Source organism: Semicossyphus pulcher, unplaced genomic scaffold (assembly GCF_022749685.1).
Source record: "Semicossyphus pulcher isolate SPU_LCO1_2020_fin unplaced genomic scaffold, fSemPul1.0.p SCAF_22, whole genome shotgun sequence".
In the NCBI taxonomy this organism is placed as follows: Eukaryota; Metazoa; Chordata; class Actinopteri; order Labriformes; family Labridae; genus Semicossyphus; species Semicossyphus pulcher.
The window spans coordinates 4,920,452-5,042,538 of NW_027211696.1; the positions used below are offsets into that span (position 1 = coordinate 4,920,452).

The 122,087-nt window shown below is 43.0% G+C and overlaps 1 pseudogene; it reads right to left on the reverse strand.

Annotated features, from left to right (window-relative positions):
• Positions 1 to 5,244: 5,244 nt before the first annotated feature.
• LOC138602371 (transmembrane protein 132C-like) lies at positions 5,245 to 84,261 on the reverse strand (annotated as a pseudogene).
• Between the last annotated feature and the right edge of the window lie 37,826 nt (positions 84,262 to 122,087).

The following is a 122,087-nucleotide window of genomic DNA, read 5'->3' on the forward strand; positions in this document are numbered from 1 at the left end:
GTTCCACGTGACAATCCACAGACTGCGTGTTCGGCTGTCGTCGGGGTTCCCCCCAAACTACAGGATAACGGATTGTAAATATTGAATATGTTTAACATTTACGATTTGAAATCAGTGTGTTCATGATGGCCTTCTGAGCAGATCGGGGGAAGTAAAATTACTCTTAACAGACCTCACACCACAGGAACATCTGGAGAGATCATCTTAAGAACCATCAAAAAAAACTGGGACTTTGCTTACGATTGTCTGAAGGAGGGAATCGGGCCTGATTATGTTGTAGTGTGTACCCCGCTTAAGGCTTACCTTCTAATCGTCACACAAGAGTGGGGTCACCAAACGAATGCCTTCAGAGAGCAACACATGGTGTACAGAACCTCCCAAAAAACAGTGTTACAGCCAAACCAAAACTGTAACTCAGAGTTTTCAACTACAAAGGCAGTTCACTTCTTACCGAGGTAGATCGCCATGGTAACTTAAGCTTAACTTATACACCTAACCAGGTCCGGAGCAGGTTATGTTCGAGATAAGAGATCAACCTAAACTATTTACCACCTGCTGACCAATCATGTCTCTTGATTCAGGAGCTCTGTGAGCAGATCATGAGAGGGAGGACGGTATGAAAGGAAGCATTCGTTCTGCTTTAAACTGTGGTTTTATATTTAGTTTTATTTGCTCCATAGTTTGATACGGCTGAGAGAATAAGTCTACATCTGTCATTAACGCCGAAAAAATACATCTGTGCAACTTATTAATCAAATGTCACACACAAGTGTTAAAGTTAATATATGGTGCTCTAATGATGGAGCAGTGATATTATTTGCACATTTACACAGTCGGCGTCTTTTTGTCCTTCCTGCCTTCAGCAGCTGCAGCTGAGTGATTTCAGTCTGGGTTAACTTCTTCACAAATTCTAAAATCACAGTTTGCTCTGAGTTTGTCAAATATGCCGATCAGCTGACGTCAGACTTGTCCCTACGTGTGAATGGTCAGACTCTGCAGACTCCGCCCCTTTAATGTGAACACGCTGTCATAGAAACCTTGGGTTGACTTATCAAGTTGATAACCAGTGTCGTGTGACCTCTTAGTGCGTGTGACCTCTCCTTTGTCAGGTTAAGTGAAGCCAGATCAGGAAAAGAGACGCTGGGTCTGTTGAACTCGTTTCATATAGGCCCCAGGTAGGAAACAGTGGATTGTTTAGCTGCTTATAAACAAGATATTTCCATCTAAAATCAGTGGAGACAAACGAACGGAGCTAAAAGAAGAGTGAATAACGGACTTACATGCATCAAGTCACCAGAGAACTTAATTAGAAAGTTACTCTGTACTTGGGGATATGCAAATTAGGAACTGTTTACAGACAAGTCTATCGATTTTATAGACTCACTTTGTCAAGGTAGCTAACCCTGACATATGTATAACTGAGGGGGAAAGACAAATAAATAAATAACCCTAATTATTGGTTGGATGGAATTTCCTTCCCTCTCTCTCTCTCTCTCTCTCATTATGGCAGCATGCAGACGGCTAATGCTGCCGGTGGATAGCCTCACTGCACAGCCTATCAGTGCTCTGCCAGGCCATTTTCCAAAAACAGTTCTGACAGTGTGACAGTGTGACTGATGGCAGCCTGCTTGGATACAGCTAGCTGGACCTGATGCAGTGATAGCACTGCGTGTAAATTACAGATATGGGGAGCGCTCTCTTTCTGACATATCTGTTTCTGGTGCTGCAGAGGACAAACGTCTCACTAATTCTGCTGTCCTTGTTGCCTCAGTCTGTCACTATCTGTCAGACGTGATTATTGGATTCAGAATGAGAAGAGCTGCATTTGACCAAACTTTAATTATTCCAGACAAAGGCGCAGAACTGTGACAAGAAAACAAAGGCTAACGTTGAGCTTCCTGCTAATGGCTCTGGTTATAATGTTACAGGGCTGTGAGAAGAAAGCTAATGTTACTGAGTTTGGAATTCGAGAGACTTTCAGATGCTGTGAATAAAATGCTAATGACAGCATTTGGGATGTACTGTAAAGAGCTGTGGGGGCCACACTGGCTGTCTCTTCTAATGAGCGAACAGAGAGGCAGCGCACGGCAAGAGAGCGACGAGAAATTCATGTGAGGACGATGAAAGCAGCGCGCTCTCAGTTGGCGTGTCCTCTGCATGTTTCTCTTTCAAGCTCGCTAATGAAAGACGTTCACTGCCTCTCTTCTCGTCTACCTGTCGCAGGTAGCAGTTTTCTCTCTCCGATTCTCCCTTTAGAAACTGAATAAGCATTTTTATAGAAGGCAACAACAAGCGTTACACATGTGTTTGTCTTTGTGTCAATAATATCACACTATTGTAGAAGGCCTCTCTCACAGTAAGAGGAGAAGAGAACAGCAGGAGCAGTGTCTCTGTAAGTACAGACAACTTTCTCTTCCCTCCTCGTTTAGATGTTTGAGAGTTCAAGCTGTTACAGTCTGTCTGACTCACTTCTGTTGGAAGATAAAGAAACATTAAGTATTCCTGAAACAAGGGAAATCGCTTTGAGAATAAGTGTTATTATCTCGTCCCAACGCCAGAACGCTGCTCTCAATATCCAGAAAATTAAAGTTTAAACTGAATGTTGAATTATTTATTAAACAAATGTTATCTGCAGCGTGTTCAGCATTAAACTAGCATTCTGAAATATCAAGCCCAGACACAAAAGACTCAACACTGAGACATTGAACTATTATACATGTTGCTCTGTTTTATTCACCTTGAAAAGGAGCTGTTATGAAAAGGTGGTTTGTCCATTGCTGCAGGTTTAGATCTTTCTTGCTTGTATGCAGTGATTGTCGTCACGAGGAGCCCGTCTGTCTGAATGTTTGAGGTCATGAATTAACTCTTTGGTAACAACTTATTTCAGCCTGGTGTCACTCACAACTTATCAAACATGGCAGCTTGATTGAGTCAGAATATGAAGCTTTATGGAGCCCTTCTTGCTGTCCTCTGGCCTCCTGTTTGAGTTGCTGTGGAGTCAGGTAATGTCAAACAAACATGACACTCGTCCCAAAGACTGAGGTTACATTCCAGAGTGAAATCACAAGTAATAGTTGTTTTCATTGGGAAGTCGTCCTTTATTAAAGGATAACTTCGGGATTTTTCAACCTAGACCCTATCTTCCCATGTGTTTGTGTGTAAGTGACTCGTGGAGACAACAATTACTGAAATCGATCCGGTATTCAGGGAGCAAGCACCGGCCGGCAGTGAGAGAAGACGAAGACAAGGAGGGAGAAGTGCTGTTTGTTGTGTTGGAGTACAGAAAGCGTTGCTCAGTGTTATCTAAAAGATTGTCATGGCTGAAGATCCTCTCTCCCTCTTCGTCTTCGTCTTCTCTCACTCCTCTCTCCTTCTTCCTGCAACAACTATGGTCTTGGGCGAGATTTCAGCGCGACACTTCTCCTTGAGCGAGACTTTGTTACAGACAACAACAGAGAGCATAAGGTAAAGTAACATGGCTGCCACAGTGTTCTCAGACACTTATTATAACGATCTGAGCCTGTCAGTGGCAAAAACAAGCGCTTTTAGTGGCTGTATATTGGCGTATGCGTGGTGCCCCGTTTAGTTGCGTTGTATCTCATTTGGTGGCTGCCGGCTGGTGCTCCCTCCCTGAATACTGGAATTGAATTGTTGTCTGCACTCGTCACTTACACACAAACCTTATCCTTTAAGTTTTGTAGCGTACTGTAGTTAAAGAAGGTCCTCATATTAGTACTTATATAAATGTATGTTTGATCTTTTGACCTCGGCCATTTTGGTGCCTAAACGTAACCAAACTGCGATGACTGATTAAATGATTCACAACTGAATTATTGTTCCACGTCCGAAAAATTAGAAATGTTTCTCAGTAAGCTTTAATTTGAGAGTCTGACGGGGAGGTTGGTTTGTTGTCATTGCAAACACGAGCACACAGACCTGCACATTCATAACGGACGCCAGAGAGATCCCAACATGTTGGAGTGTAAGGTCGCTGACCAAGCTACAAGTTGGGAGTGACATTCTGCTTAATTGTTTGGTTATAACTCGACCGGCCAAACCTCATTTACTTTCTTTTGCTTTTAAAATGTATTGTTTTTATTCTTAACCTTTCACTAGTTTTGCGATCAACAATAACTCAAAGACAGCAGTGAGTCGTGTATTTCCTGTTTGGCAGGCAGCTACTGAGTGTGTGCTTCTCTGTAGGAGTGTCGGCCAGCAGCGATCACAGAGAGACGAGAGAAACAGAGGTTACTAACATCGTGCACACAGACAAACACTGGTGAGTGGCAGCAATGATCAATGTCTACCTGCAAGTTCTGCTGCAAAGGTGAAGATCAAAGTCAACTACTGACACACTTTAATCAAAGTCTTTGTTCACTCTGACTTTACTTCCTTTAAAGCAGGTTTCCTATCTAGGGGTACAGTGCACTCGATTAGTGACAAAACTATTTAGTATAAATGCTGACCAACCAAAAAGCTGCAGTTACACATCCACAAACCCCAAAGATAAAGTTTCTTTACTTTGAATAATCTCTCTCTTGTGATTAGTGAGGCATGCTCCACTGAGCTTTTAGTATTAAATGTTTGTATCCAAGACCTGTCAAGGCCCCAAATGTCAAGAAAACATTAAATGTTTAAATGACTCAAATCAATGAGTGACATGTTGTTGTTGTTGTTGTTGTTGTTTTGTCTGATCTTATTAAGTTTAGCACTTTGAGCTTCATCTCAGCATGCAAGGTACAAACGTTTTTAACCATCATTTAAAGAAAAAAAGGAATCAGTGAGCCTTTGCTGTAAGGTGATGTTATCCTGTCTTAAGATGCATTTTAAAGACTCCATCCGCACCCCATATTCCTGCGGTGCCCCCCACATGACCCCCTGGAGGACACAATCATAGTCCTTCTTCTAGTCCAAATAAACCCATGTAGACTGGATTGTTTGTTCCTCCTGAATCTGAGGTTGGAGCCTCCTTTCCAGCACCCGGGAATACACTTTCTCCAGGAGGCTGAGTAGTGTAATAGCCCGATAGTTAGCGCACACTGCAGAACCACCACCCTGGTCTGTCATTACACAGGCACCACCCAAGACCTCCACACAACATTGAAAAGGCACATCAGCCAAAACAGCCCAACAGTATCTGGAATCCTACTCTGCCAAGGATAGAGGCAAGGCTTCCTCAGGATCTTCAAACTCGTCATCGGAGTGCATGTTGGTTGGATTTAAAAGTTCCTCAAAGTTTTCTTTCTAGTGCTCAACAACATCGCAGGTCTGGGTCATCAGTATCTCCAATCCTGTTGAATACAGGACCTCCCGTCCCCCCTGATTCATCATCAGCCCGTTCACCTCCAGGTCCACCTGCAGCACTCGCTGGTATCCTGCTGCCTCCATCCTGCAAGGAGAGAGAGGGAGACGAGAGTCAGGAGAGGATTTAGATGCAAAAGGAGGCAGAGAAGAGGGAGGAAAGGAAGGATAAGTGGCAATGGGAAGGCATAAGAGAGAGGATAAGGAAACGGTGTAGTGGAAAGGGGTGAGAAAGCAACAGGAAAATAACGGAGGGAAAAGAAGAGGAGGGGAAACGCTAAATCAGAAAATGGAATAATGTGAACATGAGCAGAAAGAACAAAGACAGACTGGATTAAAGACGTAGAGAGAATAGAAGAGAAACTGGTCTTTATTATATATAAACAGGAGTGTTTGGTGTTGTGAAAAAAGGACTGAAAACAGCAGCTGAGAATGAATTGTACATTTCAGTCAGCTGAAAAGAAAAACAAATATTTATTAGCAGAGGATGTCTCTGCTGTATTACATGCAGATGTTTAATCACCACATCCCACATCTCACAGTCTGATATGAAACTAACCGCGGGCCGCGGCACCATTGAAATTCATTCTCACATCCACACAGAACCACCATGTTGGCAAAAAAAGCAATTTATTTTTCCTGTTGCAATATGGAGCTTCTCTTGCAGAGACTGCCGGCCCGAGCAAATGATTTCCTCCCAGCTGATGGAGATGCAAACAAAGCAGGAAAAACAATGAATGCTAAATAAAATCCTCCAAATTATTTGATTTGCTGCAGCGCTGTGGTTTGAGCGAGCTGCTGCCTCTCCCTCAGGTGTTCTTTGTCACAGTCAGAACTGGATGCAACACCTTTTCCAGCCACCGCACACAGACGCACACGCTGTCCTGAAAATACAATTCACACTCAGGGAACTACAAGTGGCTCACATGTTGTGCAACATCTTTAGGTGACAGCAAATACAAAAGTTTAACTCAAAGAGGAACTAGATGTAGCCTTTGTGTTCCAATTCAGTTTAAAGTTCTTTCTACTCTTTTATTTGCGTCCTCAGCAGGATGTTTGTTTTTTGGTCGTCAAAGAATTAAAAGAAGGCTGGAGAGAGCCCAAAGTGAGCATGAGGAGGGGGTGTTGGGGGTACGATCCAAGGATTTCCTTGAACATATTTTGGTCAAGCTTGTATTTAAAACTGGCCCTTTATGTGTTCTCACTTCAGAGGCGAGCCTCACTTCAAAGCTCAGATTTAAGGATCCTCTCTGGTAGAAAAGTAGAAGAGAGAACAGTTTTAGAAGCTGAAAATCAGTGGATAAAAAAACAGCTTGAATAGTAATTCTGGCTCAGGAGGAAAAAGCTTTTCTGTTTCAGTGAGTAATGTTCTGAATTATACTTCATATGTTTCCAAATCCCAGTGAGAAGCTTTGGCTCGGAGTGATCACAGGTGAATGTTGGTGTGAATCTGGCCGAGCAGTAGAAGCTGTTTACACAGGTATCACACAGGTGTACTGAGGTGTGATGCTGCATCACTTGATGTGGATCTAAAAATCCCTCGTTTCAGCTCCATTCATCAGTTTCACACAGTTGCTACAGAGCCGTAGTTTGGTATCATCCCCTCCTGACAGCATGCTGTGCGCAGGTTTAGTGACTGCGCTGATGATGTGCTTTAAGCTTCTGGTGAACAATTACAGCCACATCAATGATCTGCAGCAGACACTTCAGCTGTGCTTTACAATGAAGCTGCAAACAGTCAGAGTTTTAGTGCTGAACACGACAATACAACTCTGCTTCACTCCTTTATTCAGTCTGTGTTTGTCTCTTCTGTCTTTATTTGTCTTTTTCATGTCTGTTCCTTTTTCCTCCCCCTCTCTTTATCTTCATCCTCTGGCTCACCGGCCGTGTTCTGTTGCTCCAATAGGGGGCAGTTCTCCCTCTCTCACCCTCTCACCCCGTCACCCAGTGTGTGTTTGAGATGATGAATGTCTTCAGCCCAACGGTCGGAGAGGTCAGCCTACTTCCTGCATGTCTCATTAGATTCATCACTGCACCGTGTGCCCTTTTCTCAGCCCCATTTACATACACTTTAATACACTCACCGGCGACTGTCACTGCTCCTGCCCTGACTTGTTGAGAGGTGAGAGGAAGAGACGGACGCAGAGACAGAGACAAAACACAGAGCGGAAACAGGGTTAAAAGGCTAAAAGCAAAATGTCCTCTGGGATCTTAGAAGCCTCTAAAGTTAAAAGTGACAAAGCTCCTGTATCATAGTTTGAGGTGGAAAATCGGTCGTGTCATTTTGAGGAGGCTTCTGAGGTATCTCCATTTGTCAGTCGTATTGTTGTGTGTGAAAGCACAAACAGAATAAGGTGAAAGAATCCACTCAGAGGAAAACACACGCACGCTTTCAATCCTATAAGATACATTTCAAACACAGACATTGTCGTAACAAAGCAGCTCTGAGCGGAAAGAAGCGGCACAACAGCAAAAAAATGAAATTCCTTTTGTTGGAAAACAGGGAAATAAAAGTGTCGCTAAGGAACACAAAAGCTCCGTCAAACACGCGGCCATGTTTTCTTCTTTCACTCGTAACACCTCGGTGGATATCTGGCTCTGAGAGAGGTACAGGAAGAAAAGTCTGCCGTCTCTTTTGGAGACCCGAGGGGTTTCCTTTCATGCACAGCAGTGATTTGGATAGCACCGACAACAATGATGCATCAAAGACCTGAATCTGTTTCTACACAGTGAAGTGACAGCGAGTCCAACAACAGAGGGAGAGGGAGGGAGACAGTTTGTGTTTGCGAGCACTCAGATTAATACGTCAAACAGCTCCATGCAGGTGAGAGTGGAGATATTTGTCTTTGTTATGGAGCAAGAAGACGATGGGATTTACTCCTTGGACGAGAAGTCCAACTTGTTTTGTCAGTCGGTGTTAAAACAAGCAGAAAATTAACCAGCAGTGATTCAACAAGGAAGCTGTGACAGAAACTCCTGCTGGCCGTCTGGCTTCACACAAACGTCTCCTGCTCTGACCTCTCCTGTGGAAACTTATTTGCCAAATATGAGACAAAAGTGTTCAATCAACTCTTCTTCAGTAGTTATTTGAGGGTCCAAACATGGAGAAGGAACCAGCAGTCCTGCACGCTGTCAGTCAGTTTATTTAGTATCAGGGAGTTTCAGGTTATCTGGAGGAACGTTTGGTCCAATATAGCCGCCATGTTGACTGACCCCGCAGTGTTTCCTGAAGAGGACAAACAAACGTTTACAGTCGCTGTGAAAAAGTTTTCTTCCAAACTTCTTTCATAAAGAGCAACATGAAGAGAAACTAACAGACATGTGAGTGTGAGGTGAAAGAGTTTTAAAGGAGTCACTAGAAGGAACGATTATTGACGACCACCTGAGGGTCGCAGTGACGTGTTGGAGACTCTGGTCGCCCCGGAAACCTCAGGGTGACGACAGAAGTCACTGCTGCAGGAGAGAAATGTTGTTTCTATTGTTTCTGTAGATGAAACAAATCAGATCATAAATCAGCTTTATAGATTTGATGTTGATGTTTTGTCTATAAACAGCCTGAGGTCTGTTTTGTACAACTAAAGACTGTAAGGCTCAGATAGCATTAAAGCTCCTTCTTGCTCTCTGAGCGATCTGTATGTGCTGTTGTGGGTTATTTGCTTCAGCAGCTGTTTGAATAATTTGTAGTCCACTTCCTGTCCAGCTGTGCGGCTCACGTCTCTCCGAACAGAAACACGTTTGATGCTAATCGGTTTGAGGAACAGGAGGGAAACTGGATGATGATGATGCTGATGAGATCCCGTTGAAACAAGGAGAACTCGCCCCGACTCTGTTCCTTATCACGCTGAGCAGCAGACCTGGAATCAGCTGAGATAGTTTGGAGAAGGTTGTTAGAGGCCAGCGGGGCCACTGGAGGCCCTGTGGGGCTCTGAGGGTTGATGAGCAGGAAACAGCGACAGAGGAAGACACAGAGGTTGTAAAACGGTAACAGAATTAAACAAAAGGTGTAAAAATAGCTCAAAGTATGTGTGAGTTATTGTAATTTATTAATCACGAAACAACTTAAACTGCTAAATTCTGCCCTGAAGACGTCTCAGTGAGCCACGTCACAGTTGTTAGTGATAAACGCACAGCGCTCATAAAACACTTTGCACTACAGTCCTAACCTTGTGCTGTCTGGGGGGCGGCTTGTTTTCCTTCCAGTGCCGCCTGCTTCATCTGTGTGGAATGGATGTGTTTATGGAGCGATAAACTTTGACGTGTGACAGACAGATAATGAAAGAGATCATAAAATGAAACCGTGTCAAGAAGCAGATGAAACGTAAAACAACCAGTTTATGTCTGCGGGAGATTTCCCCCAGGATCTATCAAAGCCACCACGACAGCCCTGTCCCTGTCAGTACACATTACTGTGTGGTAACAGGAGGCCTCCGCAGTGCAGACGGGGTTCAATGGGGGGTCTCTGCCCCCAAAGAGCCTTTTTTTGGTCGTATCTTCTACAGTATTTCCTGAATAATAATAAACAATAAATTATAAATAATTTAAATGAAACACAATCATGGTGCCCAGAGGTTGAATCCTAACTGTGTTGACGCCCTGATCAGGTCTGTTCTCACGTATTCTGTGAAACATCTTTAATTCGACTCGACTGATTTGTGCCAAACGAGATGGAGACGTTCATGCTCCCCTCAGGATGAACCCTGATGACTTTATTGATCTCATCATTTTTACCTTCTAACCTCTGAAACCTGTAGAAACCCTTTGAAGTGTTTTACTTCTGAGTCAGCTTCAAGTACGGGATTACAGAGTTTGTAGAGGCGACAGAAGTCACAGTCAGATGTGATCTGAGGCGTGTTCCTCCAGTCTCTCTGGATATACAGAATCATTTCTCAGATGAGTAAATTCCTTAAAGATGAAGGTGTTGAGAGACGACCAAACATCTACCTGACAGCCACCCCGTGCCGCCACCAACACCTTTTAACTCCTGCTTGTTAAACTGCTGTTAATGAGCGGCTTTTAGTTCTGAGCTGTGTTTAAGCTCACAAAGCAACACGATCAGTGATTGTATGAAGGCCGTCTTCATCCCTGTATTGATTTGTGTGAGCTGTCGGAGAGTCAAATTCTCCAGAGGGCTCTGCTGCTCGTCCTCTTATCCTGGACAATAAGATCAACTCAGTGTGACTAATCTCCCCTTGGAGTGTAAACTCTCCACCAGAAATCACTCTTCTTCCTTTCCTTGTTACTCACACATGTTCACAATGATGACGAGGGATTAGATGAGGTTGTCCGTTTCATCATTCGCCTCTCTGTTGCCGCCTGCTGCTGTTGAACTTCATGATTCAGGCTTTGTGTTGTGCGGCCTGAGAGGTTTCTATTTGATCCAACATGCTGGATTTTCTTTTATGTTTCTATCTCTTCATATTTCTCTTTCCTCTGGGCTCACTGCTCCTCCCCCATCATTCATGTCTCCATCTTTAGTCTTGGTTTGGGTCCATCTATCTCCAAATGTGCCACATCGTTGTGGGAACAGAGGACATTTTCCATGTAATCGGCCCTTCCCTCCTCATTTCACTTGTCTTCCTCTTCTGCTCTCAAAGGGACGTCAATGAATCTGTTCTTTTGTAAAGTCTCACAGAGAAGGCCACACAGAACGCCGCCCAGGAAGTCCATATAAGGTCGAACTCTGAAACAGCTTTCTGAATCTCTCTAAATCAGACACTAAAGTGTTTGCTTTTATTGAGGGTCTTGCCATTCTGCATTAATTCTACATTAGCACTGCAGAATTATTCGGCATGTTCCTCAGGGGCTGTGATGGAGAAACACTGATTGAGACTGATGAAGGAGCCAAATATACAAACACACAGGCTGACGTGTGGCAACAACCATGACTGAGTGTGAGAGCCAGTGAGATGCAGATCCTCGGGCCGCGGGCAGCAAAGTGTGATCCTGTTAAAGCTGAAGTGAAATCTTGGCAGCAGTTTTGACAATGATTCCTTTAAACTGCATGTTTGTGGATGTGTTCAGATTTACAGAGAGATCTCTCACCAGGGGACGCAGTCCATGTGTGATTGTCTCAGCTCTACCACAGCTCTGATCCCAGGACAGGCCTTCTAGGAAACATGTCACATGTTACCTTCAGTGTAACTCTGTCTCACCGATATCTGAGGACAGATTCAAGCTTCTGTCAAATTATATTTATCTTTCCTGGTTGCTGCAAAGTTATTGCACAGAATTATTGCTCAGAAAATCTACCCTGAATAAATTCAAGGTTAAAACCATCAATGACACATTTGTTCTTTGTTGCATTACTGTGAGATGTTACAAACAGGATCCTCTGACTGCACGTTAAAAAAATGATGTACAAGGAGATAAAACTGTGAAAAGTGCTGAATAGATAAATGAAAGAGCAGTAAGCGAGTTTGTGACACCACGTTGTATTTATGTCTGACAAGAGCTCTTTGTTACTGAGAATCCAGCCAAGTATTTAGAAATGTCTGAAAGGAAAGTGTGATTCACTGTGTTCACATTAAAGTGTCTGTGGTGCCACTGCTGTGCTTCTCTGTCCCTGATACACTTTGAGCTTTTCCTTTTCTTTCTGTCCGCCGTCTTTTTGCCACCAGAGATCTAACCAGGTGTAAAAGTGGCCGAGGCGGTGTCGCTGTCATTGTGTTGTGGGTCAGTGTGACACTTTTAGATGTCACACTATCTTATTCTTTCTTCAGTTTCTGGCAGAGTAAACCGATATGACAGCAGCACTAATTCCCCTCAGTGGAAGATTTTGCAGTTTTTTGCTTCTTGTTTCATTAAAATGTTGAAATAAGCCTCACAAGTTTCTCTAAGTGTCACTAAGTAGTGAGCATACTTTGGTTTGGACGGCTGTACCTTTAAAATACTGCAGAGTCTTGGTTATATTTTAGGCTTTGATACGCATCTATGCAACGCACGCTTTTATATGCAGGCGCGACAACATCATGTCACCTTGAAGTAATCGAGTTTTCTCACTCATGATTTCAGGCGACAAATCTCCCTCTCTCACACACACACACACACACACACACACAAACAAAGAATCAGGAAATAAACCTGCATGCATGTGCACGCCCTGACACACACCTAAACAAACACACACACTGCTCCCTGGTTCAGTTTATTAGATCGGTGTAAGTTGACAGGGTTAATAAGAATGTGACCCCACCATGACCCCTCGCTGGCCTGAACCCTTACTTCTCTTACTTCTGCTCCCTCGCCTCATTAATCTGTCAAGTAAACAGAACACTCTTCCTCCTCCTCCTCACCCGCTGGATGTGATGAGAGGGAGAGAAGCACACACGCTCTTATTTTGAAATCACTTAGCACCTGCAGCACCTGAAGTATAAAGTTCACCTCACAGAGAGCTCTGAAGTGTTCACAGTGGCCGAGGATTCAGAGGATGATGTATTAGAAGATGAAGTGGATCGGAGGGTCTGAGCTCAGGGTCCTAAGGCCAGTAGGCTGCCTTATCAACACCAGCAGGCTCCATGGCCAATCTCCAACCAGTCTGTGGGCAACTCGCCACCAGCGCTGGCTTTGGTAGCTGATAGAAGTCTGATTAAAGAAATACAGAGCTTTGGTAGGAGGAGAGGAGAGTTTGCTTCATTTTACTTGGAATGGTTAACATAATACATTTGTTCATAGAAAATATAATGAAACAAAAGCTCATTACAAAAAAATACCCTGCATGAATCTTCAGGTCACTTCATTTTAAAATAAGTGTTTGCCTGAGAAACACATAAAAAGACCATTTAAGAAGTGCAGTCCCTGAACACAACAGAGCGACGTGAAGAAGTGAACCTCCTGTTAGTTCACAGCTGATTTCATGTATCAGCTGCATTACCTGGATTCACCACAGAGCCCAGGCTGGATTCACAGTCCCAGAGGGATCAATCATCCTCAGACGCAGATTCACTAGTTCACTGATAAAATGCAGGTCAAGGATGTGTTACAATCCACAGTAAATATCTAATTCATTACTCAAGTTGTTGAGGAAGAAGGCAAGATGGAGGAGAACACAGAGCGCATCTCTGAGTAGGAGGATGTGCTATAAATCAATCCCCTGAGATTAAATTAATCACAGCTCATTAGTGGCATCACGTCCATTTTGATTTCCATTAATGACGACCGGATCGAGGGAATAAATAAGACTGTTTTACTTTGCTGGATTACTCTGTTAGACTCAGGAGGCTGTGTCCTCTATGGAGCATTTATGATTGCACAAAGCATGAGAACGCCCAGCAACACGTAGGACTCATGCCACTCATGCAAATTAAATTACATACGATCAATATTTCTGATTCATCAAACGATCACATCACTGCCTGTGACAGACGACTGTGGGAATATATTTTAATGTAAGAGAGGCAGCGAGAAGAGAGCATCTCACAAATGCATTAGTGACCCGGAGCTGTAAACAAAGGGAAAGATGTCTGGATGATTACTTCAAAGGATTTAACGCAAATATTTTTTAGACACATTTTTTCACAAACACACGAACGAGACGTATCCCTCAATTACTCTGCTTTCTTTAAAATCTTTTCACACACACGCACACACACACACACACACACACACACACACACACACACACACACACACACACACACACACACACACACACACACACACACACACACACACACACACACACACACACAGTATTAATCTCTCTCTGTTTTGTGCTAGAGTGCCCGTTTTAAACCAGTTTTAATTAAAGAGATTACAACACAGAACAAATCAAACTGCCAGGTTCTGCAGGCCTCAAACTAATGCGAGTCTGTTCTTTCATTTCCCACTTAATCAAACACACATAAAAAGGTGCATATGTGCACACACACACACACACTCAGCAGGCAGGTGATTAACATCCCTGCCTGCTGATGCATGGAGAGTTCCTCCATTGGAATCAGATTGAACTGAAGGGACCTTTGATTTAACTCTGGTTGTAAATGCAGTCCCGCTGGTCGTGCGTGGTCTGCCCATTGATTGTATGTGTTCATTCACCGTTTGAGTTAAGCTTGGTGCAATCAGAGAGAACAGCACGAGACCCTCTGACCTCTCCCCCTGAACTGAAGAGGACTGAATATCGAATTCAATCTTCACTCACCATTGTTTTGTCAATGACTCCGGCTCCTAACGACTCCCCAGCAGAAGTGAAGCTGCCTAACAGACACATATTCACCAACCCAAACAATGTACATGTGCATGGACTCAGTTCATGGGGTGTAGTCACATGTCAGCACTGAATGAACAAACCATTCTGTATTCAGATCAGCTCTCATGTATGCATGTGTGCCTTAACTGCAGCTCTGCAGGCTGATGTAACATGAACACATTCTCATATTACATTCGAACATCTGGAATATAATCATCATGTCTGCTGCAGGACGACACTCATGCTCATAATAACTCATCATGTGTGAATGAAGAATTATTCTCTAATGACAGTATTTCCATAAGAGAAGCCACATGTCTCACATTTCATATGACGGGTGGAGAGAGAGACAGAAGCTGTCATGGAGACGGGTGGAGAGAGAGACAGAAGCTGTCATGGAGACGGGTGGAGAAGTGATGAGAGCAGGAGGAGATTGCTCCTCATACGAGGCCTCAGGCTGTTATTACCACATCATGAGAACAATCAATCACATGGGGTTAAAATGTACACGCTGTTTCACGGCCACTTTAACATGCAGGATGAGATCATGAATAAGGCATAGACTGGGGTTTTCACACTGCTGGGACCTCAGGTTACCTGCACCTGATTGAACATAATATGTAATATAGATCGCTCCATGTGAGTGATAATCCATGATCAGGATGTGGTTGGCTGCAAACCTCAGCTGCTTCAATTCAAATATAATTTCCTTTCCCTACATGACCTGAGCGTGTGAATGAAATTATCACCATATTAATAACAATATCACGCATGCAAAATAAAATAGGTGTTAAAAGCAATGAGAAGCAGCCACACCAAAAGTGGCATTGTTCACATGATCACATTATTTGACCAAACATGGAGGACTTAAAGTACACGAGCTGTAACGCTAATGACTGCCCTGATCAACAACAGAGTTTCTTCATTGAGAACCTTTGATTGTGCTCATTGTTCAAACATATTTACACTCAAAAGATGGAACCAGTATCACTTCACAAAGGATGTGACCAGTAACATTTCCATTGCAGTTGTCTTCATGAGCTTAATTCACATCCTGATAAACAACCGTCACTGGTTATGGGATTTTTTACATAGTTTTCATAAAAAGGAAATTTACTTTATATTTACAAGAAACATTTGTATTCTACAGTGTGAAAATGAGAAAACGTCACAGCCCACTATAAATCTGTTTGGATTCAGGCACAGCTTTATAGTCTACAGCCATGCTAACGTTTGTGTGAGGCTGTACTTTGGATACAGTGATGTTTTGAGCTAAATGCTAGTGTCAGCATGCTAACATGCCAACAACTCCAGTGTGAACATGTTTATGTTTCACAGGACATATTAACTGTCATCATGCTAGTTTACCATGTTAGCATGCTAACAGTTTCTTATTAGCATAAGATTAACATTGGCCCTCAAAAGCCCTGTGTACAAAGTGTGCAACAGGACTTCACGACAATGTCTTGGACAAAAAACAATTTGACCTGATGGTAAAGCTCTATGAAAGTTAGACGATCATCAAGTTCTTGATTCATCCACTAAATGATGGTCCACATTTTCTTGGCAGTCCCCAACAGTTACTCTAGATCGTTCTCTTTGGAACAAAAACTTTCAACCTTCAGTATTTGCTGAAACATGAACGACTGCACAATCGATCCATCCACAACCGATAATGTTGACTTATTTCTGACTTACCTATCGCAGCTACTTTGATATCTCACCTGGACATCTCAGTGACAATGAAAAAGGACATATGGTGTGCTGGAGGGAAATCTTGCATGAAGATACAACAATGTTCAGCAGAGGGAATCTTATCGAACCAGAATCTTTATGGACTATTTACATGTGAAGCGTGTCTCTCTTCTCTCCCTGACACACTGCAGAGTATGCTCATCATTTCAGTCTAACACAAGCTCGGGGTTTCCATTCCCCTCATTGATGCTTGCTTCCTCTGTGTCTCAGAAAGAGCCTCAAGAGGCTCATGTCAGCTCCCTCAGCAGATGGCTGGGGCAAACTCACAATGACAAGCCTCCATTTCACTGATGCTTAAAACATGATTTCACCGACTGTTGGAAAACTGTTTAATCTTTAACCTATTTTCACACCGGAGCAGTGAGCACACGTTCCTCATCAAAGGATCAGCTCTCAGACTCTTCATGAAACTTTCTTTCTCTTTGTTTGAATCCCTAAAATACATTTCACTGCAGCTGCAATAAGTGCAAACATGATGAAACACACACTATAAAGCAAACACTGCTGGCTTAAATATAACTGCATTCATCCTGGTGTCTTGTTGTGTTGTCACTCAGACGTTACACTACAGTGTTGTTTACAGAACTTGTGTTTCCAGGCTTGCATCATTGTGTAGGTGTTGTGAGTCTGTCTTGTCAGTCTTTTAGAGTGAGCCTGTCTCCCACTCTCTCACAGCAGGAGTCCTCTCAGCAGCAGCAGACACACTGAACGTGGTGACATGTTTCATGATCCTGTAGACGTTGAAGGGGAGAGAGATGCTGGAGGGTTTCATTTGTTTACCTGTTTGTTTGTGTGTGTGTGTGTGTGTGTGTGTGTGTGCGTGTTTCTGTCAGACACCTCGTGCCTGTGTGTACACACACAGACGAGACTCAGCTAATATTTACACTCTCTAAGAACCTAGTTTTCTATTTGTAGCTGCTCTCTTGTGTTAAGAGGCTGAATGAAACTCGATGGTTTGAGGTTCTGAGTTAATTGTTCATAAAAAATGTATTTCATGAAAGCTTATTGCCCAAAAAGTGCTCCTTCATTTCAATAAACTTGATTTTATAAATCTGCATTAAAAAGTGTATTTTATGTGTGTGAGGCAAAAAAAGTGTCACTAAAGTCGATAAGACATTTTCAGTCCAGTAAGGATCAGGTGTGACTCACTGTTGGTTATTGTTACCTCATACAGTGTTTACTGTCTGCAGACAGATGCCCTCAGAGCTAACATGCTGACCTCAGCCTTCTGTCACACAGATCAGCATCTTACAGAAGAACAAAGAGCTGCATCGGTTTCTAAAGTGCTTTTTTGAGCCACCTAAGCCTGATGCTCAAAGAATCCAAAACATGTTGAAAACTTATGATGAGAGTAATTTTACATTCTGGCTTCAGTTTATCTACAAACAGAATAAAAGTTTTGCTAGCAGACAAACTCACAGCCTGCTATTGAAACTCAAACAGCTAAAGATGTGACCCATGCAGGCTGCCGTACATACTGTTCAGCATGTGTCCAAATATTGAGTGTGCTTTCTGAGCTTTGCATAAAGAAGCTGCTGCTGTGAGTACAGCCTTAGGAAAGGGAGAAACTATGTCTACACAATAAGTACACACATACACAAACACACACTATTTTAAACTGAAAGGTGGATATTAGCTTTAAACGCTACAAAGACCAATCGGCTACTTTATCTCAAATAAAATTAGTTATGATAAGTTTGCTCGTGTTGGTCGTATCAAGGTGTTTATGGACTTCAGACGTCTGCCTGCTGCAGTTTCTGTGTTATTTTCCTCTTTAGAATGAACCAAGGACGGATATTCATGGAGATTAAAAGAGGACACCACAGACTGTGGCAGCGTGTACTTCTAGACTGCAGACAAATGAACTATATTATCACTTCCCATGCTCTGTCCTCTTAAACTTTTTCACCTCTTCTCTGCTACCTCTACTTTTCACACATAAACTCCCATGCTGCCTCAGTTTCTCCAGAGCACATGAGATCAGAACAGTGAACATGAGCGATGTGCTAAAGTATATTTCTGAAGCGTCTCACACAACATAGACACACCTGGTACACATGAGTGTTTCTGAGCTCCTCTAAGTGCTCACTTTGTCTGTGCACATTTCCATCCAAGGTTACATCTATCTAAGTCTTCATGCCCGCAGTCTATCGACTCTCCTGATTGGCTGTTGGGAGTTTAACTATCTGGCTGAGTCACCTGGTGGTCACATTATCGGCTGTGATGTCACACTTTCTACCACGAGCCAGAGGAGACACTTCCTGCTCCCACTGTTCATCTTTCCTGTTCTGGCAGTGAAGCTGATTTAGTGATCAGCAAAGTGAGCTTCAGCTGACACGAGGACAAACTCAGTGTTTTAGGGCTCTTGTCTTTTCAGACTCCTCGGCTCCACAGATTTCCATCAGCCTCATTCAAAATGTGGCTAATGGAGATCTTTGTGTACTTAACCTGACTGATGGTCTGTCTGCTGCACAAAGGGCAGCAATAGAATGAATGAGTCTGAGTAAGGACCTTTAACTGGCGAGCAGGAGGAAGTATGTCACAGAGGAGATATCTGCAGGTACCAGGGAGCCAAATTTAGTCCACTTTGAAAATATGCTGTCAGAGCTTTCAGGCTTCACTCCAGCCTCACTGTTACAGGATGAATATTTATTCCAGCTGGAAAATAACAAAAGATAATAAACAGAGCTGAGCCAGCTGGATGCTTGACCAATCAGAGAGCTCTGATAGATGATGACTTTGCACCTCAGCTCTCATAAATGAAGCAGCTTCTGCAGCTGCAAGGCCAAATTTATTTTGTCAAAGTGATTCAAAAACTGATTTCCGGGGACAATTTAAGAGTCGGAGGTCTCACTCTGCTTTATATTTCTGAACTGGAACAAAGATAAAGTCCATCCAGCAGTGAATTTGTCCAATCAGGTGTTGTGAGAAGAGTTCACACAAGGCTTCATGAGGACAAAACTGCTGCTGATGAAACTGCAAAGAAAACATTGTCGTGTATTTGTTATGCACTTTTGACGAATTCAACAACTGAAAAGACCACGACTGCTGCTTTCTATGTTCCTGTTTGATATCATCAAAGAACTTCTCTAAACTAAAGTTCAGTATTTTGGTGATGGTCAGATTTTGACTTCTAATGAAGCTTTTTATTCTCTGAAGTGCTGCAGTTCTTCCGTTTAGTATGTGAGCTACAGAAACCTAAAAGCACAGGGTCACTGCAGGTGTTTCATCATCATCTCAATACTTCAAGGTCGTCTTTTGTTGAGCGCAGAATTACAGGACGTGATACCCAACCAACATGTGTGACCTTGATTTTGGTAGTCGCTGTATAAATCAATGTGCCTCCTCCTCAGCAGGCTGCGAAAGAGACGCATGTAAATAATGGACGACTTGTCATTCATCACTGTCGTCACCTTGACACCCAGCAGGAAATAACAGCCCAGCCAGCGTGTCACTTCCTGTGTGCAGATACTTTGTCTTTGCTTAAAACTGTTTAGCTGTTGAGCTGAATGTCAAATACTGTATAATGACACACGCATGCATGCACGCATGCACGCACGCACGCACTCACGCACGCACGCACGCTCACACACGCACACGCACACGCACACGCACACGCACACGCGCACACACACACACACACACACACACACACACACACACACACACACACACAGAAACAAACACTGTAACAGATGTAGTAAAATATCATGAATGGAAACAGCTTCATTTCAGCAGCAAACATCTGTTAGCACACAAACACACTTTGACATAAGAAAGTTGCACATGTTGTTTCATGCTCTGTATTTAAATGAGTCATTTTGCAACATTCGGGCAAATTTGGCCGCTTTCTATGCAAATGAGCCTCGTGGCAAAAAGCACCTAATTCACAAACAGCAGCGCTAACAGCACCGCGCAGTTAGAGTGAAAATATTACCGCCTGCAGAGAGCTGGTGGTAACTGCAGCGCAGTGTTATAGGGGCTGTCACGCTCTGAGTTTACACTGATCATGGCGACAGTTCACCCTTTTGTGTGACCAAAAAATGTATTTGTCTGTAAAAACAATGTCAATAAAATATTGTCATTATTAATATTATCAGGAGACCAATCAGTCCGGGGCTGTGCGAGGCTCAACCCCGGCGCACGGGCACAGACGCTGGCAGACGTTCTGCAGCTGTTACACATGACGGGGATTATTTTATAGACGAGCTGCTGTTGTGCGCTCGTTTAAAACAATGAAGCTGCGTTACAGACAGTTAAACTAGTAAACACCTGTCGAGTCTGGACTTTACAACAAACTGTTCAAAGAGCTGCCCCCTCCGCTCCCTGCTCATCATCGATCTGTGCGTAGAGATGAGATCCGTCGGTGAGCGCTCAACTGATTCCTGAGAGCGCAGCAGAGAGAGGAGGTGCAGACAGCTCCTCTCCACAATCAGACACAAAACAACAGCAAACTATGTTCATTGATAGATATTTGTAAATATGATTTGTGCCAAAAATATTGTTTGTCATTTTTAAAGGACGGTCAAATCATTTCCTTTAACACTCTGTAGCAAACTTCCTCCAGCAGATGTTGCATTTTTAGGACTATTTTCCAATGTGCATTTGGTGTCCTGCTGAGTATAGTGTATGTGTGGGATTGACAACGTAAACTAATGTCCATCCTCATTGTAGTGAATGAACATGTCAGCCAGTGAAACAGTGACTGAATGGAGTGTTTATTAGTGTATGTGGGACAACAATGGCCGTCCAGTACAGAGTGCTGTATCAGGATTTGTCAAAGGGAAACACTGGTTAGAAGGATCTATCTATTGTTGACAATGTGAAAAATAAAGAACTTTTACAAACTCATCCTTTAAGTGCAAGCCAGAGCCATCACTGTGTTCCCTGAAGAATGTCAGAGCCAAGGAGGAGGATTATTCAGATGCTGAGTCAGGTCCTCGTTCATTCTCACTCTCTGCAATCGCTCTCTACTGACAGCTGTCAAAGAAATGAACAAGTACGCTGCTACTTTCTGTTGTTCAGCAGGTTGTTTACTTCATATTTCATTCACACACTGATTATAGAAGGAGGGAGTCAGACGCACCTTTGACTGAAAGTGTTCTCCTTCCTCCGACAGTGGAGGGTGACGACCCTGTGACCTTCACTTCTCACATCCTGGCTCACCGTCCACACAACAGGGTTACTGGCTCTGGCTCCCAGGAGCGCCACGCCGTCCTTCAGCTTCACCCTGGAACACAAAAACATTAAAACCAGATGACAGTGGAGCTGTCACCAGCTCACAACATCAGAAAACACACATGGTCTCTTTTACACTCTTTTTCTTTTTGAAACACAAACATGTCAGAAGAAAGACGTGAAGTGAGGCGTCGCTTTAAGGGTCTCTCAGAGGTCACACACAAACTCTTCAAACACTCATCGTCTCTCTCAGACACACAAAGGAAAATAGCTCCTGAATTAAAGATTATATTGTAATGGGTTATTGATGAAGCTCTTATGTACAGAGGTGTGGTTTAGGTAGGTAGGAGGCAGGGTCAGAACTGACGTCCCATGTGGTGGCTTTGACTCATTAACTGATTTCAGTCGCATCTGGATGGAGCAAGTTTTGCCGTGATTGCTGGACGGAGAGCAAAAAAGACGCAGAAGGCAAATCTCTGGAAACAAAGGCGGAGAAAGCGGACTGTGACACACACCCACCCCCACACACGGTTATATTACACACCTTTTAAAACTGAACTACAAAAAAGAAGAGGCTGGCCAACTGGACAGACAGAACCCGACGGGTGTTCAGAGGAGTCGCCCGGGCCGGGTGAGCAGGTCACGGGGAATACGAACGGGGGCCTGGCGGTGAGTCAAATGCAAATAACCCCCAGACAGGAACGTTTCCATTCACCCAGGGAAGTGTAGGTCACATGTCCCAGTCTAATGCAACACGCAGGGAGAGGCACTCGGTTACGGGCTTGCTAACCTTAGCTAACTATAGGAACCAACGAGTCTGGTTTCGTGTAGCCGCGTAACAACATGCTTTACTAATATAAAAGCACTAAAATGTGGCGGGTGGTCCCGGTCTGGAGAAAAGCTGACTTCCACTTTTTTCACAAAATCTGATTCCTAAAAGAAATTCTCATTAGTTTTGGACCTTCTTCATTTTGGACAGTAAATATTAAAGTCAACTGAAATGCTTTTAAATAAATAAACAATCAGGAGTCAGGGATAACAGGCTCAAGTTAACCTCTGTGAAAGTGATTAACCACCATGGAGTTCATGTTGAATAAGCGAGTCGTCTTACATGATGCACTTTGTTTTACACCTTAATGTCCAAACATCAGGACTCTCTCTGGAGCAAGCTCCACTGCCAGCAATTGTTGTCATTTCCCCACACCTGTGGTTTTAAAAGGTCTCCAATCTCTGCAGCCTCCATGCCCCCTCTGCTCCACCCTTTCTTCTCTCCTATCACTCCCATTACTGGTGGTCACAGTCTGTCGGAGGCTATACAGGCGCAGGAGAACCATGACCTCCTCTTCATCTTCCAGTAAACTGACACACTGTTGCTCTCCTCCTCCTCCTCTGTCACATGAAATTACCATAAAGTCCATGAGCAGCTTTCAGTTCAGTTCTTTTCTCACATGACAAATTGCTCTGGTTCAAACCGCTGGCACAGATGCAGCAGAATATTTCATGTTGGGAAAAAGAAGACGAGGACGGCAAGAACAGGCAGATCTGAAGTAAAACACCAGCAGCACAAAAAAGGTGGAGAAAGAAACATTGCTGTTCAGTGAAAGACCAACGCTGGGTAATTGGAGGCTGTTCTTGTTCTGGAGCTGTGAGAGACGTGTAAAGGATGAAGGAAAGAAAGTGAGCGTTAACAGGAGGATAATGACATGACAAACCACGCAGCAGTCCTTAGAAGAGCTCTGTCATGACATCGTCTTTGATCTGATCCGGCCTGCTGAGGCAGTAATAACTGGACTGGTGTTGGTGCTCCTGACGGGCAGAGATAAAGGCAGCCGGTGTGGAAGACACAGACAATAACAAGGAGAGCTCAGATCAGCATCTGCCCTCTTGTTTCCCCGGTCGTCACCTCAGCCACGGTGCAGTAATCACCTCAGACTCACAGGCAGACTCAGCTCTGACAGTGGACTGTGTTAGCAATGATTATCAATTAACACGGACTGAACTCTGACAGTGTGCGTGCTGTATTGATCTGATATTAAATATAGCTGCATTGCTTTGTTTCTATATCAATAAATGTATCACTAGTTGGATGATAGAATCACAGCCGTCTCATCCTTTCCTATTCTGTTTCCTCCTCCTGCATCATTCTCACTCTCTCTCTCACTCAGCCATAATCTGACAGAAAGTCCCGAGCATGTGCTCCAGCCATCGAGCAAGGGGGTGAAATAAATGAATGGCATGTTTTAAATGAGATTGCTTTAGCTAATATGATTTCTGGTAAGGGGGGGGGGCGTCGGAGGGGGGTGGGTGCAATAAAGGAAAGCAATCTGAAGGGAGGCCACTTTCACATGCATCAGCACATGAAGCCGCCTCATTAACTCAGTGAAAACCTGCATCAGTGGGACGAGAGTTTACAGATGAGATGAGGCTGGCAGAAGCTTCGACATGATTTCTACAGGATGAACACTGTCACAATAACATGTCAGCACACCTGCACTCTGGTCCACCTGTCACATGTTGATAACGTGCATTTTCATTGATGCCCTTTAAACAATTGGAAAATCATGAATACAAGCAACGAGAAAAAAGGAAAGACTATATAAATAAGTCAAAGTCACATCAAAAGTAAAAGTATGAAGTTGTGTTCCAACACTTTACAGTAAGTGGTGAACAAAGATGTTGGACACAGTCAAGTATGAGCACTCCTTAGAGCCACATTAGGAGATAAAGAGTCAGACGATTACAAAGGCTAGATGAGGAGTGAAAAATGCAACAAGTTTATGCGTTTTGATGTTAAAAGTAACATTTGGTCATTTATTAACAGTAAGAGTATTGTATGACTGCAGCACAGATTTGCAATCCTCAGGACATTTATCCTTTTAAGCAGCTGCTGACAATCTCACCAGACCTTACATCTGATGCTCAACATGGGTAAAACGTGACTGAAGCAAATGGTTTGGCTTCATGATGCATTTACTGGTCAATGTGAATTCCTGCCGTTGTTTTAAAATATCAAAAACACTTAATTTAGTTTTCTTTCTTCTTTTAACCTTAAAAACGTTTTTATATGATACTAAAAATTAATGACTCAAAAATGATCCATCAATGTTTTTGTCACAAGTTCCATATTTGTCAGTTTTACTGTAATTTTCACCTCAGCACATGTGCAGAGTTTTTATTCTGTCATTCATATATAGTATAGTATACATAAATTCAAACTGACACTGTGTTCGAATAAAGAGCTAGCACCAAGAGGGAAGGAGAGGAGTATCAGAAGTGTTTTAGAATGGATCGGTTTAAGAAGTTATTGACCTTTTTTGTTGAAGGCCACGCCCACTGCCACTCTCCTTTCTGCCAATAAGACCAATAACCATTCTTCCTCATAACCTAGTCTGAACCTTACAGCAGTACAACACTCCACTTAGCAGCACCTTTTGGCATGAACACAAACACCTTCACACAGACACTTGTCCAACATGCCACATATTAGCCTACTAGGAGAACACAGTGGATGCCAAAGGCTGGTGACATGTATGTGACTGAGCAACCCAAGAGAGCGGCCTGTAGAGCTGCTGGTTGACACTAAATATCATTAATGAGGGAACTTGAACAGAAAACAGAAATGCCTCCAGCTGCTTGCAGTCGAGCAGCAGTGTGCAGAACATTTTCTGATCCTGTGTTTTCTCTATTAGAAGAGCTGTGAACAGAGCCTTCATCACATCTTCTTTTACGTTGTGCCACCATAGAGGGCAGTTCATTATTATGTTTAATGCACCATAGGGCGTCCAAGAGGGCACTTCTGCAGCTTTGTTTTGGACATGCAGTCACCAGGGGGAGAAGGGGTTAGCCCCTTGTTTTAAGTTGTGTAAACAACACATTAATATTATAATAATAAAAAGAGAATAAATGTTTGAAATGCAAGTTTTGAATATGTTGTGCATTAGAGGGTTAACATGATAATGTGAGTGACAACGTGCTGTCATTCTAACACACGTCTCTCACTTGATGCCTAAATGACTTTCCTGGTTCTCTCGACAATAAATGAAAGATGAGCTGGAGGCGTTAAAGTGGGTTTGCATGAGTGAGGATGTGTTTGTCTGGAGGAGGTGTAAAGGTCTTTGTAGAGCGCTCAGGGATGGAAGGATAGCTCGGTGTTGAAGGTGTTTGAGCACAAAGAGAGAGTGGTGGTTTACAGAGAGCAGCAGGGAGATCAGAAAAGACAGGTGTTGTATCAGAGTGGATGAAAAAGGACAGAGGACGGGAGAGAACGTTCAGGAGAGGAGAAGAGTTGAAGAGAGGCTACAAGAAGAACTTTTTTCAAACCACAAGAGAGAGAAATATGTGTCAGCGTCATCTTCAAGAGGCCATTTGTACGGTCATTTCTGACACTTAAAGTTAGAAAACTCAAAATTAACAGAAACAGGAGGACAATGGTTCCCTGTATTTCCACCCCGGTGATAACAGATCATTAGTCACTCAGTAACTTCACACACACACCTTGGTCTGTGTCTATATCTGATATAGCGTTAACACATGGGCAGAGCTGCTGGAGAGAAATGAAAGTGAGAACAATTGCTCTGATATTAGCTCAGGAACAAAGAAACCACCTTTAGTTCTGACATCACAGGAACGCTCCGGAAAAGGTGGAGCCAGATGGAGAGAAGCTGTAACACAGAGGAGACACAGCACGTTCATACACAGCCTGCAACCAGGTTCTGAAGCATCATTAATTAACACCACTGAAACATCTAAAGCCACTGAAAGACCCCAGAGAGGACAAATTGCTCCAGTGATTGTTAGATGAATCAAGAACACACAATAACTCATGGTTGAACAGATTTTCCCCAATTAATTTTAAGAAGGTAGTTTAGCATAATTCAATTACTGACAGCAGGAGAAACTGGACAAATCACATTGAGCTAGTTTAGTCGGCCGGCGTCCCTTAATTCTCAAACGCCTGCAGCTAAATCCAGTTATTTAATGAACACTGGAGCTGTTCAGCACAGAATCCTCCCTCCCTCTGTATCTCTCTTACTCACAAACAAAATCATCTCCATCACCTCGGGCTAAAATTAAATTAGCTAGTAGCCAATGACAGGTGGGAGCTGGTTCCATGAATTAGTGCGGTGAAACATGGAGCTGCTCTGAATCAGTTAGTGGAGGAATAGTTGTCTGTGGAGTGTTTTTAGGGCTGAGCGCACACAGGCAGATGCAGAGATAAAGACAGCTAATTCAATTACTGACTTTGATGCTGTTCTTCCCATTATCAGACCTGGTTAAAAGTGCTGGTGCGTGGCGACGCTGCAAACCCAGGACAAGATGAACACAAGCAGATAAAAAGCAGCGAGTCAGATAAAGCTCTTCTCCAGCCGTGCATCCTCCTGCGTTTCTCACTGTCTCACTCTTTTGTCTCACTCTCATGTCTCTTTTCCCGTCTCCCTCTGTCTGTATCAGTTTCCTCTGAGAGTTTCTGCCTCCCTCACTGGATCTACACTCAGCTGCACTACAGATTTGTGTCACTTGTGTATGAACTGGATCAAGGATCCTGCATGCTTACTTTCTAACTCTCTTTATTTAATTGGGACAGATTTTGGTTTGTAAACCTTTAAAGGGTCATTTGCAGGAATTCATGATCTTTCTCACTTGACATTTTTGGCACAACACACCTGTGATTAAGAACTTTGTTGGAAGTTTTGGCCGTGCTAGCAGCGAGGCTCAGCGGTCAGTCGCTCCACATTGAAGAACAACAGTTGTATGGTCTGCCATTGAATTTAGTGCAGAATGTAAAAGTCCACCGAGGATGAAACCCACTGTTCCTCTCGCAACATGAGCAGGCTGACATCTGTAGTTTACTCTCAGGAGTTTTGATGACAGTTGGATCGCCATGCGTGGACAAACTGTCTTTATGAAGCAATGATTCATTTTCTATTTGAACAATCGGTTCAGTTTTCTTCAGTTTCTCAGACCTTTTTAGTAAAACTCCACTTTCTTCCTGTCTGTCTTTTTTGCTTCAACACAAATCAATAAACAAATCAATGAACTTTTCACCCTCAGACCAAGTTAAAAATACAGCGGATGGAAGCACCACTGACATCTCCAGTTCAAAGTGCGATCCAGCTCAATAACCCTGCAACAAACACCACCTTGTCTCCAAGCTGCAGAAAGTTTGTGGCACTCAACTTGTTCAAAAAGGAATCAAAGTAGAAAAACATTTTACTCAGATAGAAAAAGATTGAAGAATTGTTTGGAGAGAAGGATATATCCAAGCGGACTATCATCACCTGACCTTCATCCACAACCTCTCATTTCCTCTGGAGCTGCTGGGAAAGTGCTGCCTTGTGTGAGGCTCACCTGGTCCTTCACTTTGCCCTCCTCATGTCACCGTTCTTCACAGATCAATATCTGTGTGATCCAAACAGGCTGGTGAACGCCGGAGCTTTGAGGGTGTTGGCGCTTTGAAAGGTTAAAAGCTCCTCATCTATCTCGGGACAAAGATGATCGAAGGGAGAACTTAGTCATTTCAACCTTGAGTGGATTTTATTGAGTGCTACTTAATTTAGGAGCTGCTGACTGTCACCAAATACTGGACACGTATACAATCACATGGATTTACAAGGAACTGTACTGTCCAAGAAAAGCACAGGAGAGGAGGTGATGCCTTCAGCTGAATTCTCTCTTCATTCATATCTGGATGCCTGAAAAACACAGACTGTCTGTCGCTCACATTTAAAGGGGAAAGCAGTCAGATGACAGATGGAGCTTGGACCTGAGGTCTGGGAACAAACTCCTGCCTTTAAGAAAAGAAGAAGGAATAACTGTCAGAGGACTTCAAATGAGACGAGGTTCAAAATGTGAGCCGGCTGTCGCCTCATGACATGAACGAATCCATGACAGATCAAGAGCAATCATACGGGCAGGAGCTCTGAGGAATGAGTTTCAGTGGAATCAGAGAAGCCCCTGAGCCTGTCAGAGGACAGGAACTTTCATCTGAACACCAGGGCAGGTTTTATGAATCTTAAACACATCTTAGTGGAGAGAAAATTATTATTTGGTGTTTTAAACAGAGGCGTCTGTAAAATATAGAAGTCACAATGACTGAGGATTCTCCAAACTCATCATGTTTGTGCATCAGCTGATCAATACAATAAAGAGGTTGGCTCGAAATATAACTGAGGAAAGGAAAGGAACAACATTCAGTCGTTTTACGGCAGAATGCAACCCTAACTCAAGCGATCACAGAGGAGAGAGATGTAATTAAAGCATTTACTGCTTTAAAATGGGAAGCAGAGAAAGAGAACGAGAAGGGAAAATAATGTGCAGCTCATAAAAAGTGACATTTATCAAAGCCTACAGCTCAAACCTGTCAATCACTGTTGTTTCTTCAGTCTGCCCCGAGCTCTCATCATCTCTCTATGTTGCATTATATTTCAGCTTATTTCACAAAAGTAAAAAACAGTGAAGGAAAAAGACAACAGAGAATACATGATACTCTGAATACAGAAACAGGCTGCATGTGGGTGGGTACTGACTGAAATGACAAAGAGGTCCTTGTGTGTGCAGCAACTGTGTACTTGAATGTGGGCCAACGGGATGATGACACTGAGGGGTGTGACAGCGCAACGGCTACGGCCAAAAGCAAGTCACCTCCAGTAAATAACAGCCTGACTCTCCTCACCACTCAAAATGTAAAATATTTCAAATCTGGTGTCCGACATGTCGGATATTTGGAACCTCATTTGTGTCACGGGATTTGTGGAGTTAGCGCGGGATTTCAGATTAGCACAAATATGAAATATATGTCATGTTGGTTTTCCTTCTTTATTTCCATTATTGTACACCAAGCAGTGAACTAAAATCTTCCATTCTTCATTTGCTTTAATGCTGGATTTCAGGAATTTACGACTCCTGCTGCAGTAGATTAGCTGAGGAAATGAGGTCATGTTGTGGCAGACAGAAGCTTGATCCCTATGGCTGCCATTTGAATGGAAGTCTATCTGCATGCGTCGGGCCTAACCCCTATTTAACTGGATACTGATTCCAGTTAAACCTATATAAGGTTGCATCCTTTGGATGAAAATTAGACTGTACATTGGATTTGTTGGGCCGGACAGATGATCTAGGACTGATCCAATAGTTGGATGCACGCAGAAGTGAAAGTAGTATAATCTCAGGATGTAGTGGGATAGATTAGGGCAAGTTGGTAAACCTGACGTAGGAACGGTTACACAGATTAACACAGATGCTGTCAGTTGGTGCAGTGACACGGCACATGCACGGGATCTATCCTGGTGAAGGCCGCATGTCAAAGCGTTTTGGTCTGACCATGAAGTTGCATATTTGTAGTGTTCAAGAATTGTGACCTCTTCAGACTGTTTACCTTTCCCATGCACATTGGAAGCAGGTGAAGTTGTGCAGGTCACAGGGCTGATACATAGAGACAGAAACTCACTCGCACTCACACCTGTGGAAAATGAAGGATTACCAATTAATTAAAGTTGTGTGTCTCTGGACTGTGAAAAGAAGCTGGAGAACTCAGAGTGTACTCGGCGGGTACCAGGAGAGAACAAATGCTAAATGCTAAGCTTCAACACGCTGCAGCCCGACAGGTGACAGGTTAAAAAAAGAAGCTTGTTGCTGTGAGGTGACGGGACTAACCACTGCACCACAATGCCACCTAGTTAAGTCAGTTTCATTTATCTCGACAAAAGTTTGCCTCAACGGCTTCACAATCTGTAGTCAGTGAAATATCCCGACAGTTGAACTGATACATTTTTGCCAATGGTGTTTCACCAACATGTCATCATCCCAGGCCGTCAAATCCCGACGGTTTATAACAACTTCAACCAAAGGTAGGGTCTGTTCTCTGTCATACCGACGAACATGGTAGGGTCTACTTTCTTCCTGTCTAACACATGTAATGTCAAACGGTCTGTTTGGTTGGGTTGGGACACAAAAACTACAGGGTCGAGGTTACAAGGTTACAATGGTTAAACGTCATGTTTAAGCAATAATGCAGCATTTACTTTTGGTTTCACACGGGACTCGAACCCTGGTCTCCTGGGCAAAGACGTCCTGTGTTGTTTGGCCCATCCAAAACCTCCGACCACCCCCAACAGGCGGACATCGTCCGCCTTTCTCCTACATCACCATCAGAATATGGCCCTGGATGGGTTAACTCAACAGTTGAAGGTCCAGTGATAAAGGGGACCTTGTGCATCGATGTGAAACGCCAATGACCTCGACAAAGTGTTGGAACTTGACAACTTGGCATTGAAGGAGGAACAAACAATCATAATAGCCATATGTATGCAAATGTCATCAATCTAAAGTCATTACTGAAACAATGAATCTTTGGCTCCACTAAAACATTTGAATCATGAGCGTTACAAATGGCTGACTCTTCACTCTGCCCTCTAATTAGACCATAAACTGCATGAAAACACTGCTGTGGGAGGTTTTACAGGATGTGACACACTGGGGACAAACACAAGAGCCAGCTAGGACTGATGAAGAGCTGCATTAACGGCACTGGGAGCCAGGGCTGCTGAGCAGGGACTAAATGTCTGTGCTCTCCTGACTTCATCTGTAAATGATGTATTGATTTACTGACGGGGGAATCGAGCCTGCAGATGTGTGGTCATGTGACACAGGTGATCAGATGTTACAGTTTGTCATTCAGCCGTCTTGATGTTTGGGACCACAGAAGTAATATCTCTGATGTGATTGATTAAATGCTTCCTGCTGGTGAGAGTGAGCCGAGTGAACCTTGGCTACAGCGGTCTTCAGTCTCGGTCTGAATGTCATGTGTTGTTGTGTTACAGGACAGTAAATGCTGGAGTGGCGATGTGACAGGAAATGACAGCCACCATGTTAACCAGACAATAAAGACGATGTCCGTCTGAAAACTGTCACAGTGGTGTCACAACATGTTCTCAAAGTGTGAGAGAATCGGCTCCAACTGGAAAAATCCATTTTTGTTTCATTCGCAGTCTCAAGATTTTGTGCACCAACAATCTGAGCGATTCTCCAGAGTCAGAATAAAGCCTGTGTGAAACGTCTGCACAGCCTCCTCTGCTCTCTGCCATGTGCAGGTTATTAGAAAACTCACAGCTGACATGTCAGGTAAATCAGTTACACACCTGGCATGTCAACCAGCACATTAGCTCCATGTGCACTTCAGTATGTGCACCAGTGGGCACGGCTGAAAAGTCACCATCATCAGGCTCCACTACACGCAGCAGACAGGGGAAAGACCCAAGTCACAACACTGTCATCTGGCAGGGTTTGAAATGTGTGTGCGTGCAAGTCTGCGAGTCTGAGAGAGAAAATGAGGAACTTGAGGGATGAGATGGAGACCCAGAGAAAAGTAGTGGTAATCACAGAGCTGACAGAGGGATGATTTAGAGACTGAATAACTGACTTTGATGAAGATCTGGATGAAAACATCTCCATTTAAACTCTGCTGACTGCTGCATTTAAAAAAGACACAAACACGTTAAAGAGGGAGTTTGTTTCTGACTAAAACACGACCAATGTCCTCACAAGTACAAGAGATCTGACACTCAGCATCTATAAAGAATAAACAAAGCCACTTTATAACTGCATTACAGTAAATCATGTGTTTCCCCCTCAGGAGCAGTCAAACTGCACGCTGCATATTTGTGTCAACACAGGTTTGTCATGTAGCTCGGAGCAAAAGTGTTGGAGTCAGAGCGATGCTGGATCTCTAAATGTAACACAGTGTGGAGGTTCTGATATGAACATTCAGAGCATGAAAGGAGGCGTTCAGCTGTAACTCTTTGTTCTTATTTGGCGCCTCCTTCAGCTCCTGAACGACATTGCAGAACGTAATAACGTATCAGGTCTTTGAAGAAACTGAAAAGAAGAAAAATCTGCAAACTGATAGTAAAAATATGATTTAATTAAATTTTCCGTGTTTAACAACCCTGCAAGACGAACTCATCCTTACTGAATGGTTTCATCATGCTCTGCTCATGCTGTGCGTTTTAGAGACGCTGCAGTGGCTGATTTTGCACTCGCAGGAAAGTGCTCAACTTATATCACCATAGAAGGGAGACATTGAGGTGAAATGTAGGACTTACATGCAAACAGAGCAAACTTCAGGTCGCCTCATACACACAATAAAACACACACACGCGCACACACACACACACACACACACACACACACACACACCATCAGCCTATATATGGAGGAAACACGGTTTCTTTCTCTCTTCATCAAACACAGTCTCTGTGCAGGATTTAATTTCAGTGCCAGAAAACAAATATTTGCTCATCCGTGTGACTTTCACACGTTGCTTGTTGCTGTTCTGTCAGCACTCATGAGAACAACAAGTCATTCTGCATTTATAAGATTTTGTGCCAAGCTACACTTCCTCTTTGTTTCCCCTGATCAGGGTCAGACACAACCATCTTTCAAAGAGGACTTTTTTTTCTCACAGATTTTTGCAGCGCTAGAAGCGACTTTAATTCCTGTCAGTGTTTCAGTAAATCACTGAGCCACTTTGATGTGCAAATAAATCAGTTGTCTCAGGTTGCAGGTCAGGCCTGTGTTTCCTGCTCTCCTGCAATGCCTCAAGAAGAGATCCATGCTGCTGCATTAGACATGAAGACAGCAGAAAAGCCCACTCAGATAATCATGAGTGGCCTTTTCACACTGCCGGTGGGTCTTTACTCTCATAAGTGGTAAATAGACAGCAGCTTAAATAGTGCTTTTAACCTCGTGCAGACAAAGCCTGATCAGCCAGCACCATGTCCTGAGCTCTGCTTCCACTTCACAGGGCCACCAACACGTCCACTGGATGTTTACACTGATCCCTTCACAGACAAATCCTTTGGGCTACTGTGTCTGTTTGTGTGTTTATGTTTGTGTGTGTGTGTGTGTGTGTGTGTGTGTGTGTGTGTGTGTGTGTGTGTGTGTGTGTGTGTGTGTGTGCCTCCCTTGGGCCACAACACAGCTCGTCTGCACTGAGCCTCATGGAGTGACATACTGAGTTCGTTCCTCAGGTCCTCAGTCAAACACTGGGTGCCAGGGGACGAGCCATGAAAGAGTGAACAAGGACAAGTGGTCCTTCGGGCCTGAACCACCTTTATGAGCCGAAACTGTGAAGCAGAGGATAAAATAAAATATATGTAACAATGTTTCCACATACTGGACTGTTTCCTATAATGTTGAATATGTATTAAAAAGCTGGCCTGTAGACTGCTGAAGAAACTCTTCCACATCTGGACTTTGATAATCCTTTGAAACACAACGTTCACCATGTTCTATAAAAAGGTCTGAATTTTATTTTCAAAGCAAATTAATATTTACATCAAACATTTTGGAGACATTCAAACAAACTCTGCTGCACTGACCTTGTAGGTTCTGTTACTGTCATTAGAGTTGGTGGGAACCAAACAGACGATCTGCTGTGGGTTTCATTTAAATCAGACTCTGGTGCAATTTATTTCAAATATAAACTAGACGGACGACTGAATGTGTTCTGTTTGAGCCTCTGAGCCTGATTAATGCTTCATGCAAGGGTTTAACATGAGTCCCACCATACATGGGTCAGATCTAATCCATTGATGGCACTACATACGTGTGTTGTACATGATCAGACAAATAGTCCTTTAACTTTATTTATCCCAATATTTACATTATTTCATCACCTTTGTTCCACCTGGCATGGCGACCTGCACAAGTACTAAAAGAGGAGTTACATCGAGGTAACATGTGAGGCTATGTTTCATGTTCAGACTGAAAAGCAGACCGACTGCAGTGAAATCACTCTGTAGTTAATTCATATGTACACAGAACATCCATCAATTATCTATACCACTATTCCTTGTCCTTGGTCCATGTAGCACTGATGATGCTGTGTTACAAAACTGCACAATAAACAAGTTACAGGGCTGTAAACACAGAATGGACCACAACTAAAAGCAACAATGTATTAATATTCCTGTCTCAGACCAGTTGAAAAAAAATAAGTCAAAGAGCAAGCTAATAAAAATGTGTTAATCGTACAGACCTGTCGTAGTACTCTAGTGAAAGTGGAACTGCAATAACACCCTGAAGTATTTCTGTTCCAGGATTTTATTTAGCAGGAAAATCACAAATCCTAAAGCTGGATTCTCACTTCCTTCAAGAAGAGAATTAAATAGAAAATATAGCTGACTATAATTTTTAATGAACTACTTCTTAATGAGATCACAAAGAAGGACATGCTGGAGTAATCAGTGATCATTTGAGGTCACCTTTAAGTACCATCCAGAAAGCAGCACTCAACATGTTTGACTTTCTTACACTCTTTGTAACACGGGCTCTTCAGTTTGTTGAGTAGTACTCAGAGGCTCTTAGCAAAGCGCTGGACGGTCAATACACTGCAGCCAAAACCTTCACAACATTCACATTATTGTTAAAAACAAAGTAACCCATCAAAGAAGAAGAACAAGCAGCACTTTGAAGCCTCCGGCTGCTGCTCAGACAGTGAGACAGCATTTAGTGCTGCTTTCTGCTTCCTGTTTCTCTGTCAGGCCTCAACACCAAGCAGCAGGACGTGTCCGGGACAGGGCTGTGATTATCTTCTCACATTACATGGCACGTTAATTAGCTCGAGAGTTGTGTACACAGATCAAGATGCATCAAACACAAATATATATTTTTTTGACAAGTGTGCCCTGTGATCTTTTTTGCTTGTTAATTTAAAGCAGAGAACAGATCTTACAATCATTGAAACCTGCATGACATCTCATAGATAACCTTTCCTACCCCAGAGTCATCATAATACTCTGACTTTCTAATTCATGCTGCAGTGAGTGAGGAAGATGAAAAAGTGAAATACTGAGGTGAGCCCCCACTGTGCCCTGAAAACTCAACATCTGATTTATAACATTTTGCTCATTAGCTCAAGGCTCAAAGTATTGTCTCACCGTCTGCCTGCTGTCTCTGGCTGTGATTATGTAGGTTTCTTGGTAGTCCCTGTTAGGCTCATAAATATGAGTTGAAATAGTCTTAATAACAAACATCACATAGATTGAAAAGCAAATAGATACACACTGATCAGCCAAAAGATTATGACCACAGACGGGTCGAGTGAACAACCATTGATTATCTCGTTACTATGGCTCCTGTCAGCAGGTGGGATGTGTTAGGCAGCGAGTGAACATTGTGTCCTCGAAGTTGATGTGTTGGAATCAGGAAAAAAGGGCAAGTTTAAGGATGTGAGCGACTTTGACAAGAGCCAAATTGTGATGGCTGGACGACTGGGTCAGAGCGTCTCCAAACCTGCAGCTCTTGTGTGCGTGGTGAGCGAAGGCTGGCCCATGTGGTCCGTCCAACAGAAGAGCTACTGTAGCTTAAACTGCTGAAATAGTTCATGCTGGTTCTGATAGAAAGGTGTCAGAACACACAGAGCGTATCAGTTTGTTGTTTTTGGGGTTGCATAGCTGCAGACCAGTCAGGCTGACCCCTGTCCACCGCCAAAAGTGCCTTCAATGGACACATGAGCATCACAACTGGTCCACAGAGTAAGAGAAGAAGGTGGCCTGTCTGATGAATCACGTTTTCTTTTAGCAGATATCAATCTAATCGAGCATGGATGTGCTGGATAATAAGTCTGATCCATGGAGGACCCACCTCGTAACTTACAGGACTGAAAGGACCTGCTGCTAACAACTTGGTCTAGTGGAGTCTGTGCCTCGATGGGTCAGCTGTTATGGTGACAAAAGTTGGTCCTACACAATATTAGGCAGATTATAATGTTATGGCTGAGTCTTGAGTGACAGTGTAATAAAAATCTAACTCGCAACAACTAACTGATAAAAGATCTGCAGCATCTACTGTTTGTGCCGGTTTGTGTGTCAGGAAAGTGAGACAAAGAGAATGAGAGTGAGTCCTCGGGGGCAAAAACAGCTCGTCTGTGCTGAGAGAAGCTGAGTGACAGAGCCAGAGCTCCTCCAGTGTCCTCTAATGTGGGCCAGAGAACGTCAGGCTTGAGCGTGAACAGGGTGAAATGGTCACTCGGGACTTCAAAAGCTTTGGCAAACGTAGTAAAAACAACAAATGAGCAGATATAAAATGTGCTTCTGCATGGTGGACTGATTTAAACTTTAAGTGCCTGACACAGATGACAGTGGAGACTGAATGAACACAGTGTCAAACACAAAGGGAGTGTCACTAAAGAGTCGAGGCTCAATGTTCGGTTAGAAGACTTGAAAATGAGGAGAAATTAAAATCGTGTCATTAACAGTCAAATAATTCTTATTCTAGGAAAACTCTGACATCATGGACATAAAGCAGATATCCATGTTGCTCTGTAGACGGTATCGTTAGGATTCCTTTGACACATCGACACTGATGCTGCTAAATGATACTGATAAACCCCCTGTCTCAGGCTGACAGCTGAGAGGCTCCAAATATGACCTGGATGTGTTTTGATGTAACTTTCTCTCAGTAAATATTAATGTTGAGTGTTTATTTATAGATTTGTACACACTCACTAAAATGACTAACCACTAGGTGCTGGTCACTGACTGATCAGCTACACAACAGTCCCTCTTTTATTCCTCTCACTCCACCCAGCAGGGCTGCTAATGATCAAGAAAGAATCACACAGATCACACGCATCAGACACAAACTCACAAACAGAAAGCAGCCACATCTGTGGACATGAGGGCACACAAACACTTGCATCTTTCTCTCAACCAGCACACACACAGTGACACACACACACGAGCCCCTGTGCAGATCAAGGCTTATCCACCCGCAGTGGTGGTCGCCCCGCAGGATGATGAAGGCTTGGATCCAAAGTAGCAGCTTATATCTGCAGATCAATGGCTGACCTCCCACCAGCTACAGCCCGACTGACCAGCACTACGACACAGCTTAAAACACAGCCAAAGGCTCTGCTCCGAGCTGCAGGACGAGTATTATATCAGTGTAATGATTCTCCCCAGAAGCACAGACTCTGTCAGACTGTCACTTTGTGTTTTCTCTCTCGCTCTCTCTAGTTCTTTGTCACTTCTTCTATTGTTGTTGTTGTCACTGCCTCGAACTCTGTATTTCTGCCTCTGCCTATGAAGGAGAGGCGACCTGTACAAAGAACGAAAGCATAAAAGAGCGATATTTCTGGAGGAGCACAAGGTGAATCCTGTCTGTAATGTAACTGTTGTTTCCAAAGCTGAGAAAGTGCTTTGAAATGTATGAAACCAGGAAGAATACTGCCGCTGTTGGAGACTGTGTGTGTTTCCATCAGGAATCAAGATGTCTGAAAGTTTATTTCTCTTGGTTCACTAAACATAAAGTGCAGAAACGGTCAGACAGGTTTCAATAAAGCTGAAGTGAAACACGCACAGGTGCATGTTTGTTCATTTGAACAGGCAGTAAAACATATTTAGCTCCGTCCGTGAGATCTGTGAGTTCTGTTTCCTCCTGTCTGTGTGTTTATCTGTCAGCTGGACTCCAAACAACAAGGTTAGGGCTTGTTTGTGTGTCGAGTGTGAGAGCTGTGAGCGTGTTCAGGTTCATTATTTCAGTCGTCCATCAAATGTTCTTCATCTAACAGAACAGACAAACTTTGGTTTGAATCAATACAGGAGTCTCCACCGTCCGTGTAGCGGCTCACGTTTCAGTTTGATGAAGCTCCGACTTCAAGCGTCTTCTCACACTTGTAGTCTGTTCTCCTCTGACTTACATGCTGATTACATTGATTTGTTTTATCTGGCTGCCAAAACGTTCTCAGTTCAGGACTGCAGCTGCTTCTTCTGTGCTGCTGACATGAAACAGTCTCAGTGGTGTTCTCATGATGGCAGGGATCTGCAGGCTCTTGTGTGTCTGCTCAGGATTAATATTGATTGTTATATTGTGGAGACTTTTAGAAGACCTCGAGGTGGGACGGTGCATAAGGCATCAGTTCAGCAGCCTCTCTCTTCATTTCCATCGTGCATTAAAGCTGAGTTTACTGTCCATCAGTTTGCAGTGAAGAACTGACCATGTGTGCTGATGACACCTTTGTGAGGCAGGTTTATACTTTATTACTTTATATTTGTTATTAGTGTGAATCAAGTGAAAACTGTTAGTGTTGCTTCTTCTTGAGAAATAACATCTTTGTTACTTTTTAACATTTTTTAAGACTTGACTCGATGTGTCATATATTTTTCCAATCAATCCATCAATCAGTGTTTGTTATAATGTTGCCAAATCAAAAGAGAAACTGTCTCCTGAGCCTTTAGACACAGAGCCGTCTCGACTGTACGTTTATTTACAGAATGAAAAACTCCACCATGAGCAGGTACTTCGTCAGCAGCAAGAGAAACTGCTGTTTGCTTCTCTTCTCTCAGTCTCTGTCTGCTTGATTATTTCCTGTTTGACTGTGTTTCAGTATCTGCCCATCTCTCTGACCCCTCTGAGGGTGAAACAACATCTCATAGAGCTGGGATGAGTTTGTGCGTTTTGTGTCTGACTCAGTTTCTAGAACAGTCTCCGATGTGCGACGACCACAGCACGTCATCGTTTCTCTCTCTTTATTCCTTCGCCTCAAGTCCACATTAAAATATGCATGACTTTGTGTTACAGCTGTCAAGTCTGTGGGCTCAAACTAATCAGAGTAAATCCTCATGAGAAACATGGAGGATAAACAAGTGATTAGAAGGCCAAGCTTATGATTGTCTGTGTGAGAGAGAGACACACCAACCCACAGTTAGCCAGCAGAGCTTATTCTGCCAGGACAGCTTCACTACCTAATCCCACCCTGTTTGTCAGCCCCTCCAGCCCCACATAGATCATGTTCAGCCCAGACTGCAGGAGCTGGAGGTAACAGCGCTGCAGAAGCTGGAGTGGACGTGTTGCCTGAAGATGTTAACAGCAGCGAGATAAGTAAAGGAAGTTGCAGCAGCTGTTGCTCCAGTAGTTTTATGATCAGATGTCATTTCTGTTTTAATGTTCAGTGCAGTCCTTAATGTAGAGAGCCGTGTCCCAATGAGGCCTGAAAGACAGTGATTGTTACCTCCAAATGTAAGAACATAAACAATAATAAACAGGTATCAACCTGAATCATGTGGGAGGTGTAGAAACACTTCCCTGCCTACCACACAAACTGGAGCAGATACGGAGCAGCACTCTCTTGGGAAAACCAAACTCCAGCTTCATTTCAGAATAAAAACCCTGTGAGTTTTTCACAAGTTCAAAGCACCCAGAGAGAGAAAGCGAAGCGGCCTCTGACCCCGTCGATATTCAAAGTCTCGGAGGCATGTGTCACTCTGAATGCTGCGCTGCATTCGTACAACCCTCTGCCAAGCTGATCACAAAAACCCTTCAGGGACGTGCAGCCTTCCAAAGGACGATGGACAGAGCGAGAGCGAAGAAAAACTTGAAGAAGTGGCAGAGCAATGCATTGTGGGCCTCCAATGTCCAATACATTCATCAGTTTAGACATAAATTCAAGAGGAGGAAAGTGATGGAAAATCATTAGGGTAGAAAATACAAGGATTCAAATGACTCGCTGCGGGCAGCTGGTGATTGCTTTGTGATGGCAGGGCCCAACAGAGAGCAGATCTAACTAGTGACAGTCTCCCCAGGCTGCAAATCACTAATTACTTATTAATGAGGAGATGAGGAAAGTCTGGGCTTTCAAAGTAAACACTGGTGAGCAAACGGAGAGACAGAGATGGTGAAGAAGGGCAGAAGAGAGTGAGGAGCCTTTGAACGTCACATTGAGACAGAATTGAGTTTTAATTTGAGGTGACGTCATTAAATACAAAAACAAAAGAGGTTTTTGCACAGAGAGCAGGAATGTGTCCAGCTCTGTCTGACAGTGTTAGTACGACCGAAAAGGAGAGAGGATGTACGGAGAGAGGGAAAGGTTAAACAACACAAGGACAATAGAGAGAACACAAGACAGGAAGGCAGATAAAACACAAGAAGAAGAACAGATAAGTACAGAAATGGAAATGGAAAAGAGACAGACCTATCTGTGGTGACCTTTACAAAGAAGTGAAGCACAGAGGAGTGCAGTCAGGATCAGGCTAATACACCGAGGAGAACATCTTTATCCAACCTTTTCTCCTGCTGATATTTCAGCAAACAATGACCGATAACAAACAGCCGAGACACCCGACCTGTAAACCTGAACTGTGTCAAAGGTCAGAATCAGCTGACTCAAACATCTGACCAGAGCTAAATCCACTTCTCTGGTCATAACCCGACACTGAAGCTGCCTCCTTCACCTGCTAAACCTCTGAATAACAAAAACAACTCCTGCAGCCTGCATGAATCTCACACTTCTACCTTCACACTCTCACATATTAGAAACTCATTTGCTTTCATCAGCAGCAGCATCCCCGGGGGGAATCAGTGAAAACATGTAGGATTGTTTAGTCAAAATTATAATACAGCTGGGGCAGTTTATCTTTGAAAAGCCCGTTAATTTGTTCAGGAGGAAACGTGTTTTCATTTGCATGTTGAATAAGGAGAAGCTGGAGAACCATTTTCCAACCTGTTCCACCTCTCTCTTCATGGCTAATGAGGCAGCAAGCAGCCAATGACTGATTCCACCGGGAGCCTTTGGCATGACAAACACACCATGACGTTACAGTCAGCACAGAGCACGTCCACACATGTAGGTGTGTGTGTCAGCACATCTGTGTGCAGGTGTCTGAGTGTAAATGTGTATATTCATGGATTTGTGCGCACAAATGAGTATTTTTCCAGCTGCCTGCAATTACATTCAATATAATTACATTAGATTAGTTTAGATTACATCAAATCAGCCAATTACACAATAAAGCAGAGAGAAATGGCTCTAAAACAGCTCTTCTGTTAAGAGAGATGATTTTGTTGTGCATCCAAAGTAACAAAGCTGGTTAGTAAGGCTGCACAATACGGGGAGAAAATCAGATTTGCACTAGAAAATGCAATTTCTGAAGAAAGTGTGGTGTGAATGCTGCATGCTGAAAAAGCTGGTGCTTTGCTGCCAAAGCTGCTTCTAATAAGTAATGTATGAAAGATGTGGAATATATGGTAGAAAAACTGCTAATGCTGTGCTTTAAAGTTGAATGAATATAAGTCATGTATAAAAGATTTGAAGATCTAAAAGTTGAATAAAATCAGTAATGGAAGAAAGATGTGGTTTAAATGTTTATTAATGTAAGTGTGATGTCTTGCTGTGTGTTGAATGATAGATGTTGAATATCTGTTGAACAGCTGAGGCTAAATAAACTGCATTGTCATGTTTAATGTGTGAAGAAGACGGAGGATGAAATGATGAAGAGGATGGTGGAGGTGATGAAGAGGACGTTGAGTTGAAATGTCAGACGAGCCTTGAAAGATGCTTGAGAAAGTGTAAAATGTCTGTTCTCTGTGTGTGTTTGTGTCAACTGACCTCTAACTGAACTCAACTGTTGCCATGGTGATGGTAAATTAGTAACAGCTGTTTGACTCCTTGATTGGACAGTTGATTTCATTGAGATTTCAGGTGAATACACCATCTCAAACTTCTGTCAGTATGCCAAGTCCGTAAATGCTATCAGCAAACGGATCAAACCAGAGCATCATAAGACTCTGATGACGCAGTCGGGTAAATCTCATGTCTCTACTGCCAGAAATGTGGCCAGGGCAGCGAAATACAAAAGTGCTCACATTCAGTGTCCTCCTGAAATTTCTGACAAGTTTTAACATTGGAGTCGATGGGGCAGTTGGTCACATTTCTGTTCAAATAGGCATCTTCAGAAAAAAGTGTACATTCTTCTGCTTTGATAGCCCATCTAACACAAGCAGCACAAGAATACCTACGCTTTGATGTTTTAATTATGTCTGTGGAGTGAAAATTGTGGGCTCAGTTGCAATTTTTCAAGAAGGTGTCCGAGATATTTTCACCAGCCTCTCCATTCTGACGATGACATCACTCACTCTGAGTCAGAACATCCAACGCAATACACACTCATGTTAAACACCCTGAAGGCTGAAAAACTTGATGAACTTTGAGAGGTCACTGTGAATACTGTATGACTGATGTGAAAAAGTTGAGTTAACCTGAAAGAGCCCAAAGTGTTGGGAATAAGGGGAACGGAGTTCCTAAGTGAATGTATGAATGAGTCATGAAGTCTTGACATTTTGAACATCCCACACATTCAATTCAATAAGGAAAAACTTTTTGGAAAACCTGGAATATTTTGGAAAGCATGGATGGTCTGAATGACTTTAACACATTGAAAAATGTGGAAGGAGTTACTTTGTACTTGCTTGCAGCATTCACACCAATTATTTTGCATACACAGATTTGGGGGGTTGCAAGGGATGGCCATGGCCACCGTGGGCTTCAGCCTGGCCACCCCAGTCTTAATTGTGCGCTGTCCAGGTATATTTACGGCCGCTCAAGTATATTTGGCGACTAATTCTATCATGTTTCTTATTTAATCCGTCGAGGATCGTCATCCAGGGCTGATTAATTACTGAACATTCTCTCCTCACGCTCCGCCTCTCCCGTATCTGTCACGGGCAGCGTCTCCACACATGCTCATCAGAGAAACACACACACATACAGTGAGAGACGACTTCTAGTATATCATCCTGTAAATGCATTGACTAAGGTGTGACGCTCCCTTTTAAATATGGACCTTATTATGCAAATATGTTACAGTCCACAAAGTACCCTCCTGCATGAAATTAAAGTCTGCATTTATTGTAAAAAGGACTCAATGGAAGATAATTAAAAGTACTGCAGCACTGACTGAAGCAATAACATGTAGCACGTTTGACTGTTATAGACACTATGACAAGGCTAAACTTCACAAATAGAGTCGAAATAATAGGAAGCAAAGATTTAAATTCAGGGGACACAGACGACAAACTGAGGAATGTTACTCTACAGCCTCCATGTTTTAGAAAATACATTCATGTTTGCATTACTGTTCTATTTTTCTTACCACTATGATGCACTGATTGCATCTGAAAGTAGCACATGGAGGATTAAAAGCTGTTCAGACAGTTGTGTTGTTTCTTCACAAGTTGCAGCAGACTGTTGTGGAGGAGAAAGGAGACACGGGCACGATGGGCAGTAAAAATAATGGGGAGAAGAGAACATAAATAAGTCATGATGCCTCAGTCGCTGGTAGAAACACAGCAGACTGACTTGTAAAGTAAGTTCTCCTTAAACTCACGAACACCAGAGCAAAGGCAAACATTGTGCGACAGAATGCAAACACACACAGCCGGAGAGCAGCGCCGAGCTTTAGGATCCAACACAACAAGTCAAAACACCAGTCATGAACAAGGATCCACACCACGCCTCCTCCTCCTCCAGTGATCAGAACTTAAATTAAAACATCATCATGAGGATTACAAATGCTTAAAGGGTAAAAGGTGAACGTTTTTTATTACCAGGAAATCAAAAAGCTGAGAGAGAAAGAAATTAAAAAGCACCCTGTAAGATAAAAGCAAAGCACAACAAAGCTGATGTAGCGTTCAGATGTTCAGTTACAGATATTGGTAAGCTGGCACTCGAGTTCTGTAAAGCAGCCTGTGATTTTCAAACTCTTTGAGGTTTAATCTTTTGGTTGCTAATGAGCTATTTTGAATTTGAGCTCCACGCTATCCCAACAGAAAAACATAAAGATGATGAACGCGTGCAGCACTGGTGCAAAAAGACACTAAAGGAGAAATACTTCCTATTTACACACACGCTGACATGTGTGATAAACACACACACACACATTGCGAGCGCTAATACTTCATGGGAGTTCATCATCACTGGAGTGAGAGAAAAAGCAATGAGGCTGTTTGGCACATTTCCTGCTCAGCCAGGGTTGACAAATTGCCAAAGCCCTCTGTCACAGCTCCACTTTAAGGCCGCTAACTGTTTCCTCTGCAGGGATTTAGATCTCAGCATTAAAGTAGCTGAAATGCATATTCCTTACACCTTCATCTGCATCACGCAGCACGGAGCAATTACAGTCACTTTGAATGGTAATTTGCATGAGACAGAGCTCAATGAATCAACGACTACTTGTTGTTGTTGTGTGCAATCACATCACATGCAATATTACTGAGACGGGCAGTTTTGAAGGTGAGAACATGAAAACAATCTTCATCAACAGCACAGAGGTGTAATGAAGGTGTTAGCAGTCAAAATAATCCTCCTGACTGTCAAACATGCTGTTTGGAAGGTGTTCAGCTCCACAGAGACTCACATTTCTCTCCAAAATGACTTGAAAGGTTACAATAAAAACAAACAAACACTCTCTGTAAAAGACTGTATCTATTTCAAACCATCTACAGCAGCCAGCAAATCCTTTCATAGAAGTGTGCTGTCGGGCTGTAGTGAGCAGAATAGCCAACAGCATTATAAATGAACTCTTTTCAAACATTGATTTTCAGCTCTTCACTTATAACTTGTTCTTCCACTTGCAGAAAACTTTGAAACAAAATGTTCTCAAGTTCATCCAGAGCTGAGATCGGGTGTTTGGCACACTTTGTCTTTGTCAATGAAACGATGTTATTTCATAAAACTTTCTTATCTCTAAAACCAGAGATGAATCCTTGACTTTGCCAATCACAGATTATTTTGAACCAGCTGTTTCCAAACAACAACAGTTTGGTGCAGTTAATACAGGACTGGACTATAACTGTGTAGCCTGCAAACTATGATAAAGTAGTGTTTGGAAATAAAGATGCATCGTACTACATTAGTTAAACCCTACGTGATTAATTACAAGATATGATTCAGACAATGACGATTCCTTTAGACAATTCCCTCTGTCATTTGCCTCAGCACCACCTGAGTCATAAGTGACAGACTGGTGTCCTGTAATGTTGTGCATTGGGAGGTTTGTGGTTTGGGTGTCGGAGTTTTATCGCCCAATGCTGCTTTCAATAAAAGTTCAGAAATGCCTTCTTTACAAGTATTCATGTGTCCAATGATTTCTGCCTGTGTTAGTATGTTAAAAAGAAGATGAGAGGAAAAGGGAAGTAAACTGTGTTCTCCCAGGAGGAGGCCGACTCACCTGAGCGTAAAAATCTGCACTGAAGAAAGCGTTGACAGAGCCAGAAAAGCAGAGAGTGTTTCTCTCTGCCGGATGGGTTTGGATGGTGCCATCACCACAAAGTTATCGTCCAGCTTCAGCTCTGACAGCGGCTGAAACAGCCTGACGCTCCCGATGCGCTGCATAGGTGTGTGCCCTGCATCGGCCTCTGCTGGTCTGGGCGGACGGGGCTGCCCTTTCTGGAATCCTCTGAGCTGCAGTCACCGCTGTCCGTGCTTTGAACCATGTAGTAGACCCTCGGGGACCCTCTGCCTGCCCGGCCTTACTGTGGGCGGACTGAACCAGCTGGCCAGGGGCTCCAGCTCGGCTACACATATGCCCAGCTCACCTTTTAGACTGCATGTCCCACGCACTTCCTGAGTCTCGTGAAAGGCGAACATCCTGACGCAGGGCAGCTTGTGGATGGCACTGTAATCATCCCAGTCCCTCCCTGCAATATAGAACACCTGAACCTTTGGCCAGCTGGGGTGGATCCTCTCACTGATGATGTAGGTGTGGACCTTCCAGTTGAACGTAAAAAGAGGTGATGTTGGTGCTGATGTTGTCGCTGATGATGAAGAGAAGGACGGTGTGTTGAACGGCCCTGGCAGCGTCTGCGGCAGCTCCAGAGGGACAGGCTGCTGGACAGAGAGAGGCCCGTAGCTGGCGTTGACAAAGGGCATCTGCTGGGCCTGGTGGATGAAGAAGGACTCCGAGCGAGCCTGCGGGCTGGAGTTCCTCATCAAGTCCTGATTGGCCTCCTGTAAGAAGATAGATCGGCGTTGGGCCGAACCTCTGCAGGCCCTCCAGGATCACCTTGCTGTCCACCACCGAAACACAGAGACAAAATGACAAAGAAGAAGTTATCTACCTGCTAATCTTTGCTTCAACAACTAAGGTAAAAACACCTGAAAGAATTCAGGACACTTCTGGTCATGCTTCATGGTACTTGTATTTCTGTAAGGAAGATTTAAAGTCTAATCCCATCAACAAAACCTGAGCCAGGTGTGAAATCAAAGAGCACAATGAGAAAAACAGGAGGAAATAACTTACAACCTAAACAGCATCAGTTCACATTTTCCATCTGCATGCATTGCCTCTAACCTGAGGCGATCGTATCTACGGTCAGTTTCTTGTGGTGAATGTTAAATGGTTTACTACGTCACCCAGGCCACACATGACTTGTTGGATATGACACACTCGACCTGCACGTGTGCCACATCCAGTGAACCACCTCTGGCAATCAGGAAGAATTAAATAGAACTTTATATTTCTCAGGGAAATTCTAAACTTAAAAGCTACTTTTTTTTGGTGACTTTTAAGAAGATTAATGGCAATTTATGCACACTGGAAATATAATCTTGCCTGTATGTCGAGATAGGACTCAGTTGTGACTCCAAAAACAAGTAAAACTTTTGACTCAAATAGCAGCAGGTAACCCTGTCGGAGTACCTTATTGCCATGAGCTGTGGGTCAGTTGTCGCTCAATCGGAAGGTCGGGGGTTCGATCCCTGACTGCTACAGGTCACATGTCGAAGCGTCCTTGGAAAGACAATGAACCACAAATTGCTCCTGCAGGCATAGCCATCAGTGTCCTCCTTACGCCGTCTCTGACTCACAACTCATCTTTCAACACCACACCTGTGCTTAGGTATAAGAACTCAGACTGTATCAACTCAACTGTATCATACTAGTGTGGAAAAAACATATATTACATGATACGCAGCCTTTGTTGTCTCCCAACTTATTTTTCTGTCCTACTGATTTTGCACATCAGGTCATCTGACCAGAAAGCTCATCCAACCTCAGCAGACTCTGCAGGGCTCTAAAACTCGCTTCCTCTCCATCCTGCAAATCGTCCCCACCCTCTGTTTTTCTTCCCCATCATGCTCCAGAGAGTCGGCCTGATGGAGTCGCCCATGAGAGGACATTGATTTTCTCTGCTGCAGCCTCCATGCTGTTGGAGACGTGGCGTGGCAGTGATTTGTGACAGTTCATGGCAGCAGAGCAATGACCTGCTCACCAGATGGACAGAAGCAGCTTCAGGCAGAGAGCTTCAGAAATGACCATCGCAGCTCTGGCACAGAGGAAGAGGAGGAAATGAGGATGTAGTGAAGGTTTACCCACCTCATGAAAACTAATTTAAACTCTGTACTGTACCTTTAACAATATACTGTAAAGACATTACGGTTCTGCACTCTGATGAAAAACTGTTTATATGCATTTAATAACCTCTCATATTGGTAGAGTAGCTTAAAGAGATATCATGCATAAGTCTATTTGCAGTAATGGAGGAGATGATGGACAGCTCCTGGTGCTGAAATGATGTTTTCATTACCTGCCTTTCATTTATACGTCTTTGAGAGGAGTCTTTTATCAGAAGGTGCTGCTCTGACTGTAACACAGACTAATGATGGAGCCAATAAATCAATCAGAGCATTGATATCCAATCCTTCTTCATCTGCTGTTACTTTACATCAATGTTCAAATGATGGCCTTTGTCTCTAACGCAGCTGAGAAAACTGTTTGTTCCCCAAATAAAACACAACCATGAAGCTGAACCAAATTACAGACTCTATTGCATATAATCATATGTATTAAACTCAAATGAAACAAAGCCATAATAATACAAATAAATGCATCATAAATATTAATACGTTACACTTTTCTATCTTCATGTTTCACACTTTCTTCAAACTCCTCAGACTCCAGAGTTAAACTGCATTTTTATCCACCACTGCCTCCCTGATGGGGAGGAAGACTAAAGGCCTCCACTGAGACAGTTCACAGTGAGCGACTGCTGGAGCACAGTTTTGACCGTGAGAAGGATGTTTACTTTGAAACGTGACAAAACAGAGAGCGATGTCATGTGAGGAGCAGGTGCTGAGCTGCTGCTGGATCGTGCTTTCAGTACAGTGAGAGGATTTTCCTGTCTCTCTGTTTCTCTGGGGGACGTGACACACTGTCCTAGTTTCCATTTACCATGACACAGATTAAACTAAATACCTCATAACAGCCAGAGAAATGTTGCAATTTGTAACTTCAGATTTAGATGAAGTCCCTTCCTATGACACCAAAAGGTCATTATAAATAAAAAGGCACAGCTGGTGTGATTTGTGGCCCTGAGCTGCCCTTGGAGTTCATGTCTGCAGCTACTGTACGTGTAAATCATGTCTGCAGGACTGTTTCTGCAAATGAAGGAGGGAATGATTTACATTGCATTCAGGGCTTACTGTCTTGATGTTTTATTCATGTACAGTGAGCCAAGAGGCCCACAAGAGCATGGGTCTTTCAAATTAAAATGCATTAAGAGTGTTTACCATGGAATTAATATCCTACTACATACTACTTCTAAAATTACATCTCAAAATGATATTAAAGCATCAAACTTTTTTCTTAGAATCACCTGATCTCATCTCTGCTGATCAGAGCTGAACTTCACCCAAGAAATATAATCCCTTCATCTCTCCTCCCTCCTCCTCTTCTCATCCTGTCTCAATCCTCCACCATGTGTGCATCCTGCTACAAACTCCCTGATCAAACATATTAAGTTGGCCTGACTTCACTTATTAATCAAACAGATTTCCTGATATGAAATCTATAGAGGAGAAGAGATGGAGGTGAGAGGTGAGAAGACGACATCGAGAGAGAAAGGAGAGCGGAAGAAAGAGATGATGATAGAAAAGGTCAAAGGTGAGATGTGTATGGCCCTAACTCTTCATTGTATGGTTTGGTTTAAAATTAGACTTGTTTTTCTTGTACTGTCACAAACACAGCAGAACATTGTGACTGCCTGCTTTACAAGAGTTCACAGCTTCTTCAACCTGCTGCTGTCTCTTCTCTCTCTGGAAAAACAAGCACGTGGTCACTGACGAGGTCTGCATGTGAAATCTAAATGTGGTCCATCTTTCTGTCCATCCATTATTTACCACATACAGTTCTATTGTGGTCCATGACAGCCTCAGAGGCAAAGTCTGGTTCGGTTGTTCATGTTTCTTATTGTCAAGAAATCCTAAGAAAAGACACAAACCATGAATGCATCCTGCTGCAAGCAAACCGAGCTCATTCTCCTGAGCCACAGAGCTCCGCTTCAAAAACACAGCGTGAAACACCTTTGTTACCTCGTTACAATGAAGGCACATCCTGTTTGTGTCTTCTACTGCTGACATTTAAAAGCTGTTTCCAGAAGTGCACGAGGTAAAACATTTGGACCTGATCTTTCTGCAGCGTTTTCTTTTGTTAAACATTTGCTCTGTGTGGGAGCTTTGCTCTGCAGAGGAGCTGCTTAGGGGACCTTGAAGTCACCATCAATGGACCTGATGTCGGTCAGGATGAGAGGGAACTGTTCTTATTTCCAGCCACAGAACAATGGAGAGAAAAGGGTGTTTTGGCCTCTTGGAGGGCTGGATATAAATGTCAGCTGCTGCTCAGACGGAGGAAACGCCATTGGCAAAGTCAGGAAGCTTAAAAACCTTATCAAATATGGTTTGATATTATTTTGTGCTGAGAAGGAGGGAGGCTGAAAGACAATTAAAACACTCTGGTTTAAACAAATGTAATCAAACATTATAGTAACAGTATTTTAAGGCTAAAAATTGTTGATGTACATGAACCAAGACAGTTTCAAAGCCTCCTTAAACTCACTTCAGGCTACTAGATATAAAAGCGTCTTCAGTGGGCAGTAACACAATCGCCTGGTTAGTGAAACGTCCTGTCTGATGTCTCCACACAAACAAAACACACAGGAAGTGTAATCACTCTAAGTGGCCATCACATGCCCCCTGACACTGCAGGAGAAGCAGAGCAGAGAGGCCGCTCCCAGCTGGAGGTTCATCAGATCACATCAAAGCAAAGCACACCTCATCTTTCATCAGCAGGCAACACATTTATGCAGCGATCGATAGGTGGAATCACATTTTACCCTTTCACAGAAATGAGGGAAAATGAAGTATCGTGACCCGACCAAGATGGATGGAGCACGGCTGTATGCCTCACAGATATCAGCAATAAGTCTGAGCAAAGTGTTTGTGAGAAACTTGTTTTCGTCTCAGACAAAAAGCTCATGGCCTCTTTAGTTTAGGTCACATCCGTCGATAAATTCACAGAGACTGAACACAAGTCATTGTTCTCCTCCTGAGCACCAGCCTCTCCTCTCAGCGTCCAAGCACACACACATAATCAATACAGATATATTATGAGCACATGCAGTGTTCCTGTGGGACTGCTGGTCTGCACGAGGAGAGTCTTCACACAGACAGCCATAATCTCCTGTATGAAGCCGCAGGCAGCAAACGTGCATCACTCAATGAAAGTGATTCAAAACAACGACTTCATTATTCATGTGCACATTAAAAATAGATGTGTTCACATGTTCTCAGATTATGGGAGCAGACACAAAGATCAATCGGCCTTTGTGATGAATCTGTTGTTGTGTGAAACATGTTACAGACAGAACAAATGAAACAGTCCAACCATACCACTGAAGAAGGGACAGAAAGAGAGCTGAAATATCCTCATCTTCTCTGCTGACATGGAGACACAGAGGGTAATTACACATTACATGGTCCAAACAACGTCTAAATGAGCTGTTTGTAAACTGTCACGTCTTAAAGAGCCAATATGTTTCAGCTGCCTCGATTAGATCCGAAAGGTAACTGCTGCCAGAATGACATTTAAAATCCATCCTCCGTCTCTGCTCGCCTGGAAATTATCTATTTCAGAGTTAAAGGAAACTTAAAGAAACAATAACAGGCAAAAAAAGATAAACCTCCTGTTTGGGCTTTGGTTATGAGCGACTCGGGAAAACTTCCAGCAGCTTCCGAACATTTCTTCGTCTGCATAAAGAACATTTTCCCGCTCGTTCTGCTCGCCGTCACGTCTCCCTGGTGGGGCTCATGAGCAACAGCAATGAACAGTGATTGGCTGGAAAACAAGCGCAAAGCTTTCTGCCTTGAAGACACATTTAGGACGTGAATGGGCTTTTTATGACACTTCAGCTCGGCCTCTTGGCCAGGTTGTGAGCTGTTGAAGGAGGAGGTGAACGGCGGAGCAGGGAGCCACTGAGGAGCCGGCGGTTGTTTAGATGAGATGAACTTGTAGATGAGAGCTCTTGAAGGAACGAGGCCGAATGTGCTGAGCCGAGCAGAGCAGCAGTTAGCCTTCCTACGAGGGGACCACAGAGGTAATCCAAGGCTTCAGCTTTAACTGTGTGGACTCTGACGATGTCATTTAAGACCTCAGATTGCCCAGTGAGCTTATGAATGTGAGCGGCTCTCAGTGAAGTAAGCACACTTTGAAAGTGAGTCAAATAAAAGGAGGGACAGTGACAGATGATGTGCTGCTGTGCTGAGACAGAAGGAGACCTGCATCATAAATAACAATGACTCTCTGCACATGCTCATCATATCCAAGTGAATCCATTTCTGCTGTACTCTATATCACACACTGGGGATGTGTGTGTGTGTGTGTGTGTGTGTGTGTGCGTGCGCACAGCAGCAGGGTGAGTCATGAGAGGTTACAGTGTAAGAAAGTCACTGGAGCCTGGACATCAGAAACTGCAGCTGCTCCTGAGAGTCGAATAATGCAGACCAAGATATTCATGATGATCACAAGCAGGAAGTGTAATCGCTTACTGCTGAGACAAATGTTCAGAGTAATAATGAGATGGTTTAAAAAAGAACCTCACATAATCCTTTTATTGAACAGCTTTCTGTTACAAATGACGTCAGTGAATTAAAACCAGTCTGAAAAGCTTCAGATGATGAAAAGTGCATCCAGGATATCTCGTACAAACAGATGATGGTTACCAGTGATAATGCAGCGTGAGGTGTTTAATGTCTTCATGTACTGATGTGAAATGTTCATGTGAAAATCCACAGCTGATCAATCCTGATGAAACAGTCCTCGAGTCTTTAGTTTGTTGAGTATAAATGAGAATACAATTCTGTCAGAGCGATTAAATAAGGGACAGAAAAAGATTAGAAAGATGATTGTTGATGAAATCAGTGTTCAGAAGCATTTCGTCACTTGAAGATGTTCTGAAGTGAAAACTAAGAATAAAAGACGCTTAAATTTGAGAGTTAAAGATAAAAGCAGGACGCTCGACAGTTCTCTTCTAATTACAAGAATTAAAACACAAGTTTATTTTTTCCTCTACAAAAGTGTTTTTTATTCTCTCGTCCTCAGATCACACAAACAGAAGGAAAGCTCTGCTGAGTGTTCTATTATAACAGGCTGTGAAACCGTATATTAAAGGGCTGTAGAGGTAAGTGAATGCATCTTGAGGTACAGACAGTGTGCGACATACCCAGTGGCAATCGGGGGGTCCCCCCTACCTCATGCTGCAGCGATGTGCTGAAGTCTTACACAGACTCAATACGCGTTACACAAGATTTCATGGACACAAGCCGTGGCGATCAGCCAGGATATCCACGCGCTGCACATCATCCAGCTTTTTACAAGTGAATCCAAAGTTAGCAAGTAATGAACTCTGTTCTCACCGTTCTCTCATTTTTTCCCGACTTTATGCGCACATATTTCCCATCGAGTGTAAATATTAAGTGGAAGCACAAACAGATCCACAGCTTTCACTTTGTACAGGAGTGGAAGGGTTGTGTGCTCCAGTATAAAGAGAGCTCTACGTGTGGCAGCATCAGGTGTTCAGGTTTATATGGTTAGAAGTAGAAAACGGTGATTAGACCACACAATGCAGACAACAACACAAACAAGAGTCCTGGAGAGAAGAGATCAGGATCGTACATGTTCTTATAATGAAGGTGTTTCTATGTGAGGGTGGATTTGTGTCATAATGTGCATGTTTGTGCTGCAGAGGGATGTAAGCATGCACCTCACTGCTCAGCCTATAGATGCTCAGAGTTCAGCCTGTAAAGCCCTGACTGTAATATCTGTACGTGCAGCCTGAATGTTTCACAGTGCTGAGGAATGAGTGCAGTGAGACGCCTCTGGCACAGATACAGTGGACTGTGCTGATCGTTGGCACTGGAGGAAAGCGGTGCCTCTGACAGCAGTGAGGTGCTGAACAGCATGGAAGAGAGGAGCCCGGTCTCTGTGGCCCTGAGGAAGTCCACTGCACGCTCCAGCAGAAGCAGAGAGAGAGAACACAGTCATTTCACTGCTGCTCAGAAACTATGAAATGAGATGAACTCGGAGGTCTCTCCCTGCAGCAAGCAACGCTCACGGCAAACGTTATCATATCCTCCCCCAAAGAGCCTCAGAGACTTGAGAGTGTTTGAGTGAGCTCAGTGGTTCGGGGGATGGGCGGGGAATGGAAATAAAGAAGCAGAGAGAAAGGCTGTCTGTCATTCTCACTCAATGCTCACACCTGGTTTTATTTGTCAGCCTCGTCCTGCTCTCAACACATTTTGTGACGAAGACAATCTGTGATGGTTTAGTCAGATAATCACCTCACGACCGCCTCGGGTTTGTGCCAAGGAAAAGCTTTTCACAGAGTTTTTTTATAGCGGTCATAAAACAAGATGCAGCTCATCATGAAACGTCACTTTTTATCACTCATTGATGAAATATGTGATACAGAGGCCCAAAGTTACACAAGCTAAAGGTAAGCAGAGTAAATCAAGAGTCAATGTAAGTAAGAGATGGTCAATCTGCTCTTTCATCTTCTACTCGATGGTACGACTAAGAGATAGTTATCTTGTTTCTCTCCTCGTCCCCATTTCACTCGAGCACGAGGACGACTCCATGAGCCCTCAGTAATAACAGGGCGGAGAAATCACAGGAGAGAAACAGGCTGGGAGTCTTCAGGTAGAGAAACGCTCTCAGGTTGACTTGAAATGTTTCTGAACATGGATCAAAAGTGGACTGGTGCAGTGAGGCTGACTAAAGTAAGCTGTAGAAACAGAAGAAGGACGCACAAATGTGGAGCAAGTGGGAGAGAAGACGAGTCACTACTTCTCCATCGATCAGAAACCTCAAAGACAACAGATGTGAAAATCTGGAGGAAAATCTTGACACGTTTCAGGTTTAATCAACACATTTGATGACCCGTTAGCTGTTAGCTAACATTAACATTCAGCAACTTAGCCTAATAGATAATCTTACCGTCAGCTATGAAGTGGCTATAAGCTAATATTAGAGTTTGGTTTTCTTACAGGTTACAATAAGAAAGATTTAAATTCCAAGGTAACAAATTGTCTTCGTAGCTAACATAAACGTAGGTAGCAGGTGGTTAAATGCTGTTATTAGCTTTCGGCTAACGGTAGCTAACGGGTTATCAAATATGTTGTTTTGCCTGAACTCAGAAAATGACTGAAGTACTTTAAATCTCTTTCTAACAGCTGAAACATTCAGACTCTAACTCCCACATAAACTCCATGTGCGACTCCTCTCGGAGTGAAAAAGCCTTTAAACTCACTTCTTCAGAGACGCCTGAGGCCCACTGGCTGGTGAAAGTCTTAAATAAGTCTCATCACGACGTGTTACATCAGCAGGATCAACTTTAACATCGCTCACTCAGGTTGATTCAGTGACGGGTGTCTGATAAAAGTGAGCGAGCAACAGTTCACTATTGTGTGTTGTGTGTTCAACTGTGTCACTGCTTTGAAACGTATCATCAATGAGCTTTTATTGCAGCTATAGATGCTACATAGAGCACTATGAAGCAAGGTCACATGATCAGTAACAGTCGCAGGATATTAAAGCTCTAAACTACAGCAGATCTTATACTGAACAACCACTGCAGCTTTAAGAGACACACAGAACACATATAGTTTAAGAGCCGTCTATAAGGTGCCAACAGCATAAATAAAACTTGATCAGGTTGTTTCTTGTGAGTTTTCTCAGTGAAAGGAGTTTACAGGTATTGACTGGAGTGTTTTCCTCTAATGGAGGTGACATTGTTTTAAGGAGGTCGTTTAAATCTAAAGCTTAGATGACCAAAGTAAGACGGGGTAAAAGTAGCAGTGCAAATATCCCAGGCCTATTATAGTAAAATAAGCAGTAATGGTAGCGCTCTGCCCGGGTTTATAACGAAGCTATTAACATGGCAATTTAACTGAGCAAATGTTTTATTAATGTCGTATCACCGCACACATTCCCTCCTGTGAGGCGATCTTCTCGTATTAAAGGAGCTGCGACAATGTTTACTAAAGTGAAATGTAGTTTAAGGTCATCACTGAGGTTTCCTTCTTTACAGTCGACTGGGATCAAAGCACAGAGTCAACATTGGGACCACAATGCTTTGACACACTATGACATCAACAGCAGTTAGATCACACTGTCAAAGGTCAGGACAGCCATTTTTAAAGTACTTCAGAATAAGCAGCACAAACAGCTCGTGAACTCCAAAGCCCCCGGCTCCATTCAAAAGAGGACAACTTCTTTTGGCCACACGACGAGCTGACCACAGGCAGAGCTTTGGCAGTCAGTCGGTCACTGACTGTATAAAATTAATAGATGTAAGCACCGTGACATCAGCCTCTGGCTTTTCAGTCTTTTAGTGTCACATATATTTTCCATTATAGTTTCAACGGTTCATTTTGCTCACAACTTTGTATCTAGGTGGATTTAAAGTACAAAATGTTTCGAAGTGTGACTGCTCAGTTATCAGTTATATAAGTAAGTTATAATCATGGCTGTAACCTTTATGTGCTGGTTGATCTGAGTTATTGCTTTGCAGACTTACAGCTGTAGTACTGACACACAGACTTATTGCTGCCAGTCAACAATCAAAGTGACATAACTTTCTTTCACATCTCTGTTGAGCTTTGCTGCTGAACATTCTCTTCATTCTTTATGAGCTTTCAGTTTCCACATCCTCTGCCTCCACCGCTATATAGCATGTATACGCTTTCATACAGTAACATGTAGTTACAATGACATCTATGTAACAGTCTGGCACTTCATTGATCTGCGTCCTTGGAACTCAGACAAAAGCATGAACAGAAAACCTTTAGTGTTCCCTTCTGACTTGTTCTCATGCTGCTGATCATCCAGATGCCATCAAGCTCACAGTCTGGATCACTTGTCCTCTTTAGCTCTCAATATTAACATGAACCTGTTTATCAGAGGATCAGAGAGGTGAGCTCTCTTGTGAAGAACAGCGCTGCTTTGAACATTAGCAGAAATGGATCAGTAAGAAGAGCATCAGACTGTAATGGCCTGTGTGTCTCTGTTGAGTGCACTTATATTTCCTCTCTTGATTTTCTCTATTAGCATGTGCATGGGCCCATTTGTGCTCACATGCATTGGCATTCATATCACATGTGTGAGCGTCCAGAAAGCAGAGCAGGCTGTTAGAGAAAAGCACTCTGTTGATGAGAGCAGATCAATATCTCAGCCCGCTGTTAACGTCTCCGACCAAACTGGGAACTTAAAATGATTCTTCAATCAAAGTTAATGACCTCTTTTAAATACACGCTCAGGAGAACTTTTTTATGTAACCAGACACAGTGTGTATCTTTGTTTTAACAGAGCCTGTGTGAATACAATGACACAAACAGGCTCTGTTAAAACAAAGACCCTCCCTGACTTTGATCACGGCTCCCAGGACGGAATATAAACCAGTGCAGATGGCCGGCCAAGCAAGACAGGACGTCCACTGAGGACAAAAAACAAACCAAGTGTGATTTTATTCATCAGTCACTGCAGCTGATTTACCACAAACGTCTTTACTTCAGACTCACGTTCAGTGGCTAGTTGTCTTTTAACACCCAGCTGGGACGTTCACGAGCATCACATTGGGCATCGTGCCTCGCAGCTCTTGGCAGCTTGGCGTCGCTCCCCCTGGACACTCGCAAGCTCTTGTTTTTATTTTCTCACTTCAGCAGCGAGAGCCATCAAAGACAAAAGCAAAGTTGCTCTTTGTCACACAGAGACAACAGTCATTAAATTTTAACAACTAGGAGGACTGATCCAGCAGGAGACAGAAAGTAGTCCCTGAGCAACACTCACATGATGTGACACAGATTCAGACTGATAACATGCAGAGGCCTGTTAATGGACTGATTGGGCTCGTTAATGTGTCCCTTAATGAGATATGATAAAACACAATGCATATTTAATTGACCAGAACATCAAATATTTATCTACATGGATATTAAATCATTCAACATGTTACAGTGCTGCTTAAAGACACCGTCAGTCTCCAGGAATTAGTGTAGATTTGTAATTTGAATGTATCACACAAAGAGAAAAGCCGACAGTGTTGATCGCTGTTTATTGAGTCAGGATGCAACTAACAAGTATTCATACTCTCTAGTTTCACATGTGCAAAAACACATGTGATTGTGTGAAACCTGTTTGCACATGTGGGACATTTACTTTGCTCACAGGAAACAGATATTGTGAGGTATTTTAGAGAACCTTCAAACTGTGCACACCTTCAGCAGCACCCGTCTATGACATCATATCACAGTCTGTCAGCGGATACACAACTCTGGCCTCAAAGCTCCACGAGGACGCTTCATAGCCGACAGACGATCTGTGCAGGGCTCTCATTCTCAAATCAGCATCACTGTGAACTCGTCTCTGAGCCACACAGGATGTTTCACGCTCCTCATTCAGTCAGAGAGGAGATGCTTCAGAGGTCACACTGCTTCCTGTATGAGGGGGGTCTGCTGTGGATGAGCCTGTGTGTGTGCGTGTGCAGCCTCTTTATGTTGGTGTGGAAATACACACAGGTTAGTGCGCTCGCAGAATGTGGAGCGTGTTTGTGTAAATGTGGGCACGAATACCTCGAAACACAATGGAGCCGCTTTAAAGGATTTATGCAAAAGACGCTGCATCAAGAGCCAAAGTGTTTCTGACGTCAAGCAGAGACTGAAAAGAGTCTCACTGTTCAGCATGTAGAGTCGAGTCTGAACGAAGATAGAACAGGAGATCAGATGAAGCCCATTCAAGTCTTCAGTGTGATCGACTACGGCAGTTCAGCTGATGCAGACAGTGAACGACAGCTTGTGAGTCACACACACATTTTCTCGGCCTTTCAGGAGCCTGGTCGGATTGAAGGAGCTCATATTCAAAGAGAGTTTTAACATAGAAATAAAACATGGAGGACGTGAATGTGGGAGATTTCTGTGCTCAGAAATGTTTTCAGTTTTGCAGACAGATTCATAGAAACCTTCCACATGACATTTACAGCTGCTGCTCTCAGGCAGCATTTCTGTTTAAAACAAACATAGAAATGTTTGAGCTCTGCTGCTTTTACAGCCGACACATAATTAATCCATTTTTATTCATTTCACAAAGTGCATTAGTTTTTATTCAGCATGAAATAAAGTTCATGCAGAGAAAAGATGAGCTCTTCTGTCCCCCCTCTCTCTCTTTAAACCTCGACTCCTCCATCTGTCTCTCTTCCTCTTCTTCTTCTCCTCCTCTTCATCCTCCCTCTGTACCTCAGCCTGCAGCTAAACCCTGAAGAAACAGGACGTCTACTCCGTCAAGTCAGCCCCCGTCTGCATCTCATCACAGAGACTTTGCAGTGTCACCGTCTACAGAACGGCCTGACACCCTGTCAGTCACACACACACAAAGCATGTAGACTAAAGTAGTGACTGTGTGGAAACACATGTGTACATTCAGGGGACAAAGTCACACTTACACAAACCTGCTCTGAAGCAGAACACCACAGGCGTTATCAGGAAACCACTTTGTGTACATACGACCACAAAGAGAGGCAGACAAAGGCAAACACGATCCATACATACACAAACACTGAAGACAGTTTGTGTCTCTAAACAGACACACAGACTTTGTACATGAAGCTGAGAGGAGGTGTTCAGCGGCCGTCACAGCTACCGTCACGGTCAGCCGCCTCTCCCACTGCGTTAGGCACACTACACCTGATCTACAACAGTCAATATTTACAGCCTGCCAGAGGAGATGCTCCCCGCCGCCAGCAGCAACCATTTCACTGCACCTGCTGCCGGATAATTAGACACATTTGTCTTTCATTTAGCCGAGCTTGAAGTGTGAGAAAGGCATCAGAGGGAAGCTGGAGGCATCCTTCATTTTCACTTTCAGTCAGGGTTTGAGCCAAAAACAGCAGAAAGCTTTTTTCTGTCTTCATATCTGTAGCTGTGGAGAAAAGTTGGTGGGCTGTCAGTCTGCTGCTTCTGTTTGTTCGTCTGATTAAACGCCTCTTTCAACGTAACAATTTCATGTCTATATGATCCTTTAAACTATGTGCTGGTTTGTTTATTGTTTGTTTTCTGCCAATCAGACAGCAGAGCTTGTGAAAGATCTTTTGCAGTCTACTTTAAACTCCTGGATATCAGATTCCTCAAATGTATCAACATTACAATTCAGTGCTAATTTCACCTCCACTTAGAGTCACTGAGGGCTCTATTGAAACGCTCTAAAGCGCATGGCATGAGGTCGTTTAGGTCTGATGACCTTTTGTAATTAAGGCACAAAGGTTGGATCATACATGTGTGTTTTGGGTGGAACAAAAATCAAACCAATCAGAGTGTCGTCTCTCATTTCCTTAAAAAGTAATCTGCAGGCAGGCGCGTTGCTATTGGCGATTTAAGCTATTATACGCTAATAGACCGGACTCGGGCCGGCCTGTGTAACGTCTCTCCTTCCACTGTGCCCCTGAACACGCAGAACACACACAGGCCACTGTGTGAATTACGGTGATGCACCGATTGAAGTTATATCCACTGAAGCGATCGAACTGCAGAAGAATGACGAGTGTCCTTCCAAACCAAAAGAGACGCTGTGAACATTTACACACGAGGAGCAGCAGCGTGACTTCATTCATTATTTAAACCTCCAGACACTCTGACAGGATGAGACAGGATCTAATGTTAACTGTTGTTACGTGTGCTGAACTTCACAGAAAGGTTGGCTGTTCATGTTTCTGAGCTGGAATCCACGGCTGTATTCTCTCCTGTGTGTTTAACAGACACTGGACAGTGATGATTCCGGCTGTTGGTGGCACTGGTAGTTATGTTTGAGGCAGATGATACAATTTACTTTAAGGTGCATATGAGAGTGAGTGTGTGCATTTCCGTGAGCATTAGAGAGAGCATGCATCGGGGCAAGAGGCCCGTGCAGGGCTCGAGCAGGAATCTCCCTTAGGTGAAGAGGCAGAGGGAGGAGGCAGCGCTGAGCGTGTCCTCATCCTCTGATCGGCCTCATGCTGAAAGCAGTATGATGATGTCAGGAGGAAACAAAAGCTCGCCGTCTCCCAGCCCTCCATCCTTAAAACAACTCTATTTGACTGTATCAGTAAGTACGCTGATGTTTCCTCAGGAGGAGGAGCGCTGCTCGGGTCTCTGTGTGTAACAAGCAGAGGAACGTGACGTGAACTCGCCTATGTGTGCAGATCTCACTCGATATCGACTTCAGCTTGAGAAAGACTCCTCTGTGATATCTGATCTGAACTCCTGACCTGCTTGTGTTTCACGTCTCATCACACATTATATTAATTAAATATTCATTGAATGTGTCTGCTTGAGTGAGCCTTGTAGTCTCTCTCTCCCCTCTCCTGTTCCTGCGTGTGAACTCTGATTATCCGTTGTCGATGCCGCTCTCAGATTTCATCGCGCTGATTGTTGCACCGCTTCACACGACGTGAACCAGACGTGACCTGTCACACTCTGCAGTCCCGAGCCTGTTCACAGCACAGGATGATCTGCCCGGGATGTCGGGATGGTCGAGTCAGGTGTAGAGCGACTGATACAATGGTCTGTGTGACCTCTGACCACAGACAGAAGGTTTCTGCTGTGTGATAATCATGCTGAGACTGTAAAGGCTGCAGGCTTATTCTCCATTTGTACCGTCTCTTCTCTCTTAATTATCTCTAGCAGTTAAACTCTACACCCCTAAAGCCCAAATGTTTTTACATTCACATTACAGATTCTTCTAACTGAGGTGAAAGCTGTGGCTGCTCTCTGTATTTAGATGCTGCAGGGAGAAGCTTCCCTTTAGCACTAATCTGCTTTAACAGAACGACCTCTGAGTTGATCTTATGGGCAAAAAACCTCATTTAAATTAAATTCATCACTTTTCATGTCATATATTTTCATAATGGAGTCATTAGCACAGTGTTCCTAATTTCTGCAAGCAATTAACTTTGTGGAATTATAATGTTCAAACATCGTCGGGCCGTGGGATCAGATGGAAACATGGTTTCATCTCATTGCTCCTTATAGAGGAAATGATCTGCAGTGTCTCAGAGTGATCACTCAGTGAAGATGTGAAGGTGAGAAAGAATCATATTTCAACTCAATCTAAAGAGAAAACGTTTTATTTAAATGTGTTTCTTTCTCTGATATTGTTTTATTCTAATCGCTGTCTGGCTGTAAAAGCTGCAGACGTTCGCAGCAGGAGATTTGTGCGTGCAAAGAATTGTGAGCACACTAATGAAAGTGCACAAATGTCACACACTCCTGTAGCTGTAAAATCACACTGATGGGGATGATGTTCACGGACATTTGTTGCTACTGGAAGAAAACAAAGAGAAAACAGAGTGTAGCTGTAACGTGGAAAAATCTAATGATGCCTGTGTGTTGTTTTGCTGTGTGCACACTGGAGGAGAGAGAGCGCAGGTGAGAGAAATCAGCACTGTGACAAACCTGGATGGATTCTGCAGGTCATTAAGATCAAAGGATTCAACAGTGGAGAGATGGAGGCAGCGAGTCAGCGTGCGCGGCACGTGGAGGCCGTTCTGATTATCGGCCAGCCAGCACGTTCCTCGACACGTTGATGCAGGCAATCTTTTGCATTTTCAATTACACACTCCAACAGCGCTCTAACTACCAACACCAAGCTCATCTGCATGATGGAAATATAATCACACTGTGCCAACAACACTGTTCTGTTTTGGTTCCTCCTACAGTCCTGTTCACCCCCTCCTGTTTCTCTCGCTGAGATCATCTCCTGTGAGACGTCCACAAGCAAAAACATCAAGAAGAAAGTTTGACTGTAATAATGAAGCTTTATGGTCGAGTACAGAACATGTACAGGATCTGTAACTAACTCAGTCTGCCGAGGTGATTATTCAAATATTAAAAGTTATTGAATGTATAATAGATAGAGCTGGTTTAATTACAGATAGTGTTTGAAAGTCTTGTTACTAAAGTGGTTTCCTTTTCACAATCTAGACATTTAGTTTTGTGTTTGAGGAACTTCATAAAGTTGAAGTTGTTTTAGTTTAAAGTTTTGCTTCTTTCCAGTTAAATAAGTCTTCAAAATCAAAGCAGTGAGAGACAAAAGCATGAAGTCAGTAAAATACACGAGAAACAGTGAAGACACTATTTTATAGGCACAACCCGAAGCTTAGGGCCCTGAGTCAGAAACACTTTGTGGACAATTACATCGACTCAAAATGCACATATGACAGCTGGAGGGAGAGAAAGTATAAGTGTGTGTGTCCGTGTGTGTGTGTGTGTGTGTGTGTGTGTGTGTGTGTGTATGTGTGTGTCCCTCGTTGTCTCTCCCACACACAGAGTAAGAGAGAGAAGCTCTTGACATGTAACTACTCTGCATGCTGCTCGTCTCCTCCTCTGCTGAGTCAGCAGATTTATTAATAGACCCAACAGAGGCAGAGCAGACGGCTGTTATGACTCTGCTTTATGTTTCACAGGTGAATGAGCTCCTGGGTGATATTCTGTCTGTTAGCAGCGTGCTGCTCTGCTCCCTGCAACACACACTTCCTGTACAGGTGAAGTTTTCTCACCTCATCTCATCATTTATACATCCTCTCAATTATAAGCAGCTGGGAACATTCCCTCTGCAATCAGTCACACACTGTGTGCACACTGTACACTACATACACACTGCACGCACACTGTACACTGCACACGCACTGTACACTGCACGCAAATCCCCTCATTAACACAAGAACATCGTCCATGTTGTGACTGGATGCCCTCTGCTGGTCCAGACTGACCTGACTCAGCAACAACAGAGTGTCACTGTAACTTCAGCTGCTTACTGTACAGAGGTCACAGAGGAGAACAGGAACAGAGAGGGCTGAATACAAACTAGCTGCAGTGCAGGATGTGGAGCGGCTCCTCCTGCTTTACAAGTTAAAACAACACATCCTCGGCCATGTCGCACACGTGAGGAGCGGCTGTGCGAGCGGTCCTGGAACTTTTCATCAGGTTTCCTGGAGGTCTCATCACAGAGTTTCCTGGAGCGATATGTGGCAGCACAGACAGTGAGGTTACTTTGAGCAGGCTGTGAGACTGAGACAACGTCAGGGCTCACTGAGGAACAGTGGATTGAATGCAGCTGGCTGTCGAGCTGCTTTCTGGCTCTCTGTTAGTGACACATGATGCTGGCAGGTTTTAATCGGGTGTTTATCCATCTCTTATAAGATCCAACCACACCTCTGCCCTACTTTGCTTGTTAGCGTCCAACATGTTGGCACGAGGAGGAAACCCTGCATATGTATGACGGTCTGACAGATGTGTTTCAGGACCAAAAAGGCTGAACTGTTAAAAAAGGAAGAAAATAAAACAAGTTTCTTCCTTGTGTGATGAGAATCATGTTTAACTTGGTTTTACTGGTTTCACTTTCTGCAGCTCCCCAAAGATAAGCGTCCTCTTCAGTGTGTTTCACTCACTGTTTAAAATGCTAATCAGAAGCTAACTGTGCCTGAGATCTAACGGTCTCATTTGTCTGCATTAATTACACTAATGTCACAGAATGAATGCGTCGATGTTTCACTGATGTGAAATGACTAAATGCAGCAGTTTCAAAGTTTTCTGTTTAAAGTTTTAATTGATGCTCGCTGACGTCGAAGGACACACACGAGCAGTTTCTTCTCTTTAGACATCAGGCCGACTTGTTTCAGTATTTTTGTTCTGAACTTTAAATTCAGTTTGGAAGTTAGTTTCTGCTCGTCAAGTATTTAACAAAGAAATCGAGACAATTAATTAGTGCAGAAAACGGCCTTTTTGTCTGTGTGTGAGTGTTTGTGTATAAATGCTGGTGAGGCGCCAGAATGATTGAACAACTCTGAGACTGAGAATATCTTCATGTTCATGATTGTATTTGTATCCTGATGTTAGTGAGTTTGTACACACATGCTGCACACGCTCAGAAAGCAATCATGTGTGCAAACATCCACACTCACAGTAATCATGACTTGTTTTCAGCGAGCTTTCCCCATCATGGACTTATTTCCCATTCAGCAGCGAGCAGAACCTGCCGGGGGCGTTTTAATGTTCCCCCTCCTCAACATTCTTCTTCATTACAATCCTGCAGCAGCACAAACACGACCTGCACCAATAACATATTAACTTCATCACAGCCCAGGATACACTTCCTGCAGTCCTCGTGCTGAGGCAGGGATTCAGCACAATGAGACGTCCTGTAGCTGCTTTAAATGATCACACAGAAGAAATCAAGAGAAGCCGCTCATCAGACGCTCGTGCACCCGACACAGCTGCATCAAAGCAACACGTCTATTTATTTCCTGCTCTGCCTTATTCAGTCCCCGCATGCAGTTTATCACACGCACATTATAATTAGTCTACAAAGACTGGCTGAATATTCAGAGGTCCAGATCTTCTGTCTCATTTCACCATGTGGAGTAAAAATAGACGAGTACATAACACAAGTTTGGGACTTCTGATGAGCTGAGCCGCACACTGTGCAGCACAACAATAGATGAGTGTACAGAATGAAGAGAGATGAAAGTAGAGTCATTTCTCTTTCCTGCTCTGAAGGATGTTCCATGTGAACGTATTACGTCACTAATCACATATAACCACCTGGTTTGAAGGAAATGGTATATTTAGTGGGATAATAGTTTGGGTCACATCGAACCCATGTCTCTGAACAGTAATACATCAGCCTGTTCTACTATAGCAGCATTATTACACCATCATTTGTGACTTTCTTTCTCTGTGTTATTAAACACTGACAGAAGGAAGAAACGGACCTAACGTAGGATTGGAAAAGACTTCTCTCTCAGCGCTGAGCCACAGAAGCGTCACATCCAGCGCTCTCCCCCCCTCTCAGCGGCCGCTTGTCAGTGTCACGCTGCCAGCAGACTGTGTGCCCTTCACTTTGTCCCAGCTCACAGTTATGGGAAAGAGCACTGGGATTATGTACAGAATGCTGTGCACAGTGCAGGAGCTCATACTTCACAGCACAAACCTGATTCCCATTGAGCAGCCTGTAACACCTGCAGAGCCAGATCAGCCCTCAATCCTCCCTTTCATTCTAACACTATTATTCTCTGTGTAATATCACATCAAGGGAAAATCATTATGAAAGAAAAGCTGCGAGCAAATGGAAACACTGTGACAATATATGATGTTAATGTTCCCACACATACCTTATCCCACATGTTCAGCATGCTGTATGCACTGCAGGGTGAGCAGCGGCTCAGTCATCTCTAAATGTTCAACAGTAAAACTTCATCGGCTAACGCAACGCTAACATCATAATCAGCTAGCTGATCATTCCTCTGACAGCTGGAGAGATAAATGTTCCTTTTTCTATCCAATCACAGTCGGGGGTGGTGTGATGGTGCAGAGGTAATTTGACAGCAGGAGAAACGGGGGTTTATGATTCATGGCTACCTCTCTGATGTTTCTTTCCTCACGATTAGATCCACTGCTTTCTTCAAACAAGCTCGCCTCAGACACTCAGTCATCCTGTGGATTCATCCAAAGATTTCTCATAATGTTGAAATTTCACAATAAGAGATGAATTAATTGTTTATTCATCAATAACATAATCACAGCCTGACAGCAGAGAGGATGAGTGAAGTGTCCCATCCCTGACTGACTGACTGACACAACATGGTCCTAAACACTGACAGCACCGACCACAGGCCTTTGATCTGCTTTCTGCCCCACTTAATTAACCAACTAGCCTCATTATAAAACCATGAGAGTCTTTAATAAAGCAAAGTGAAGCATGAATTTGAAGCAGCATGGGGCCATTTCCCAGCTTTGATGAGCGGACACGGCTTTGTGAGCGGGCAGCGCTGCGGCGATGGGAAGCTGGACAGGAAATGTCAGATCATCAGAATCGTGTGATCGCAGAGCTCCTGTTGAGAGGGTTCAGGGGGGACGGAGCACAAACACATCTCTGAATGTAAATCTGATGAGCGCACCATCATTTAATCACATCTACAGAGGAAAGAACCTCTGGTCTGTACAACATGGGGATGGGAGTGGGAGTAATGAGCTTCACAGGTTTATCCCGGCTTATGAGCAGATCTGACATAACAATGGTGAGATTCATATTTGCAGTTAGTGGACGAGTTGAGAAGAGCAAACATGTTTTAAAGATAAAGAGAAGAGCTGGAGTGAAGCACGGTGTTTGATGGCACAGCTTCAAGGTACCAGGCTGCAGGTTCCCTCAGTATGATGAAGGTAAACAGTGTCCAAGTCTTTCTCTCAGTATAGATTTAACCTTTGAAGGATGTTTGCTTCCTAACTTTACTTTAGGCTCCTGAAACGCTCTTCACCAGGGAGCACACACTTTCTGACCAGGATTTGTAGGATACATTTTCTATGAGTTCTTTAACTATTAGGCAGGTCACTGATTTAAAGTTAACTGGCGAGAAAAGTATTAAGTGGTGCTTTATCTGATGTGATCTGTGAACCAACTAGGGCTGCAACAAACAACTATTTTGATAATCGATAAACCTGTTGATTATTTTTACAATTTATCGATTATTAATCGGATTAAAAAAAAAAAAGCTCAATTTATCAATTATGTAACTCATTTAATATCTTGTTGATTTACTTAATAATTTCACATGAAAAAGTAAAGTACAGACGAGGCCACTACAATAAAAAAGGACATTGGGGATGCAGCCATGAACTATAATGAAGTATAACAAGGAAATGTAACTAAACAAAATATATTTAGTCAGACACTGCTCAAGTTTCTGTTGTGAATAAATAAACGATTCACTTAAGTCTGTCTCTGACATATGGCATGAAATATTCAATAACTCCATAACATTATGTTATACTCCAGTGTCTCTCAGTGTCTCAATTTCAGCTAATTAGCGTTAGCTTAGTGTCCGTTCTGACGGACAAACACACGATTACAAGTTAATTTAAACACAACGTGACAGAAATACTTTCCATCATTTCTCTCCATGTTGTGATGTTGAAAGAAGCCAGGCATTAGCTTTATCAAGAGTTAGCATTAAATTAGCTTCACCAGTGGCGTTAGCTTATCAACAGCTTTACTACCACAGTATACTGTCCACTGCTGCTTTATCAGCGGCCCGGCTATGGACCCATCACAATACAGAGAGGAGAGAAAATAGATGAAGTTTCAGTCCGTTATGTTTTTAAATGAACGTTAGAAATCGTAATCGTGCGTTTTGTCTACCGGAGGCGAACACATCATCAGCACTGCACAACAAACTGAGAAGGAGACGGAGTAACTTCCTGTAATTTATCACCTGAGCAACACAAGCTGCGGCAGTGGCTGGCTGCCCCCAGTGATGTTTTCACAGCGCATGCCGTGCATCATAACAAAGACCAACTAATCGATGATGAAATTCGTTGCCACCTATTTTAATAATGGATTTTTATCGATTTAATCTATTGGTTGTTGCAGCCCTAGAACCAACCATATCTTTTGATCGTCCTTTTTATAGATGTTTTGTAGACAAAAGTGGTGGACTGTCCAGCCGACAGAAAGATATTAGCAAATAATTTGTAAAGTCATTTGTCACTGATAAATGTGATCATTTTGGATTCTTATATTTCATGTTTCACTGCTTTTCTGTTTTTATTTCAGGTAAATCTAATGGGTTCAGGATTTGGTCTGTTGGCATTGCAGCACTACTTGATTTGCTTTAAGAATTCCCGCCACTGTTCAAAGCCTCTCCAATGTTTTCTGTGCAGATGTCCTCAATATCTGTCTCCTCTAAGAGTCTGTTGTGGTTGAAACAAAGATAATTAGCGATACAAGAAAACAGTAAAGCTGGCTGCACACTGCCCAGACAAACGCCAACCAACAGTTGTTGTTGGTTGGATGGAGTTGTTCGAGTTTGACATGTCCAGTCAAGTTTGGTGGAGTCGTGGAAAGTCAGACCAATGTGCGCCTTTCCCCAACAAACCACGACATTCTGAGAGTGCGTTCCCTTGACAACTGGCTTATACTCGCGTGCAGACCATCAGTACGCACGACCTTCGTAGACCGTTGACCCGAGCAAGAAACCGCAGCTTGTCTAAAGAACTTGAGCTCGTCAAATGTTTGTATTCTCTTCTATAAAACATGAGGAAGCTCCACAGAGATTACAAAGAGATGAAGATACAGTATATTTCCCTCCTTTTTTACATGGATCATTTAAAGCTAATTCGGCAGCAGTCTTTGAATCCATCACGTGAACCCACATGGAGACCAAACCAGGAGGAGGAGGAGTAAAGAAAAACAAAGTGTTGATAGAAATCACACCTCAGGCTGTGAGTGTTGAGACAGGACTGCACCACGTCAGTCCGGCCGTCTACCTCATCAGTTACCTGAAATAAGTGGCATGTTTCCTCCCATGACTACTGCGACATGTGAGGGGCCTGTGTCGTCACTGTACCTGCTGTGGAAACATCTGGGTTCCCCTCTTTATGGACCTTTTAAGAACTGATTTATCCTCTGTTACTGAGGCTCTGGGCCCAGATCTGGCTCTGGGCGTGCTCAGAGCAGCACAGTTTACTGGCCATGTGGGAAATGGAGACAGGATGGCTAAATAAGAGACATCATCAAATCACTGTTACTGCCTTGAATAGGGTGCAGGGACGTGCTCAGCATAGATTAAAGCAGTTAAAATACACATTATGGCCTTTAAGTGATCAGATATTTAGGCTCATCTGATCAACCAGTGCACCAAAGCCTTCAAATCTCCTGTTAAATGTTGGAACAGCAAGCACACGGTATGAAAGCCTAACAAACTGAGACAGACGTCGTGTTCTCTTTACATGTAACTGTGTAGCCTTTTGCTCGAGGCACAAACTGCTGGCTGAATCAGTGCAGCCAGGCTGAGGAGGCAGTGGGTCGTCCATTCCTCTTCTATTTAAATTGATTCTGGTGAGACTGTATGTTCATTGGTCGGGTAACCCGCGGTAATTAAATACTAAAGAGAGGCAAAGGCCACAGAGGCGGCGGGAGTAAAACTAATGAGAGCATGGAGACAGAGCGCTGGATGCTGAAGTGGATAAAAGATCTCATCGTGGATTACACAAATAAAGCACGACACACAGGTCAGCAGATTCTGCCAGAAGAGGCCAAGTGAACTGCTCTGTATGGAGATAAAATGTGGGAAACAATTAACAGCACATCTGAGACAGATCATAACAGCAAAGGGCAAAGAGCATGAAACACGAGGTCACTGGTGTCACAGGCAGGCTGCTGCTGATGATGAAACCTCGGTATGTTATTTAAACCAAGAGAGTTAATGAATTTCTGTGTTGCACTTTTACACATGTGATATTATCAATACATTTGACTATATAATCTCATATAATAGGATTCAGTAGGCCCAATCATTAAAATACAGAACAAACACCAGAAGCAGCAGTGGTTAAATATTATTGCTTCATGGGAATGAAAGGAATGCTGAGACACTTTGTAAATACACTTCTATGCAATCCTGCCCAGAGCTGGATAAAGATATTGGAAACACACATCTTTACCCTAAATATGGCGCTAAAGACAGCAGTCCGATAGCTTAGCTTAGCATAAAGCAACAAGGGGAAAGTGCTGGCCTGTCTCTGTCTGACATAAAGATATCTGCCTAACAGCACCTCTAAAACTTGCCATCTAGCACTTTCCGGATGTACGGTGGCCGTGGGAGCTCAACATAATGCAACTTCAGAAAACACATGCAAGCTGACAAAACACAAGCAAGTGGAGAAAGGATCTTCAACAAAACACGTGCAAATACACAGAACACAAACAAATTGAATGATGGAAATGAAAACATTTAGTTTTGAGACTAAAAAGTGATGAACACAGTTTCCACGCTTGTTGTCACCCTGCATGGTTTATGAGTCTTGGAGTACTTAAATTTAAGTGGGGTTGGTAAGCTGAGTTATACGTTTTTGGATGGAGCAACAAGCATCTCCCTGATGTGTACAGTTTCACCCTTTTTTGTCCGATGGAAACTTTTTCTTCCATTGCAGGCTCAGCTACTTGGATCGTTTCTTTATTTGGTTGCATTTTCTGCTCATGCAGAGCAACTTCACTGTGAGTACAAGTCAACTTTACAGATTAGAAATAGTCTGATTTATAACTCCTGATATAACTACAGCATGTCATTGTAAACTCTGTTAAATAACATGAACAAGAACTATTTAATGATCTTCAGGGGTGCTGGGCAAGGTTTGTCATAGTTTTTACTCATGATGCTCAGCTAAGCTAACTGGCTCCTGGCTTTAGCTTTATATTTAGCACACAAACATGAGTTTTACTTTGTGCTATTGTAGGCTAAAAAACTTATTGGAAAGGAATGCTTATTTGTTTCGTTTTTTAAGTTAACAAGCATCCCGATTTAAAACAATTTTGAGGAAAAAGTTCAGTGTTAAACATTCTGTCAAATTTTCATGATGTTTCTTTTTTCTGCCCTGCTCTGTGAGGATGAATCTGGAGCATGTGAGAAAAAAAGGGAAGGAAAAGGGAAGCAGGAAGACAGGAAGACAGGAAGACACACACACACACAGAGACACTGGACAGTTGATGCTCAAAAACAACTGTCTCTCATTTCAGGACGACATCTGTTCCACGGCTGCACAGATTACAATTTACTGACCTAACAGGGCTCACCAACTGGCCGTCAGCACATTTAATGTTAACTAGAAATGGACCAGTAACTGTTTATTGAGGCTGCTCACAATGTGCAGCTCAGTTCTGGCCTGAAGCCCAAACATCGATCAATAACTGTGTCTCATTCTCCCGGTCAATGCATCAGCCAGCCAAGGAAACAATACAAACATACAAGCAGTGAAATCAGTCCACAATACCTGAGCCTACAGTCTGTTCCTACAGAGAGTTATATGCTGCTAAAATGTCTTAAAGCAACTGAACTGTGCATAGTTAGCTCATTAACATAAAGAACACAAACTGTCAGTGCTTTAGGCATTACTGCCACTTCTGATGATATTAAACTAAAGCATCAGAACGTTAAAGTGTGGAGGCTTTTCTTATCTGTTCATCACTGTGGTTCAAGTGTTCTGAGCTTCACTTGGCTCACTGCATCAAAGTATTACCTCCTATACAGATACAGGGTTTGAAGATAGAAGTCTTATTTTGTATTGGCTGCTGCTCTCAGCGATGTTTCCCTCTCCTGAGGCAGTGTTGCTGAAAATTGGTGAGGGAATTGAGTCTTGGTTTGGAAACCACGTTCCTAAACGTGTGGACGAGTTTCCCCTCAGGTTTCAACTCCAAAGTGTCAATAAAGTTTGAATTCAAATTCAACTTTGTGTGTGTGTGTGTTTATTTTTCTGTTGGTGTGCTAGGCTGAACTTTCAAAGTCAGATAGATGGAGACAGACTGAGAAAAGTTACATGGAGACCTACAGAAACAGAAGGAGGCTCTTTGGCAGCGCCCCCCATCGACACCATTTCCACCGTCATCAGTCGTGTTCAGACAAAAAGCACTCAGGCGATATCTCTCAGCTCTGACCTGAGAAGATAACAGCAACTACAGAAAACTCTGCCATCAACTCTGCCATCAACTCTACCTCTGTGCCTGCAGCTTTCACACACAGAACTGTCACTGCGAATAGATACAACTCTCTTCAGAAAAACAAGAAAAGAAAAAGTGATTCTCTGAAAACTTGATGCAGTGTGAGGACACCTCATCAGAGGGTTGAAGCCCGAGTGAGAACACGCTCTGCACCTCCACCGTCTTGTGGGAGCAAAGCTGGTGATGTGAGAGAAATATCTGGTCTCTCTCTGTCAATCTTTCATACAGGAAGTGACAAACATGCTGTTAACATCCTCTCTCTGCTCTGATTCGCTGGGTGTGAGCTGAGCGCTCCGTTAGTTATGCTAATTGTCTCCAGACCTCCCGCAGAGTGTGACTCGCTCCCAGTTGGACGGCTGTGAAGTCGTTTGCCCGAGCAGATGAGTGTGTGTGTGTGTTTACAGTGCACAGCTACAATGTGTTACAGAAGCTTTAGCGATGCTGCACACGTGCGTTTGTGTGTGATTATGTGTGTCGGGGTGCATCAGCACAGATCTTCATGGAGCAGCCACGGTTAGACGAGCTGTATTCTCAATGCTCCGAACACTCAGAGTGAAGAAGGAAAGCAGCCATGTTTCATCTTAATGCTGTCATATATTGATTATTCTCCTTTTTATCCTGTATGTCTCTGATCCTGTTAGTGAAGCGAAACCTGTGGGGACACAAAGACACTTTTTGCCTCTTTTCCCCAGGAGATTAAATCCCATGGATTCCTGGGAAAGTAGACGACCGTGAACGACGACTGAAGAAACAGTTAAAGGAGTAAAATCCCCTCATCTGTCGTGCTGTCTGAAACCTACACCTTCCTCAATCCTCACTCTACGCAGGCCTCAGTTTTAGTTTAAACTGACCATCTGTTTGGTTTCTCCAGTTATCCTCAATAATTGACATTAGATAAGAAAACTCAACTGAGCACACAGGACACAATTATTCCTTTAGTTCAGATTTCCTGCACGGAGACAAAAGCTGCATCGTCCTCGTACAGTACAGTCACTGTGCAACAACAAAGTCAGTTCCTGTCAATCACTTAGCTTGCCCTGCTAATGACATTAGCTAAAGCCATTAGCTTGAGCCATTAGCTTACTAAGGAAAATGCACCTCTGATTGATTGCAGTATGTAGCGTCTGCTTGGCGCCATATTGCAGAGGTCAGAGGTCAAGCTCAGCTTGTAAACTCATGCATCACCAGTATTTACATCAGTATTTGCAGCAACAATATTGGACAGGTCCAGATCTGACACATTTTTTCTCTTAATGAAATCTTTCACGTTTCTCATCCAGACAACTTCACAGCCTTCAACTTCACACTTCCTCTGGTCCTCAGCAACACAGCCGCTACATGTGAAACTGATCGGCTGAATGGTGTCAGAGAAATCTACTAACAGGCTCAGAGAGACGGAGATTTCTCCCTTTTGACTTTAGATGAAGAAGTCTTGGAGGTAGTGGGAGTATTACTACTTACATGTGAACTTTAACGCTCAGAGCATCTCTCCTAAAAACATAAGTTGGGCCAGTTGGATGAAAAGAGTGGATCATTATGGGCCCAAAAATTGCCTCAAATTCACTGAATCATTTAAACGTTTTGATTAAAAAGGAATTTAGTGCAAAACTCTGTGTAGAGCTGCTTCTCTGGGTCATCCAGATATCACACACTCCATGTGTCAGCATTTCATTACTTTCCTGGTTATAATTGACTGAAGGTCTTTCCTTACATAAAGATTTAAGGATGATGCAATAACATGTCAGTGAACATCAGACGCTGGGTCTCTCTCCCACCAGCTGCAATATTGTAGCTCCACAGCTTTTTACAAAGGACAATAGTTTCCTACAAGTCTTATTTAACCAGCAGGTGAAAGCTGTCTTCATGCTGACAGTGCTGTCAGAAAGATCTCTGAGCTACAAATAAACAGTTCCTTTTTTGGTTCAATATGAAACTTTCTTTCCTGCAGAGCGCCGTCTATAGTTACTTTATGAAGCATACTTGTTCCTGAACTTTGTCATTTACTCGTCGCTGTTCCTTACATGAACTTTCACGTCATGACTTGTCTCTGTGTTATGAACCGGATAACGTGACATACTGTACAGCTCCCTGGTGCAGCTTCCCTTCTGCTGCTCTCTGGAGGCCTGTGAGAAAATCAGTATGATGCAGGGTTAGCCCGGCTTCATTACAGCTCACACAAATTACTTTGAGACCATTTAAGGAGAAAACTAGAGTGAAATAAAGTCAGCTTATTGTAAAGGCTTCTTCTTGAAGCAGAATCACTACCCAGCAGCACACAGCCCTGCCAGCTCCTCCCTGCCTTAATCCAAGAGACACTCAGAGCCAACAAGTGATATCCCATGAGCCTTTGTTCTCCAGGAGGCAGACTCTCCTAACATTAGCATGAGATCATCTGTTGTAAGTCTCATGTTTTTCCTCAGTTTAGTCAGCAGACTGTTAAACACTTCCAGCAACAACTGAGGTCCAACAGTCCACAGAATCACTTGAGTCCTGTGAAATCATCAGCAGTCTCTTAAAGGTGCAGACGTCTGCCACAGCAGCTCTGGTAATTTGTTCTTCTGAATCACACGTCTCAAGATCTGACCTTTGCCCTCTGGGATCTCATCTGGAACTGGCTAAAAGGGCTAATTTTGTAATTTTTAAAAATATATCATCAACTTTCCTCTATTCAGAACAGTCGTGCATAATTTTCCCCTTCTGGACCGTTGACCTCACAGGGAAACAAACCTGTGGCCAAATGACCACCGACCAGAAGAAACAGCACACAGCATTTGTTCAGAACTTTAAACACTGAACTCTTTCTGATCTTTTCTCCATATTTCTGTGTACTCTCTATTTCTAACTGTCCCCAAGTTTATTCCTGATCTCCATGGGGCATTAACAATGAGGGCAGACCAGAATGCCCCTGGTTGCAGGATTGACCTACAACCAATTAGGGCATTCAAAAATGTGATGTCACTGTATGCTGCTAGGCTACATAGCTAGTTTCAACATCCAATTGTGTAGCCTCCACTTCATCAATATACACAAACTCAGCACAACACCTAGGCCTCCCACTTGAACATAATATGAACTATTGTCAAGTCCATAGTGAGTCAGAAAGTTCTACACCAGCGGCAGCCATCTTTGTTGATTAGCCAGCGGCCCTCAGTCTCTGACTGTTTCTTCTTCTCTGAATATTATTACATTAAATAACCAAGAAAATTATCCTATGAACAGTTCAACTTTGACCTCATGATTTGGCAAAATTCACTTTTAATGAAGCGTTAACTTTAAGCTAGGTGAAAAAAGTTCATTTCATCTTATCACACATGAAACAGATTCTCCTTCAGATCACCTGAATGCCTCTGGCTACTGTCAGTTTGGTTCAGGTTCTGTGTGTGTGTGTGTGTGTGTGTGTGTGTGTGTGTGTGTGTGTGTGTGTGTGTGTGCGTGTGCGTGTGCGTGTGCGAGAGAGAGAGAGAGAGAGAGAGAGACATTATTAAATTAAGCCTTGATGCACTTTGTTTTTGTATCTTTCCAACTTTCCATCCCGATCCTCTCTGGCCGGCCCACACACGAACAAAAGAGCAGCGAACTCCGAGCGGGAATCCTCCCACTCTAGTTGAGCACAGAGCCCTTTATAGCAGGCCTTCTACTTTACTGAACAAGTGATGATAACTACACAGTATATGGGGTCATTATTGGTATATAGAGAGATATAAGTATTTTATGTTTCACCAAAAGTTCAATATGACTTTATTCATTCAACAATAAATAACAGTCATGCCTAAGAGACCGATAATAGTAAGAATAAAGTTAAAATGGATAAATAATTGATTTTGAGTTGTTACATTTAAACTGAACTTTAAGAATCTCTTTGGTTTGTAAAATATGAAATGAGTTATAACGTCATTAAAAACTGACTCTGCAGTTTTTCAGCCCTGAAACTTTTTCTGTGTGACTAAGAGATGACACTCCTCTAGTCTGTGCTGTTTTAACAACTGCCTCTGTCACATCTTACAGCACGCAGCCCGTCAGGATTATGTCCAACCGTCCTGATGGCCAGTCTGTGTGTGTGTGTGTGTGTGTGTGTGTGTGTGTGTGTGTGTGTGTGTGTGTGTGTGTGTGTGTGTGTGTGTGTGTGTGTGTGTGTGTGTGTGTGTGAGAGAGTGTGGGCCTCGGTGTGTGTGTCTCATATAGACATCTGGAGCCTCTCTGTGAAAGCAATCAGATGTCTGCAGAGTTATAATATCCTCTGAGACGCTGCTCACCAGGGCCTGACTGACAGCATGAATCTGTTTTGTTTCTCCTCTTCACCTGCAGAGATAAGAAGGCTGGCCACATCCAGCCAGATGTGGATCCATCTTTGGCTAGCAGTGGGATCGCCAGGTTACAAAGCCACTCCACCATTTTGATTTGACTTTTAACACAAATTTAAAACATTTCGATGTCTTCCATCTCTTTTCCGAACGGTAATTGCTGAAGTTAACTTTAATAATTTCAGTAGACAAAGAAAGATGGGCCGTCAGGTGATTAGACACGTTACTTATAACAAGTTTAAAACATTTATCAAAGATGTATCTATCAACTATAAACTGTGTTGCATGCACAACTCTGGTTAGTGATCAGCTAAATTAAGGAAGTAGCTCTGCTGAATCTGAGCAATGTAAATATGAAGCTACAGACACGAGAGTTTAGAGAAGCTTAAAGCCTGGAAACTGGAGGAAAGTTGGCCTGGCTCTGTGACACAGCTGAAGGGTTATCTCCAGTTTGTCCAACACGCCAGAGCTCAGCAGAAGCTCATATGTTCTGCAGACACATGTAGAAATCATCACGCTCACGTGCAGGTGTCCACATGATCATAAATGATTACTACACAAAGTCACCCAACATGCACGTTTGTGCAGGTGCAGAACTGCTCAAACACACTCTCTAAGCGACTGTCACTCTTCATTCGTGTCACTATTACAAGTCATTCTGTAAACTATCACAGCAGCTTAAAGCAGATTATAAATTTAACAAATTATTATATGTCCTCTTGTCTGAAAGGGAATATTTAGCATTTTATTAAATGTTCCACTCTATAAAAGACTGATGCACGGTGCCTGTTATTATGCGGCCACTGACTCTCAGTCATATAATTCTCTCTCTGTATGAACAGAAGTGCTCGCTGGCATTAGCTGAGGTCTCTGTGTGGTCTTACCTGTGCACAGGAGAAGCCCGGTCATTCCCACGCGCTGGACTGACTGTGGCTCGCGCTGGACTCGTGTTTCTTGTGGAATACTCCCTCATCAAAAAGACGCACTAACTTTTCACGTCATTTATCATCCGCGACACCACCTGCCATCAAAGACATAAATGCACCGTCAGTGCAGGCAAATATCACCGCCCCCCAAAAACACAGTTAGGCTATAGGAGAGGTTTTGGTCTTAAAGAAGGCAAACAGGGGAAGGAGAAATCCACATCTGTCATATTTTTACTCCCAAAATGGTGACTTCTAGAAAATGCATAATTAATCAACTTTAACTTGCCTCTTGTTGCTGAGCTGATTCCCCGCTGTACATGTGATTCAACTGCTAATTAATAAGGACAAAACAGGTGTGTGGAATTAACCGGACTTCTTTCTGCGGAGTGATATATCAGAGTTAGCGATTCAGTGTCTGATCAGAGCGGCGTCCCTAGCAACCACCAGTTCTTCCTAACAACGCTCTGTAGACTACTAGAGAAATAGCGGACCTTAGACTGCTGTCATTGAAAAATCAGTCGATTATTCAACACAGCCGTGTAACAAAACCACAACAGTACAAAAAGCTACTTAACAGTCATGCATTATAAACGTCTGAAATTGACGAGGTGTTGGTTTGTTTCTTACCATTCCTCCTCTTCCCGCACATGATTCGGCGCTGCGGTCTCATCCAGCATGTGACAATAAAAAAATATCCTTGTCTCCTTATCACACTGAAATATTCTCACCGACGATAAGAGCAAAAACAATCCTAAAAAATCTCAATTTTCCAAAGAGATGTCATGTCACGCGCAGCTATTTTGTCCTCTCGTTCTCCTTTTCCATAGACAGGTGGATTCACAGCGGTCCAAACCACGTGGATCCAAGACAGTCCATGCAATATGTTACAAACAGTCCTGCAACTTTTAAAGCGATGATCAGCGCGCACAGATCCGAGCCGGTGGTGAAGGATCCTGAGCTGTCCTCGCGCTGCACCCCCGTGGCTGTGGACCGGAGAGAGCTGGTGCACAATATGAGGGGGAACAGCACGCGCACTCCGGGTGGACTAGCAAATGAACGCAACTATTGTAGCGTCTGATTCCCGGTTTATATCAAATAAGAACTGCGCTCTCTTTTTAGCCCCAAAACATATAGGGGAAAGAGCGCAGGCGGCAAATTATGGAGGGGCTCCACCAGGGGCGTGTTCAGACTTTATTTGACGGGGTTCGGCCCAACTGGGGCACCAACTTATGCAGGGGTGGCAGAAAGTATGTGAGCACACAGACACACATACATGCCGGGATGACCTTTCTCTGTGAAACATATCTACTTTAAGTAGCCTACTCAAACAGAGGTATCATAGAACTGTTACATTCCTGTATGTAGGTTTTCTCATCTAAAAACAAAACAACAGAGTGGCAACAAAAATGTTCCCAGTAACACATTACAATAATGTACACACATTTTGTTACCACATATCAAGTGAGGAACTAAATGTTAGTAAACCATTAGTTAACAGGCAGTTAACTAATGTAAGTGTAATGTCAGTAACTCATCACATTTTGTAGAGTAGCTAATGATTACTTAATCAGTACATGACTGTTAGATATTATGTTAATGAACTCATTGTTCATGGTGTCTGTGAATCTTTATGATGTTCTTTACTTACTGCAGAGTTTTTGTTTATTTCTAAATAATGTGCTAAACAGCACGGAACAAAATACAAGTCATTACTCCTTTTTATTACCCACCTAATAGTTTCTAGTTCTGTGTTCCCTCAAGCAAAGTGTGCATCATACTGGGTAGTTACTGAATCATTAGGCTACTTCATGATTACCTGTTCTTTACTGACCAAGTTTGAATGTAAAAGTTAAACTTTAAGAGTAGTGGCTAAATGATGACAACTCCCAAAACACCAGTACATTACAAGCTACATACTGACATCCTTTTTAGTTTAAAGTAGGCCAACAATAAAACACAACACTCAGGGTTTTTATTTGTATTTAATACGCAAAACAAATCGAATGTACACAATTTTCTTTGGCCGTTTCTTTTTTTTAACGTTGAACCTTTGATGATTATAAAAATAATTATCACTGAGGAAAGGGTGAATGTCAGTGTTTAGAAACATTATACTTTAGCCTAACTGCACACTCATAGCATGCCAACACTACAAGCTAGCATACCTGGACGAGCAGCGTCTTGGGTTTTTGGTGACATAAATTAAGACTTATGTTACAAACTGATTTGTTGCAATACAGTCGTACTTACATAGCACCCAATACATTTCTATTAATGCCCATAAACATGATGGTTTCAATTTTGGTCCAGTCACAGAGGAGAGGAGAGGAGAGGAGAGGAGAGGAGAGGAGTAACCTGTTGTGCCATGAGTCAGTCATGAGAACATATTAAGGCTACAGGCCACCTGTGACTGCCCTCACTGCCCTTAATGACTCTGACATGAGGAGATGCTGCATGAATACAAGTTTTCTTCTGCATGACTGCAGGCTGAACACGGTGCTGAACATAACAGAGCAGTCGCTCCTTAAGAGGCATCAAGGGTCAGAGATGATAATCATTGTATAACACTACAGTATATGTCGGCTTTATACTCTTTATCATGGGACAAAACAATACAGAAACCTCAGATATGAAGCAATTACAAAGTAGGTCACAGACAGGTTTATTTTAGACTCAAAGTTTAACCAACATGAGGAAAAAAGCATGAAAGCTCAAGAAGAGCAGCACAAGGCAGTATTACAAATAAAAGGACTCCTCACAGTGGTGCAATTCCATAAACTTGAGGAATTCACAAGCGACAGAATATATCAATAAGGGTTAAAGGTGATGCAGCAGAGGCTGAGATATCCTGACTTTTATCTGAAGCATGGGTCAAGCTCCAGAAACCTCTAAAGAACAATAGAGTATAAAGCTGATGGATGTTTTGCCTCCTCTGCACCTTGCTGGGTGAAAAGCCCGAGCTGAGAGTGTGCACGCTCACTAATTCTCAACAGACAAGAGCACAAGCCAAAATGTGAAACACAAACCAGTGACGTGTTGAAAGGCAGCCAGAGGAGCCATCCTGCAGCTGAGGCTTCTCCACAACAACAGCGCTAAACACCGATTACATGCCATCAGCAGAGAAGTGGAGGGACCCTGTGGGTTTAGAGGAGAGGACCTCCCTCCTTCATCGTCTCCTCCACTTCCTGCCTCCTGCTCCACCAGCACCACACAGGTACATGAGATATTTCCTGCGTGCTTTTCATGAAACCCAGTGTGTGTCCCACAACATGTAATTACTCAAACATTTAAGTCTGAATAATGCTAAATAAATGCTTTGCACAGCTATAAGCGACAGATGGTGGTTACGAATAATCATGTTAAAACAGTAGAAATAAAAACAGAACCAAAAGCTGAAAAAGGTCCTTCAATGGTTTCTTACATCAGCCCTTCATCAGCATTTCACTTCTGCTTCTGCCCACTTTAATTTGTTTAAAAACGTTTCTTTGCAATTACTTTCATTTTGTTTCACAGTCACAGAAATATTCTGCAGACGCCGTGTTTCTGACCTTTACGGTCGTCTCTGGCTCCTCGTGATGCTGCTGATGTAAGACAGAGTTTATTGCAGTCAGTATAAGTTCTGCTGAGGAGGACGTTAGCTGTGTGCCCAAAATACAAAGTGTTCAATCTCTGTCTTTGGAGCGTATTTAGCAAACTTCTCTTTTGTGTTTCTTACTGATTTATTTTTCTTTCACGGAACAGAAATAAAGAAGAAAGATTTAGTTTGAAAATATCCAAAATTCGTCTTTCTGCAAATCTTTGTCAAACTCAGTCATGGCAGTTTTAGAGGAGGGGAAAGACTCGATGTGACGCTGCACAGACACATCCTGTCTGTGAGCTCTTAATTAGTGTCTACCTCCTGGTGAGCACAGCCTCATGGGATGTTTACTTGTTGTCCCTGAGCGTCTCCTGATGTGTTCTGGGACAGGTTGTTACAGCTGCAGCCTTCTTTTGTCGCCGCTCAGCCTGCTAAATAGTGAATAGTTTAAATTATCCCTCACCTTCCCTTTACCTTAAAAACACAAGGGGCAAAGGGGACTGAATTATCACCCAACTCAGCCTTTCCACTTGTTTTCATATTACAGACCAACATTGTCCTGTTTTGGTTCACCTTCACTGTTCAGTGTTTCTGCTGTTTTTAAGTGGACAAATTAGCAACTAGCTGGTAAACAAAGTGTTGAGCAGATGAAGAGGCAGATATTTTCCTCAGGATGTGGTGAGTGGCTTTAGTAAGAAGTGAGCTGACCTGAGTTTGTCTGTAACCCACCTCTCATCTCTGTGTGAGGCTAGCAGCTTTCAGGCTACACTAGCCACTAGCATACTATAACTTTTTCTCTCATTAACTCATTTTGACCATTTGTTGTTACCGTCTGCTGCAAGTACAACAACGTTATGAAGAGTTCAATGCTACATAGCTGTAGTTCTCTTTAAAGTGCCTGGTTTCTCCTGGAGCTGCGTCCAGAGCTCTGATTTCCTGCTGCTGAGCTTTTAACATACAGTAGAACCAAAACAGAAGAAACTCACCTAAAAGGGGGTCCCCAGCCGACAGCCAAAGAGGACCTGAGGCTCAAACAAAAGCTTTTATACTTCCTGGTTAAACCATATTGCTACTAGCAAGGGTAAAGCTGAACAGACGTTTAAAGCTATTAAAAACACAGGAACATCAATCTTTCACATTTACTCATTAAAACTTTAAATGAAAACTCTACAACATAAACTTCAAGCTACAGTTAGTTTCACTTCAGCTGGTTGGAAACTAAATAAAGAAAGAAACCACTGCATCCTCCCCCATCCCAAAACCCCACTTGGTACAGTCCACATTGCCAACACCTGTTGGAGCAAGGGGCATTCAGGTGCACATGTTCATGAGAGCACCTTTCTCAACCAGGAAGTGGTTTGTTTGGTTATTTTGTGGAGCTTGCGGAATAATCCTGGTGAGTGTGACTCTTCAGTCTGATGCCATAAAAACTTTACAAACTTCTGCATCTGGTTCAACAACTAAAAGGTCTGAAGAGTTTTTACAACAAATTATTTTGTAGTTTAACTGTTTTCTAGAAGTGCAGAAGATATTGAACTTGAAGACAAAAGGACAGTGCAGAGAAATGAGCCAGTATGCCTCTCACACACACACACACACACACACACACACACACACACACACACACACACACACACACACACACACACACACACACATTCATTAAGGTTCATCACCGGCTGCTGAAACTGACCTGAGATTTAAATAGAGCATTGTTTTGTGCCCTTCTCACAGCAGGAGCAACACAAACACAACAACATCATAATGTGCTGATGAATGAGAGCAGACAGGCAGACGCTCAGTGACAGCAGAGATATGATGTGAATAAAAGATCAGATGCTGCTGTGAAACAACTCTTCCCTCACAATGTGATGCACTTTTTAGATATTCCTCGACGCACATGAAGGACCAAAGGTCAGAGACGAGAGTGGACACAGAATTTATGAGACACATGGAGAGTTTGAGAGAACCATTAGTAACGTGAACATGATGTCAACCACAGAGATTTATCTCAATGTTTTCTATTAGTACAGTATAAATAAATGGCATGTGCTTTCATCATACCCTTTGACTTATAGTAGTACACTCATTAAGACGTCAGTATTGGCTGACTCATGTGGTCACAGGTGGTGACAAGAAGTGTGGTTTCATGCAGCTCCAAGACTTCTGGAGGAACATAAACTTGTGTCTGTCAGAAACATCAAAGAATAAAAGTTATGTCATGACACTTTACATATAGAGCAGGTCTAGTACTCTTTATGAAGTTATTAACAGATTGTCCTTTAATGGGACACACTGAGGATGACAAAAAACACGTAGCAAAATACAAGCAAGTAAATTTTTGTGTGTTTTGAATTTTTTTTGAATTTTTTTCAACATAAAAAGGGTAAAAAATATTAAATGTAGTCACAAACATTTGTATTATATACAGTCATCAGTACAAAAACAGGCAGATACTCACCAGTGCTTCCGTTCTCCATCAAGTCTTGCAGCAGCAGCTGTGTTCGCCGGCTGATGTCAGGGTGGAGTAATTAACATTTGTCAGTCTCCATGTGAGACCTTTCCTCCACGAGGGGAGAATGATGTGTAACCTGCCGTGGTCTTTACTCGCCCACTGCACTGCTCCCTCAGCCATTAACCAACAACAGGCAGTCAGGGAAAGAGCTCGGATCAAGGCCGGCTGTCATCAGCTGCCATTATACGCTGGAGAGCAGCTAATACTGAGCGACTGGACTATTTGATGTGGCAGCTCCACACGCAAAGTTCATGACCAGCGATACAGACATTAGGTCTAATGTGTCAGACATCAGTAATGATGTATTGTGGGAAAAATTCCCTGAGCCATTCCTGCTAAAAGAGTAAATACCTTACTTTACGCTCACACGTCTATCAGTGCAGTTAATGTGCAGGAAACATTTTGTGCTCTGTGAGGTAACAAAGGTTTAACTTGGATAAAAACTCAGGATTATAATGAACTTTATCATCTCGTGATAATTACATGAAGTCCAGCTGTGTTTTGTTTTTAACGATACAGTCTGTAAGAAGAAGTGATGAAATTTAAAGTTGCTTTACACACTTTTACAAAAAGTCTTTATTTTCAGTCATTTGAACTCCCGGAAACATCAACTTGAGCGACTCTCCAAGAAAGAAAAACCATACTCACAGTACACATCCTGGCATACAAAGATTACATTCAACAATACAAGGACACCCTCAACACTGCACGCTCCATTTACTCTGGTCTCACCCACTCCGGTTCCGCTAATCCCAAGGTCCTTTTCGCCATCACAAACAAACTGTTGGCCCCCTCCTCTTCATCCTCTACATGCTTCCCCTTGGTCACATCATCCGCCTTCACGGCCTCCATTTCCGCTGTTATGCCGACAACACCCAGCTCTACATCTCCACCAAATCCATCACAGCTGCCACTCACTCCACCATCACTAACTGCCTCACAGACATAAAAAACTGGATGCATCATCAGCCCCAAATCGCTCATCTCATCTTCCCCCGACTTTTCTCTCTGCACTGATGGCTTCACTGTTCCCGCTTCCACACACGTCGGTAACATTGCTGTCATCTTTGATTAGTCCTTCTCATTTGAACGTCACGTCAACCAAATCTCAAAAACTGCCTTTTTCCATCTCAAAAACATTGCCCGTCTTTGTCCCATCCTCTCGTTCTCAGCAGCCGAAACACTCATTCACACCTTCATCACCTCACGACTGGACTACTGCAACAGCATCCTCGATGGTACGTCCTCCAAAATCCTCAACAAACTACAATACATCCAAAACTCAGCCGCCTGTCTGCTCACCCACTCTCGCACCAGAGATCATATCACCCCTGACCTTCAAAACCTCCACTGGCTCCCCATCCAACAAAGAATTCAAAATCCTTCTCTTCACCTGTAAGGCCCTCCACAATCTTTCGCCGTAACTGCCGATAGCAGTAATCAGAGTTTTATGTGGTCGAATGCTTTTTGAACTGTAGAGGCAGGAATCAGATTTCTGTTGTTGGTTAATGAGCATCAGAAGGTCAGCTCAACACTGGTTTTGCTGCATTGATGACTACAACAGAAATAGTGGAGGCGAGCTGCTGGTTCAGACAGAATGAATCATCCAACACAATATTTAGATGCTGTTCTCACTATATGAACTTCTGCATGTCTGAAGTGAAAACAGTTCAAACTGCAGCTTTTAGATGGAAGGTCCTTTCTGTGATATTCTGTTCAGCCTGTCGTTGTGTTTTTATTAGCTTTGAGTTCACTTCCTGTTTTATTTTGTAATCCTGGAGCTTGTGTTTAATGTTTACTGTTACTTCCTGTAATTCAGTTTCCCACCTGTTTCCCCTCCACACCTGTGTCTCATTCTTAATTAGTCTGACCTGTATATATACCCCTGTGTTTACACAGGGTGCTGCGGTGGTTAGCACCGTCGCCTCACAGCTAGAAGGATCCTAGTTCGCATGTTCTCTCCTTGCATGCGAGGGTTCCCTCCAGTTACTCCGGCTTCCTCCCGCAGTCCAAAGACAAGCTTGTTGTTTCCACCTAACCTTTGCCAGATGTCATTGTCGCCCTCGTGTGTTCATGCTCTCCAGCCTCGTCTTCCTCGTGGATTTTTCTGCCCTTGCTGAATGCCTCTCTGTGTCTGACCTACCAATGTTTCAGTAAAGAACTTTTGATTACTGGATTTTGGGTCATGGACTTTCCTCTGCATCTGAGTCCCAGTTTGTTCTGAATTGTTACACTTGTTATTGAAGGAGTTTTTTTTTTTTTAAATCGTGTTTTAACAATTGGTTCCCTCCTTTTGATTAATTGTCATACATTCTCAAAGCTGCAGCTTCGCTCTCGTCCTGACGGAGCTCAATTGTGTCACTTAGGCAACAGATGATTTTACTGTTAATACCAGGGGTTAAATCAGTTCATGCACATACTGGCACACTTTCACCACAAGACGGTCTGGACAGTTACACACGACGTGGAAGAGTGTCTGTATGAGGAGCTGTTCTTGCTAACTCACTCCAAGGATTCCTCCGCTTTGTTATAAACTAGGGGTGTCAAAGATACGGCTGAGGAGTTTGTGACCGAGGAGCAGTGCTCAAACGCTTCTTTCAATTACGCACGGAGTGTGTCCAACTCATGGCACAGAAAGGAAAGGCTGCGGGAGAGTTGGATAAGCCAGACAGAGTTACAGGTCTTTGCACGAGGTAGTAAATTGTGCGCTTGTTTTATTTATTTTTATATTCCATGGCCACTCCGGGGCTCCGTAGAGGTGCACAAAGCTTGGTCTGAAGAAAGGAAAGACAAACTGCATTAATGAAACAGACTAGCAAGGGGATCATTTTTAGGCTCAAAGTACCATCACCCTCTGAATGTTTAATCTTCCAGCTATTAAATTACGTCTCCAGACTGAGTCCATACACCTTGAGACAGAGACGAACAGTTGGTTCAGTTAAAAAGAGCCTGATGAATCATGAGGTCATAAAAAGAATCTTAACATTATAACATCAACAGGAGGAGATGATCATCTGTGTTTGATTTGTGTACAAGAAGTCCAACACATTGACAATGTTGCTGCAGCTACAAGTGTTGGACAGCGACCTGGAAGGTTTGCTAATGATGTTTCTGCAACCTGACAGTAACATGGAAGAGCTCGTCCCTGCACAGGAAGGAAGACTGTTTTCTCATCAGACAGTGAGAATGAGGAAAAAGAGTCTGACGTATCTGTTAATAGATCAATAAGAGACCTGGAGAGAGGCTTTTCTCAGAGCCAGGAGATTTCCTGTTTCAGCCCTGTGACATGGAGAATGTGTTCATCCAGGTGGTGAAAGGCCCTTGACTGTCTCTGTAATCCCGCCCTCTGCGGCACCGCCAAACACCAGCTCCACACTGCAGTCCCTGGCTAAGTGGGACAGACAGCAACAGATTGCCTTGCAGCTCATTTAGCTCCAGTGCTAAAGGCCTCTGTGATCCACTCAGAGCTGTTTAACAGCAACACACTCTGCCTGTAACCTCTAGAGCAGATCAGGGATGCTCCTCCAAAGACTGAATCTGTTCCTGTTTCAATAACTCAGCTCCATTAGTGATGGGTAAACATTATCTCTGATATTACAGGGAGTACTTTGACTCCTGAGACAGCCATGATTTCATGCGTGCACAGAGCGCTGAAGAGATTAATTTGTGGGACAGTAAGAACTTATTAGGATTATACTATTATATTTCTGTTTCACGTCTTCCAATGTTACGAGAGACGTACCAGACAACTTTGAGACTGAGATGAGAGAAGAACAGGACACAAAGGGGAGTTCAAAAAGGCTTGGTCTTCACTGGAAAGAAAAACAAGTCAGACACACAGAGTCAGTCTGAAACACAACAAGTGAAAATCCAAATCAGAAAACCAGGCAGATTAATAACACTATGAATAAGCTGGGAAGCGATGTACTCACTGGGAAGAACAAAGTCAATCTGGCTAATGAGGAGGGAAAACAAAGGAGGACATGAACCTGGTGGCTAACGACAGAATCAGGGGCAGGTGTGTAATGAGCACAGGTGTTAGTAATCAAGCGACCAGGAGACACCAGGGCAGGAACTGAAATGACAGGAGATGTCAGACTTCAAAATAAAACAGGAAATGAAATATGCAAGATTAACTGACCCTGAATGGACGTCATATGACTGCTATATTTTGTCTTTGGCCTGGTTTAGTATACTAAAGGAATCGTCACCTAAAAACAAGCTGAGCACCTTGAAACAAGCTGAACGTTAGCAGCAAATCAGCTCGCGGCAGCTCGGCTCCTGGCCCGTCCTGCTGCTTGTGTCCTACAAAGAGTGTGTGAGAAACACTGAGGTTTAATATGAAACTAATTTTACTGGTTTAAATTATCTGACCCTTTTTTGTTTAAGTACATCCTTAAAATGTGTCATTAGACATCAATCAAATTCAATCAATCAAATTTTATTTGTATAGCGCCAAATCATAACCAGGGTTATCTCGAGAAATTTTACAGAAAGAGCAGGTCTAGACCGACTCTTTGTTAAGTTATTTAAAGAGAGGCCCAACATCAATCCACCATGAGTAGCACTTAGCAATTCGGCACATTGGCAAGGAAAAACTTCCTTTTAACAGGCAGAAACCTCGAGCAGAACCAGACTCATGTTGAACAGCCATCTGCCTCGACTGGATGGGCCGAAAATGGGATAGATGGGATCATCAAACACTGATTGCTGACATTTTGCTAGCTTCTAAAATGTCCATTGAAAGATATATGTTACTATCCAAACCATGACGCTCTTATAAAGGTGTTCCTTTGTCGAGTAGATCTACAAACATGTCCACTCATGAACACTTACCTGCTTTGTTGTGTTTGTAGTGGGCTTGTCCTCGTGTGGACGTTCTGCTTTTCTTTACTTTAAGCAGAGCGAGAGGCCCTCATAAACAAATAAACTGCTGAAGACAACAAGAGAACAGGTGAGTTAAGTGTTTATGTTGCTGCTGCATGTGAGCCGACAGCAGATTTACACTTATTATCCATGTTGTCTCAACGTGTCTCCGACCATCTGGTTGTTTGTGCAGTCGGATCACAATCTGTGTCTTGGATGGACTTAACGCTTTCTTTATTTATGATGTGGTCACATGATTCCAGTCCAGTCACTGAGATGCTAATGGTCTCTAAAATAACGTCTCCTCTCATCACAGATGCTTTGGAACGTGTGAACCACCAGGTCTGAAAATGTGTCACCGTTCAGTTTGCAGCTGCCACAACAGGGCAGTCACATTTAACTTTGAGATACAAAATGTGTCATGAGTAACAAATTCCCTTAAAGGGAGGTGTGATTGGGTAAAATAGTGTTGCCATGTTTCTGTCAGTCTGTGTAGACAGGCTGATTCGAGGCCCGCTGTCCAGCACACTAATCATGACATCAAACAGCATCAGATGTCCAGCGGTGGAAGAAACGGCCTGCCAGAGTGTTTACCCTCCAGTCCCTATATGTGTCATGGTGACATATGAAAGTGCTTAAACTCAAGGAGGCGGCGGGGCTGCTGAAGAGGAGGCTGGAGAGGTGTTCAAGAGCAGGAGCAGCATGTTTGTAATGAGAAGAGAACAGGGCGCACTGCAGCAGCATAAAGACAAAGAGCTCTATTGCACATAAAGTCTGAATGTTTTACAGGGGGTCATAAAGACCCGTATCGCAGTAATAGATTTAAAGTGTCTCTCATCTCTACAGATACCAATGTAAATCACTTTGTTGCAGTCATGCTTGATCTGCAGAATATACACATTGGCTGCTGCTTTTGGAGGCTGGTTTTGTCACAGTTTAGAACAAGAGGAAACATCATCAAGAGGCTCTCAAGTAGTGTTTGAAGTGTCAGAGACAAAGACTCAGATATTACATGTAAGCTCATTTATTATCAGGTTAATGAGGTAGCAAATGATGGAACCGTTTCTCTCCTTTAATATATTTATTATTTAGGCTCATTATTCAAAGCTTTTGTTATTAAATTTCACCTGATACTCAGCTTCCTGTCTTCAACAGAGACAGTCAGTGTGCAGCGTCCATGTACTGAGGAGCCACCGTCAGCTCATTAGCTAACAAGTTACTATGCAACCCCTCACCATGTCACACGGAGATAACAGCAGCCGACCCAGCCTGTTGTTTAGTCAGCACAGTGGTGACACAATCACATGTGGATGTATTTATGATTCATTTGGCTCTGGAGGACTCGGGGCAATTAAGAGTCTCATTCATTACGAGGAGCATCCTGCTGAAGAGTGAATAGAGGATCTTTGGGAGGAAGATGAAACAGGTTTCCTGCTTCAGACTGACACAAACACAAGAGCAAGATCTAATCAGACAGTTTATTCAGCATCCCGAGCAATCATCTTCACTGGAAACAATTTTCACTGCCTCTACTCTGTCATTTCATTTGTTTTACTCTAAATGGCCAATTTACATTTTTAAAGAAATATTCTGGTTTAGTGGCAGATAGTGCTGGATGGATTGCCATGAAATCATGTACCTACACAACATTGATGGTCCCGACACTGAAGTTCTATAAGATCATGTTGAGAAGCCTGGTTTCCTGAGAGAGACTCTGTCTCAGTCTTTCTGATCTGGCTGTTAATCTAAAGAGACACTTAGTGAAGCCCCTTTCCCACTGGTCAAAAAAACAGGTAACAGCCGGCTTTTTTGCTTAGTGGGAAAGGTTACAATCGGCCTTCAGACCCGGGTCAAATGAGTCTGCAGTAGACCCGGGTAATTATCACCTCGGCTCCGATCGGCATTGATGGGAACACAAAACCCGCTTCAACACACTAATCTCCGCCCCCTTTCTGGCGCGATGCTATGCTCCGTCGGTAACTTCTGCAACTCCTCGTCATGTCAGCTACAAATTCCGCCTGTTAGGGTTACTACTGGCAAACACATAAGTCCTGTTTAGACTAGAGTGAAGCAGTGATAGTGCATTTGCGTGATATAACACTGAAAACATTTGGGATACTGTCATCCCACAGGGTGTGATGACTGAGCAAAACAACTGAGCAGACTGCAGCTGTAAAAAAAAAGATAATTAATACCCACACTGTCAGACAGCTAACGCTGTTTATTGGACGCTTGACCTTTCTTACCTGCAGTAGAAAACTTTGCATCATTTACATTTGTAAACAACAAAATGACACCCATGAAATTCACCCAAACTCAGATGTGACTCAACATTTTCCATGCATAAGGTTTCCTCTCCTCTAACCTGCAAATGAAAGGTCACCAAATACATGAAACCTATTCAAGTGGAGAAAAGGTGAAGAATGTGTCACCCTGCATCATCATCAGCCCCCGACCTAATAAGTCCTGTACAGCAGAAATAAGTCTGTAAGGTTATTGTAAGCAAAGTTTATTCAGTTTAGAGGATTTACAGTGAAAAGAGGAGGCCCCTCGGCCACTTGATGATAATATAAGACGTGTTGCAGAGGACTCCAGTGCAGCTGTGCTTCATAAAACACAGTGAAGGCATTATTATAGGTTATATTATATTACTAATGCCCATGTTACGGGCATAGAGTATGCCAACTGGAGACATTGCCAACGCCTTCAGCTGAGAATCCTGTAACTTCATGCAGGATCTTTGGACTTTTCTGAACATGAGGAAAAAGATATTTTAAAAACATTCAAACTTGCACCACAATAGAAGAGTTCAGTACAGAAGGGCAGCATCTGTAGAAAGGCATCATAACAGGGTGAAAACTTCCCTTCCAGCAATAATGAGGGCATCATAGTGGGTTTAAGGCAGGAGAGGGGCTTCAGTGAGGGTTGAACCTTTCACCCAGCGGGGTATATGATGTAATTATATTAAATGCAGAACTTTGTTCAAAAGGTTTCTGAATAAACTGGATGAACACAGGATGGGAAATGGACCACAGCCCAAGCTTTTCCCAAACGGCAAGTCAAGTATACTTAAGAGAATCTTTGTTTTACTGCTTTTGTTAACAGAAATCTGTCAAACAGAAGCTCTACAAAGAGGAGGATATGATTCCAACTGTCTTAAAGAAACTTAAATAACAAGGAGAGGCTTCAGGAGGTCAGGCAGGAGACAGTTGGAGGTGCAAAAGGATAATTGGGGGCATGGAGGAGTCAAAGCCACCTGGCAACTTAAAGGGAAATCACATTCTGCTGACTGATCTGGAATTGCAGCGACAGGGCGGGGAACCAAAGTGGTCAGACGTGAAAAGAAGACAAAAAAAAGAATGAAATCTGGTTTGGGTAGAAAATGATTTGCTGTCACATCTCCACATTGTCTCCGTTCATACAAACTTTCATAAAGCTAAAACAGGACAAAAACAAAAGTGACCATGAAGCAGAGACAGTTTAAAGAGCTAACTGTCATGTCTGCAGTCCAGCGTGTAACAAGGCGACATGCAGCTGCTGTGATTGATCGCTGCAGTCAGAACTATTGGAGGGGTCAGCAGACGGAGGAAACAGTGATCTAACCCATCCATGGTGGTGATTTCTCTTTCCTCCTGCCCTGCAGAAAACATCTCACAGTGATCACATCAAAGTGGTCCTCGTGTGTTTGGTGTTGAGCCAGAAGAATGATGGAGCTGACTCTGATATACTGGTCCAGCCTTCACATTACATCTATCTGAACTTATTCAAAGGAACTTGAAATTAAAAGGCGACACAGAGCTATGAATTAATTAAATATGACTTGATCACAATATAAAGTCTAAATCTGCAGCAATGAAAACCTTTTTTTAGTTCACGTTTGCGACTTCATTATTCAGCTGTCGTGACCGTCGGCAGAACATCGTGTTAGTCTGAACTCTGAAGAGACAAAGAAATCTCACTGCTCTGTGACAGAGAGGAGAGGCCTTCACTTTCATACAAGAGAAAACAAATATAAATTATTTTGTGTCTTCAAAAGAAACTCCTTTCAGATCAGCTGTCAGAGACTCTTATCAAACCTCACTCTGAGATCATGTTCCTTTAAAACAAACGATTCACGACTGAAGTTACCGTGAGAAGAAATCCTGTTAGGATAAATATTTTTCTTTCAGCTCGTTTTGTCGTCTCAGTTTCACTTCTCGTCTCAGAGTCTCTGGTCTCAGTGGGAGCAGCTTGTGTTTGGAGATTTCAAAGAGAATCACCTGCTGTCACACCTGAGGACATGAAACGTTCCTTCAGTCATCATAATATCTTCATCTGAATAGCTGCTTATTTGATTTGACTGACTCAGTGGGCGAAATGAAGTCTCTGATCACACCTGATGGTATAACATGCTATCCTGGCTGAGATGCTAGCTAGCATCATACCTTCAAACCTGACGATGGCTGAATCTCTAACAACGGTGCAGTCAGAAGTGCTCTATAGCAGTGGTACCCAACCTTTTTTCCTTGGAGCCCCTCCTGCTTGTATCTAAGAAGGGCTGAGCCCCCCCAGCCCGCACGCACGTACACCAAAACAATAAAGGGATTCAATCCAAATCTTTGTTGGCAACAATGAACACCAATCAGCCTGTAGGTCGCAGAGGTGTGGCCCACACAGTAGCTACTATATTTGAATGAGGACCAAAAATATATATTATTTAATAGTTGAACAGACTTTTGATTATCAAGTAAATGCTTTTTTAATGATTTTATTTAACGTGCAAATCTAATCTTAACAATCTCAGTGCAGACAAAGCCTCGCCCCTAAGGGGGGGCTGGACCCCAGGTTGGGAACCACTGCTCTGTAGGGCACTCTGGAAAAGCACCTAGATGTATGTGATCTTATAGTTTTACTTTTGGGCCCCCTGAATCTGCGTGCGATGTGATTCATGTCTTTTATTATCGCTGGCAAAGTCCACAACTCGTGTTCCTTTAGTACGCCATGCTGAGCAGAAACAGTGACAACAACATCAGCAGAGACAGAAGAAGAACGATGTAAATAATGTGGATCTTTGTCATTAAGTGAATAATGAAATAATACAAATGATGAATAAAATAATAACCAACGAGCACAACACTGACGCCTTTCAAAATAAAGGCCCAATAACTATTTAACAGGAAGCAAAATGATACTGAACAACTGTTTTAGAGAAAAGGGCGCACAGGATGCACTTTAACAAGGTCTGAACGTTTTTGTCCTGTTTGTTTCTCACAGTTTTGGAAGTTTTTATCCTCATGAATGAGTGACGATCATTGGCATGAACATTTAGAAACAAGGATCAACAAAAAGTGTCCCAGCCTTGGCCCATTTTTATTTTGTAATTCAATGTTTGAGGAAGCTGAAAGAGTTTGATACACAGATGATTCATCCATTACTGGATCCAGAGTTTATTCAGTTGAGTTCATGAGACAGAAACAAACAGGGCAAAGATCAGATCAGAAGCTTTGCCTGAAACAGAAAAACCCAGAGGGAAATGGAAATATATTGAAGCCTTTCTGTCCTCAGAATCGTCACACAGTACGAGCTGTCTGTACTCCAACTACAAACACACTCTTTCATGTTGAACATGTCCCTGCCTGAGATCGATGACTTCTGTCAAATACACCCAGCCCACCTCTGAACTATAACCAGGACCCTCCTGATTTACACTGAAGCACAGAACAACACCCCCTGCTCTGCGTCCTCTCTCTCTGTCCCACACTGAGCCCCTCCCTGACTCGCTCCTGACAGCCTTCATGTCTAATCTTGGCTGGAGCCACAGAATCCATCGTCCTTCTGTCGGATCAATGATACCACTAATAATAAGCGCCACACTGTCGCCTCCGTCTCATCATCCCAACTGGCGCAGCTGGGGGCAGCGCTCTGCAGATTACCTCCACAGATTACAACTCCATTAGAGAAGCTGTTTACCCACCTTTCCTCCCCTCAGGCTCCCCTTCACTCTGTTTGCCCACCTAAAGACCCCGTGGAGGACACTAGAACCTTTTCCAAAGTATATATGTAGAGGACTCTGACAACAGGAGTTCTGTTTCAGGTTACCGCTGCAGTGAGGGTCGTCTTCAAGTTCCAGCTTTTGGTTAGAAATGACGTCCAGCTTTTCTCTCTGGGAGTGCCATTCATCATGTTGCCAGCACACACCTCCACAGCATCACGCACACGCTCAGTTAAAGGTTAGCTTGGAACAAGGCCGTTCTTCTCCCTTTCTCTCTGATAAATATGCAGAGCAACACTTGGCTTAGCAGGAATGTAGCAGAATAATAAACACACAGTTTATATTTAGAGTAAATGTGAACATTTTGTTCAGATATTATTGGCTGAACTCTCTGGTTCACCCCTCCAGCCTGCCTCGATGGCAAGTCGACAGGAGGAGGTCCCCGTAAATCAGCGTCCCTGGCACCCCGGCCCATTACAGCACTCACTTAAAGCAATCATTAGAGAGAGAAGAACCATTGCATCCCTGCCCTCCTCTGCCATTACCACTTCCATATTAATCACTCGCTTCTGTGCAGAAGGAGCAAAGAAGAGCAAAGGTCCTCAGTTACCCCCAAAACAGCAGCACAGGGTTCTTTTGGCCCTTTTGATTGGAGCAGCAGAGTTGGAAGCTCCATTGCTCTGACGTATAAAACAATGTGTAATATGTTACTGTGAAACGTTGATATAAGCGAACATAGTGTGTTTAACTTTTGGGAATGATGTCGGCTCCTGCTGGCTGCTTTAATTAAGCCCAATGAGCCTCTTAAATGTAACATTCATCCAATAGGGAATGATTTGTGGAAGAATGATTTCTATTAAACAACAGAAAAAAATGTATTTAAGCAGAAACAAATGATCTTTAATGATAATGTAACTACTTTGTCTTTTAAATTTCCCAAAAGTTGTTTTAATTGTCGATGCTTTTCAGCCCTCACGAGCAGAGAGAAATGACTGGAGTGGATCTCGTCTCTGGCCGTCCATTATCAGACCAGCTTCTCTCCAGGTAATTTCAGCAGCGAGCGAGCGCTCCCGATAGACGGAATGGAAAGAGAAAAATGTCAGATTTCTACAGCCACTCTTTTAAATTCATGAGTCCGCTGCCTTATCAGACCGCTGGAGTCCTGACCTGTTTAACTTTCTGCAGGCGTCCATTGTGTGTGTGGGTGTTCTTCCCCCTGAACACTTCTGTTTTTCCCTTCGCTAACACTGAGCAGGCCGAGGTTCCCGAGCTTCCCCCGAGGGACTGATAACACCTCACACATATCGAGTCGAGGGGATGTGGTGGGAGAAGGCTTTCACAATTCAGAAGCCGGTTCCCTAAATTCGATTAGCATTTCCTGCCGCTCCATTTTCTCAGCATGCACCAAGAGCGAGCAGTGGGAATATGCAGTCTGCTTCATGTGCGAGTAAAAAAGGTGAAAATACTTAACATCTATTTAAACTGCTGGAGGAACCAGTAAGGTAGTGTTATTCACACCGGATAATACAAGAAGTACCACTTTATTAAAGTTTGGCTCGAGTCCTTTCAGTTTCATTTCTATTAGCAATAAAACATTGTAGTCACCTGGTTAAACGCTGATAACTTGGAGCTGCAGCAGGGCCTTAAAAAACAGAGCTGATACACGAGACGTCAGACCATCATGGAGTTTTTTAAACTATCATGTAAATCAAATTTATGAAGATAGTTTGAAAGTGCAATAAGAGATTAATACCAACATTTTGACATGTTTCTTTCCCCATCAGACTTTAAATCTCAAACATGCACGTGTGTCCTTAAACTCTCTCACAGTTTCCAGTCAGCCAAATGACACAAAGCAAGTTTCAGTGAATGAATCTGCCTGTGAAGATAATATCCCTGTCTCTGACTGGGTTCGTTGCTCTGTGATTGAGTCTCATCAAATAAAAGAAGAGCGGTTAAAACATAATTAAGAAGAGGATTAGATTGCAGACGAGCTTTTAGTGAAACCCATAAGTCATGAAATTGATCAGAGACGATGAAAAAAGACGGCAACTGTCAGGGAAGAGAGACCTGTGATCTGTCGTTCTCTTGCAGAGTGGAAGTTTTTTGACCTGTTGGTACACACAGACACACAGACATTACAGAAAGCTGCTTGTGTGGAATATGGCCAGAGTGAGGTATTACCTGAATACAGCTTTCCATCAATCATAGCGAGCAGACTAATGTTTAAAACCAGGGAGGCACAGCTGACAATACAGCAGCCATCTGTCTTGTCCTTCATTATGGTCTTTCTCCATTTGCATTGATTGGCAACAGAGAATGAATGTGCCAGTGAGAGGTAAAACGAGGTAAGACTTTGGGGGGAAAAAGGTGAATAAGAAACAAGATGCTGTGTGAGAGAGAGAGATGTGGGAAGAGGTAAAAACAGACAAGATTAGGAGGTTAGAAAAGGCAGAGCTAACAGTGAAAGAGGAGCAAGTCAGGATGAGGAAAAACAAGAGACACAGTCAGAGAATCGAACACACACACACACAGCCAGATAATGATCCAGGTTAAACTCAGGTTTGGGCCTCGTCCAGCTGCTCCTGGTCACAGGGAGGTCGAGCCGGCCACATCCATCAGCAGAGAAACGCAGGATAGACTCTTAAACGTCCCAGTTCCTCCCCTCCCAGCCACTACAGAGTGATGACGGCCTCGTCTGAGATAAAGGCCGATCCATTGCTCTGATTTGTGGCCGATGGGGCGATTTCAATACCTGTGTTTGGCCTGATAGATGAGGGCCCTGTTTGATGAAGGGCCAGTTTGCCTCGAGGCCAACAGGGATGAAATTGCAGTCATTGCTATTATTTTGTCCTCAACTCAATCGACACAAAACAAGGCGGCAGGAAAAAAGAAACACATAATGCAGAGTAAAAACAGATCCTGTTTTAATAAGTGATTGACACAAAATAAAACCAGCTTTGAGTCAAGACAAGGCTGCTCGACGGTGCACATGGAATATTAACTATCCCAATCAATAGGCCCAATTCAGGTGCTTTGAAATGAGAGACAGAAGAAGAAACACTCCAGCTTCCTTTCAATCCTTCCTCTCGACTGAGGCTCACACTGAGTAACTGTTTATAACACGTGAGAGAAATGTCAAAGTCAGACTGCCAACAGAAATCTGTTTGATGCAGAGTCCAGTCTAACTGTCGGCTGCAGGATGACTAGTCTGCTGAAGTTCCTGGTTTGAGCTCCTGGTTTCCAAATGACAAACTCTAAAAACTGGCTGAAACCTCCGGAGCAATGTGAAGTCCAGAGGCTGCACATGTGTCTCTTTAATGTCAAAGACTAAAGCCTCCAGGAGCACCGTCTTCTTCACTGTTTGGTCCCTGAACGCCTCAGTAGTAATTAGGACCATATGTGCTTTGACTGTCAGAATACACTTGTTACTCACCTACCAATCTACCTACAGCACATTAAAATATGAAGATCATCATATCTTAGAGTATTTGATAGTTTGCTCTTGAAGCTGGCTGACAAAGTTTTGACATGTGAGTCAGAGAAACACTTGATGTAGGTGACTGAGTTCATGATGAATCTCTGCTGCAGAAAAACATGAAGTTCTTATTTGGCAGAGTTGAAGTGAAGCTCGAGTGTGAGTTCAGTCAGGAAGACTTTATGGTTACCTGTCCGATTGCACTGCAACACCCTCACTGTTAGCCTATCATATTCTTGCTGGCTTTAAATATGGCTTTTCTCTGCTTCCCGTTCATTTATGCTGTCGTTAAGCACGACCCTCCACCTCCCCATCACCGCACAGTCTTCATCATCAGCCTCATCATCTCATGAAGATGACATCATCAGTCAACACCTCCACCTCCAGTGTCTGGATATATCTTACAGTCGCTCAGGGCCGACACCCTTCGATCACCATGTCTCCCCGTAGAGTCCAAACACCAAAGACTTCTGCTCATGATTCATTAACACATCATCACTGTAAAATAAATGTTCTCCTCACTTCCTCTACTTGTCTCTCCTGACTGAAATGCTGTTTAACTCTGGAGTCTGACGAGTTTAGAGAAAGTGTGCGACATGGAAACAAAACAAAAAGAAACTGCCTGCATGATAGTACTCCTCTCAAAGACGTGTAAATGAAGTGTAGGTAATGAAAACATCATTTCAGCACCAGGAGCTGTCCATCGTGTCCTATTACTGCAAATAGACTTGTGCATGATATCCCTTTAAACTCCTCTCTCCTTATGAGAGGTATTGATTATTAAATGATGCCTAACTTCCATCAGTTTCATCATCTGCTCCATTTGATCTAAAATGCTTGAAGCAGGAAGAAACAGTTGAAGAGAAAACCGTTTACAATCAATGTTACCTGTTCATCGAGGATCAGGAGCTTCTCTCCTAAAAAGCACACGTGATACCACATCATCACACTTCTCCCCAAAGCTGATGAATGTTCAGAGTTTGCTGCTCTTTCAGGGGGATATTAAACTAATGTTACACACTCAGCCTCTCTTTGTGTGCATGAATGATCTCTGTTATGTTGCATCATCCAGGCCGAGCTTGTTATCATCCTGTAATCCTGTTAATCAGTTCTCCTCTCCTCTGTGTCATGTCGTGTTGTGTTTAAGTGTAAATAGGAACACAGATGATGAACATTGAACCCATGAAGCCGCTCGACCACCAGCTGAGAGGACAATGAGGACAGCTATACCTGGTCGTGAGCCTGAGGGGGGGTCTGTCTGTTACTAACTACACAGTGTTCAGTGATGAGGCGCCCTGTTTTTATGAGCACAGAGCAGCAGCTTGTATTTACAGCAGTGACGCCAAAGACTCTCCACTGAATGTCAATAAAAACACATTCGAGCCGTTTTACATACAAGTACATTCATTTGTTTTCTAGATGTAGAATCAAACCCACATGAAGTCTATAACACATCTTAAATTAAAGGTCATCAGATATAAACTTTATTTGTTAGATAGGCTGAGCAGTGTTTTATACCACATTAGCTACCAACATGTTTGGCCTTAAAATGAAGCTAAATCTGCTCGTGATGCTTCATCGCATGTAAAAGCTTTATAGTGGACATGAACTGAGAGCAGTGAGACAATAGAATGACTTTGATTGTAACTAAAAATTGTTAATTTTAAGTGTTTAACACCTGATTTTGACCTTTTTGTCAGGAATGACTTGAAGGAAAATTGACATTTTTATCCAACAAAGGTTGTTTTTTATTTCTCATCAGTGGGTTAGACCAACATAAAGCAGGTTGGGATGAAGAATAATACAAATACACCAATGGTCTTGCAACTAAAAGATGCTTCATTCTGAAGGTTTCTGTGAATGCTGGGATACCACTGTACACGTTTTATATAGCTCTGTTTAATATGGAGAGGCAGGTTAATATCTGAACCCTTGAGTGTGATGTGTGGGCCATACAATCACTACATGAGATTTATTTACCAGCCATTTATTCATCATTGTGACCGGCTCACTGATTTCCGGGCAGAACAGGGCGACTCCAGTGATGTTTGTGAGGGATGAGTGTGTTTAAATCAAAGCAGGATGTAATCAGCCATGCAGGGTGTCGAGCTGTCCCTGGGGGATTTAATCCTCCATTATTTAAAGCAGGAAGCATCAATGTGAGAATAAAACACAGACTGGAGAGTTACACAGAGCTGGCAAGCACTCGATCTCTGAACCCATCTGGGAGTGACGGCCAACTTTTCTGTCATTTCATGCTTCATTAAATCCCCTGGAGGAGCGCCCGTTCATCTGTCTGTGGTGAGTCTCAGTTTCACTGTAAACAGTGAGTTACACTGAAGCTGCACTCTGGATTACTTCAGCGGTATGAACCCGAAAAAGAAACAGATTTTCTTGTGATTTTCTTGCCATTAAAGCGTCTCAAGTTTGCTGATATAACATCATGATACAGGTCCGTCCTCCAGAGGAGAAGAAAATAACTTTTTAAATGCTTGTTTGTTGGATGGAGGTCTGTTCGATCATTTCTGATGCATTCCAGGACGTCAGGGAAATCTAAACTCTCATTGGCTTTTGTGACACAGCGTCAAGCGAATTTGTCAAATCTGTAATTAAATGCAACAAACACAGAAAAGTACAACAACAACATTAAAACATGATGATTTAAAAAATGAGAACTACAATCAACACATATTTAAGTTGTCCAATAATCAAGTTGACTTTATTTATTCTTTATCACAAAGCTGAGGTGTCATGGCAGATCATGTCACATTGTAGTCTGCTGCTTTGTCTGAGCTGAGCTCGTGTTTTAATATTAACTGAAGTCATAAGTTAGTTTATCTTTTCAGATTATTTTCTCTGTTTATTTTGTGTGTGTGTGTGTAGAAGTTGTCTGCAGGTGGAGGTGCATGTGTTGTCTTGTGACTCTGTGTTGGTGAGGTGAGATGTAATACTGGAGAGGCTCTGGCAGCTCCATTATCTGGGTGGTGTCAGCCTGTCTCCTGTTCATGCTTCCTTTCTTTGGGCCCACTCTCCCATTCAAACATTTATTTGCAGGCCTGACAAACCCTGTCAAGCCCCTTCTGCCTCTCTGTCAGTGAGCTGGGCTTACTGTACTGCTAACGCTGCAGGTTCAGGGCTGCCTGCACTATCTGTGAACCTCTTTCTGAAAGCATTGTGAAACATTTTAGAAACATTTTCTTTTTCTGTATTTTTTCTGTCATTTCACACTTTGAAATAACATGATCAAATATCAGAGACAGAAAAAGTTGAGTTTATAATTCCTGTTAATGATCAGTTTGTGTTTTGATACATGCTAGCTGTTTGAGTGCAGATATTGCTTGCTCTCTGTATTTGATTTAGTCAGTATTGAGGGCAAAGTGTAAATAGATTACAGATTTAATTAACCCTGTGGTGGGAAGTTCAGATCACAGCCATTTAGCCTTTCCAGTGGAGCCTCACAAACCTGCAGACAGCCGAGGAATTCAGAAGGACGACAGATGAAACACTTTCTGCAGCACGTGGCAGCTCAATTAAAAGTGTTAAATGTGGAAATAACTCTGGGTGCCATTTGGCCAACCACCCTGGGAGGAAGTAGCAGCAGCAGACAAATGTCATTTTAGTTATGCAGCAAACGAGAGCACGATGAAGTGATCTGGAGGCTGAAACAAGCTGCTGCAGAGCTTAAATATGAGTCAGGACCACATTCAGATTCAACCTGGTAACATTCAGCACCTTTCACTTGAATTAAGTATTATTGATGGCCACTACAGGTCTGATATTAACAACAGGAAAGAGTCCCTTTTCCTTACAGGCAATTCCTGTTCCAGAAGTTGTTCTTGAGAAGTTATATTAAGACTGCTGTGTTTGAGGGTATGTTCATTTAAAGGAGAAACTTGCCCCTGAAAAAGCCTCTGTCAGTCAAAGCTGGTGTTCTCTGTAATCGATAGAAGCAATAATATTTGAAATTGGTGCCACAGCTGTGGAGAAAGTTTTACAAACAGCTTGTGGTTTTGCCCATTCTACATTCCTACAACACCCAGCGTGCATTGCGCCCCTCCCTCTGAAAGGAACGGCCCAGCAAGAGACGCTGGAGTGAAATACAACCGTTTCACTGCAGGCAACGGCTCAGAGCGGTACAGAATCTGAAATACAACAAGAATATACCGGTGGATCGTCTAAAAAATCTTCAGGTCTGCAGTCTACATTTCAAACCTGGCGATTTTGAACAAGACATGACATCGGAGGCAGGCGTCCTAGATTGAGGAAGTGTAGTTTAGCGAGCTCCCCGGCCTCCGCCAGACGACGTGTTTTAGGTCGTCTGGTGAAGGATAGTGTCCTCCAAAGGCACAGAGTCAAATTGCGTTTTTTTTTCTACCATAATGGCATTAGCTCTCCATAATAGCATGATAGGACTGATGTTGAAAATCAGCGAACTGGCCCTTTAAGGTGGCTTTAAAGTTTCAGCTTGTACTAGAAATTCCCGATAAAAATATTGTTTAGAAAAGTATTTAGTATTTAGTATCTGAACACCAGACTTGAAAACTATTTCTTTATGGACCCGCTGTGTGAACAGTTAACTTTGTCATGGCTCTTTGAGTTCATGTCAGCTCAGCTGGAAGGACAGTGTTGTAAAGAATATCATTGTAGGCTGTTCAAGTCAAGTACACAAAAGTAGACAGTGATGTCCTTGTTGTTTCAGACTTTTAAACAGCCTTTTACAGTTTATTGTTGTGAATTCCCAAACATACGATTCAAAGTAGAGTTACTGACAGTAAAAGTGACTCTTTGAAACGGACATTGACACTCACACAACAGTTCATGGGGGACGGGAGAGCAGTGGGTCCAAAACCAGGTAAGCACTCAGTAACAGATAATCCAGAAGGGAGCAGGTGAAAGGTAAGTCCGGCCAGGCAGAGGTTTAGGGAGCCAGCAGGTAAGTGTTCACAGGACGCACACACAGTGACGAGTGTGGCAACAAAATGAGAGTCTCTGAGGTAAAAAAAAAACAGGGAAACTCACACAGCAGCGTCATCGCAGATGAACTCTAAACAGCCAAAGGGGAGCAGCAGACAGAAACCAGCAACACTGAGGCAGAACTCGTGGTCAGGGACAGAAGGCTGAGGTGATTTCTGGGATTACAACAAGGCAGGCAGGTCAGAGGCAGGCTGGGTCGACAACGGGGAAAGTCTTGCACGAGAAGATGATGAATCTGTCGGTGAGTGAGTGAGCAGGAGAGTCTTTACTGGCTTGATTGCAGGTGGAAAGCAGCTGTGTGCACAGGTGAGCTGATGAGGTGGGCGTGGCCAGCAGGCAGAGAGCAGCAGAGGTGGGGTGAGTGGAAAATTACAGAGAATCCTGGATCAGAACTGTGACAGAAGAGTGAATTCTTTTTTTGTCATTAGTTTATGTGCAGGGATTAGTTTTTCACAAGTTAGCTCTGCAGACATTTGATCAGCACTTCTCTAAAGTTGTGGCTGTAGGATAAACTGAGCCAAATGCCAGGGCTTCAGAAAGATGCCAAGAGTATCTGTGATGAAACTCAAGATGAGACAGAGCTCTACTTGCTCATCAAGTGTGATCACTTCAGCTTCTCAACAGTCTATTGACTCTTTCTCTACGATTCCTTGTAGCAGAATGCCTCATTTCACAGTGCTGCAGTAACAGGTGATTGTGTCTCTTGTGCAAAGACAGGCCAGCTGGGGTTTGGAACCCGGCCAAGAAAGTGTAAATCTCATTTAGACACAAATGCACACGAGGCAATGTCACATTTGATGAAGCATCGTAGAGATGTCCAGAGCTGGATCTGGTCTATTTTTATGGATAACATCTAAGTCATTCTTTCCTGTATTCTGCTGTACTTTCTTCACCTCAGCCTGAAATTGTTTGCAGCGCCTGCAGTGCTGCACTTTTAGATTGAACTTTTAGTTGTCAGGTGTATTATGATGACTGTTGACAAAATGAGGGTCGTGTGGGAGAGCTACGTAACAATCTATCTAGCAAACAAATGCTAGGAGTTTATTTAAAAAAAAATAGATGACAAAGCTAGATCTGTGTTGTGTTCAAGGGCAATTAATTGTGTCTGTTTTATGAATTCGCTTTAGAAACAGTGTAAAACAGCTGTATGCGATTTACCCATAAAAAACGCATTGAACAGAAGGTCCAGTGCGTTCCCCCACATCTCCATCACTGGTTCTATGCTAAATTAAATGTGACCAGAAGCAAACAGAGCTCCTGACCTGCAGCATGCATGTAAATAATTAACATGCTCACATTAACAACAGCACTTGTATCTACTAAAATGTGCTCTTAAGCAAGCAATAGCTGTTTCTCTGTTGTCTGTATTCCTGAACGTTCCAGGTCTGTCAGTGTGGCATTGTGCTGCAGAACAAAGAAGCAGTGAGCAAGCCTCATTATCACTTCAGGGACCCAGAATACACATTCCCCAGGACGCTGGAAAACACAGACCCAAAAACAAAGATACCATCAGAGAAAAAATAAGCGAGAAATAAATTCAGGAGGAGAGAAGAAGTGGTGCTTCATGTTTAGAAGGAGGGTGTATTAACAGCTGCAGCACCATCTATACTTGGAACTCAGTAAGGCCATAACCGCAGGGATTTCCAGTGATCAACTGCACGTAGCTAAAAATGCCATGATTCGTTTCCCTTAATGAACACGTCTGTTTTTCAGAGCTGCATCAAGTCTCTTATCGTGACATTCTCTAAGGCCTGATCCATCTCGCTGAATTGTTTACATTTGTAGAAAGAGCCGGGTCAAAGTCAGCTTTGAAAAATGAAAAGGTTTTCATTTGCTGTCTTCTTCATCCGCCCCAAGAGCAGTGTTTCAATGTCAGCAGAATAAAGAAAACAATACCACATTCAAACCTGTTATAATTGCACCAGTCTAGCCATAAATCACATTGGCACGCACGCACACATACACACACACACACACACACACACACACACACACACACACACACACACACACAGGATCATTCTTTCAGTTTATCTACACCCACCTGATGACGAACAATCGTGCAGTATGCTAACAGGAATACAAACTGACCAGTGTTAGCACATATGAACAATAGTAACTCGAAGGTCTTGCAAAGCCCACTGCGTACACCTCGTACCTTTAACACTGGATCCAGAGTGTGACTTAAATCAATGAACAGAACAACAATGCTTCATTATGATGTGCAATATGTGTGTGCAAACACCTGAATACAGGTGATGTTCAAAGAACGCATACAGACAGCACAAAATAGATCGGTCTGTCAGTCTGAAAAAGTGGGTAATATGTGAACATGTTTTTTGATTGTGTTTATAAAGCACACATGTAGCTGCTGTAGATGCACAGCCCCATTCCACCCCCTTTCTGCCATCATGGCTCATGGTCATTCACTTCCACAGCAAATATGTAGCTAATCAATGTGTATTCTTACGTCATTTGTGAAACATGTGTTTGTCTTTTTTTCTTTTGTTAATGAGATGTTTTGGGGGTTTGGATTGTTGGTTAGACAGAACAAGCTACCTAAAGACATCACTTTAGCCTTTGACAAAGTGTGGGCATTTTCAGCCCTGCTTGTGACATGGTTCTAGGGTTGGCCATGTCTGTTGGTCAGTTGGTTGGTAGGTCCACCATGAGACTGAAATATCACAACACATATTAAATAGTTTGCCATATTATGCTAACGTTATCATGCTAACATGCTAAACAAAGATCTCTTCAGGTGGAGCCTGAAAAGATGCCTGTAAACCCAGAACAGATAAATCATTAAGTCTGTAAAAACATTACTATCACAGCGCTCCTTCTTTTTACTTTCCTGGTAACCTGGGGACATCTCCGATGCACAGGTTATCTGGTGCAAATCATATCTGAGTAGATTCATAGGTACTGTAATTGGGATAAATTGCACAGGAAATGGCACATTAACATGTAATAAGACTGAAGTAACTAATCTCTAATTGGGTTGGCCTTTTAGAAAGGGGAATGTGTCTGTGATCCTGTGGAACAAGACTAATTGTCTGAGAGGGTTAGAAGCTTTTCAGGGCTCTAGGGCACTTGACCCAGAACATTTTTAATAGCTGATAATGATAAAGGTACAGAGGCCGACAAGGGCAATCGTGCTGAAACGGCCCGAACAATTTCCATAAATAGAAACAGGCTGAAAAGACTGACACGCAAACAACTGAGTGAAGTGACGGTCCCAAAAATGTATGCAGATGTCAGACACAGCGTCACAGCTTCACTGAAGTCAGCAGAAAGAGTTGCCATAACGTGTGACAGCTGGACATCAAGAGCGACAGATTCATACTTGACAATAACGTCTCACCACGTCAATGATGACTGGAGCCTTTGTGTCTCAACCGCTGGCGACATTGTGACCAGTCACTACCCAGCAGGAAGTTCTGCTGGCCCAGCCCGTCCTCCTCCACGGCTCCTCTAACTTCTCCAGTATCCACCACAAAGTGTGTGAGGACGCGCAGGGTGGTGCTCTGATACTGGGCCACACAGCTGTTCTCGGTCCTCTCCTCAGCTGGATCGTCTTCATCCTCGTCATCAGTGACCCGCTCATACCTGCAGGAAAAGATGGGATGAGATATTGATAGATACTTTGAAGGTTATAACAAGTATAAATCTATTTTTTCTTCCATTACAATCTTATATAATTCATTATTTTCTTTATTACCATGAATGCCCACAAAGTCCAAACCCTCTGATGTATTTACTGCAGTCAAAGCCTCTACTGTCTGTTGTGCTGCAGGTTTCCCCGACCTCCTGAAAGTCACAGACTCACAGTGTTTTCTAAATCCATTAAAAACAGCTTGCAGAGACAAACTGCTGCCTTGCTTTCTTTCTCATTTTCTTTAAAGGGCAGCTGATATTTTGCTGTATGTCTGCCATTTATCTGGCCCGCGGCACATACTCTGCAGATACAGCCATCTCAGGAGATATGTTTTGTAGCAAATTAATATTTGCAAACCCACTAGTTTTGTGACACATTTGTTCTATTTGTTCTCTCCTATTTAAGTTCATATGGCCCTTTATCACTTTAAAGACCCACATTAGACTGGAGTTGGTAGAAAAGGTAGAAGGGAGAAAACGACCTTTTATTATGGAATATTGGAAAAATCCTGCAAAGAATTATAGAAGAGGGCAAACAGGTGCATCAGAGGAGCTAATAAGAAATGCAGACACTGGTAAAACAGCATGGTACAATAGTGTCAAAGCCATACATTTGTGTGGTACCTACATGTTTGATACAAGTTTACTGTACTTTATAACAAAGGCAATAAAGCTTTAAAATATACATTTAAACCACTAAGCTGCTACTTTATTGAATTTAAACCTTTTTCTTTGCCTATGTTAAGGTTCCAATTCTTTTAAAAATACTTTCAATGCTTGTAGACACAAACTGCTCCCTCTGCCACTATAATACATCATATCTATCAACAACATGTTGTGTTGTTGGCCTCCAGGCTGAGCTGTGGGAGCTGCAGTGATGGTAAATGTGGCCTTGGGACACGGAGTCGCTCCTTGGAGTCGACTGTGCTGATGATGGAGAGAAACATTGATACGGCTATTAGGCGTATACATCACTCTGATCCATCCGCTCTTCACCTTCCATCACTCTCTATTACTGGTTGTGGGTCTCTCCTGTTTTCCTGTGCGTTGTCATGGTGACATCTTTGGCTGACTCTCACTCTATATTTCTCACATAAACTTTTAACTTGACTTTCCTGTAATCTATTTTTCAACTTCCTCTGCTTTTCTCTCTCTCACCTTTATTCCCTTTCACTTTCCAGCTCTGCCTGTGTCCCTCTCTAACAGTCAGGAGGCCAGGGGGAGAGACAGTGACAGTTTCCATTAGGTTTAATGAGGCATGGCCGGTCAGGCAGAAAAACGGGCTGACAGGTTAACATGCTGTGGCCCAATGGCACCATCCCCTTCCCTTCCCTTCTTCCACATCAGTGAAGGGACGGCAGTCTGAACCAAGGTGACGTTTGTGGCTGGTACCAGAAACATGAGGTCAGGTCATGTTTGGAGCAGTGAGTGACAGGTCAGCCGCGGTGTCGGAGTGTAATGAAGTGGCCTTCACGCTTATGTGAATGAGTGTAGTCGATGTTGGAGCACATTATCGACAAACCTATTCTAAGTTAATGTTCTATTTTCTTTAAATGGAGCTTTTTTTCTTACAATTATGCACATAAACCTCACATACTGTGTATTCTTTATGCAGAGATGCACTTGAGAGATATGACTGATGATTTTTTGTTTCACGCCGTCTTGTACGACTCATGCGTTCATTGTGCTCTGTGTAACTTCTGAGCCTCAGAGACTTTTGTCTACGCTCTGTACTGCTTAAAATTACCATTTCTTATTCAGCATAAGAACCTTTTGGGAGAACAGTCAAATGAATTATGAGTATCTCATTGTACCTGCTCTGCAGCTGCACATGCTTTTTATGCTTATATGTCTGAATCAACACTACAAAGCCCATTTATTGTAGCCTCCTTTTGTTTTACCAAGTGAACACTGATCAGGAAAGTCATGCAGGGATTGTTAAATAACCCTCAGGTTAATGACTGAACTCTGGCTGAGCTCGGGGTCGGCTACGTCGATAAGTAAGGGCAGGCGAGGCAGCTGGGCGCTTGGAAAACTGTAAGTGAAGTTGAGCATCACTCGGCTCTTTCCTCTCGTCTCCTTCCCATTGACGTACACGTCGTCACATCGCTACGATACCTGGAGAGAGAGAGAGAGAGAAAAAATGACAGAGGCAGCAGGATGAGAGGCGAGACAAAGTGACACAGGAAGGAAAAACTAAGAGGGTGGTCAGAGTTGGCATTGCTTCAGTAGAACTCAAAGTGTCATGTGGGTTCATGATCATTTGTGTGGAAGATGTGTGACTTTGGTCCAACTCAGCAGATGGAGCAGAGAACAGACACAAAAGAAACTGGCTCAAACCGAATGAAGAGTGGCTGGATGAAGTACAGCTCCAATCAGTTACAGAGGTTTCTCACATGCATCTCCAGATTAAACTAAATAAAGTGTCTTTAAATTGAAAGCATCATAATCATCTCATCAAATATTTTCTTCCCTTTGAGGACCAAAGAACAATCTGTCATTAAGTTTTGTTTGCAATCACATTTAAATCCATTTAAATCTCAAACACCATCATAAACTTGATTGTCACAAGTAGTCATTTGAGCACACGTCCTCAATACTGACAGCTGCTTCTTTAAAACAAAGCAGCCACAAGAAGACTGTCATCTGTCTCCACGTCTTTGCATAGAACTTGGCAGCTTTCCTCCCAAATGATGTCAGACCAGCTCCTCTCTCTGAGGAACTAAACTGACAGCTTGGCGTGTGTCACTCCTCTCCTCCTCCTCCTCCCTTTTTACTTCCTGTTTCTCCCCCTCTCCTCACTCGTTCACCTCCAGTCTAATGCATTATAGGCCTTTTTCACAGCGGACAGTTCTACATCCAACAGGAGGAGAAGCACAGGTGTTATAGTTGCATTAATGATGGCTTTATTCCATGTAGCTGCTTCAGTGTCATGGTCCTGGTTGTGTGCATGCTGACTGCCTATCATGGCGTTCTCAGACCCCTGAATAGAACTGAACCGTTGTTAGAGTCATTAAGAAACACTGATCGATGGATGATGGTGGCCTGATAGCGGCCCACTTTGATCCTTTGGGTGCTCGGTATGATAGATTAGCTTTGTCAAGAATATTTCTATTTAATAAATACATGTTGTGCCACTGAAGAAGACCACCAGTCTTACTGCATCAACCTGTAATGCAATCAGTTAGGGCTGATAATAACTCCCAATTATTTCCATTTGTATCTGATTTTTTAATTTCTGTATTCGACCACAGAGACGTGATCTCTTTACAGACACAAAGTGTCCAAACATTATTTTATTGATTGTTGGGTCTGTAAAATATTTTTCTGACCATAAAGGGTTGTTGGTTAAGCACAAGATATATAAAATGTAGTTGTGAAGTAACCATGGTAACCAAACAGTGAGGGAAGATGGAGGTCCCTCCACATCTAAAAGGGTTTTATTTTGAGTTTCCTTTGAAAATAGGGCGGAGGGAGGAGGGGTACCGCTTACTGTTCCCAAACCAGAGGGGGAGGTCAGCGTCACAATGTGTGGTACTGCTTCAGTGGATAATTAAACCCTTTGAGAGATCTGCCTCTTCTCTGCGCTCTGATATGCATGTTCATAACACGAAAACACACACACACACACACACACATACACACATACACACACACACACACACACACACGACCACAGCTTTCAGAGAGCCAATGAAAATCACCTCACAGAAAGTTGGAACTCGTTTAGGATTGGAAATCAACCACAGTGAAACACTTGTCACCTTTATGGTTTGTCAAAGTGACATTATTGGCAAGTAGTAATGAAGGTGACCAAATCCATCCTTTACATAACAAACTGTTTATGTACAGCAATAACTTTATTTAAACATTATCTGGAGGCAGGTGAAAGAAGCTGAGAAAGTTACAGTTGCTTTGGCATCATTTACACTTTAAGTAGCACAGAGGACAACTTCAGGGGAAAATACTTTTTTCAATCAGCATGTTCAATGACGACAGCATCTCCTCGGATGAGTGCTCATTTCTGCCATTTTTCTTTCTTTTTCTTTTTCATTTTTGAGGTATCGATTTGTGACCTGAGGAGAGTTTTCATTTCCTGGCGAACCATTTAACAAAAAATGAGTCATGCTCCATCTTGCTGCAGGAAAGTTAGCACCTGCTTTCAAGAGTAATAATCGCAAACCACCTCTACACTGCATCTACCATTTGTTCATTGTCTTCATCCGCCCACGCAGCACTAAAAAGCTGACCATGAAGCAGACTACAATAAAGACCAGTTGTAAAAAGCTGAAATAAAAAGCAGATGCCTTAGAGACATCCTACTAACCTTGAGAAGCTGTTCATCTGTTGACTTGCACTCCACCGACTCAGTTACATCAGAGACTGCTCCGTCTGTTCCAACAGTCACGGCCTTTACTGGCACGGCGACTGTTCGCCCAGTGAGGACGGCCGTGTTGAGGATCTGCAAGAGAAAACAGAAAGAAACCAACAATATAAGCTCCAATAACACAACGACTGTTAAACAAATAGAAAATGAGCAATTCAGAAATGTTCGAGGTTGATAACCACAATGACCCAAACTCTAGTGAACTTGGGAAATTCTTCAATACCCTAAACTGCCTTGCATTCTTCTTGTCTTGGTCCACAACCAGCAGGACAGGAGAGGTGCCAGTATGTTTGACATCACAACTCTTCTCGGATCAACTCAGGTATTGCATGTAACGGTTAACAGACTCAGGAACCAAGGTTATAGAATGGGACCCGATCCAGACCCAATGACCCAAATAAATCCTGGAACACGACCGATACAATCATGAGGAGGATCTTGGGTCCTAGGGACCGGGTTGCCCCTCAGGACCTCTACCCACCTTCTCTACCGATGGAGGTGACAAAATACAGAATACATGTATGAGGTAAGTGGCATGTTAGTGTTGGTGTGACCCATCCATTGACTGCTAACCTAAACTTATAGAGATCATTCTTGTACCACTTGACTCTCTCCTTCTGGTGTTAAACCATAAACTATAGTCTCACTGTAGCCCGGGGGTCTCAAACTCAAGGGCAGCAGTAAAATTATATCAGGCCTGCGAGATAATAATCATATGTCTATCAAAACTGGCCCGCCGGCATACAGCACACACACCGCTGATACTACAAATCCCAGAATGCACTGCAACAGTATGCGCACCAATCAACTGTGTGAGTTGACGTGTTTCTGTGAGACGTAACGGAGCATCTCACTCCGCTAAACCTCGAGCTTCGGCGACGGGACCATGTCATCACAAACATGTATGATGCAGTGAGAGTTTAACAAGCTGTGACTCAGATGCAGCGAGGAAACTTGGGTCACTTTTCATGTTGGCAGAGAAACCAGCTCTCCACCGCTGTGTTCCCAACTGTATTTTGCTGATAAACTGAGCGGACCTGCAGAGTTCACACGACTATTTGTCGACTTTGGAGCTCAGACATTTTAATTTGAACAGCTCAGTAATGTGTTTGTAGTTGACGTGGAAAGAGCACCTGTAAACATGATGCCCCAAGCTCCGCCTACAAGCTGCTCGAATGCTCTGCATGTTTGGAAGCACATACCTGTGTAAGCGACTGATGCACACCTTCACTCCATCCTGAGAGCGTCCACAGCTCAGAACCTGACCACAAACATGAAGAAAAGATGCCAAGCGTCTGGCTGGGGCAAGTGGGCATGAGACCTTACAAACGGATGAATGAAGCTGATGTGTCTTTTATTTTAAATTTGATCTAATTTCTTCTTTTTCATACCTTTGATTTTTTCTATATCTTTCGATATCTTGGTTTATTTAAGTCTGTTCTAAAAATGTTGACCCCGCTCGGCCCTCGTCTTCTCTGACTGAGACTGAGACCCCTGCTGGAGCCATTTTCCTCTGACATCACACTCAGGGTGGGGAGCTCAGCTGGTGGAGTTCCCCTTTAATGAATGGTTTACGTAGGCCTTCTCAAGTAACAAAAAAATACTTTGACAATAATACTTTATGTTCATGAGTTATCACAAGACACACTTGAGAACTGACGGCCAGAGGAGCAGGAAGAAGATAATGAGATCAATTAAGACAACGTCTGGTAATCCTTGAGCTCTCAGAGAGTTGTTGTACAGAGGATCTGCTGTATCAGTGGATCCTGCTCATCACAGCTTAGTTCAATAAAAGACGACTTTGAAAGGCAAAGGAAAACTGTCTCCTGACAGCTCTTTGTTCATCAACACTGGTGCCTCCCTGTTTGCTTTGTTTCTTCACCCTCGTGTGTGAAAGAAATACATCAAAAGTACATCAAGAATTCAGAGTCGACGTACAAGAGGTCTCCTCTGCCTCGTCTCTTTCTCTCACACTCCATGTTTTTCTGTAATAGCTCTACTTGACTTCTGTTGGAGGTTATTTTATACTATAGGTCAGTAGTCTACATGAAGATGCTCTCTGAGAAAGATGTTTCTCTTCATCCCTCTGCACTGAAGGAAATTAAACACCAGTGACTCAACAGCAGCAGAGGGTCAGACTAGTCTAGACCCTCTTGTGGCAGATAAGCACCTTTACAAAGCGCTGTGTTCAGTGCTTCCACATGAGATGGTGAGTGTCTGTTCTCAGTAATGAGCATTAACACTGTAATAAAAGGATGAAAAGAGAGGTCTTAATGAGCGTCACCATGTATGAAGGAGACTGTTTGTGCCAGAAAGAATAGAATATTACGTGAGCTCAGATATAATACACTCGATCACAAGCACACCGCGTCTTTACTGGAATTTAGTGAGATTTAGCAAGACGCTGGAGTGACGCATGAGGCACAAAAGGCAGGATCCTTTTCTATGAAGTCCTCCCACCTCTCACCTAGCAGCACCTTGCTGCCTAATACCCTCCTGGGGCTGTGAAGGGCTGAAATGCATGTCCTATTCATGAGGCAATTTGTACACAACCAGATAAAGACTCACACACACACAAACACGCTGCAGAGACTCACACAGGAGCATAAACACACCTTTGCTGCCCTGCTCAGAAAAAGAGGCATGTCTCTCTGGTCACACAGCAGCTTATCTTCACAACCTCTCATTGCAGTGCAGAGTCCAGAGCAAGAGAAGAGAAGAGAGACGGCAAGAGAAGGAGGAATCGATAAAAGGCCATTATGCTTCTGTGCAGCCTGGGTGCAAGGGTGGAGTGTGTGTGGGCTGGTATGGTTGTGGACGAATGGTGTGTAAGGTACAGCAGACGACCTATAGAAGCACTATTTATAGAATAGTAACTGTATTTGGATGTTTCAAAGATCAAGGACAGACACAGTAACCACACAAACCTGTCACTGTGCTTCAGCTGGTGTTTTATCTCTTGGTGCTCCTCTTTGGTCTTTAACAAGGTAAACACGACAATCCAAACTCCCCTTTTACATCTACAGGCAACTTTAAGTCGCCAGTGACTCTGACCTGCTTTACTCTGGACTGTTGGAAGAAGCTGAGGATGCTTTGACACCTAAACTGTTTGGTTTGGTTTCAGTGAACTGCCTGTTTAGTGCCGTTCATCTGGGCTGTTGTTGAGATGGACCGAGACCGTCTGAAGAGGCGGCTCTCTCTCTGCTATGGTACGGATTGTTGTGCTCTGAGAGCGAAGCTGATAAACCACTGCAACTGTACACACAATAGAAAATGTGTACTGTGTAACTGTCCCATTTCTATGTATGATTCCACATTTAAAGGGTGACGCTCTGGGTGAGCCTCAAATGATGTTATAATGTACAAGAAAGGCCTCTTGCTACACTCTGTACCAGAGAAGGTGTACTGAGCTCAAGAGGTGAGAAAGACTAATGACTAATGACACATACAGAACCTATTCAAAGGAGGAGGGGAAGGAGACATGTGACATATGTTCAGCTTACATCAGAGCCCTCAACACTGCTGAACACTGACCTGTAATTTATAATTCATTGAGTGTACAGCTGCCTCTGACCCGCAGAGAACCACAGCTCAACTCTTCACTAACCGGCTCAGACTGACAGCAAGCTCACAGATCCTGTGCTGTGCTGGCCTAGAGCTCCTGTGAGTGTGATTGATATGACACTGCAGCACACTGCAGCTTTTCACTTTATATCAATTATCAATAAAAAGCCTATTTTCTCAGTCTGGCAGTCTCCCCCTGCTACTGACAATCAGCAACATCTCACAGCCGATAGCAGGAGATAAAGTCAGAGCTAAGGCAGGGGGATCAACTCCAATATCTACTTTTTACCCCCATTGTTTTTAGAAATATTGATACAGCAGGAGAGAAAAGCTACGTTCGTGGATGTAATCTCTTTATGGTTATAGCTTGGGGAAAAAGGCGCAGGAACTAAGTTGTTCTGCGCTGTGATGACGAAGCCAGAGAGAAGCTGGAGCAAAGTGCTGATACGTGAAATGACGAGGGAGGTGATGGAACGGGCAGAACGTTTCAGATTCTGCTCGGTGAGCTTATGAACAAAACCCTTTACCTTATGTGGGACCCATGGTAATGTTAAACATATAAATGGACACTTGGCACCCCCCAACCTCAAACGTTTTGTTATTTTGTATTTCATTTGTTTAGTCAGAATGTGACTTATATTCATGTACAAAAGCATCAGTGATACTTTAGCAGGTTTATTTATGATTAAAATGAGTATGGCTCACACAGGCACTTGTGGGCAGCTCAGGGGTCTTTAGAATGCACAGGTGCACATTCAGGGTCATTCAGTAGACCGAGATGTCCGGTCACATGCAGCCACGATGAGCTGATGTGCTTGTGTTTCTGTATTTACAGCTCCTGAGATTGGAGTAAAGTCATTGTAAAAACTCATGCACGCCTGGAAGTCCCTTTTGTGTCGAAGTGTGCAACACTTATTAACAGGATCATTTATTATCATGTCGTCTCTTTCGCACATACTGGATGCTTTACACTCAGTATTTACCAGTTGAATCTCGTGAGGATGAAACAAGCTGAATAATCAGCTCCTGTGTCTCCACTGATTTAACACAGTTTGCAAAGCAGCTATAATGTCAGTATTAGCTAATAAAGAGTTGGGGGCACTCTGCCATGACCAGGAGTAAGAAATACCATTATTGATTAATAAATCAGGACCAGCAGTGATTTATACTTTACTCATTAATCACATATTGATTTATTACATAACCTGTTGGTCTGATGATCTGTTGGATTTTCTTTTTGTAGACTGTGATCTCTGAAACATTTTAGTGAGATTAAATATTAAGCCTCTGTTGTTTTTCCCTCCTCATACTTTCTCACTCTTTAACAGGAGGCGAGTAAATGCCAAAGTCAGCAGTGGTGAATGTGCTGCCCCTGATAAAGCCTGCTGTACTCTGAGGTCCTCCTCCTGTTCCTGGAGCCTATTTGATTAGAATAAGCAGCAGAGCCGCTCTGAGCTGGACCCCGGCCCTCACTGCTCGAATAAAAAACTCACAGAGTGGAGGAAAGTGAGGGGAGGAAAGCCAGCAAGAAATACACAAACAAACAAACAACAACAATTTACAGAATGGACAGGCTTAGCGTCAAAGTAAAGCCTGACTGACATTTGTAGAAGAATCCCCAGCTGTGAGACAGCAGAGATAGACCTTATCCACTGTTACACACTTTAGTTGTCTACAGAGGACTTGTATACAGTGTGTGTGTTATTCATCCAGCAGGGTTTATTTTTCTGAACAACAAGTCTCTCTGTTAGAGGGATGAACACCATTGTTCATAAACATATTCCCTCGTTTGGTATTTTGATGGTGATGGTGGAGAGCGCTGACTAACACATCAGTCAAAAATCTTGTGTAGGTCTATGATTTCATTCTGCTCACTCACATAAGTGGCAATGCACTGTGGAACTGCTGTGGATGCAGCGGTGGAGACGGCGTGAACATGAGCTCTTAATTACTCTCTCTGACTGTTACTTTATGCTCCCCGTTTGCTATTGTTGCCATGGCTGCAGTTGTTGTGCTTCCTTCTTCAGTCAGCTTGCTTCCCCATTGGCTATTGTTCCACGTGACAATCCACAGACTGCGTGTTCGGCTGTCGTCGGGGTTCCCCCCAAACTACAGGATAACGGATTGTAAATATTGAATATGTTTAACATTTACGATTTGAAATCAGTGTGGTCATGATGGCCTTCTGAGCAGATCGGGGGAAGTAAAATTACTCTTAACAGACCTCACACCACAGGAACATCTGGAGAGATCATCTTAAGAACCATCAAAAAAAACTGGGACTTTGCTTACGAGTGTCGGAGGGGGGGAATCAGGCCTGATTATGTTGTAGTGTGTACCCCGCTTAAGGCTTACCTTCTAATCGTCACACAAGAGTGGGGTCACCAAACGAATGCCTTCAGAGAGCAACACATGGTGTACAGAACCTCCCAAAAAACAGTGTTACAGCCAAACCAAAACTTTAACTCAACTTCAACTACAAAGGCAGTTCACTTCTTACCGAGGTAGATCGCCATGGTAACTTAAGCTTAACTTATACACCTAACCAGGTCCGGAGCAGGTTATGTTCGAGATAAGAGATCAACCTAAACTATTTACCACCTGCTGACCAATCATGTCTCTTGATTCAGGAGCTCTGTGAGCAGATCATGAGAGGGAGGACGGTATGAAAGGAAGCATTCGTTCTGCTTTAAACTGTGGTTTTATATTTAGTTTTATTTGCTCCATAGTTTGATACGGCTGAGAGAATAAGTCTACATCTGTCATTAACGCCGAAAAAATACATCTGTGCAACTTATTAATCAAATGTCACACACAAGTGTTAAAGTTAATATATGGTGCTCTAATGATGGAGCAGTGATATTATTTGCACATTTACACAGTTGGCGTCTTTTTGTCCTTCCTGCCTTCAGCAGCTGCAGCTGAGTGATTTCAGTCTGGGTTAACTTCTTCACAAATTCTAAAATCACAGTTTGCTCTGAGTTTGTCAAATATGCCGATCAGCTGACGTCAGACTTGTCCCAATGTGTGAATGGTCAGACTCTGCAGACTCCGCCCCTTTAATGTGAACACGCTGTCATAGAAACCTTGGGTTGACTTATCAAGTTGATAACCAGTGTCATGTGACCTCTTAGTGCGTGTGACCTCTCCTTTGTCAGGTTAAGTGAAGCCAGATCAGGAAAAGAGACGCTGGGTCTGTTGAACTCGTTTCATATAGGCCCCAGGTAGGAAACAGTGGATTGTTTAGCTGCTTATAAACAAGATATTTCCATCTAAAATCAGTGGAGACAAACGAACGGAGCTAAAAGAAGAGTGAATAACGGACTTACATGCATCAAGTCACCAGAGAACTTAATTAGAAAGTTACTCTGTACTTGGGGATATGCAAATTAGGAACTGTTTACAGACAAGTCTATCGATTTTATAGACTCACTTTGTCAAGGTAGCTAACCCTGACATATGTATAACTGAGGGGGAAAGACAAATAAATAAATAACCCTAATTATTGGTTGGATGGAATTTCCTTCCCTCTCTCTCTCTCTCTCATTATGGCAGCATGCAGATGGCTAATGCTGCCATGAGGACATTAAGCATGCCGGTGGATAGCCTCACTGCACAGCCTATCAGGGCTCTGCCAGGCCATTTTCCAAAAACAGTTCTGACAGTGTGACAGTGTGACTGATGGCAGCCTGCTTGGATACAGCTAGCTGGACCTGATGCAGTGATAGCACTGCGTGTAAATTACAGATATGGGGAGCGCTCTCTTTCTGACATATCTGTTTCTGGTGCTGCAGAGGACAAACGTCTCACTAATTCTGCTGTCCTTGTTGCCTCAGTCTGTCACTATCTGTCAGACGTGATTATTGGATTCAGAATGAGAAGAGCTGCATTTGACCAAACTTTAATTATTCCAGACAAAGGCGCAGAACTGTGACAAGAAAACAAAGGCTAACGTTGAGCTTCCTGCTAATGGCTCTGGTTATAATGTTACAGGGCTGTGAGAAGAAAGCTAATGTTACTGAATTTGGAATTCGAGAGACTTTCAGATGCTGTGAATAAAATGCTAATGATAGCATTTGGGATGTACTGTAAAGAGCTGTGGGGGCCACACTGGCTGTCTCTTCTAATGAGCGAACAGAGAGGCAGCGCACGGCAAGAGAGCGACAAGAAATTCATGTGAGGACGATGAAAGCAGCGCGCTCTCAGTTGGCGTGTCCTCTGCATATTTTTCTTTCAAGCTCGCTAATGAAAGACGTTCACTGCCTCTCTTCTCGTCTACCTGTCGCAGGTAGCAGTTTTCTCTCTCCGATTCTCCCTTTAGAAACTGAATAAGCATTTTTATAGAAGGCAACAACAAGCGTTACACATGTGTTTGTCTTTGTGTCAATAATATCACACTATTGTAGAAGGCCTCTCTCACAGTAAGAGGAGAAGAGAACAGCAGGAGCAGTGTCTCTGTAAGTACAGACAACTTTCTCTGAGCTCCTCGTTTAGATGTTTGAGAGTTCAAGCTGTTACAGTCTGTCTGACTCATTTCTGTTGGAAGATAAAGAAACATTAAGTATTCCTGAAACAAGGGAAATCGCTTTGAGAATAAGTGTTATTATCTCGTCCCAACGCCAGAACGCTGCTCTCAATATCCAGAAAGTTAAAGTTTAAACTGAATGTTGAATTATTTATCAAACAAATGTTATCTGCAGCGTGTTCAGCATTAAACTAGCATTCTGAAATATCCAGCCCAGACACAAAAGACTCAACACTGAGACATTGAACTATTATACATGTTGCTCTGTTTTATTCACCTTGAAGAGGAGCTGTTATGAAAAGGTGGTTTGTCCATTGCTGCAGGTTTAGATCTTTCTTGCTTGTATGCAGTGATTGTCATCACGAGGAGCCCGTCTGTCTGAATGTTTGAGGTTATGAATGACTCTTTGGTAACAACTTATTTCAGCCTGGTCTCACTCATAACTTATCAAACATGGCAGCTTGATTGAGTCAGAATATGAAGCTTTATGGAGCCCTTCTTGCTGTCCTCTGGCCTCCTGTTTGAGTTGCTGTGGAGTCAGGTAATGTCAAACAAACATGACACTCGTCCCAAAGACTGAGGTTACATTCCAGAGTGAAATCACAGTAATAGTTGTTTTTATTGTGGAGTCGTCCTTTAATAAGTTTTGTAGCGTACTGTAGTTAAAGAAGGTTCTCATATTAGTACTTATATAAATGCATGTTTGATCTTTTGACCTCAGTCATTTCGGTGCCTAAACGTAACCAAACTGCGATGACTGATTAAATAATTCACAACTGAATTTTTGTTCCACGTCTGAAAAATTAGAAATGTTTCTCAGCAAGCGTTGTTTTGAGAGTCTGACGGGGAGGTTGGTTTGTTATCGTTGCAAACATGACCACACAGACCTGCACATTCACAACAGACACCACAGAGATCCCAACATGTTGAAGTGTAAGGTCGCTGACCAAGCTACAAGTTGGGAGTGATGTTCTGCTTAATTGTTTGGTTATAACTCGACCGGCCAAATCTTATTTACTTTCTTTTGCTTTTAAAATGTATTGTTTTTATTCTTAACCTTTCACTAGTTTTGCGATCAACAATAACTCAAAGACAGCAGTGAGTCGTGTATTTCCTGTTTGGCAGGCAGATACTGAGTGTGTGCTTCTCTGTAGGAGTGTCGGCCAGCAGCGATCACAGAGAGACGAGAGAAACAGAGGTTACTAACATCGTGCACACAGACAAACACTGGTGAGTGGCAGCAATGATCAATGTCTACCTGCAAGTTCTGCTGCAAAGGTGAAGATCAAGGTCAACCACTGACACACTTTAATCAAAGTCTTTGTTCACTCTGACTTTACTGCCTTTAAAGCAGGTTTCCTATTTAGGGATACAGTGCACTCGATTAGTGACAAAACTATTGAGTATAATTGCTGACCAACCAAAGAGCTGCAGTTACACATCCACAAACCCCAAAGATAAAGTTTCTTTACTTTGAATAATCTCTCTCTTGTGATTAGTAAGGCATGCTCGACTGAGCTTTTAGTATTCAGCCTCATTTATATCATTTAGTTAATGTTCTTCAGCATCACAAAAGTGACCTGGTTGCTTCTTCTCTTTGTGATTATGAGTTAGTCAGTAAATGTCTCTGCAAGTTCACAGCTGTTTAACTGAGTGATGGGAAACATCATTGTCATGTGTACTGGAGCTCTGTTTGCAGCTGAGCTGTGTTGCTGTTTATTGTTCCGTCTGTTTATTATAATTATACATATTAACTGGTAACATTTAGCATAATGTGGACTCTCTATAAAGTCCTTAAATGTTTGTATCCAAGACACGTCAAGGCCCCAAAGTTCAAGAAAACATTAAATGTTTAAATGACTCAAATCAATAAGTGACATTTTGTTGTTGTTGTTGTTGTTTTGTCTGATCTTATTAAGTATGGCACTTTGAGTTTCATCTCAGCATGCAAGGTACAAACGTTTTTAATCATCATTTAAAGAAAACAGACACAAGTGAGCCTTTGCTGTAAGGTGATGTTATCCTGTCTTAAGATACATTTTAAAGACTCCATCAAATCAGTTTTATTCTTATTTTATTAACACTTTATAAACAGTGAAAATGTCCAGATAACTCTACTGGCCAGAAACCATAAACCAGCAGCTAACTGCTGCCTCATCGAGTCGCCTAATAAAAGTTTGTGAAGTGCTTGAAGGCATTTGATGTTCATGTGGCCGATATCAGTGAGACAAATGAAAACTGTTCTTATCTCTCTGCAGCAAACAGACTGGCTTTGCTTTTATTTTGGAAGAACAATTTACATTGTCATTATCATAATACAATTAGCAACATGAAGCCTCTTGCCAATGTATCCATGTTTGGACTGTCTAAATCCAAACTCAATTAACTCCAGTCAGCGAGCTCGGAGCGTATTAACAGATTATTGACTATTAAAAGGGCAAACTGGGTGTTAAAAACACTTGGGCCTGGCTTTTTATTGGACTAATGGCTAATGGTCATATTTGTCACATATATAATTTCCTAATGCTTAAATGTATTTGTTACAATCAGACAAAAAGTGCTGTTGAATGGGAGTCTTGTTGGACCATGCAGAGGTCAAAGACTTACAACAAAGGACAATCTGAGCTGAGCCGAGTGCTGATTAACAAATAACTCATAATGTAGAAGCTGTTGTGAGAACTGTTGAGAAGCTTATTCTGTTTGCACGCCCAAGTTTAAGTCATCATGTTTGTTTGCCATCCTTGACTAAATCTCAAAGTATTTGTGCTCAAACAAGTGGAAGGAGCCATGGCCTATCCATCAGTACAGCAGCTGCATTAGTGCTGGTGCTACACCAACCAGTCTGTCAATCTTACGATCCATCGATACAGAGACTCACTCCCCACACAGGGGGAACAATCCATCGTGTTCCCGCAGAGAATCATGTCCTCAGACTTGGAGCTGCTGACTCTCATCCCAACCACCCTGATGGAGGCCAACACCCTGTGGAAACATCTTTGACTTTGTGCCGAAGACAAGGACACAGCTCTTACTTTGGTCATCTCGGGACTGGATGGCTTGAAGCAATGACCCCGGCACCCCATATTCCTGCGGTGCCCCCCACATGATCCCCTGGAGGACACAATCATAGTCCTTCTTCTAGTCCAAATAAACCCATGTAGACTGGATTGTTTGTTCCTCCTGAATCTGAGGTTGGAGCCTCCTTTCCAGCACCCGGGAATACACTTTCTCCAGGAGGCTGAGTAGTGTAATAGCCCGA